Source organism: Bos grunniens, chromosome 5 (genome assembly GCF_055505025.1).
Source record: "Bos grunniens cultivar Pamir isolate PY7600 chromosome 5, Bosgru_T2T1.0, whole genome shotgun sequence".
Taxonomy (NCBI): domain Eukaryota; kingdom Metazoa; phylum Chordata; class Mammalia; order Artiodactyla; family Bovidae; genus Bos; species Bos grunniens.
Window position 1 is genome coordinate 107,035,294 of NC_141169.1, and position 142,406 is coordinate 107,177,699.

At 48.6% G+C, this 142,406-nt stretch overlaps 3 protein-coding genes and 2 long non-coding RNA genes across 15 annotated transcripts; 2 read left to right on the forward strand and 3 right to left on the reverse strand.

Annotated features, from left to right (window-relative positions):
- Positions 1-9,920: 9,920 nt before the first annotated feature.
- On the forward strand, positions 9,921-18,715 carry FGF23 (fibroblast growth factor 23). Its single transcript, XM_086402383.1, has 3 exons — positions 9,921-10,245; positions 16,449-16,552; positions 18,142-18,715. The coding sequence occupies exons 1-3, from the start codon at positions 10,050-10,052 to the stop codon at positions 18,577-18,579; spliced, it is 738 nt and encodes a 245-aa protein (XP_086258509.1). The 5' UTR covers positions 9,921-10,049; the 3' UTR covers positions 18,580-18,715.
- Positions 16,188-18,318, reverse strand: LOC147372941 (uncharacterized). The gene is made up of 2 exons (XR_015164396.1): positions 18,117-18,318; positions 16,188-16,974 (listed from the first exon to the last, which is right to left on the reverse strand). It is a non-coding gene; the product is annotated as an uncharacterized LOC147372941 (long non-coding RNA).
- Positions 18,716-21,015: 2,300 nt separating the features above from the next.
- Positions 21,016-39,879, reverse strand: TIGAR (TP53 induced glycolysis regulatory phosphatase). 10 transcript variants are annotated; one of them, XM_086402376.1, is made up of 7 exons: positions 39,712-39,879; positions 34,226-34,263; positions 30,246-30,367; positions 27,809-28,020; positions 27,514-27,591; positions 26,768-26,878; positions 21,016-25,750 (listed from the first exon to the last, which is right to left on the reverse strand). In XM_086402376.1, the coding sequence occupies exons 5-7, from the start codon at positions 27,547-27,549 to the stop codon at positions 25,319-25,321; spliced, it is 579 nt and encodes a 192-aa protein (XP_086258502.1). In that variant the 5' UTR covers positions 27,550-27,591; positions 27,809-28,020; positions 30,246-30,367; positions 34,226-34,263; positions 39,712-39,879; the 3' UTR covers positions 21,016-25,318. The 10 variants fall into 10 exon arrangements, with proteins under 10 accessions (XP_086258502.1, XP_086258506.1, XP_086258505.1 ...); XM_086402380.1 differs by having other exon boundaries at positions 27,872-28,020; positions 39,487-39,879; XM_086402379.1 differs by having other exon boundaries at positions 27,872-28,020; positions 38,834-39,879.
- Positions 39,880-50,529: 10,650 nt separating this feature from the next.
- Positions 50,530-78,800, reverse strand: CCND2 (cyclin D2). The gene is made up of 5 exons (XM_086402385.1): positions 78,310-78,800; positions 76,369-76,584; positions 73,631-73,790; positions 65,326-65,474; positions 50,530-55,895 (listed from the first exon to the last, which is right to left on the reverse strand). Exons 1-5 carry the CDS (start codon positions 78,502-78,504, stop codon positions 55,746-55,748), a joined length of 870 nt encoding a protein of 289 aa, XP_086258511.1. The 5' UTR covers positions 78,505-78,800; the 3' UTR covers positions 50,530-55,745.
- On the forward strand, positions 77,113-103,835 carry LOC147372944 (uncharacterized). 2 transcript variants are annotated; one of them, XR_015164398.1, is made up of 4 exons: positions 77,113-77,545; positions 102,536-102,723; positions 102,839-103,063; positions 103,519-103,835. It is a non-coding gene; the product is annotated as an uncharacterized LOC147372944 (long non-coding RNA). The 2 variants fall into 2 exon arrangements; XR_015164399.1 differs by having other exon boundaries at positions 77,301-77,545; positions 102,600-102,723; positions 103,519-103,683.
- Positions 103,836-142,406: the final 38,571 nt, after the last annotated feature.

A 142,406-nucleotide genomic window follows, 5' to 3' on the forward strand; every position in this document is an offset into this window, starting at 1 on the left:
TCAACCACAGATCTCTGCTCACTCCAAGCCACACTGAAGACAAGTGATTCCCACAGGGAGATAGGACAGGGGGTCAGAGCACAGAGGTGGCAGGCGGCTGGCTTCTCGCCTCACCCTGTGGACTCCGGGCCCCTCCCCATCGTGCGGCAGGAGCATCCTGCCTGCCCCACCCCCACGTGTCAGCAGCTGTGACCTCCAGCAGCCCAGGGGGATGCCTTTCTCCGGAAGCCCCCGCATCCTGCTTTCTGCTGAACCCAAGCACATCGGGCCGCCCATCCCAGCTGCAGCACGCAGACAACCTGACCTGACAGGCTGGGCTGAATCACCAGCCCCCTCAGCTAGAAATAGCCCTCCAAGAAGTGTGCGGTGGCTACGTGTCCACCGGGAGGGGAGGAGGCTGGGCAGGGGGGCCAAGGAGTCCCAGACCCTGAGATAACATGGGCCCGGATGTGCGGCATCCCAAACGCGGTGGACTGCCCTGGGTCACAGGCTCTGAGGAGGTGAGTGGGCACCAGGATGTCTGCTCTCCGACGTGGGCTGCGTGACAAGCCCCAGGCATCCTGCGAGGGCGGGCTGGGTTCCGATGGGCAGCCTGCGAGTGCCAATCAGATCAGGCAGGCCATGCACACACGCACACACACACACACACAAAGCAACTCTGCAGTTCACAGTTCCCATTGTTCTTCCCTGGACACAATCCCAGCTTGACAAGCATCCTTGTCTTCTCTCTGGTTCTGGTCAAAAGAGCAGGGTGGGAGGGATTAGGAGGAGATAGCAGCCCAGCAAAGTTTAGCCAGCAGGATAACCAAGGCTTCTAGACCTTGCTCCTTCTTCCCCACCTGTGTGTGTGTGCTCAGTCATGTCTGACTCTTTGTGACCCCATAGACTATAGCCCACCAGGCTCCTCTGTCCACAGGTATTCTCCAGACAAGAATACTGAGGTGGGTTGCCATGCCCTTCTTCAGGGGATCTTCCCAACCCAAGGATGGAACCCTGGTCTCTTATGTCTCCTGCATTGGCAGGCCGGTTCTTTACCACTGGTGGAACCTGGGAATCCCTCTTCCCCACCTAGAAGAGAGAAAACATTCCAAGTTCCTCCTGTAGAACCTAATTCCAGGGTACCAGATCCCTCCAGCTCTCCCTGCCACTGCTCTCTGCCCACCATGTTCCCACCCCAGCCACTCGGTTAAAGTCCCTGAAAATGGGAATACACACCAGATATGGGGCAAGGGGGTATCTTTGGCAGAGCTCTGAATTCAGAGCAAGAAGGCCAGGGTCTGTCTCCCGGCTGTGCCTCAGAGGAAACATAAAACCTTGCATAAGTCCCAGATTGATCCTCGGTTTCTTCAGACATCAAATGGGATTCCTACTCTCCCACGGAGTGGTTCTGAAGATCAGATAAGAGAATGCATGTAAGAGGGGCTTCCCTGGCGGTCCAGTGGATAAGACTCTGAGCTTCCAATGCAGGGGCCGCAGGTTTAATCCCTGATCAGGGAACTAGAAATCCATATGCTGCAGAGTAGCCAAGAAAAGAGAGAGAGAGAATGGATGTGAGGATGTTTTGTCAGACTATTCCATTTGGAAAGCCCTTTGTAAATGTTAGGGGTGGAGCTTTTGTTATTACATGAGACCTAGGGCATGAGGGCCAGTCCCGGCTTCAGTGTGGATCACCTTGGAGACACTGCTGAAAATCTGCTGGGACACTGCCCTCGCCTCCTCCTTGGGCTTACACAGGGGCTCGGGCCCGAGTAGGTGTGAGAAAGCACTTTATCCCTAGGGCTGTTTTTATACCTGGAGCAAGTGTGATGACCTTGGAATGGGGCTTCCCAATCTTCCTCACACGGGGGTCCAGATAGAAGGTGGCATCTGTCTGCAAGCTGACCACCCATCCCCCCAGGTCCCAGCCATGCCCTGCGCACCTGCTATCCCTGGGGATTCACAGGACACAGAGCTCAGGAAAGCACCACTTCAAATTATAAACTTCTTTTTTTTTTTTTAAGTGAGATTTGTTGGTGGGGGGCAGGGTAACAAATTGACAAACTTTATATTGAGAATCCTCAGGCAGCAGAGAATGAGACGGTTGGATGGCATCACTGACTCAATGGACTTGAGTCTGAGCAAACTCCGGGAGACAGTGATGGACAGGAAGCCTGGTGTGCTGCAGTCCACGGGGTCGCAAAGAGTCGGACGCGACTTGGCAACTGAACAACAACAGCAACAAATACTGAGAATCCTTATTCAAAAGCTGGCTACCCCAGTCTCTATGGGTAAGAGAATGTTACCTTGTTCTCTATGTCTGTGTCTCTCTTGTGCAAGTAAGATCATTTATACCCTTTTCCTTTTACTGATTTACTTCTGTCTGGATGACACACTCTGGAGTCATCCCTGTCTGACTGGGACTGACACATATACACTCTGGATACCATGTATCAAATAGGTAACTAATGAGAACCTACCATATAGCCCAGGGAACTCTACTCAGTGCTCCGAGCGACCTAGATGGGAAGGAAATCCCAAAGGGAGGGGATGTGTATATACGTACGGCTGATTCACTTTGCTGCACAGCAGAAACTAACTCAGCATTGGAATGCAGTTAGACTCCGATAAAAATTAATTTTAAAAAATAAATGAAATCTTTTGTTTTTATACAAAAACATATAAAGTCTTATCTCAAAATAAAATCTCATCTCAAAAACAAGCTGTGTTCCCCCATTCCCTCCCCCACACCCTCAGGCCCACCTCTCCCCGCTTCCCCAGCAAGCCTGACCCCAGTCTCTGGCTCTGCTCTGAATGGACCCAGCGCAGCCCCTCTCTTCTCACCCAAAGTGAACCCTCTGAAATCCCTCCCGCAGCCCGGGACACGCAGTGTTGTCTTATCTCTCCCCGGCCGTCGTGGAGGAGGCCAGGAGAGGGCTTCCAGTAAGAAGGGTGTCAGCGGAAAAGAGGAAGGGGGGAGGTGGCGGAGGAAAGGGGACGTGAGCTGCAGCCTCGGGTCAGTCTGTGTTCCGCTGTCAGGCTCTTCTGTGACCCGCCCTTGACCAGGGTCCCCAGCGAAGGCGTCTGCAAGGCTTTAACTCCTCCTTGTCCTGCAACATAAGCTTCATTCGGACCACCACAGGCCAGACAGCAGCAACATGGGTTCTGTGACATTCGAGAAGCCGTTTGCATTTCACTGGGGGAATGTATCAGGCGGGTTCTGTCTATATATTTGGATTTCCTCTTGAGCACATCTGTTGGGCTGAGACTGATATTATACAGACCTATAATATTAAATGTTAAAAATACACAATCCTTTGTGTGATGTTCAATATTAAATTAACAGCATCTGTAGCATTTGTAATTTAAAAAACTACATGATAAAGGACAGAGAGGAAATAGAAATTTAAAAAACAATTTAAAAAAATGAAAAAACCAAGAGCTGGTTCATTGAAAGGATAAACAAGACTGGCAAATCTCTGACCAGACTCACCAAGAAGAGAGAGAGAATCCAAATAAGCGAAATAAGAAATGGAAAAGGAGACATAACAACTGATACCGCAGAAACACCAAATAACACAAGGGAACACTATGAACAGTTACATACCAACAAATTCGACAGCCTAGAAAGAATGCGCAAGTTTCTAGAAACATACAGCCCACCAAAATTGAATTAAGAAAAAAACAGATCATTTAAACAGACTGATCACCAAAAACCAAAATCTCCAATTTTATAAAGTAGTACGATAAATAAAATAACATCTGTAATTTAAAACCAAATGATCGGAGAGGAAATAAAAGACAATAGAGAGTGAAGGCATCTTTCTTGCTTGAGTTGATCTCTAATCCAGTGTGAACATTATAAGCAAGGCAAGAGGGGAAAAATGAGGCCAGCAGCAGAGAACAATAAACCCTCTGTCTACATCTGCAGGTGGGCACTTCCCAGCTGACCAGGTCAAGTGTAGCAAGTGATAAAGTGAGTTATTGAGGAGGGGAATGGATGACATGACAGGATCTGACCCCAGAGACACTGCCAGACTGAGACACCCGGTAGGGACTTGAGAGATTATCTCATTCACACATCCACCTCCCCAGCAGACAGCTGGGAACACAGGTCAGAGAGGAGGATGCGGTTCCGCAGTTTGCAGGCACAGATTTAGAAAAAAACAAGTCTACACAGCGACGGAGAAGCTGCTCCATGTGACAGGGCAGGTGAGAGACTGAACGTGTCTTATCTCAAGGCACGAAAGGTGACGAGTCAACGCAGGCGGATGGGTGCTGTTTCAGCAGACCCCATTTCTCTGACCCTGGAATGAATTGTTCCAGGTGGCGATCCCATTTCGACCCCCATTCAGGCAAATGCCATGGCTGAGTTTTGTTCTCATTCTTTGGAATATACGTTCTTTTTTTAGGGCAGTTATAACAGTGGACTTCCCAGACGGCTCAGTAGTAAAGAATCTGCCTGCCAATGCAGGAGACATCAGAGAGGCAGATTCGATCCCTGGGTCGGAAACAGCCCCTGGAGGAAGAAACGGCAACCCACTCAAGTATTCTTGACTGGAGAATCCCATGGACAGAGGAGCCTGGTGAGCTACAGTCCATGGGGTCCCAAAGAGTCGGACACAACTGCTCGACTGAGCATACACACATAAGTTAACAACAAAATTGAGCAGAGAGCTTTCATATACCTCCCCCAGCACATAATTTCCTCTACTACCAGCATCTTGCATTAAGTATTGCATTTGTCACAATCATTGAAGCAATATTGAGATGTGATGACTAACAAAGGTCTTGAGTTTACATGAGGGTTCGCTCCTTGGGTCGTGAATTCTATGTGGGTGTGTGTCCACCATTGCAGTCTCTCTGAGAACAGTTTCACAGCCCTAAAGCTCCCCTGTGCTCCAGCGCTTGGCTGTGGGTGTCCTCCCAGCGCTCAGCTCCTCTCACTGTCTTAGATGGTGCCCAAGTACCAGCCACAGACGACAGGGTGCAGGGCATGACTGTGCACTCGCAGGGCTGGCCCCGCCCTAAAGCCTTTGCCCTCCAGGGATGCTGTTTCCTAAGACATCCTCTGTCTCCTGGTTCTCCTCGCCCCCAGCCACTCCTTCCACATTCTCAAGACAGCTTCCTCTCAGTCAGCAAGTAGCAGAGCACCCCCACTCACACACAGACATACCCTGCAAGCCTCTTCAGAATTCCTATCCAGCATGACGTATACCTTCTTGAAAAATGTTAAACCCCTATGCTGAGCAAGCACTCAGATATCATTTTCATCAAACACACTTAAACAATTGTTATTTTTCAAAAAAGCTTTCGAGCTCTGTAGTGGTAGCAGTTTAGTCAATAAGTCGTATCCCACTCTTTTGCAACCCCATGGACTGTATGTAGCTCGCCAGGCTCCTCTGTCCATGGGATTTCCTAGGCAAGAATACTGGAGTGAGTAGCTGTTTCCTTCTCCAAGGGGATCTTCCCGACCCAGGGACTGAACCTGGCAGGCAGATTCTTTAACCAGCTGAGCCACCAGCGAAGCCCTTCAAGCTCTGCAGTAAGTTGATACTAGGTGGCAAAGTTAAATGGTATGCATTTGAAAGTCAAAGCTTATTTTTCCAAAAGTCAAGTAAATAACACCCAGATGCCTATCCTTCTCATCCACAGCCATTGCCGACCCGTCAGTGTCAGTAATTACAGATTTACAAGGTCACTGGAAGCTTGGGGTTCACTGGCAGGAGCAGCAGGTGCAGACGACAAGTCCTCCCAAGGGCCTTTATTTTGGAAAGTTCTTTAAGAACTTCATCACCTCTCAGTCAAGTATCAAAACCTCCCATGGGGTCACTCACCTCCTCTTCCATCCTTACCCTCCCAAAAGAGATGTTTCAATTTCTCCTTCCCAAGGCAGGCATTTCAGCTTATTTTTCTGGTTGTGGTAAGTGAAAGTCGCTCAGTCATGTCCTACTCTTTGTAACTCCATGGACTATACAGTCCATGGACTTCTCCAGGCCAGAATACTGGAGTGGGTAGCTTTTCCCTTCTGCAAGGGATCTTCCCAACCCAGGGATCAAATCCAGGTCTCCCACATTGCAGGCAGATTCTTTACCAGCTGAGCCACAAGCAGAGCCCAAGAATACTAGAGTGGGTAGCTTATCCCTTCCCCAGGGGATCTTCCTGACCTAGGAATTGAATCAGGGTCTCCTGCATTGCAGGCAGATTCTTTACCAACTGAGCTATCAGGGAAGATTTGGTCATGGTAGCCTTCCCAAAATAAAGGCCCTTGGGGGGACTTGGGAGGACACCTTGGGAGGTATTGATTCTTGACTGAGCGGTGATGAGCTTTTTAAGTGTATTTCATTGAACTACAGTGGATTTACACTGTGCATTAGTGTCTGGTGTACAGCAAAGTGGTTCAGTTATACATACGCTTATATGTTAATATACATGGTTTATATATATATACATGCACTTGTTAATCCCAAACTCCCAGTCCATCCCTTCCCAGCCTGCCTCCACCTCGGCAACCACAAGTCTGCTCTCTATGTCTGTGGGTCTGTTTCCGTTTTGTAAATAAATCCATTTGCGTCATATGTGAGAGTCCACATAGAAGTGATACCCTGTGATATTTGTCTTTGTCCGATTTACTCCACTTAGTATGATAATCTCTAGGTCCATCCATGCTGCCACAAATGGCATTATTTCACTTTTTTTATGACTGAGTCGTATTCCATTGTACATATATGTACCACATCTTCTTTATCCATTCATCTGTTGATGGACATTTAAGTTGCTTCCACGTCTTGACTATTGTAAATAGTGTTGCTAGGAACATAGGGTTCGTGTATCTTTTCAAATTATAGTTTTCTCCACATATATGCCCAGGAGTGGGATTGCTAGATCATAAGGCAATTTTATTTTTAGTTTTTTGAGGAACTTCCATGTTGCTCTCCAGAATGGCTGCACCAATTTACATCCCCACTAACAGTGTAGGGGCGTTCCTTTTTCTCCAGAATTTATTATTTGTAGATTTTTGCATGATGGCTCTTCCGACCAGTGTGAGGTGGTTCTTCATTGTAGTTTTGAGATATAAAGTTCTTGAAGTGACCTGACAGCCTGTCTCACAGGACTGTCAGAGCATCAAATGGGATGCTGGGTGTAGACGCAGATTGTAGGTTGGGAAGAGCCAGACAGAAGCTAGGTGTCTCCTGCCCCGCATGTCATCAGCTCCTTGAAGAACAGGACTGTCCTTTTTCATTCTTAGGCTTCCCTAAAGACTTCCTACAAAGCACTGGCTATAAGATAGGGTTCCTATAAACACTTATGTGAGGATTGAGTGGATGCATTGGGGAAGAGAGAATCTGATTGGATATTAGGAAACGCACTTTAACTGTCAGCAGAACAACATACAGGGTGATGTTTTCAGGAAGGCCATCCCTCCTGGAGGCTTAGGCATTGATTTCCCTGACTCCAGGGACTGGATGAGCAAGATGGCGGGGGAAACCACTGTTGAAATGATACACCGTGAAGACGTACAGGTAGGGAGCAGAGACCTTCCTCTGCAGACAGGGGCTTCACAGTCCCACAAAGCAGAGAAAACCCTGACCCACCCTGAGACCACCTCCCCACAAGGGAAGGGGCCAGGGAGGTTTGCCTTCCAACCAGTCTGGGACTAGAGCCAATGCCCACATCCTCCTCCCAAGACACCTGCCCTGCGTCCCACCGTGCCTTGGCGGGGGCTGGGACACCCCTCCCCATCCACCCTGTGAGTCTCCCTCAAGCCTCTCTTGCCCTCAAGTCCTCCTTGACCACTGCGTCCACCCAGAGATCTGTCCCTCCTCCAGATGCCCTCGTAAGCCCCGCCCATCCTGGCCATCCAGTCCTTCTCAGGAGGCAACTTGTAGGGAACAAATCACAGGATCACATCGTGGGTCCCTTGAAGACAAGTTTGCATTGTATTCTGTAACTCCTCCCCTGCCCGCTCTGGCACAGGGAAGGCTCTCAGTACCTGCGGCCGGCTTCACAGTGCTACCCACCACAGGTGCTCCTGAATGACTTGCACTTCAATCCTCAAAGCTGTTTCTTCAGTTCGCTGAGGCATGGGGTTCTTTGCATGGACCATTCTGTGACTGTTCCTAAAGAAGGCTGTCTGACACATAGCATCCGTGGTGGTGGTTTAGTCGCTCAGTCGTGTCTGACTCTTTGTGACCCCATGGACTGTAGCCCACCAGGCTCCTCTGTCCATGGATTTCCCAGGCAAGAATATTGGAGTGGGTTGCCCTTTCCTCCTCCAGGGGATCTGCCCGACCCAGGGATGGAACCCAGGTCTCCTGCACTGCCAGGAGGATTCTTTACCACCTGAGCCACCAGGGAAGCCCCACATATAGCACTGAACTGTCCTAAATCTTCTCTCTAACCTGGGGCATCAGCACCCTGTCTTAGAGACACATCCTGGGTCCAGGTGAGGAGCACTGTGCACCTCTGCTCCTGGTCTTTCCTCTCCTGCCCTCGTGACTTCAGCCCCAACCTGTGGTGGGCTCAGGATATGCAGCTTCAAACTCGACCACTCCCGGTATAAGCTGCATGTTATTTAAACTGTCTGCACCAGCCTCCTCATCTACACAGAGGAGGTAACAGTTCCTCCCCCAGAGAGTTACTATGAAGAATAAATGAGTTATATGTAAAGCACTTAGTAAGCTCTCTGTAAGTGCCATGTGTAACCAGGATTATTATGGGGCCAGCGGCCTGGGGAAACTAAGATGCTGTCCCTGCTCTCCCGCTCATCTGATTTGTGACTCCAGACATATAAACCCCAAGAGCTCCCTTTCTTCATGTCTAAAGTTAAAATATTGTTAATGCCTGGTGTGTCTACCTCACAGGGTGGCCATGAGATCAGATGAGCAAATACATGTGAAAAATGCTTTTATAAACTATGAAAACATGTATACGTGCAGAATAACAAACACCCGCTTTCTGTGCCTGCATCTGTGACCTCACACCCCGTGATGCCTTGTATAATAGTTCCTGACTCTTCTCTGCCTCCTGTGTTAGCTGGGGCAGGCATCACATCTCTCTCCTCCAATCAGAGGACACATCCAGTCCCAGGACCCAGGACCCCTAAGGACTGGGACACTGCTTAACTGTGGGGACCCCTGGCCTGCAGCTCTGCTCCAGGGACCCTCCTGGGCACTGCTCCCTGGGCATGGCCAGCAGACGTCCCATCTTCACAAGCTCTCTGAATTCAACTCCACACTGCAGGGGAGACCACTATACTGGTGGAGTGGCTCTGGGCAGTCCTCATCAGGGGAACCAAGCAATCGAACCTCAGCATTTCATAAAGGAGAAGTGACTTTGGGTCTTTATTCTTCCTTCCCATCTCGAATCCTTCCCAAGGCGGCAACTTTGGCTTTGGGTGCCTCAGGCTCTGGCTCCCAAATCTTCACAAGGATGGAGTCTTGGAGGATGCCACGGCCTGATGCTGACCTGGGTTACTTCTGCATCCCTCCAGACACCCACCTAGCACTGTGCACAGAGAACATTCTGGATGCACAGCTCCTGATTGGAATTCAAAACACTCGTTTGGGAGAGAAGCAAAATGAGTGGACTTGATGGGAGATTAATTGCACAGGCGTCTGTCGACTGCATGGCTGAAGCTGGATTTTTTCAGAACTGCTGGCTGCCTTCACATTTCCTGGTGGAAGTGGGGCAGGTCAGCAGACAGCCCAGAGTCGTAGATAACTTTTGCCCACACATCATTCACTTTTGGGAGCGTTGGCTTGAAATTGAGGGGTGTGTGTGTTTATGTGTGTGTGTGTGTGTGTGTCTGGAACCGACGTGCCTTCCGTGAGCCTCAGAGATCCCTGTATTCTCTTCAAATGGGCTGATTACAACACAGAGGATGTGGACGCCGGAGTTTTTCCTGTTTGATGTCACACTGCTACCCTTTAAAAGTCTGAAGGGAAAAAAGGAGGGAATGCAGCTGAGGAGCCTCAGGCCAGAAACCAGCAAGGAAGAGGAGAAAGAAGCTGGCAGAGTCAGGGAGGCAGGGTCGGGTTTCAGACTCAGCACCGATCACTCAGAAAGCTGCGATGCTGGGGGCCCGCCTGGGGCTCTGGGTCTGCACCCTGAGCTGTGTGGTCCAAGCCTATCCCAACAGCTCCCCGCTGCTGGGCTCCAGCTGGGGCGGCCTGACCCACCTGTACACAGCCACGGCCAGGAACAGCTACCACCTGCAGATCCATGGAGACGGGCACGTAGATGGCTCCCCGCAGCAGACCGTCTACAGTGAGTGGGGCTCCGCCGACGCCAGGGGGAAGGGGGCTGCTCTGAGCATCCACCTGCAGGGCCTGGGGAGGCCTTAGCTGGGCCAGAGGGCAAATGCAGCCTCCTAGACCCTCGTCCAGTGTGTGTGTGTGTGTGTGTGTGTGTGTGTATGTTTAGACCTCGGGAGAATATTCTGTCACCTCCTCAGTTAGTGTTTATTGGTTTCTCCCAACAGAATAATTTCCATCTTAACTAAAATCTGTCTTCCCACAAAGAGCAACCTCTTCCCCTTTGCCCTGTCCAAAGAGTCATAAAAATGTATAAATGATAGACAAGGAGGCTGGGAGGAAGAGAAGCCAGACCAGTCAGTAGACGCTGAGTTATGCTCATGAACGTTGGACTGGGTTAGCCTTGGAGGTTGTAAAGAGGATTCTTGTACCAGACCAAGGCTTGGGATAGATGAATCCAGGGGCTCTTTCCAACTCCAGGCTTCTAGTATTCTGGCCTTGTAAAAGTTCTCAGGAAAAATGCATCAAAGACTAGACTAGACAGCATTCACTGTCTTGATGAGTCTGACCCAGTGAATCCACACACCCATCCATCCACTCATCTATCCAACAACCTTACTGAGGGCTTCAGTGGTACCCAGGCTACTATGAGCCAGTGAGTCTTCTCTGTGGAGCTGAAAGGTCTACCTAGTAGCAAATTGAGCTGCTTGGAAACTCACTGAAAACATAAGACAATCAGAATGTTTTTAAAGATCAGGTTTGTGGAAAATTGGACCACAGTCTACAATAGTCAGCCAACTAGCTGTGCTTCCGATGTCCTCAGAAGGAAAAATGGGGTGGGAAGAGGATGGATGTTTAAAAAGACATGGTCTTCTCTTTTATGAAAACTAGTAAAAATTACTCTAAGGATACAGAAAAATGCCAACTGATTCAAAATTCAATCAGAGGAGTGAAAGAGTAATCACAATCTCTGTTTAATTTTAAAAAGTGTATTGTAGGAATGACTTGCCCTTTATTGCTGCACGGAATGATTCAGTAATTTTGCGATGGCCTTGCTGTATGCAAGACATTCATTCTGCTAAGAATCAAAGGGCCTTAAATGTGGTAGCAAGACAGATGAACATGCAAAGCCGAGAGTTCAGATCTCAAGTTCTCAGCAGATGGAGACGGGAGATAGGAAGAAGGTCTCCCCAAATACCAAACGGTTTCCAGAACTCAGGGGAATATGGTAGGATTCAGGCGTCAACATCTTGGGAGCCAAGTTTGAGCCACATGGCAAAAATCTGAACTAAATCGGGATACAGTTGTTGCCACCAACGGATCGCGTGTTTTATTCAATGGATACTTAGCAGCATCTGCAATGTGTCCGACATTCCCCAAAGCTAAGGTGACTTCAAAAGAAGACCCAGCCCTTCAAGCACCTCCAGGCTTCTAACCCTTCATGTCTTCCCGCTGTGAAGAGACTATTAGGAAACATGGTTTTGCACCTCTCATTGAGGGTCGTCCTCCCTTCAAGATGAGAGATGATTTTCGATGCAGGATAGTAGGGGAATTACTGTGATTCCCCTAGATGGAAAGGGCTGCAGACAATTAAAGACTGCTTCTAAAACTTATCTTCCTTTGATGAAAGGAAGCCCCCAAAGATGCATCCTGGTGGGGATGGGGGGAGGGCTGTGAGTGGTGCCAGAAGGGGGCGGGGCTTAGCCTACTGAGTTTGCAGAATGAATCAGAGAGCTTTCCCTCTTGTAGCCACTGACCTCAGGCCCCCAAAAGGCACAGAGCGCTAGTTGGAATGAATTAAAATCAGTGAGAGGAAGCAAAGTGAAATGAACTGATTTCAGATCTTTTTTTTTTTTTTTACAGAAATGTGCTTTCGTCATATATAGGTCCTAGCTAAGCCTGTGTCTCTGGCAATTAAGAAACCTGGGGAAGGGACAGAGTCAGGGGTGGGAGGGAGACACTTCTCCTAGTTTGTATAAACTTTTATATTATCCAGATCAGTTATCACATTACATTACATTACATACATATAGATTACATACATATAGAGCATTACATACATATAGATAAAGAAATAGAGAGAGAGAGAGAGAGGTAGGCTAAGATAAAAAGTTACCCAAAAAGGAAAGAAGAAACACCGATACATGTAACGAGGTAGCACAGCTAAGTACCAAGCCGAGGAAGAATTTGTAATGACCTCCCCAGTGAACACCAAGCAATGCTGGAATTTTTGTAAAACCAACGATGGTTTTACACTGATGGAAAGATGTGGGGTGTATTTTCCCTCCTAATTATTTCCAGTAAAATGCAGTTCACTTGATTAATGTGCTTTACTAAATTCTTTTTTTTTAACTTTTATAAGTGAGGGATTTTGATGAATCATTGAGTGTTCAGCCCATCTTTGGTTTGTTGATCATTATTAAATTATCTGCTACAAGATGCTAGAACCTCAGGACTCACAGCTGTGAATAGGGAACCCCTATGAAGCCTGTATCTCCTCCCTACTATAAACAAGATCACCCTTTTGAATTCCGTGAGCCCCACTTTGTGGCAAGAGTAGCAACGAGATGCTTATTACTCCCAGTTAATATTTCTCTCTAGATCCTAAACTTTTTACTTCCTTCACCTTCCCCAGTGTCACTTTCTTTACATGAAGCTGAACCATCCTTGGGCTTTTTAATCTTTCAAAATAATATCTTTCTTTTGGGGACCCCAAAGCTATTTTGGAGAAGGAAATGGCAACCCACTCCTGTATTCTTGCCTGGAGAATCTCATGGACAGAGGAGCCCGGCGGTCTACACCCCATGGGGTCTCAAAGAGTCGGACATGACTGAGCAACTAACACACAACACAAAGCTGATTACACCCATCATCTTATTTATCACTTACTGGCCATGAGACGAGAATAGGGCAGAAAATTTTCTACTTTTACAGCAGAGGTTGAGGCAAATGGTCATAGTAACAATCACTGGTATTTAGAAAGTGTGTTTATAGTGGATAAAAATATTATCTCCTTACATCCCAAAGTCGACCAAATGGGGTAAATGATTGTGCTCCAAATGAGAAAAGAGATTCAGGAACACAGGTATCTGGCTCGTGGTCACATATGGTAAGTGACCTAAAGCACACCTGGACCGCATCCCACGCTTCTTCTGGGGTCAGGTACACGGACACGGCATCATGAAAGGAAATGTCCTTCACACCTGCCGGGCTCCAACAGATGTGGCCCCAGCAGCCAGGGGTTGGTTGATGCTTTCTTTCTGCCAAATTCTGCCCATGGGTCTGTGCAGACCTGCCTTGGGCCCCTGCACCAGGGAAGGAAAGCAGCTCTTGCCTTTGCTAGACTTCTGCATCGGCTCCCGTGGATTTGGTTCAAGCCTGCGCACCCTCACAGCAGCAGCTCCCTGTCCCTCTGCAGGCTGCCTTCTGTCCGCAGTGTCCCTGGACACCACACACACCACCCAGAGGGACACAGGCATCTGCCAGTGACAGCCCACATGATGGCCTGTTGTCAAGGGCAGGCCAGCCACCCTCCATGGAGCCTTCCATCTGCTAAACATTTTCAAGGCACTTTTACAGCATCATCCCTTTTGATCCTGCTGCAGCCCAGGGGAGCAGGCAGCACAGCTGTGAGACGAGAGCGATGACTTGCTGAGGCTACAATATTAGGAAGAGGCGTAACGGGGAACAGAATCTTAGTGTATGGGTTCCGGGCTGCTGGCTCAGAACCTCTCCCCTGACCCCCTCCAGGGCACCACGACCTGGAAGCCTCATAGCCATGGCCTGGATTTTGGCCCCTGATTGTGTCTTCTGAGGCTTGTTGTGACCTCAGTTGGAGATGAGCTCCTGGGCCGTGGGCAGAGGATGTCAGGGTCATGGATCGGAGTTTGAATATTGCCATAGGTTCCTCATCATTTAAGTTGGGAGGTTGCTATTTCCAATATTAATAGTGGTGACATTAACAACATAGCAGCTGGGGTTTTAAAAAATTCTTTTTTATTTCTTTAGTTTTAGTGCCCAAGGCATGTGGGATCTAAGTTCTCCAAGCAGGAATTGAACCTGAGCCCCCCTGCAATGGAAACTTAGGGTCTTAACCACTGGACCAGTAGGCAAGTCCCATAGCAGCTGTTTTGAGAATTTAAAATATATCAAGTACTCAGAGTACAACCTCTCAAAAACAGTTATGAAGTGTAATTTTTTTTCAGCTAGACTAAAAAATCATCAGGCTAGAAACAGCTTCTTGTTCTTTATGTTTCAGGTCTTCCCTCAACAGTAGCTGTAGATCTGAGACACCCCGACAGACGCTACTATGGAGGATTTCATATCCTCTGTACCTCCCATAACCCACCCCACATCCAGAAGCTTCTGTCAAGGCCAATCCTTAGCCACACTTGGAAACCAATGACCGCTCCACTTGGGCTTCTTTCTGGGCTTGCTCTCAGCCTCACGGCCTCTGCCTGTCATCATTCTGACTGCTCTGAGCTCACCTAGGGTCTGAGCACTGCCTGTAGCTGTCCTTGGAGGGCTCTGCATGGAGCCCACATGGGGTATATCTGGGGTGTAACTCACCCAGGAGGTGACACCACTTACTGGGCACACAGGCCCGATGTTCACAGCTCTCCAGGCTACCTTTCTAGAAGACCCCTGCCTGAACTACCTCCCTGGGGACTCTGAGGCCAAATGAGACATGTGGGGAACAATTCTCTGGTCGGCTAAGGGAAGAGACCCTGAGACTTCAACAAATGATCCTAGTAGAAAATGTCAGGAAATTAAACAGCATTTGGGGAGGAAGTCTTGCTCAATTATCACTCGCATCACACCTTTTATGGTCTACTTGTACCCTTGCTACAAAACAGAAACTTTAGACTTTATTTAACTAGTCACTGGTACTTCTTAAAACTGCAAGTCTCCACGGGGGTGGGCAAGGGAGTGGGGGGTCACACTTAGAGCTGCTGTCACTTACTCAGGGTGTAAGTAGTGTGAATGGCTGTCAGGCTTTTGTCCAGGGCTAGGGGCTTATTCATTTGTTATTTCTGGCTGTGCTGGGTCTTCACTGCCGAGCGTGACTTTCTCTAGTTGCGGCGAGTTGGGGCTGCTCTTCATTGCAGTGCAAGGGCTTCTCATCGCAGTGGCATCTCTTGCTGAGGAATATGGGCTCTAGAGCGTGTGGGCTTCGGTGGTTGTGGTGCCCAGGCTTAGCTGCCCCGCAGCATGTGGAATCTCCTGAACCAGGGATCCAAACCGTGTCCCCTGCATTGGCAGGTGGATTCCCAACCACTGGATCACCAGGGAAGCCCCAGGGCTAGGTTTTGAGAGAGGCTACCCCTGGGGGAGAGGGGCACCAGCAAGTGAGAAAAGGAAAAAGAATAGTGATGAAGAAGCAAGAAGTAATTCCCTGCATCCATTCAACACGGAAAGCTAAACCACCTGTTTCTCCACCCTAGAGAGGCATAAACTTATTAACACAGGTGATGAGGTACATGCTCTGATGGGGTGAGGCATTGTTTGGAGGGGCTGAGAAGAAAGAACAGTCCATGCAGATGAGGGAGATTAGAAAAGTCTCCATAAAATGGTGACATATGAGCCTGGCCTTGGAGCATGAGTGACCTGGATACACAGAAAGGAGAGGAGAAGATTCACACAGAAAGGGTGCTGACTGCCGCCTCGCCGGCTCCACACAGCTGTCTCGGTGGAGGATCAGGCTCCACGTACAATCTGGATTCCTGAAAGACATCTGGGCATAGATTTCAAAATCACAAAAGCTTGGGAGAATGTGACCACCATGGCAAACATTAAGCAGTATGAGCCAAGGACTTCCCTGGCGGTCCAACGGTTAAGATTCTACACTTCCAATGTGTGGGGGAAGGGGGGACACAGGTTCGATCCCTGGACGGGGAACTAAGATCCATACTGTCAAACAATAAAAGTATGAGCCAAACAAAGGGGACAACAGAGTCCAGGGAGAGAGAAACGTGTTGGCACGGGTAGAAGAATGCTGGGAGCTTGGGGTGCTCCCTACAGGCAGGGGAGAAACAGGAGGCAAGGCGGAGGGGAGGGGCGTGGGGAAGTGGGAGTCAGAAGAGGCTGAACAGGGACAACTGTGAGGAGAGTTCTGTGAAGTCCTCACCCTGCCCCTTCAGATCAATCAAGGCAGGCTTCTTGGAGGTGGGGACCACATGTGAAGCCAGGTTTGGACCTGAATGGTTTTCTCCACAGGCGCCCTGATGATCAGGTCGGAGGATGCCGGCTTCGTGGTGATAACAGGTGTGATGAGCAGGCGGTACCTCTGCATGGACTTCACAGGCAACATTTTTGGATCCGTGAGTTTCTTTCTGTGCTGGGTTATTATTTGCAAATACTTATCTCACAGCTCTGGCAAAACATAGAACCTTATAGCTTAAAGATTTCCACCTGCAGTGTATCTTGGTGATCTTTTCACTGAGGACTTTTACCCATCTAAGTATCAGATGCTCTGGTTTATACAACTGGGGTCTCAACCCAGTAAGTCCAGCTCATGGTTCCTGGGCTCTCAGCTTCTAATCTGACCTGCCCCCCTTTGTCCCCATTTTTGTACCTGGCACAGCACCTTGTCTGCAGCCCAGGTCCTCACGTCACATCCGTTCATATTGTAAAGTCCGTTAGAAAGAAAGGGTGAGGAGCCACTGGCATCTCATGATGTTGTTCCTAGATGTCCGTGTCCTTGGGCAAGTCCTCTATTATCCGTCAATTTCAGTTTCCTGACCTGGAAGAAGTCAAGGGTGGGGATGTGGATCATATGCCCTGTGGGCTTCCCCCAATTCAAGGTCTGTAAGGAATTCTCTCTGTCCCAGCTGTGACAGCTGCTCTGAGCTGGAGAGCAAGGGCTTTTCTGACCTACAAGGCAGCACTGCCGTTCCAAACATCATGCCTTAGAACAGGAGCAGGAAGGCAGAGCCCCGGAGCTCCTCCCACCAGAAATTCCAAGACAGCAATTACTTTATGTTTTGCTTGCTGTGTCCCAGCACCCACCATAGAATCTGACCCAGAGCAGATAAATATCTGTTGAACAAATATAGATAAATAGATATGAAAATACCTGTTGACCACATACAGGCATATAGAGAGTCCTCATCTTTAAAATACTGACTTCCTGGACTTTGGGGCTTCCCTGGTAGCTCAGTCGGTAAAGAATCTGCCTACAGTGCAGGAGACCTGGGTTCAAACCCTGGGTGGGGAAGATCCCCTGAAGAAGGAAATGGCAACCCACTCCAGTATTCTTGCCTGGAGAATTCCTCGCACAAAGGAGACTGGCGGGCTACAGTCCACGGTGTCACAAAGAGTCAGACACGACTCAGTGCCTAACACTTTCTTTCCTGGACTTTGAGGATTAAATGGCATACTCTGCAGAGGTCCCAGCAGTCACTGGGCAAAACCCAGCCCCAGTGAGTGGCTGAGTGAGGGCTTGCCTAGGTCATCTGGTGATGAAGTTCATGTCCTGAATTCGCACGTTCTGTCTCGGCTGGGAGCACTCTCACTTATGCGGGGCCCCACAAACCTCACCCCACCTTTGTCCAGGTGAAAAGGCTAACCCAAGTCGCCGCTGAGCCCAAAAAGGGTTTAAAGGGCAGTGACAGGGCAGGACGAGGCTGCATGGAAGTCGGCCTCCCTCCAGAAAGCTAGTTTTGTCCAGCGTGGCTCCAGGCAGCCACAGGCCGCCAGTGAGTCCCCAGGCGGGCCAAGAGGAACCGCGCTGGGGGCCGGGTAGCTTAGAAATGAGTGGAAATCCCTTTTGCCCAGCAGGGCACGAAGGGGTTTTTAAGGCACGGCTCTTGCAGAGTGGGTGGGAGGGATGGGGTCCCTGGGGTGCAGCTGGTCGCGTCCAGTCCCCGCAGGCTCCAGGCTCACCCCAGTCGCCCCGCCCCGCTTGCAGCATCACTTCAACCCGGAGAGCTGCCGGTTCCGGCAGCGGACACTGGAGAACGGCTACGACGTGTACCACTCGCCGCAGCACCGCTTCCTCGTCAGCCTGGGCCGGGCCAAGCGCGCCTTCCTGCCGGGCACCAACCCGCCCCCATACGCGCAGTTCCTGTCGCGCAGGAACGAGATCCCGCTGCCGCACTTCGCCGCCACCGCGCGGCCCCGGCGCCACACGCGCAGCGCACACGACGGCGGGGACCCGCTCAGCGTGCTCAAGCCGCGCGCCCGCGCCACGCCCGTGCCCGCCGCCTGCTCCCAGGAGCTGCCCAGCGCCGAGGACTCCGGCCCTGCCGCCAGCGACCCGCTCGGGGTGCTCCGCGGACACCGCCTGGACGTGCGCGCCGGCTCCGCGGGCGCCGAGCGCTGCCGGCCCTTCCCCGGCTTCGCCTAGGGCGCCCGACTTGGGAAAGCCACATCGTCTCCTGGGGGACAGGTTCCCCTGCCACCCCCAGCACAGGAGGTGGAGTGGAGTGGCGGCTCCCTCTTCGGGAAGACCGGCACTCCCTGCTCCAGGGGGAATCGCCCTTTGAGGCCTGCGGGATGGAACTCCTCACCTTCCTCATCCCACCTCTCCACGCACCCCTGGGAGAGAAGGTGTCCCCACCCACTCTCCTCTTCCCCCTCCTGTCCTCTCCATCAGTCCAATCATTAAGAACAAAGGCTTAGGGACTTCCCTGGTGGCCCAGTGGTTAAAATTCAGCCGTGCCAATGCAGGGCATGTGGGTTCGATCCCTGGTGGAGGAACTGAGATCCCACATATCTTGCGGGCCAAAACAAACAAAATTTAAAAAGCAACAAAGGTTTAGGCAGTTTATCCCCTCAACACGCCCACCTCTCACCCAGGGAGGTGAAGGGGAGACCCAAGCCAGCAGGTCCTCCACTACCCACAACTTTGTGTCATCTGCCTGGACCCTGCTTGACCCTGACCTGAGAGGACACTAACAGATGGACTGGGCAGTCCTACTCGCAAACATCCTTAAGCATCTCTGGAAAAGCCTGTCCACAAGATTGGCGGTAGTCTGGTCAAAATTTAGCCAGAATGACTCCTCAGAGACCGGAGGCAAGGGATCAAGGTGGAAACATCCCCTCCCTACTGGGCGGTCCCCCTGCCCTGCCCTGTCCCTCTCTGCAACCAAAGCCTGAGGCCCAGAGTGACGCCTGCGGCCCTGACACAGCTCTGCCTCCTGGACCGCCTCTGGCTTGAGTGAATTGAGCCTGAGGAGGGGATCCGGTCTTGGCTCCAGAGAATCTACCCTGCTAGGATTTGTTTTTCCAAGGGGAAAAAAATTCAAACTCTGCTTAGAGGCGTTTAGCTAAGTCTCTGCTTCCAGGTTGAGTGGCAATCCCAACTACACAACTGTTGCAGGGAGGGGCCTTGAGAACACTACTGTGGGTTCTGGGGTCTTTGTGGCAATTGTGCCCTTTCATGAAGTGGCATTGAGGATCCTGGGAAAAGAAATCCAGGACTGGGGACCCCAGTGCAGGAGTTAGAAAAAGCCAGCACTGTCAGCTCTTCATCACCACCCTACCTGCCCTGCAGCCATGGCCAGAGGCTTAGCTAGGCTCCTAGGCCGGCATGTCTGGGTGTTACTCCACTTGGAAGTTCTGGGGGCACCAAAGACAGTTTTCAGTCCCAGAAGCCCCAGTGGCATCCTGAGGAATACCGACTCTCACTTACAGACGATGGAGCACCAGGCAGGGCACTGATGACTTAGGCATCCTCAGGGGCCCCGTTCCTACCTCTGTTTCAATGGCCACCTGAAGAGGAGAATGTGGGCAAGCAGGGCAGATCTGAATAGCAGCTTCTTCCCAGTCACCTCACCACCCTCCTTGCTGCCCCCCACTTCTCATCATGCACCCAATCGTAGAAACTGATCCACTGTCCTCGCCTGATGCTTTAGGCTGAAGGACCGGTTCCTATTTTGAAACACTCAGACTGTGTATGACACTAAATAGCAGCACATGGCAACTGTTTCCTCTATAGTCTTCATTTCCCATCAGAGATACTATTATACTGTTTAAGAGCTACTGGAGAACTCCATGGAAAGGACTTTGGCAGAAAACTGGTTCTTTGGGGTTTTCTCTTTGGCAGAGTCGAGGGAGCCCCACAGTCTTTTGTCCCTTAGCACATGGCAATATTTATTTATTTATTTGGAAGATTTTGCCTCTCGCTCTGTATTTATAGATATTTATAAAAATGTAACCCCCTTTTCCTTTCTTCTGTTAAAAAAAATAAAATTTATCTCAGCTTCTCTGAGTGTTTCTTTTTTTGTATGTGTACATAAAAATATATCAAAACATGAGAATAAAAGGAATTATGGTAGAGGAGCACTGGGAAAATGTAGAGAAAGCAAAGTTGAAAAAAAATCAGAACTTTAAAATATTCCAGGTTTTCCCCATACACAAACGAACTCAGTAATTTTGACTAATTCAGACAGAATTCTGGAAAACAAAGAAAAAATTTTAATCGTGATTATATTTCTGATCACTCTAGCTTGTTGTTTCCTTCAAAGAAAGAAAATTTTCTATTTGAAAAATACCCACAGACACAACAACATCAAGATCCCAGTAACCCTCTGAAGGAAGACGACACATTCCAGGCTCTGGACAAAATAAGGGGAAACGGCCCACAGTCCAGAGAAAATGCAATCACTAGAGACCAGCCATTAGATGAGCCAGATCCTGGAATCAGTGACAGGAACTTTGAAGCAGTTATGATAAATATATTTAAGGATTTAAAAGGAAAGAATGGTACTAAGGAATAAACAGATCAGAGAAAAGAAATAATAAAGAACCAAGTAGAAATCAAGAATTGAAAGATACAATATCTGAAATAATAAATTTATTAAGCAGATAAATAGCCATTGAAGATAATAAAGTCAACATATACTCTTAATCTGAAGAAAGAATAAATACGTTAAAAAAAATCATGACCGGTGTCTCAATGATTTGTGTGACAGTATCAAATTGTCCAAAATATGTGTAAGTGGAGTTCCAGGAAAGGTACAGAAAAAGTTGAGGAATATTATTTGAAGATACAATGACTGAAACTTCCCCAAAACTGATGAAAAATGAACGTACTGATACAAGAAGTTCATCAAACCTCAAGAAAAATAACAACAAAGGTAATCACAGTCAAACTGTGATTTGGGGATGGCTACAGGAAGAATTTGCAGGAAGAATCCACCTGCAGTACAGGAGACACGGGAGACCTGGGTTTGGTCCCTGGGTCGGGAAGACCCCCTGGAAGAGGAAATGACAACCCACTCCAGTATTCTTGCCTGGAGAATCCCATGGACAGAGCAGCCTGGTGGGCTACAGTCCATGCGGTGGCAGAGTCGGACACGACTGAGTGACTAACACTTTCAACACACTGAAATTTTGCAGGGGAAAGGGCATGGGATCTCCAGATTGCTCTCCAGTGTTTCAGGGGGAAAACATACCCATGAGCCTGCAGGACAAAACAAATGGCTCAAAATGTAAGCAAGTGGTGAATCTGGGTGAAGAGATTAACATGAGGAGTTTCTTGTATTATTCTTGCCACTTTTCTGTGGGCATGACATATCAAAAGCAAAAGGTTACCAACACACACACACACTTTGTTATAATTATTCTCCACTTAATATAAGGAAATAGAAGCTCGGGGACACGAAGAGACTCACTCAGCCACAAAACTACTAGAAGCTGAACGCAAGTCTACTGACCACGGATCTTCCCCATGTTGCCGCCTGGTCCCATCAGACATTAACCCATCAACAGATGAGCCCCAGCCCTTAAGCCAGGCCTCCCTCCCTCATCCCTTCTGCTTTCTGCTCCCTTCTCCTGTCGCCCACCCAGACTTCCCAGTACCTGCTCCCCCCACACCAGCCTGGGTCCCACACAGAGCTTGACCCTTCCTCCTCCGTCCCTGTCCCCATCTCCATCTGGGTTGCTCGTCTCCTCCCACAGACGGGCAGAGTTCACTCTTGGTTTCAGTCTTTGGATCCCACCTTCTGCTCCCACCTGTGGGAACCCTCCCGGCATCCCTCAAATAAAGCCGCACGCCTCCCTCGGGTCTTCCCGCTTCATTTCCCTCCACTGCAAAGAGCCCACTGACAGGTCCTGTATTCATCTTCCTGGACAGAGTACGGCTTCCACAAGGATGGTCTATTTTTCTGTTCATTGCTATATATTCGCAGTTCTTAGAATAGCTCTAATAGTTCTTGTGACAGCCTGGCATGTATGTGCCATGCACAAAATAAATCTACCGAATGACTAATTGAACACAGGCATGCGATTCCAGTTATAATTGCAACAGAGTTTTTCTGGAAATTAATGAACTGATTCCAACACGTGTACAGAATAGAGGTGCTCCCCGTACAGAGTACCTGGCCATGAAGCTGCAGTAACTGAGAGTGACAGTCCTACGGGAACAGAGTTGTTGTTTAGTGGCTAAGTCATGTCCGACTGTTTGCAACCCCACGGACTGGAGCCCACCAGGCTCCTCTGCCCGTGGGATTTCCCAGGCAAGTATACTAGCGTGCTTTACTGGGTTCCCATTTCCTTTGCCAGGGGATCTTGCCAACCCAGGGACTGAACTCAAGTCTCCTGCATCGCAGGTGGATTCTTTACAGCTGAACCACCCGGGAAGCCCGCATGGGAACCCAGAGCTCCCTGAACTGGGGCAAAGTCCACTCCCTCTAGCACATGTGGGTGCGTGGGGGTTTGCCTGAGAATCAGGAACCAACTGGGAAAAGAAAGACTTGGTAACCGTTCACCACATGGGAAAAAATATCTAAAACAGAATTCTGACTTTACAGTATTCAAAAACAAATTCCAGATGATGAGAGGAAACATTCAGAAAACTCCTTAACACTGTAAGAAAAAGGAGATTAGGATATGACCTCATGGTAGGAAAAGCTTCTTAAAGACACCCCCAACTCCCCCAAATCATAAACAATAGCGTATATCCGTTTGACTTCAAAATAAAAAAAGACACACATATGAAAAAGGTGTATGGTGGCATACACAAGAGATGAGTGAACTGGAGGACATCTTCAAGGCCTCCTATAACTCACCACAAAAAAGCTACGCAGCCGAACAGAAAGCCAGACCAAGAATGCATGCGGACTGATGACTTGCCAGAGAGGGAACCCCATGGTCAAGATGCACACACACACACAAATGCCCAGACTCCAGCAGTCACAGAAGAGCTCATTAACACAGGGGCATAGCCTTCACTCGTCAGATTAAAACAATTTCACCAGACAAAATCCAGTGTTGCCAAAGATGTGGAGACCAGGAGCTTTTGAAATACTTCCAGTGAGACTGAAAAACCTCTGTTCTGTAGAATACTGGCTCCTGTCAGGCTGGGGATACACGCTTTCTCTGACACAGCACAAGACCACTCCCTGAAGCACTGTTTCTATTCAGAAAATGGTGAATAAACCAAAACATCCACTGATGGGAGAATAAAGAAATAAAACGTACTGTGCTTATTCTGCAGAATACAGTGGTTAGAGAAGTGACCAGGTCTGTACACACCAGTATAGAGCCCCAAGATACACACAGGAAGTGAGAAGTCAGAATAGACCGATGCTGTGTCCATTTGTAAAACGCCAGAATGATAGCGTTCCCTGATGATACCAGGCAGCCATGTGAAGGACGGGTGGGAGTGCAGACCCGTGGTGCTGGCCGCCTCTGTGGAGAACAGGAGGCAACAGGGCAGTGACGGCTGCTTAGAGGAACTTTACTTCCATCTCAGTGCATTATTTAAAAAAGGAGGGCGTTAGTTATTACTTCTGGAGGGTGGGGGAGTGGGCATTTATTTGTCCTTTTCTGATTACTTGCCAGCTGTCTGCAGTGAGCTCCCTGTGCGCGACCACATCCTCCGTTCCAGGACACCGGTGGCACTGGACACACTGAGGACTGCGTGATCCTAAACCTGACGCACGTCTAAGTGTGACTTTAGCCTTAAGTGACGGACAGACTCAGTCTTACCCTCTTGTGAGCTGAGGCTCACAGCATTCATCAACATGACTATTTATAAGCAAAACTGCATGGAAAACACTTTCTCCATGGAGACGAGGACTTCAGAGGGACCCCCATCTGTTGCACAGAATTTCAGTTCAGTTCCGTTGCTCAGTCCTGTCTGACTCTTTGCGACCCCAACGACAGCAGCGTGCCAGGCTTCCCTGTCCATCACCAACTTCCTGAGCTTGCTCAAACTCAGGTCTATGAAGTCGGTGATAACCCAAATCCCTTTTCTCTAGCACCATCTGGTGGAAAAGAGAGGAAACCTCATCTTGAACAAATCCCTACTGCTTTGAAGCAAATCAGCAACTGTGTGCTTTCTTAAGCACCATGTTCAAACTAAATTCTTCAGCCCACAGGTTAGATATGAAAGGTCTGCTCTTTTTGTTTCTCCTGCTTTGATTCCCTCTTGAAAATTCTGTAATAGGTGATGGTTGTTCCTCAGTATACTGTTCTGAAACTACAAGCCACATTCATCTATATCTCAAACCCTCCAGAATCCACAGTTACAACAGTTGATTTCCATAGTAAAGATTTAGTGTCATTTGCTTTTACGTAAACTATGATAGCAGGTTTCCTTTAAGGACTTTTTGAATATAACATCTGTCACATAAATATGGAGTGGAAATTACAAGTACCCTCTTCCAAGCACTGGATGAAGACAGCAAAAGAAAAAAAAAAAAAAATACAGTATCATACCAAGAAAACAAGTTAGATTTTTCAGACATAAAAGAAAAACATTAAAAAAAAAAAAAAAGATATTAAAAAGGTGAAAAAAAAAAAAACAAAAAAAACCCCCAAACCATAGTAACAGGGTTATTCATGCCTCAATTCACAATACTGAGTTCCCTCATCCATTTACAATACAGAGAGGTCACTGAGCAGGGTGGTAAAATTACCCTGGAAAATTCCAACTGTACTTGCACCAAAGAAGTCCATTTTCGATGGTTTTCTATTAGTGTTTTACATGGCTCTGATTCCACTCGAGTTTTATAACCTGCTGTAACAGACAGCTTTTTAACTGTTTCCAAATCTGCATTAGCAGAGGACGGAAGTAAAGTCAAGAGGCACTCCCTCAGAGGCTCACATGTGCTGATTTCCATGCAGATGATTCAGATTTAGGGAGTTTTGTTCACCCCGGCCAGGTGGCCCTGGAGGTTCACACACACACACTGGGCAGTTGGTCTCCCTTTGCCTCCTTTCTCAAAGTTTAGGATGAAGACAGTCATCCCTGTGTTAGGGCTGACTGACGTGAGCTCGGACCTGCTCAGAGTCGCTGGGAACGAGCACTTGAGGTCAGTCAGAAAGTAATCCAACAGGCTTCGTATGTAGGCGCCATGACTCACGACTAAGACACTGGCTGCTAGGCCCGGGGTGCCGCTGTCAGAGTTAAACGTGGAGGCACAGTTCTTCCCTAAAGGAAATATCTCTGCCAGGGAACTTTCCAGACAGCTGCTCGGGGCTTCCTGGGAAAACTGTTCATTCTGATCGGCTTCTTTCAGGATCAGTTGACAAAGAAATTCAAAAAAGTCTTTCCCACGCCTTTTCAGCTGCAATGAAAGAAAAAAAAAAAGGTGAAATAAACTGACATTAATGACTATCTTAAGACATAAACAGGCTTCCCTGGTGGCTCAGATGGTAAAGAATGTGCCTGCAATGGAGGAGACCCGGGTTCAATCCCTGCGTCAGGAAGATCCCCTGAAGAAGGGAATGGCAACCCACTCCAGTATTCTTGCCTGAAGAATTCTATAGACAGAGGAGCCTGGCGGGCTACCGTCCATGGGGTCAAAAAGAGTTGGACACAACTGACTGAATAACACTTAGGATATAAACAGAACTGATTTTTCTGTAAGTCAGTAATACCACAGAAGCAGATGAAACTCTATTCATTCAATCAGTACTTCCACTGATACTAGTAAGTAAGCGCCTAATATATTTCTGGAACCATGAGAGCACTTTGGGGGCAAAGGTGAGTAAGCTACAATGCCCAACTCCTGACTTGAAGCAAACAGAAGGTCATGAAACAGCGTCACCTAGGAAACCACGTCCAACGCTTCTGAAGCTCAATGACAGCAAGGATGAAAGGCCGGCCCTCGCTGAACTCTGCAAAGTCCTTACAAGGGAACTACGAAAATTAAAAATGGGGGAGACGACCACCCGTAACACACCTGAGCAGCAGAACACTCCAGGGGATATGATGTCACCTGGAGGGGTGGGGGCGGGGGAGGCGTGACGGCCTCTATCGGCTGCCCTCCCTGAGCGGCACACACCTGCTTCACTGACCCCCCTGTCACTGCAAAGACTGCTGCTCCCCATTCTTAACAAGACCATCTAACAACCCATTTCCTCAAATTCATGATCAGTAATGATGCCAAATTAATAAACGAGACAGGACAGGTTAAAAGGGGGGAAAAATGGTATCATGCAGAGTTGTTCTGTGAATCGAACAACTTGCAAATTGCTTAGCTAAAACTCAGAAACATCTCGCTCACAAAGAGGAGTCAGGTTTCAGCTACTCGGATGTCGACCAGCTCGTGGACACAGCCACTTTCCCCCAGGCTGCATACCTGGTCCAAGGTCTCTCCTCCAGGCGGTGTGAACGCTGGGCACTCCTCCCCCGCCGCTTTGGCCATGGCCCTCAGCTCGCTCAGCGGCCTGCCTTCTGCAGCCCCATATTTCTGCAATGATCCAACAGACAAAAGTGCCTCAAGGGGAATTTGCAATTCACAGACAATTAAGTACATGTTTACAGCACACTTTCAGCTTACTTTATCCTATCTCCTCTGAAAAGATGCAAACCCAGGTCCATGTGACTTCATAGCTCGTTAGCTGTTTAGGCTCTTAAAAATCAAGACTTAGCAAAATGCACAAGTCACAGAGGAAATACCAATGGCCAAGAGACACGGAAAATCTACCTTCTCAGGAATCCCATAGTAAGAAAGATTAAAATGACACCTTTCATAAGTCATTAAATCAGAAGACCAAAGAGACCACTAACAACCAGTGTTGATGTAGAAGGATCAGAGGCTGGGAAGAGAACTTTTCACTTTTAAACTCTTCTGTACTAAGTCCTCACAAGTATGCCTTGCTTTTATAATTTAAGATGCCTCTCGCCTACGATTTTAATGATTAAATAAGACACTATTCACGAGAGCAAGTAAGAGTAACTGCCACACAGTAGATTCTTCATGTAATAGCCAATTTCACATCCCAAGCAGGAAGGCATTTGATTTCTAGCCATGGGATAAACTGAGTTGCTGTAGTGATATTTTATGGTAGAAGAACAACATATAAGTAAGCTATTAATACTTACCCTTTCTCGGAGTCTTGAATCATACTTTACTGTCATATCTTTGCAAAATTTGCTCTTCTCCAAAATCCCATGCACGGTCTGCAAATCAAAAGACAACCATTTCTTTTCTCATAAAAATAATCATTACTGGGGAATCCCCTAGCACGCCAATGGTCGGGGCATGCTTCCATTGCAGGGGGCACTGTTCAGACCCTTGGTTGGGGAACTAAGGTTCTGTATGACACGCACCCCGCCCCCCGAAAAAAATCATTCTGGGAGGGCTCAGGATGGTATCATAGGAAGACTCTCAACTCACCTCCTCCCAAGGACAAGGAAAACCCCAAAAGGCTAATAGTAGATTTTCTAGTAGAAATCTTACAGGTCAGAGGTAGTGGTGTGACATACTCAAAGTGCTGAGAATTCCAGCTAAAAACACTCTACCCAGCAAGGTTGCTCGGAATTGAAGACAAGATCAAGAGTTTTCCAGACAAACAAAAACTAAAGGAGTTCATCACCACGAAACCAGCCCTACAAGAAATATATATGGGGCTTCTTTAAGCTGAAAAGAAAAGGCACTAATTAATAGCAAGAATACATGAAAGCAAAAATCTTATTGGAAAAGGTATATATATTAATATAATAAAGGTTGTAGATCAATCACTTATAAAAAGTTATTTACTGACAAATATATATGTGTCAGATATATACACACATATATAACATACACATTTATAATTTTCTCCCTCTATGTGTCTTATTTATGCTTTGTCCCAAAAAACTTTCATAAAGACCTTTCTCCTGTGTTTTCTTATAGAAGCCCCATAGCTTTAGCTTTTAGACTTGTTCTATGATGGGCTGCAAGTTAGTTTTTGTGTACTGTGTAGGCAAGAGTCACATGTCATGTTTTTCCAGATGGCTGGCCCATTGTTTCAACACCTTTTATTGAAAAGACCACCCTTTCAAACACAGAATTATCTTGGCATCTCTGTCAAAGTCCAACTGACCAAAAACACTTACAAAAACAACTGAGCATGTGAGTGTGGGTCCCTCAACTCACGCTTGAAAGAGAAAGTCTTTATTTTACCTTAATTTTCGAAAGCACTGCAGGGTTGTCATTTCTTCAAAGTATCTTTTACCTTCACACTCACCCCAACTCTCTTCCCTGTTTCCCTTTTGAGACTTCAACTATATGTTGAAGTCTGCACTGCCTGGTACTGTCCCACAGTTCAGAGACTCTTCATTTTTCCTTTTCCAGCCTTTTTTCCTTCCACAGTTAATTTTGGAATGTTCAGTTTCCACGTCTTCACATTCACTGACCTCCTCTTCTACAGTGTCTGTTGCTGCTGCTGCTGCTAAGTCGCTTCAGTTGTGTCCGACTCTGTGCGACCCCATAGACGGCAGCCCACCAGGCCCCGCCGTCCCTGGGATTCTCCAGGCAAGAACACTGGAGTGGGTTGCCATTTCCTTCTCCAATGCATGGAAGTGAAAAGTCAACGTGAAGTCGCTCAGTCGTGTCCGACTCTTAGCGACCTCATGGACTGCAGCCTACCAGGCTCCTCCATCCATGGGATTTTCCAGGCAAGAGTACTGGAGTGGGGTGCCATTGCCTTCTCCATCTACAGTGTCTAACCTACTGCTAATCCCACCCTGTGGAATTATCATTTCAGAACACTGCCTTTTTCATCTCTAGAAGATGGAGTTGCTTCTGCCGCCTCCTACTTCTCCCCTCGTTATGCTCCTCTGAGGGCAGTTTAGCCTCACGGTGATGGGGTGACACACTCTCTGTATTCAGCAAAGCCTCCACTTGTGCTGTGGGAGCTCTCACACCTCCCCACTTTGTGTGGGCCCCAGGAATCAACTGGACAACCACACCCCAGCAACTGTTCTCCCCCAGAGTTCCGTTTTCTGCCCTCATGTGGTTCCAGCCACACCTGTGCAGACTAACTGTTCACCAGAGACTGATGAGGACTTCTATACACGTGTCTAGAGTCTTCTCTGTGCATTTCTCCCTCCAGCACGCCCACAGATTTTAGTTCCTTAAGCCTTCCAAATTCTAAGCTTTGTTCCCTCAACTCGGAGACCAATGACCTCCAGCTGGCTGCTTTTGCAGAAGTCTGGAGATCACTTTAGTCAGAAAACCACGACGACTGAGGGCTCATCCCCTTTGTTTCACCCCATCTGAGACTGCAGCCCAAGCTTCCTGGAGTCCACTATCTGAAAACAGTTGTCTCACAGGTTTTGTCTTGTTTTCTGGTTGTTTGTTGGGGGAGGCTACATTCCAGCCCTGTTATTCCCCCATGGTTGTCACTAAAGTCTCCTTCCCTTAGCTTTCAGAAGTTGATTTGGTTTTTTCAAACCTCTGGGATTGTTTTTATAGTAATCTGCTCCCTAAAGCTATTTCACACATCTTTCATTTCTTTATAGCAACATAACTGCTTTTTAAACTCTATCTGAGTTTCAATATCTGATATCTCAATCGTTAAATCTTTGGTGTTTCCACTGGGTTTCTCTCACAACACCCTCTTTGCCTTTTTTTGGCATTTTGTTAGACATTTCCCCCCAAGCTGCTCTGATTAAATTACCAAAATAAAATAAAATATAAAAGTGAAATAAAAAGAACTTCTGTCAGCGAGGAGAGGATTGGGGATGATGTTTATGTGCGATTTAATTCTCTATGAACTCTGGGAGGAAATTTTTCAAGGTACAACTGTTGAAACTTTTGATTTACGAGCCTCATCCTTGACTAAACTTACCTGCTTTGTCCTTGTAAGGTCACTGGAGAAAACATGAGTAAACTTCACATCTTTAAGAAATATACCAGCAGCAGCTGCTTGTTTAAATCCAGTTTCTGAAAGAGGCTCATCTATTCCTTGTCCTGCAGTATTAAGAGAAGAAACAATAACGTTCAAATATATATAACGGATGCAAATAAAAATCATACCTAAGAGAATATAAAGAGCGTTTATATTTTATTAAGACTTCCTTGAGTACTTTCCACATAACTGTTCAGAAAACCAAAAGCAAGCAAAATTAAGCTATAATCCCTATAGAGGTTCAGGTATCCAAGTGTTTTCCAGCATGTCTGCCTGATGGGAACTGGTGGGTGATGAGACTGTCTTCAGCTCCCCTGCCTTGCACCGCCCACCGCTTTACCAGCCTGTTTCATTAGTGCTGCCTCTGATCTACCTTCTCGGCCCAGCTGCTGTATTTGGGTGGTTGGATCATCATCTAGAGAAGTTTTCCTTCTTTATCTCCACTGTTTAAATTCAGTAACATACAGTACTGCAAATTACTCTCCATAAAGGCCAACAAGCCTTCTACCAGCTTAGAGCAAAGATCAGTTTGGCCAGCGACATGACACACAGGACAATAAACCATCGTGAATGAGGGTCAGCAGAAACAACGGGTAACGGACTTGGAACCGCCAGTACTTCAGACATGGAATCAGCAGAGGCTGCACTCTGCATCACAAAGACAAGCAACAGCAAGTCCTCAAAACCAGACAGGTTTCTGAAGGAGCTAAACAAATCTTTTAACAATGAAAAACGGAATTGCTGTGGAGGTAAAAAATATCCCTCAGTGGATAAAAGGAAATTCATTAAGCTGAGAAGCTTCACGAACCCAAAGGTAAGGGTGAAGTGGTCCCCCGTGCCCCTTTCCCACAGATATGAGGAGATAAGAGCACGTCTCAGACATGTTAAGACATGGAGGAAGGACAAGGATTCCTAACTACAGCCAGTGGGAACTCAAGAGAGAGAGAAATGGAGAACAAGAAGCATGAAACGGAACAGGAAGTGCTAAATGAAGAATAGGAAGTATGAAATGGAGAACAGGATGTGTGAAATGGAGAAAAGGAATTATGAAACAGAACAGGAAGTGTGAAATGGAGAATAGGAAGTGTGAAATGGAGAATAGGAAGTATGAAACAATAGGAAGTGTGAAATGGAGAATAGGAAGTATGAAACAATAGGAAGTTTGAAATGGAGAACAGGAAGTGTGAAATGGAGAATAGGAAGTGTGAAACAAAGAACAGGAAGTGTGAAATGAAGAACAGGAACTATGAAACAGAACAGGAAGTGTGAAATGGAGAACAGGAAGAGCGAAATGGAGAACAGAAATCAGGAAAGACATAAAACTACAGATAAAGGAAACATGATGCACACCAAGGATAAATTATTAAAAAAAAAAAACAAACCCTACCAGATTTAGTAAGAGAAACTGTAGAAAACCAAAATAAAAAGACTTTAAAAACAGCTACAGAGAAAGACAGATGGGACACCATGGGATATGATGGGACACCATGGCCATGATGGGATATCCACCATGGGACACCATTTGGTTGAGAGAAGATCTCTGGACAGGAGCAACAGAAGCCAAAATAAAAAAACCCAGCAGAGTAATGGCTTCCAAAAGAACCATCAGTCTAGAACTGGACTAAAGAAGACTAAAGAAAATAGAAACAGAACTGCATGGAATAGAACTGATTGAAACTATCTTTACCACCAACCGATTTACACAAGAGAACTTCTCAGAAAAGATGCTTCAGGAATGAAGGTCCGAGATGCAAAAGAAATGGTGACAGGAGAAGCTGGCAAGTATGGCTGTAAATTAAACAAACACTAAGTAAAATAATGCCTAGGCTGCACAGGTGAAAAGGACAGGAGACTAAAACAACAGCACATGCCAACACATCTTTCAGGAGAGAGGATATTTACCTTATACTTTATTAGGTATGAATGGTGAAGATACAAAGACAACTATTAAAAGAACAGACATGGCTTATTTCAAGGCCAGAAGGCAAGATAACAGTGGGTTGGATAAGGGAAAGAAAAGCAGGCACCTAAGAAGTAAAGGTGAGTGAGAAGGAAAAGATTAGAAAACGAAGGAAAAAAAAGAACCACAAAGGAAAAATCCAAACACACCAGAAACCAGAGTCAACATGGATTAAACCACTCTCACCAGTTAACAAAAAGACTGCTTTTTTTTTTTTAAGAGAACCAGAATCAGCTGCCTACCATTGACAAGGTTAACACTTAGGAGACCAGTACCCAGCAATGCTGAAAAGAAAGGGATGGGAAAATACACACCAGGAAAATTCCAACCCCACACAGCTTGAGCTGCCATATCACTCTCAGAAATACATGACTTTGTGACAGAAGTCTCACTAAGGATTGTGAAGATAACTATAAATAAGGTTCAATTCACCAGGAAGATAGAGCAATCTTTAAATTTGTATGTGCCTAATAAAATAGTCTCGAAGGATGTAAAAGCAGAATATATATATATAAAGCACAAATTGATAAAATTGAAGGTATTTAAGGATGAATTGGCTATCACAGTGGGAAATTCAATACATCTCATGCATAAACTGACCCTTAGGTCATACAGGCACATGAGTAAACTTACAAAACTAGTAAAGTAGGGGAAGATTTGAACGACAAAATCAAGATGAATGATTTGATATCAAACTCCAAACCCAACAATTAGAAAACAAAGATTTTTCTCAAACATATAGTAAATTTATAAAAACTGACCACGCTAACCAATTTCAGACATATTACCAAGTAAGCCATATTGTCAAAACAGAAAGCAATCACACTCTAAGTCAATCACAAAAGATGAAGAACAAAACCAAAGAGTCCACTCATTTGGAAATTTAAAAAACAGTTCGAAATAACCTACAGAAATCATAAATCATAATGGAAATTTAAGATACTTGGTACTGACTATTTACTAGATTACTATAAATCGAAACTGTAGGCATGCAACAAAAACGGTACTCAGAACCATATAAGCTTGAATGCTGACAAAACTTAAAAGAAAGAGGTGGCTGTGACTGAGGAGACTAAGCGTCTAACTTCCGAAGTGAGAAAAAGAACACAAAACAAATCTAAACAACAGGTCCTGAACATGGAAACTTTTATTCATGTTCTACTGCCAGTTTCAAATGAAACGAGACGAGTGAGCAGGGCCCATGAACAAACAAGGTAATGAGTCCTGACGATGCTCTGCGTGGGGCCCAGGTCAGTGGGAAACAGACTGGTTTCCAGCAGAAGGAGGCAGGCACGTGGGGTATTAAAAATCAGCTCCTGCAAACACCAGATGTCCCTAGCCCCAAAATACAAAACTCAACGCTTGGATCATCAGAGCACAGAAATAGCATGTCTAGCTGAAAGATATTCTTTAGAAGCCAGACCAGCTGGATCGCAGGGAGATTAAAAGAACCTGAGCCCAAATTAACAGAGCAAGCTCGGCTGAGGTGGGGTGGGGAGCAAGACAGAATAAAGTAACAACCCCATGTGAGAACAGGAATTCTCTTTTTAAACTATTTATTTCTTACGACTAAAAATAATATATCTTAGCAGGAAAAATACCATTAACACCAGCCAGTAAATTTTTGTTTCCAAATATGAAGTCATTTTAAACCCTGGCAGATATATTTGAAGACAATTAGACCCAATACAGCTCCTTAATCAGCTGAGAGGTCGCTTTGGAGCCGCCCACAAACAATTTAGACCACTGGTCTTCACATCCAATTCACTCAAGACACTCACTCCTCTTGAGTACCATCTACTCTGATCATACTTCTGTTACCACAGGCTTTAATTCCGTAATCCCAGCTCACAGTCCAGACCTGCCCCCGGTCCATCCTACCCTATCAGATCTCTTTAACCTACATTTCACATGAACATGAACAGAGAGAGCTAAACAATAAAACTCAGAGAATACCAACCTTGAATTATTTTCTCCTTGTTAAGTCTTGTTTCTCCACTAAAATAGAAACACAGGGAGAAAGCCTTTATTATCAAATTAGGTTACTTTTGAAATGAGGGGAAAAAAATCAGCAATGAAAGGTCACGATATTTGTAAAGACAGCACATTGTACCTACGTTAGAATCTAACCTGTAAAAATGACACTCTAAACTACTATCTGCAGCTGTCTATTCTATGTACCGAATTGATGAGCTAAAAATTTCAAACTGTTCCAAAGTAAAATGTATATAGATAAATCTTCAGTGAATTGAAGGCAGAGAATATTACTTTTCAAAGTATATGTACAGATACACAATGGAGTGTCACTCAGCCATAAAAAGAAATGAATCTGAGTCAGTTGTAAGTGATGTGGATAAACCCAGAGCCTGTCGTACAGAGTGAAGCAAGTCGGAAAGAGAAAAACAAATATTGTATATTAACACGTATATACGCAATCTAGAAAAAAGTCTTGATGCACCTCCTTGCAAGGTAGGAACAGAGACACAGATGTAGAAAGCACATCTGTGGACGTGGTGGGGGAGGAGGGCGGGGGGCAGACGAACTGAGTAGCACCGAGATGTACACACCACCACGTGTACAACAGATAGCTAGAGAAAGCTGCTGCACAGGGCAGGGGGCTCAGCTCGGCGCTCCGTGAAGCTAGGAGGGAGGGACGGCAGGGAGGCAACGTACGTGTACTGGTATCTGACTCATACTGTTGTACAGCAGAAACTAACAAAACACTGTAAAGCCATTATACCCCAATTAAAAAAAAAAAGTGTATATACAGACAGAAAATTTTTGTTAAATCATCTTCAAATATGTTGACCAAAACTACTTCCCAGATGTCAGGACCAAATAGGACAGCCAGTCCACCCATTCATCTGCTGGGCTGAGCGAGCAGGTCCAGGGGACCATGAGTGGAGCGGAAAGGGGTACAGGGACCCACAGTCCCCACCCTGGCTTCCGAGTCCTCGAGCGGCCCCAGCTGCTCCGCTCTGCAACGCTGAGGGATTACAAAACCAAACCCAGCCCATTCTGAAGCAACCAGAAGAGTGACAGGGTGAGAAACACTGTCACAAAACAACTGGATTGAGGCTGGCCAGGGGAGGGCGGGGCGCACTGGCATCCTATGGGGCAGATTTTGCTTTCAAATCACCTTATAAACATCACAGAGAAGCAATCTAGTAACAGGATTTTTTCCCCCCAAAAAAATGTGCACAAATATTTAGTTTTACAGCTTTGTAAATGTTTGTTACAAACCAAACATTTCTCGAGAGGTTTGTACAAATTCTTGAAGCAACTGGTTATAGCTAATTTGGGGAGTGGGAAAGAAAAGTGGGTGGCTAGAATAGGTTTACTATTAATCCACTTCCCTAACCAAAGCTTGGCTTGTAGCAGCCACAGGGAAAATCAGGAGAGTGGAAAGGTCAGAGGAGTATATTTTGAAGGAGTCAGGAGTAACAGCACTCATTTTCAAAATGTGCAGTGGGATTCACTTCCAAGACAGATATCCGACTCTGTAAGAATCCCAAGCCTTATGACAAGAAGCCAAGTCTGATGACTGGCCATTTATAGGCCCTCAAATATGCACCGTTCGTTTGGGGGATTATCACGCTGTTCTTCACTTTAAAAGACATTTTATTTTGTTAGTTCTGGTTTATGCTCGACAGCGCTTCTCTAGAAACCATGTAAGAGAGCTTAATTTCCTAATCACATCCTTTTAAATAATTCAAATTCAGCAGACAAGTACTTGGGTTTGCCACAGGAGAGACAAATCATGGGACATTAGGGTACAACTGAGGCGAGTTGTCAAAGTAGATGTTCTGGTATACACGAGAATGGAGTGTACTCTCCCGCTATTCAACCATGAATATACAGCCTTACAGTGATTCCTCCACAATTAATTCATTTGAAAATAGCGAAGTTTCCAAGGGCTAGGAATGTGAGGATTTTCACTGGATCTACATTACATTAGTCCTAGCTGCACAGGCTCTTCCAATTAATCAATCCTACTCCCAGAAAACACATCACGGGAACATAGCAATTACATGTATCTTTATAAGAGTTTACAGATGATCCAATATTCAACTTGCCTGCTCTATTAGAACAATGATTAGCATTCAATGAAAACTAAGTAACTGCCAAAAGAGGCAGAATTAAAAAAACAAAATCAGTGTTGCTGTCAATACCTATACTAATTAATCATCTTTCAGGAATTAAAAGTAAATTAGTTTGTAGAAATGTTTAAAGAACTAGCTAAAAATGGAAGTGAAATGGAGTAGTTTGGCAGGCAACTAACTGCAAACACCTACAAGAATGTTTCGAGGAAACCAGAGGCTTTTCTGCATTTATTGGGGTTTTCAACAATGCTGTTCTAAGACCATGAGAAACTACAGCTCAATCAGATTAGTAAACTTGAAGTGTGAAATCTGGGGTATTCTGTTCCAACAATGATACACACTGGCACTCTCACGTTCAAGGATGTTGATGAAGATCAACATGCTGACAGTAACAGCACAAGATTCATAAAGAATCTGGCTGAGCTTAAAGCACAAGATTCATAAAGGGTTTGGCTGAGCTTAAATTGCAATTAAAAAGTTTTCTTCCATTATCAGAAGAGTCACCATTCAATAAAACTCAATTCAGTTCAGTCGCTCAGTCGTGTCCGACTCTTTGCAACTCCGTGGACTGCAGCACGCCAGGACTCCCTGTCCATCCCCAACTCCCAGAGTCTACTCAAACTCATGTCCATTGAGTCAGTGATGCCATCTAACCATCTCATCCTCTGTCATCCCCTTCTCCTCCTGCCCTCAATCTTTCCCAGGATCAGGGTCTTTCCAAAGAGTCAGCTCTTTGCATCAGGTGGCCAAAGTATTGGAGTTTCAGCTTCAACATCAGTCCTTCCAATGAACACTCAGGACTGATCTCCCCTAGGATGGACTGGTTGGATCTCCTTGCAGTCCAAGGGACTCTCAAGAGTCTTCTCCAACACCACAGTTCAAAAGCATCAGTTCTTCGGCGCTCAGCTTTCTTTATAGTCCAACTCTCACATCCACACATGACCACTGGAAAAACCATAGCCTTGACTAGACAGACCTTTGTTGACAAAGTAATGTCTCTGCTTTTTAATATGCTGTCTAAGTTGGTCATAACTTTCCTTCCAAGGAGTAAGCGTCTTTTAGCATCTTGTTTCTTTTCCTGAAAGAATCATCAATTTTTAGCTTTGAGAATTCTGAAGGAGGAAACTAACTATTCCCTATCAATTATTTCAACACTTTCTCTGCAGTTTCTTATGGATGCCCGTGTGCTTGATGGTTAAGTAGCGTCCGACTCTTTTTGACCCCATGGACTGCAGCCTACCAGGTTCCTCTGTTCATGGGATTTTCCAGGCAAGATTACTGGAGTGGGTTGCCATTTCCTCCTCCAGTGGATCTTCCCGACCCAGGGATCAAACCTGCATCTCCTGCACTACAGGTGGATTCTTTATCACTGAACCACCAGAGAAGCCCTTTCCCATGAACAGAACAGAACAAAGCAAACTGTTCTTATCACTCTTCACAGTCAGATCACAAGAAGTAAAAAGTAGCTTCTGAAATGGCTGGTGATAGTCAAGCAATCCACAAACACTAGGCTTTAATTCTAAAATAGGAGTCAGAAGGGCAAAGCAGTTAACAGGATGGGCCACAGTACCACCACCTTGGTTTAAACCCCCTCCCCAACTCATCACGTGATTTTAAGCAAGTCACATGACCTCTGTGTCTGTTTCCTCATCTGCAAATTGAGAGGCCCTCTTTACCACACTGGATGGTAGTCAGAATTTAATTACAACAGTACCTGGCAAATACTAATTCATTAAGACTTATTTTTAAATTAAGTCCTCAAAGGATTTCTTTGAGGAACAACTTTACACCTTTCAAGCCCTTTTTAAGAAGGGAGGAGGGGATAAAATATACATTCATGTAACAATTGTCTATTAAGCATCTAAATAGGGATCAGCTTGTTTTTCAAGGGGTGGTTTAGCCTAGATTTTCTATGGCTTCTGGGCTTCAATTTTATGTCAGGCACTGGGTCAGGCATCTAGAAAGTGCTGCAAATTAAGAGGAAAGTGCCATCAAGACTACTTCCTGTTCTGCTATGGAGTAGCTGTAAGTTCTTGGAAGGTCACATGATGGTAATAAACCATTCTATAACATGCAGAGGAATGGGGTGGAGAAAGGATCTCCATTTCTCGCTTGGCCATTAAAATCCTGTGAGTCCTAAAGGGACAACTTCAGATAACAGCTGAGATAACCTTCCTATTCAGGAAGAACAGGACCAAAAAAAAGACAGCAACTAAAGGCAGCTTGACAAGGTTAGACCATTCTGATGTTGCTTGCAAGCTCCAACAAGTCAAAAATGGAATCTTAGTGACCCGTAACCCAGTCCTCTGATACACAGAAGCCACTCAGAATGCTGGGTCCCATTAACCACACACACACATACTGGACCACACGCTGCATTTTTATCAGAGCTGTCCTTAACACAAACAAAAGTTCGTTAATTCTCATATACGCTCCCCACCCCTCCCCAGTGCTATGCACTTTACCTTTCTAACATTTAATGATCACACTAATCCAGTGGGGTGGGGGCTATCACTATCCCCATTTTATAAATCAGGAAACTGAGGTCGTGTAAATTAAGTCGGTTAAAGGAAGCCCAGGTTACAAGGCTCCCAGGTGGAGCCCAGATTCCAATCTATGTCGCCCTTGCTTGAAAAATCTGTGCTCCTGACCGCCCTGAACTCAGTTAACACCGGGCAAACATAGAGTCGAAAAGGAAAAGGAAGGCATGGCAAGATATGTCAGCATTTGGCTCCCTGTAACGCTGCATGTTAAAAATATTTGTTGAGGGCGGTGCAGGCGGCTGAGAACAGGGCGAGGCGCACCCCCCCCCCCCCCCCCCCGCCCCACGGCCCCAGCTCCTCCCCCAGCGACCGAAGCTCTGCGGGGAAGAGAATCTCAGACCCGAGCCTGGGGGACAGAGGGTACAGAGTGGGAGCAGAGCCTGCAGGGGAAAGGTCAGCCCCGAGCCGGTCCACGCTGCAGACCCTGCGGGCCCAGCTGGGGGCTAACGCGCGGCCCGGGAGGTGAGGGGACTCGACTGTGTCTTCGGATTCAGCCGGCCCCAAGCTGGGGTGAGGGGGGGGGGGGGGGGCGGGACCTTGACCTCACTCCTTCCGACATCCCTGTCCCCACGTACTGGGGGACCGATGACATCTGACCCCTGGCCTTCTGCTCAGCGTCGCTGGGCCAGTAGAGCCGGAAGGGGGTAACTCACTGGGAACATCCAGAAATCGCCAGGCCGAGCAGAGGGGGAACACACGTGACAGGACTGGCGCGGCGGGTGCGGATCCTGGGTCCCCCCGGCCCAGCCCCGCAGCACGCCACGGAAGGGACAAGGGCAGCCCGCGACGGCCATACTCACTGCCGGACCACGGTCAGAGCGAAGCGCGTCATCCCGCCCACGCCCGGAGCCAGAGGACCAAGGACCTCAGCGCCGCCAGAATCCGCACCCGCTGCCCAGCACTGCGCCCACTGCCCAGCACTGCGCCCACTGCCCAGCACTGCGCCCGCCGAGCCCCGCCGCTTCCGCACCGCGCCGCCGGCCGGCTCCGCAGCTATAGGTGAAGGCGGACTCTACGTCACTCCCTGACCAGCCAATCAGAGAGGCGGAGGCCCGGCAGGTCGCGAAGACTGATGGGTGGCCAGATCCCGCCCAGGGCCGTGGCGCGTGCGCCGCTGCGCGCAGGCCGGTGATTGGAGCGCTGCAGGTGCGGCGGCCCCGCCCCGAGCCCGGCAGACGGGTCGCGCCGGGGCAAACCCAGGGCTGGAGGCTCAGCGGTGATAAGGCTGCTGCCGCTCCGATTGCGGTTAGTCTGATTTGAGGCTGGAGTGCGGCCAGCAGTCCTGCTTCGTGGATGTACAGCTCCAGACACGTTCGGTCCTAGGGTTTATGTTAACCGCTGGCACTGGGAGCGTGGGGTCAGCAGTGTGCTTAGACCCACCCGGCTTCAGCCCCCACCTCCGCCTAGACTGACCTGCTCCGGACACAAAGTCCTAGGCTTGGCCCCTGGCAGCCCTTTGGCAACCCACTCCAGTACTCTTGCCTGGAAAATCCCATGGGCGGAGGAGCCTGGTAGGCTGCAGTCCATGGGGTCGCGAAGAGTCGGATATGACTGAGCGGCTTCACTTTCACTTTTCACTTTCATGCACTGGAGAAGGAAATGGCAACCCACTCCAGTGTTCTTGCCTGGAGAATCCCAGGGACGGGGGAGCCTGGTGGGCTGCCGTCTATGGGGTCGCACAGAGTCGGACACGACTGAAGCGACTTAGCAGCAGCAGCAGCAGCAGCAGCCCTTATCTGGACTAGGCCTCTTGTTTCGCCTGCAGGGCCCGATTTTTACCAAAAGTCCTGCGAAGCCACTTGCTGGAGAATCCTTCCACCCTTGATGTCTAATCGAACTCCTCTTCCTCCATTCTGTAAATAAAATCACGTTCCTCTCCGTCCGCATTCCCCCAATATCTCACCTAGTTCCTCATGGTCATATTTTCCGTTCTCTACCTCATTTTCTATTCTATCCTTCACCCTGCACCCTTGGCTATGCATGTGTGCTCAGCTGTGTGTGACTCTGTGATCTTATGCACTGTAGCCCGCCAGGCTCCTCGGTCCATGGAATTTTCCAGGCAAGAATACTGGAGTAGGGTGTAATTAATTTCCTTTTCCAGGGAATCTTCCCGACCCAGGAATTGAACCTGCATCTTTTGCATTGCAGGCAGATTCTTTTCCCCTGAGCCTCCGGGTAGCCCACCCTTGGCTATAAATTTCCATTTGTCCTTGTGTTCAGAGTTGCATTCATTTGTCAAATCAAACATCTAAAAAAATTAGCTTTATAAGAGGAGAGAATTGTTTTGGAAAAATTTAGAAAATTAAAATAATATGAAATGTTTAATTATCCAAGAACTACCTATAAAAACCATGTATGTTTTCAAAAACGTTGAGAATCAGGAAAAAAACAGTTGAAAAATGAGACTCTTTGAAAGAATGGACATTATTCTGCGTTATTCATTCAAGAGTTCAGAGACTACCCTACAGTTTATAAAATGAACAAGGAATTCATTTAAACTTTGTTTAGATATAAGCTGGAAATTACCACTGATAAGCTTTTGTTGACAACATATAAAATAACATGCTGGTTTGTTTTGTTTTTTATAAAAAAGGATGCTTTGTTGTGGCAACTCATATGATAGAATTCTGAATTAGTCAGGATAGGCCAAGTTATGGTAACAAATTAATCCTGGAGTTTCCATGGCTTACTACATAAAAGTTTTCTCTCTCATGCTACATGTCTGACATGGATCAGGAAGGGGCTTTACTCCACAAAGTCCTAAGGTAACGGTTAACAATGACCTCCTTACATGGATTCACAATAACTAGGGCAGGAAGTGAGAACAATTGAGGGTGTTGAACCAGTTTTTAGATACTTCATTCAGTGTCCGAAGCTACTCACAGGACCCTCCTTAACTGCAAAGGTGGCAGGAAAAGTGAGGGACATGTGAGTGTTTAGCGTGTGGACCACGCCCCCCATACAGTGTGTGTCCCGGTCTCCGTGGGGTATGCTTTTGGTCCTCTTCTGTTCTCCACCATGCAGTCTCCTCACTGATCCTACCCAGTGCACAGATACTGTGTCTCCAGCCTGCAGTCCCCTCCCTCCGCTTTCTCCTTATTCGTTTACTTTTTCTTCCAGTTTTACCGAGATATAATGGACATACAGCACTCTATCCGTTTAAGGTGTGCAACATAATGATGTAATTTATACCCATCACGGAATGACTGTCACAAAAAGTTTAGTGAATATCCCTCATCTTGTCATGTCATGTGTTAGTCGCTCTCAGTCGTGTCTGACTCTTTGCGACCTCCGGACTGTACCCCGCCAGACTCCTCTGTCCACGGGATTTTCCAGGCAAGAGTACTGGAGTGGGGTGCCATTTCCTCCTCCAGGGGATATTCCCAACCTAGGGATCAAACCCGGGTCTCCCGCATTGCAGGCAGCTTCTTTACCATCTGAGTCACCAGGGAAGTCCAGTAAAACTCTAGTGATTATCAATCAAGTTCGAAATTGTTTCTTTTCCTGAAAGAATCATCTTAGAGACACAAAATTGTAGCAAAAAAAAAGGCTTTTCTCCTGATGAGAACTCTTAGGATTTACTCTCTGCAGCTGTGTTTATATCTTTATCATGTTGTACATTACATCTCTAGTATTTATTTATCTTAGGGCTTCCCAGTGGAGAAGGCAATGGCACCCCACTCCAGTACTCTTGCCTGGAAAATCCCATGGATGGAGGAGCCTGGTGGGCTGCAATCCATGGGGTCGCTAGAGTCGGACACGACTGAGTGACTTCACTTTGACTTTTCACTTCCATGTATTGGAGAAGGAAATGGCAACCCACTCCAGTGTTCTTGCTTAGAGAATCCCAGGGACAGGGAAGCCCGATAGGCTGCCATCTCTGGGGTCACACAGAGTCGGACACGACTGAAGCGACTTAGCAGCAGCAGCAGCAGCAGCAGCAGGGCTTCCCAGGTGGCTCAGTGGTAAAGAATCCACCTGCCACTGCAGGAGACACCCATTCGACCCCTGGGTCGGGAAGATGCCCTGGAGAGGAAATGGTAACCCATTCCAGTATTCTTGCCTAGGAAATCCCATGGACGGAGAAGCCTGGCAGGGTACAGCCCATGGTGTCAAAAAAGAGTCGGACATGACTTAGAGACAAAATTTTATTTATCTTGCAACTGAAAGTGTGTACCTTTGGACTGCTTTCATCCAATTTCCCCACTCCTCAACCTCCAGTAACTACAAATCTGATCTCCCCCTCCATGGATTTGTTGTTGAAGTATAATTGACCTAGAACTCTATGTTAGTTCCTGTTACAACATAGTGGCTTGACACATTTCAAAATGATCACCAGGATAAGTGGTTACAACACGTCACCTGTATTCCCCTCACTGAACCTGTAATACCCGCTGACTCATTTATTTTGCAGCTGGAAGTTTGTAATTCCTAATCTTTCTCACCTATTTGTTTCCTCCACTACCGCCATTTTGCCGCCTGTTTGCCCTCTGGATGTATAAATCCATTTCTGTTTTGTTATATGCTGGAATGTAGGGTTTTGGTTTTTTTTTTTTTTTTAAGGAAGGGACTCCCTTGTTCTCTTACACGTGCCTGGAATGTGACAGTCACGTTGCAGAAGCCCAATCAACATTTGTCATCCACAAAAATCATGCTCCTAAAGAATAAAGGGGGGGCGGGGGAGGAAAAAGCATAAGAGAAAACTCTTCACTATGGTCCGGGAAGAACCCACGTGCTCCTGAGCAACTGAGCCCGTGCATCACAACTTCTGAGTCTGCACGCCTAGAGCTTGGCAACATGACAAGCCACTGCTATGAGAAGCCCATGTACTGCAACGAAGAGGACCCCCATTCACCACAACTAGAGAAAGCCCATGATCAGCAACGAGGACCCAGAGCAACTAAAAACATAAAGAAAGAAAAAATGTTTTTAAAGACTCACCAAAATAGAGATGAGAAGATTTTGAGCTGAAGACTCAAAATGGACCAAGCTGACACCAGATGTTAGTCTAAACTAACGAGAGTCTTCAGGACCAACTAAAATTTGGTGCTTTTTCAATTATCCCAGTTACTGTACTTTTAACACCATGACTTTGCTTTTTGCTCCTCTGGCTTTTAAGTTGGAAATTGTCAGGGTTTATGCAAATGTAATAAAAGAGAAAGTCTGGGACTTTTATTGGCAGGGATTTTTTTTTTTTACACCACCCACTGTCATAATTGATTACATGCTGTACCCTGATGGAAGAACAGAACTTCAAGGCCAATAACAAGTCACAAATACATGGTAAACCATCTGCTTTGTCCGGCTACTGAGAAATAATAATGTGAGCAGTGATCCAAGCAGGAAGGGGCTGCCAGTCCAACTGTGCCCAGTCCTCCATCAGCTTGATGTCTGAAGATGCAAGGAGATTTGTTTTGGCAGTCACTCTGTCAACATCTGACATCTGTCACCCAGAGTTCGCCATTACTGCTGCTTCCAAAAAATTATATCTGCCAGTCAAACGGCTTTTCTACTGATGGATGGTGGAAGGAGCCTGCTTCTGGGGAACTCCCCTTTATTTGAATACATGTATCCAGTAATCCCTTTTCATGCCTCGCCTGATAGCCTGTCACTTAGTGGGGGAGAGAACTTTGCCTAAGCCCAAGTTCACTGATGTTTGGGAGAAGGGCAGCAGAATGAAGGGGATACTGTGGACAGAGTAAACGCTTATGGTTTCACTGTTGTGGATCAGAGCAGTCTCTTCTATCATGATCTACAGGCAAGCGATACCTCCCGTCATCTCTGCCCTTTTGGAAAGTTAACATTTGCATTCATAACGCCTTTAAAAATAGTTGACAAGGTACTTAATGTGTTTGCATATACAGTCACTGCCCACTGGAAACTGGTTCCAGGACCTTCCTTGGGTACCACCATCTGTGAATGTCCAAGTCCCTTATATACAATGGTGCGTATATAACGCACCATATACGATTGGCAGGTAACCTATGCACATCCTCCCAGACACTTTCAGTCATCTCTAGGTTACTCAGAATACCCAGAATGTAAAAGCTCTGTGAATAGCTGTCAGCACTCTGCAGATTCAAACTTTGCTTTTTAGGAGTGTAAGTCACTCAGTCGTTTCCAACTCTTTGCAACCTCATGGACTGTGGCCTGCCAGGCTCCTCTGTTCGTGGGATTCTCCAAGCAAGAATACTGGAGTGAGTAGCCATTCCCTTCTCCAGGGGGATCTTCCCCACCCAGGGATCAAATCCGGGTCTCCTGCACTACCGGCAGATTCTTCTCTGTCTGAGCCACTAGGGAACTTGCTGGAATTTTTTTCTCAAATATTTTCGATCTTTGGTTGAACCTGTGGATGTGGAAGGGCTATGGTCAGACACTGCTTGAAACTTACAGTATTAGGTGTTGTACCTACACTACCTCGTGTAATCCCTTTAATAATCCAGCATCTGACAGTTAACAAGCAACGGCCCTGGGATTCAAATGTAGAGCCTCTTGCTTAAGTGAAATGCCCTCTCTGCTACGCCATCCTGACCCTTCCTGTCACTGTGACAATCTGCAGGAAATGAATAAATGTACAACACTGTCAGCAACACTCCAGGCACTGGAGTATTGGGTCTTGATTGGGAAGGTTCCCCTAGAGCCAGGAAGAGTGCTCAGGAAGACCCTACAATCCTGTTCTCCTGGCCCTCGTATCTGGAAAGATTTAGGATGTGGATCGGGTAAGGCCATAGGAAGTACCATATTGAAGCAGATCTTCCCTACCCTTTTTTCTGGTTTTGTTTTTTAATTTTTGGTCACACTCCACGACATGTGGGACCTTAGTTACCAGACCGGGGATCAATCCTCTCCCCTTGCATTAGAAGACACAATCTTAACCTAGGGACCACCAGGGGAGTCCCCCGTAGACTCTTCATTCTGATTCTGAGATAGAAGTGAGTGATTGCTGTCAAAACATCTGACGCATCAAGACTTTCCAGGAAGGTACTGACTGAGGTGTCCAGACTCACTGAGCCCTGCCACAAACGGAAACCCACACGAGCTGAGAGCACTTTCCCTACATCAAGGCCTCCATTGTTGAGGGACCGTACGCTGAGAACAGCATGAGCCCTAGCAGGGTTCAGGTTATCTTGTCGACAGCAGGATACCTTTGAGATGGTAATCAGTGTTTTTAGCTCCAGCACTTTTCCCTTGCATTTTTTTGGCTCTTTATCCCATGTCCCCTTTTTAGGGAAGAGGAGGTGCCAGAGGCCAAGGAAATGACCATCTCTCCTTGGAGGATAAAAAAATAATCTTGACATAAGCAAGGGCTTGGGAGACTGTGATGAGATCTTCCCTGTCCCCTGGACCAGGAAGATTCTCTGGGCTGAGTTGTCATTGTTCAGTCGCTAAGTCATGTCTGACTCTTTGTGTCCCCATGGACTACAGAACACCAGGCTTCCTTGTCCTTCACCATCTCCCAGAGCTTGCTCAAATTCATGTCCATTGAGTTGGTGATGCCATCCAACCATCTGTGGACCCCTTCTCCTTCTGCCTTCAATCTTTCTCAGCATCAGGGTCTTTTCCAGTGAGTCAACTCTTTGAGTCAGATGGCCAAAGTACTGGAGCTTCAGCATCAATATTTCCAATGAATATAAGTCGCGATGGGAGTCAAGCTAAACATGCCCAAGGGCTGGATTTGGTCCATAAATTACTTTTTGCATCTCCAAATTAGACACTGAGAAGAACGGTAAGAAGTCATGAATAGCACCAGCCCATCCCAGGAGAAGTCAGAAGGCAGCAGTGCTGAGAGAGGCTGGGGAGGCAGCTGCCAGTTCTGCTCACCTGTGGGAGGGAGGTGTCGCCCTATACCTGTCTGCCAAGGTTCTCTCTGCAAGTTGCTCCCGCCCATGGCATTAGTGCCACCTAGCGGACTTCCCAGGAAGTTGATACCCACCAAGGCCAGAGGATGGCGGGGGCCCAGCTTGAGTGCTCAGTTGCTCAGTTGTGTCTGACTCCTTTGCGACCCCATGGACTGTAGCCCACCAGGCTCATCTGTCCATGGGATTCTCCAGGCAAGAATACTGGAGTGGGTTTCCATGCCCTCCTTGCCTTCCAGGGCATCTTCTCCACCCAGGGATCGAACCTGTGTCTCCTGCGTCTCTCCAGGTGGACTCCTCACCCACTGAGCCACCTGGAGCAAAAGCCAGAGTCAGAGCAAGTCACCACCAGTGAAATGGAAGCAGTGTTTTGGATAAGCATAGACACCAAGTTCCCATGGGATGCTGAGGCAGGGCCCTGGGACTGTCTTGCTGTGTTCTCAGGCCGCCCAGTTCTGTCTGCCTGTCTGATTGGATCCTGACGGAATCTGCCCCTCAACAGCAGGACATCCCTGAGCCCAAGCAATAAAGCTCAGAAAGGCCGGCTGTATGTATTTTCCTAAAACTCATTTGCTTGAGCAAACCCAACCATCTTGTCAGAAAGCACCCGGAGCCACCCAGGGCATCGGCGTTTGCCATCAGAGCTCTGTGCCGCCTCAGGGGTCTCATGGAAAACCTCCTAAACCGGAGAGCATGGGTTATGTCTGCTCTGCTTCTCCTTGAAGGCCAAGTGTAGTTGGCCCTGCACACACACACGCTGGCCGTGGCTGGTCAGCTCTTTGAGACAGGCTGAATCTTCACACCCACTGTCACCACCATTCTTGCTGCCGTTGTTGCTGTAAGGACAAGGCAGAAATGATCCGGTGTAACACTCAGGTCTGAACACTCCCCTCACGGCAGCAGGTTGAGTGTGTTACCTGGGCAACTGGAACTTTTCATTTTGGTGTGACCTCTGTATCCCGACTCAAAGCCCCAGATCTCTGCAAAGTTGTTAGAAAAGTTCTCCCTAAAGCAGAAACAAAGTTAAAGTGTTAGTCACTGAGTCGTGTCCGACTCTGTGACCCCATTGCCTGTAGCCTGCCAGGCTCCTCTGTCCGTGGGATTTTTCTAGGCAAGAATACTGGAGTGGGTAGACATTTCCTTCTCCAGGGACTCTTCCTGACCCAGGGATTAAACCCAGGTCTCCTGCATTGCAGGCACTCTTTACTGTCTGAGCCACCCGGGAAGACCAAAACATCTGGGTCTTACAGGGGGCACCCAGATTGAACCTGGGCCCCCTCCTTGGGAGTGCGGAGTCTTAGCCACTAGACCACCAGGGAAGTCCCTAGAGCAGAAACAAAAGACCTGGGATTTTGACATCTCTGCTCCACTTGCAGAAAGAACCCTTGCATCCTTTTCATGAGGGTAACATCGGTGTTCCAGAGATGGCAATGGCACCCCACTCCAGTACTCTTGCCTGGAAAATCCCATGGACGGAGGAGCCTGGTAGGCTGCAGTCCATGACTGAGCGACCTCACTTTCACTTCTCACTTTCATGCATTGGAGAAGGAAATGGCAACCCACTCCAGTGTTCTTGCCTGGAGAATCCCAGGGATGGAGGAGCCTGGTGGGCTGCCATCTCTGGGGTCGCAGAGTCGGACACAACTGAAGTGACTTAGCAGCAGCAGCAACATCGGTGTTCACGATGTTTAAAGTCTGAGATTTTCCAAGTGTAAGATGAAGTGGGTCTGAAAATGTGTGTGACGGGGCCAGTGGATGGATCCCAAGCCAGCTGTGCAGGGTGAGGCTTCGGCTTCCTTCCCACCTTCAATACCCAGAGCCCCGAAAGGGAGAAGCCGGCAGCAACTGGACGGTATTTGGGAGGAGAGGTGCCGGAGTGTTACTAACAGACAGGGCACAAGCACTGCGGGGCACAGATGGGGGAGGGGAAGGGAGGGAGGGACCTGGCTGCACTGTCGGTCGTGCAGAAGAGGATTCCAAGGATGGTTAAGAGCAACAACCAACCAAAGAGGTCTTGGAAACTCCCGAGAGGCCCAGCGGACGCCACTAGGCAGAAACCCAAGAAAAAGTTATGCCTGCTTTCCTCCAAGAACACTGGTAGTCCACGGCGGACAGAGACAAGGGGAACTTCTAGACTGCTTCTAAGATGAAGCATCCTGTGGAGTGGAGTTACTAGGGGATAACAACGAAATGTCTTCATCCGGACTGTTCCTCCATGACCACTGTTACCCTTCCTGCTTGCAACTGGGGTCAGAATTAAACTGGAAAATAGCCTAAAGTGACTTTTTCCCCCCTTAGAGACTAGGTTATTATTTTCTGTCTCTACAGCTCTATTTCCTTTAACATTTTATTGTTTAACCCCCATAGAAATTCACATTTTTAAATTTTCACATTAGAAATTTTTATGTTGGAGTGTAACTGATTTACAATGCTGTTAGTTTCAGGTATATAGCAAAGTGACTCAGTTGTACCTTTATCTTTTTCAGATTCTCTTCCCATATAGCGTATTGAATAGAGCTCCCTGTGCCATACATAGGCCCTTGTTAATTGTTTTATAACATACAGACATGTATCTGTACCTTAAGTCCAACCTCCTACTTTATCCCTACCTACCATCTCTCCCCTTTAGTAACCATAACTTTGTTTTCTAAATCTGAGTCTGTCTCTGTTCTGTGCACAAGTTCCTTTTTTAAAGAACCCACATGTAAGTGATACAATATGGTATTTGTCTTTCTGTCTGGTTTACTTCACTTAGTATGATCATCTCTAGGTCCAACCATGTCGCTGCAGATGGCAGTTTCCTTCTTTTTCACAGGTGAGTAATATTCCATTGTATATATGCACCACATCTTCTTTATCGACTGACTTTGAAAGAGACAGGGAACTACAGAGAAAATGAATTTTCTCAGCAACAGCAACGGGCGTGACCCATCACTCTTGGGAAAGAGGCTAGTCTGAGTTTCTGAGGTCATGGAGCAACTGGCAATTCGTTTAAGGGTGGCCATTCCCACCCCTTTCCCAGGCTCTGCCTCCCCACCCTTTCCTCCAAGATAGTGGTAGTCCAGTCCTCAAGGGAGGGATAGAGAGAGAGAGAATCAAGAATCAGGTAGGAGCCATGAAGAGTGGGAAGCAACCAGGAAAGCTGCAGTGGTCAGTTCTCCATGGACACACCCCACCCAATCTAGAGATGGGGCTTCCCTGGTGGCTCAGTCGGTAAAGAATCCGCCTGCAATGCGGGAGACCTAGGTTCCATCCCTAGGTTGGGACGATCCCCTGGAGACAGGAATGGCTCCTCACTCCAGTATTCTTCCTGGAGAATCCCATATATGGAAGAGCCTGGCAGACTACATTCCATGGGTCACTAAGAGTCGGACACGACTGAGCACACACACACACAATCTTGAGATGGCACCTCAGAAGCCAGAAGATGCTCACTCAGACCCAGGAGTGAAGAGCTGGCAATAATCAGGGGACAGCATCTGAGGTCAGTCACGATAGCAGTGACTGACGAACCTCTTGAAAGCGGTCTGAGGCTCCAGTTTTTTACAAGAGGGGTGCCTGGGTGATCCTTAAGTGTTGCTGTTGTTGTTGTTTTTAAAAGGCCATCAATGGCTTGCACCCAAGTGACAGACCTAAACGAGCCTTCAGGTTAGGATCCACATTTTACCCCAACACCAACTATGGCCAAGAGTTCTGACCCGAGAAGGTTGTGCTCCACACTGAGGACTGCTGGTCTAAAAAATAAGTCAAAGAGCCAGAGACTTTAGGTCAAGGTGAGTTTATTGTCCAAATAGCATAATCTAATTGCATCCAAAACCATTTTCAAATCCATCTTTAAGCTAGTCAGAAAAACAGGTTATTATTTTTAAAAATCACTTAACACTGAAAAGATAGGACCTCAGAAAAGGCAGCTTGACTATACCATGCCACCATCATAGCCAATACAACATTTTTTTTCCCATACTTCCTAAAAACCTTCCGTGTATACTGATCATGCTGCGTTAGCACTTGCTTGCACGCCGACCAAATAAACACCCACACCTCTTATAGAGTACATGGTGAGAGATTAACATTGACTCGATATGGCATCACACTCGTTTAAAGCAAAAAAAAAAAAAAATTATAATAATAATAAAAGAAAGTCCAAGACGAGAAACTGTAACTGAGAGAGAGAGATCTGAGGTACATGGTACAAGGGTAATGAACATAATGGAAAAAATCCAATGGCCCCGTGACACGCTGGGGATTTCAGAGGTGGTGAGCAGTAAGAAATAGAACTAAGAAGAAAAAAAAAAAAGAGAGAGAGAACTGTTTAAAAAAAAAAAGGATAGGCATCTGTGAAAATACACTGGCTACTGTAATGGCTACAGTCAGTAAGGCACTTTTTTCCCCCCAAAGAAGGCTGCAGGCAAAGGAATAAATGTGACAGCAAGAGCATGCGTGTATAAGTCTGCCGAAGGCTTCCGGAAACCCAAGCCAAGAAACGGGTCTGAGGGCCCACGCAAGTCTAGAAGCAGAGACACCGGAGGAAAGAGATGGTTCTGGGTTGTTTAGAATCCAGAACCAGGAAAAGCCGGGTGGGATGAAGAAGCCATAAACATCCTAATGAATTTCCCGCCTTGTTTCACACCAACGGGTGACGGGAACCATGCCGAGCCCACAGCTGAGGAGCCTGCGTTCATTCTAAAGCTACAGGGCGCATGTTGGGTAAGGGACTTCACCGTCTCAGCACTGATTTCCCTTTTAAAGCTATTCTTGGGGTTGGACTGTCTCAAAGATAAACACGGAGGAACCCTTTTGGCTTAAAAGCCAGCTGGCTTACTCAAGATTTCCTGCTCATTCTTATCTCCCGTTCCCACTCTACCAATAATTCTTTCTTGAACTAGAAAAATCAGTATATTTACATGATATAAGGTGCACGTCTATTTCTTCTCCCAGCCCTGTCCCCCCATGGCCTGTGGGGAGAACAGTCTGCTGCCCTCTTTGAGAAAAAGTCATCCAGTCCTGCCGTCCTCAGCGGGCAGTCCCAGGGCTCCTGGGGCCCTTGGGGGTGGGCAGCAGCCTCCTCGGAAGGGAAGACCCCGATGCCTACAGCCAAGGGCCGCCCCTCCCGAGTCACACGTGCCCGACTCAGGTGAGGACAGGAGGCAGAGCAGGGCCTCCAAACAACCCACAGACCAAGGGGGACCTGGCTGGGGAACACTGGCTGCTCAGTGGGGTCGGGACAGTTCCAGAGGACAGCCTCCGTGGACAGAAGCCCCTTCTCTCGGCTGGAAGGGGGGGTGCAGTCTGCTGAGGCACCCATCCCCTGCCCCCACCTGCAGGCTTCTCGGCTGTGATGGACAACCCACGTGGAACTGACTTATGCTCAGCATATATTTTTGGCATACGAGGATTTTCACCCCCTAGGATTTGGCCAAAACAGGGGAAGGAACAAAATTTGGCCGGCAAGGGGAACAATCAGTCCCCACTGATGGAGAAAAACAAACAACCAAAAAAAGAAAAGAAAAAAAAAACATAAAAGAGAACAAAGTAAAGGAGAGATACAATGACAACAAGGTAGGAAAAAAACCAGAATAGGTTTGGAACCTCCTTCACGGGAGGAGAAAAAAAAAATGCACCTGAATGCCTCTGGGACAGAAACTCCTACCGAGGAAACCAAGATCCAAGATCCAAGGAGAGGGCACGAGACAGTTCAACAATGCCTGGGCCCGTCTTCTGTTTAAGGAAGGAGCAGGCAGGAAAGCAGAAACTACGTAGCACCCTTCCTAGCTGCAACCCTGCGCCTCCCATCACACTAGGCACGAGGAGGAAAAGGAGAAAGAGCTAGAAGGTCCCGGGGACCCCTAGGGCTCCAGGGAAGTGGAGAGTGAGAGACTGCGGGGGGAGTCTGTTGGCCTGTATCCTTCCTTATTTCTCTCACTCGCTGCTTCTGTTTGAGCTGAGCAGCTGGTCACTGTTAGAGGGATCTGTACCTCCCTTTCTCTTTAGGTTCCAAGACTCTCAAGAACTCTAGGGCTCATGCTTTTCTCCACCACGCAGACTCCCCCCGACCCTGGGGCCCAGAAGAACGGCCTACACGGGATGGCCTCTTGATAAAACACAGGCCGCTCAGCCTTTCTCCCCCAAACCTCAGAATTCACTGCCCACTGGCCCACCAGGAATCCTGAGCATCTCAGGATCACATAACTCACCGAGTCCTGAACCCTTCTAACCCACGTCAACGGAGCCTGACTCACCTGGGATTCCATCTCTGGGCAGAAGCAGCCTGCCCACCTGCCTTCAACCACCGATCCGATACTCACCCCGACCCGTTTTCCCGATCATGCCAATTCAGCGCACTATTTAAAACCTGAAAACCATTCAGTGCCACTCAGCGAGGACCACGCCCTTGCCCCAGCATTTTGCCTGTCACCGGCCAGACAGGTGGGAGCAGTTCCCATGGCAACCCTGCCTGCCGCAGGTTCAGACCTAGGAAACCCTCTGAAATCGTCCTGAAGGGGGGGGCCCAAGGGGCTGCCAGCGTCCAGGAAAAGAGAAACTTGCCAGAGAGAGAAACATGCTGAAGGAAGGGAAACTTCCCAGGTGAAAGGAGAACTGGAAGCAGGTGTGCTTTAGAAAGGCCCGCCTGATAAGGCTCTCTGAACAAACAGCCTGTTCAAATGGCTGGAACCCAAGTGCAGATGCTGCGTGCCCAGCACACCGCATCACTCAGCGCTGTGTGTCGGCCTTGCGGGGGAGGGGAAATCCCTTGGTCCAATTGCATTTTTTCCATCATGATGAGGATACCGGAGTCAGAATGGAAGCCTGATGACCTTCAGCACTGAAGAGGTCCCTGGGCATGAGACCCTGGGGTCAAGCCCCCCACCTTCCATCAGGGAGAGGCTGTGGCCCCTTCCCCCCTCCGCCTTCCCTAACTGATGGGCTCCCAAGCAGAAACTGTACGGTTGTGAGGTATTAATGAGAACAAAAATGTGAACCATTTTCTTTCGTAGCTATTGATTTTGTCCAGTAAACCTGAGGTAAAGAATACTCTGTCTTTGAAGGATGTGATCAGAGAGGGAAAAAAAAAAAAAAACCATGAATACGCAACCAGAAGAAAACACACTATGTATGGAAGAGGGCTTTTCCAGTACGAAGAACTCCTATCTCAACCAACTACTTCAGGACTTGGAAATTTAAGCAGTAAAATAATATATTATAAAAATGTTTATATAATAGCAGCACACTCGGTGAAACATTACAGCTAGGTACTGTTAATGTGGATAACGATGAATGATCTTAGCTTCTTAGCAGCGCAAAAAAAAAAAAAATAATAAAAAACTGAACATAATAAAATGAAAAATAAGAGACCCCTTAGATTTTTCTCCATCTTAAACCCTCAATACTATGAAACAAGGCAGAATCTGCGTATAAAATAATTCTTCAGAGTAGCCCTGTTCTGATCTTATTTTTTTTTTTTACTTAAAAAGGCAAATATTTTAATAGCTTCATTACCTGTCAATTATAATTGTGCAAAAAAAAAAAAAAAAAAGTTGGTGCTTCAACCTCTCTGCTAACTGAATGCCTCTAAGACGTGGAGAGGAAAAAAAAAGTTCAAGTACGCTGAATGCAACTTTGCAATGAAATCAACAACAAAAGAAACTCAACGGAAACGGGAACGAAATGTCACACGGATGCCCCGCTGTCTTTGCACCAGCAATCATGTTTCTTTCCATGTCCAAAGGGGAAGTACAGAGGTGGGAATTAAGATCCTTGTGTGCCATCAAAATGGTTACAGATCTCTGCTTTTAGGAATGTTGTCATAGGGATTTTCGCGGAAGGGGATGTGTCTTTTGAGTCCCCGGAGGGGAACCCAGAGAGTGTCAGATACAGGACGGCAACCTGACTCGAGGGGGGGGGGGGCACGAGGGGAGGGGACACAGGAGGAGGAAGGAGGCCTCTGCTCTGTATGATTTGCATAAACCAATCCATCTACCCCCTCGGGAACAATTTTTCAAAGTGCTTTTCGAATGGAATGGTTTATACCAATGCTCACCTGTGGACCGGACATGCCAATCAGCACCAAAAAAAAATTAGGTTTTTTTTTTTTCCTAATGAGGGATGCCAAGGTCGCATTACTCTCTTGAACACCTCAGGAGGAAAAAAAAAAGTTCTAGATCCCACCCTGGGGCTCTGTCTGCCTCCATTTCACGGAGTTTGGGGGATGGCCCATAGCTAGATTGCCCCTTTAAGATAAAAATGGGGTGGTGTCCGCAACGAACCAAGTTTGGAAGAAGAAGCAAGGTATTGAAAAACATGAAACCCAGGATCCAATCACCTGTGTCCAACGGGCAGAACAGAACATCTCTTTCAGGTAGCAGCTACTGCAGACAGCAAGACTTGTCACTAGAGACCCAGAATCGCTTAGCAACAAACAGGTGGTTGGGAGTCGGGCGCTTCTCCATCCAAAATGGTTCGATCGCGCTGAGATTATTTGTCACTCCCTCCCCATCCTGTCCCTCCTTTATTTCTAATTCCTTCTCAAGTTCATTGCTTCGCAATCCAATCCTGCCATACGTGGCATCCGCAGTTCTTCCAAATTATCCAACGGGTGTATATGTGCTAGTTCATAACATGAAAAAAAAAGTCTCTAACTTGTTCCCATAGTGCAGGCGTACATTTTTCTCTAGCTACTCTGCAGGTTTTCCTGTAAGCATGTTACTATGACTTTTAACATCATCAAACAGTAACTGTTGGCATATATAAGGGATTCCCTTCTGTTGTACTTCAAATAGGCACCAAATGCTTGTAATGATTTCGTTTTTATAGGACCTTTATCTCTCACTTCTAAAAAATCTTTCAATAGGATCTAGGTGGGGGCAGAATTTTTTTTTTTTTTTTAAGTTTCATCCTAAAATGTAAGAGAACCAAATACAACCAGAGAGAAGGAGAGAGCGGATTGGACGCACCCCTCCCATTTGGCCCGCCCCACATCCTCACAGGTCGATATCCCGAACATCTGTAGGGGTGCTGGCTTGGTCCAGCTCATCCTCCGACTTGGATCCATCGCCCTGGTCCTGACGGTACTGCTGCAGGCTATTCAGCAGCACCACCTCAATCTGCTCCTGGCAGGCTTTGAGGCAATCCTAGAAGGAGAAGCATCGAGACCAGAGCCGTTAGCAAGGGCAACAGGGCACAGAGCAATCAACAAAGAGAACATACACGATTTGAGCCCGCCTAACTCCACACTCCAGCAGGTGGTGGTGGTTTAAGTCATGAGGTCGTTTCCGCCTCTTGCGACCCCCTGGACTCCAGCCCGCCAGGCCCCCCTGCCATGGGATCTCCCAGGCAAGAATCCTGGAGTGGGCTGCCATGTCCTTCTCCGCTTCCAGTAGAAAGAAAGTCAACATGTAAGGAGGTGCGTCCTCCTGGTGGCGGGGGAACCACTCCCAGTGGGGTCCACAGGCCGGCAGCATCTGCAGCACCTGGAATCTAGTTAGAAATGTGATTCTCAGCCCTCTCCGAACCAACTACATCTCAGAATCTGCACTTCAGCAGAAGCCCAGGCAGCGCTGGCCAAGGCGAGGGGCCATTTGCGGCCATGCAGGACCTGGTAACTCAAGGACCGGCGGGATGCTTCCTGCTTGGGGCCACTGCGTGGTAAGCAGGAAAAGGGGAAGGTGAGCCCTCCAGATAGTGTGACAGAACTAGACCACCCGAGGGGCAGATACAAGCGAATGGACTCAACTACACTGAGCCTCAGAGCCACTGGCTCAGAAACAAGCCAGTTTGTCTCTCCACTTATTTACCGTTTCCTTAACTCTCATAAAAAATACAACAGCATGTTTACAAAGTTCTGGACGCTTGAGCCGTCTAATTGGGGAGAAAGCAAAAAGAAAAAGCTGCGGCACTGCTTTGAGATTAGTCTATATTTGGTAGGGAAGATTCAGGGTGTGTCAGCCCCATGCAGAAGCTCCTCTAAATTGGGTGACATTGACACAGCAGGAATTCATGGGTGTCATCAGGGTGGGACGGTGGTTGGCACTAGCAACCGGGCTGTGAGCTGAAGTCACTGCTCATAGCAGATACTGGGTAGGCCAAAAGGTTCCTTCGGCTTTTCCTGTAAAATGTTATGGAAAAATCTGAATGGACTTTTTGGCCAACTCAGCATCTCCCGACCTCTCTACTCATCAAGACTGGTTTCCTGGCACTCTCGTAAACGTATGGAAAATATGTGAACTCCACTCTGCCTGGGTCTTTTCACAGTTTCATGTATGTTCCCCCCGTGTTTGCTCCACCATGCAATTTTCACTGCCCAGAGGTTGCAGTCTGCCAAGCACACAAGCATTATCTCTATTTTCCAAAGATCTAAAATAAAGTTGGAGCTCCCAGGAAAGTTTCCATGCCCCGACATTTTCTTTTTGTATCTCTCAGCCACCGTACGCTGTTAAACCACAACTTTTTAGGAAAATTAACATCTGGAGTGAGACCAGCCCAAGCGCTGAGAGCAGATATGAAATACCACTCAGAATGAGTGAAGAGGGACAGAGGGAGGTGGCATCTGCTGTCCCCACAACCAGACTTGTGGGCACCACTGAGTTATTCTCCTTCTCTGTCTTTGGTTTCCCCATTTGTAAAGTAAGGCTCAGGAGACGCTCACAGAGGGAGGATCAGTTGCAATGTCCAGATGAAGCCCTAATCATTCATTACAAAGTGGAAGTCTTGGAAATCTGAACAAATTCCTGAGGTTTCTCTGAAATGAGGTACGAGTGAGAATTTGCTCAAGACAGGTGAGGGGCACAGCGGAACGGGCACCGGGGATGGAGCGTTCAGCAGGGATGCAGACTCTTTGCGAACCCATGGACTGCAGCACGCCAGGCTTCCCCGTCCTTTGCTACCTCCTGGAGTTTGCTCAAAGTCATGTCCATTGAGTCGGTGATGCCATCCAACCATCTCATCCTCTGTCGCCCCCTCCTCCTCCTGCCCTCAGTCTTTCCCAGCATCAGGGTCTTTTCCAATGAGTTCTCTCTCTGCATCAGGTTAACAAGGCAAAAACTGAGGACAGTCCAAACTGCTCTGGCTGGTCCCCTAGGGACCAGCTCTCCACCAACCCTGTCGACTTTCTTCCCTCCGAGACTCTGTTTCTGCGTCAATGCAACTGCCACCCAACAATATGATGAACCCAGGATGCCGTGATCATTTCTGCATTAGCCACACCAGCAGCTGAGATGGGTGGTCCTCTGAACATAGGGATGCGGCTCCAGAGAGCTAAGCAGCTTGATAGGGGGCCATGGACAGTCTCCCTGGGGGTCACCCAGGTGCCTGCTCTTCCTGGTATTCAGGCTTCCCTCCCAGCAGCCTGAGACCCTAAAGGAACAGTTCTGAGAAAGTCCTTCAGGGCAGGCTGGTACACCAGGCAATCACTTCTACAGGACTTCAAGATAACACAGGCATCGAACATCATATTTACCTAACTTGCAGCCCCAAACTTTCACGATTTCCTGAATAAAATCAAGAAATATATCACACAAAACCCAGACTCTCCTTCCTTCAGTCAATGTAAATCACTTTTGACAGTGGCCAGCTCTTCCTCTTTGATACTTCTTACTTCGAGAGAAAAGGACGGACGGTAGCAGTTGCCGCAAAAATGAGGATGGAGCAGGAAGCGAAGGCTCTCAGGGGTCAGTTTTGTCCCCCTTCCTGGGAAGCACTCTGAGGTCTACATCTAACCCTCCTCTGGTTCCACTGCTGACAGCATCTGAGTTTCAACTGTGGGATCTGTCGCTCTCCGCGAGATGAAAACCTATCTGAGGGCAAGAGCTCATTTTGCATAAAGGATGCTGAAGTTCTCCTATGATGGAGGCACAAAGGTAAGAAATCGGCCTCCCTCTTCCTGGAGCACAGAGCTCATGCCCTACATTTCTTTCCTAAAATTTTTTTTTGGCCGTGCAGCATGTGGGATCTTAAGCTACCAGACCGAATAGAACCTGAGCTCTCCACCGTGGAAGTGCAGAGTCTTAACCACTGGACATCCAGGGAATTCCCCACTCCCTGCATTTTAACACCTTCCTTCAGCATCGCAGGAGCCCTTCCCCTTTGTGGACTTCCTAAGGCTGTGAATTTCCTGTGAGCTGCTGGAAAGTGAAGTTGGAGGGAGGATGGGCTGGTGCCCCTACCTGCAGCAGACCAGCACCCCCACCCAGTCCTGCCCAAAGGGCTCTCAATCTCCCCAGCAGGGACCAGGGTGGAGGGTGTGGCCTAGAGGGAGGAGGCCAAGACTATAGATGGCAACAGACAAATAGATGGGGGAACAAGCTGCAGAGTCTGAAGGGAACAAGAGGCAAAGCTGAAGAGTGATGTCAGTGTGTCTTCGGGCGGAGTTCTTAGAGTGACACACGCAGATCCTTACAGAATCTGAGAACAGGGGCTCTGGGGCAGGGGGAGCTGTAACAGCCAGCGGCCCTCACTTTCCAGCTTAGGGAACCGAACTGGAGCTGGCTCGTCCCCCAGTCACATGTAGTCAGAAGTTAACCCTGGCCTTCAGAGGGCAAGCTTCCTATTCCAGAACCCTCTTCCCTGTGCAACTCTCTGCTCCTTCCAGGCTCTAAGGAAAGACAGACCGGAGAATCTCCAGGAAAGGCAGACACAGCCCAAGAGTGGCCTGGAAACCAGCACCCCCCCAACCCCGCCCCACCCCACCGCAACAGTGCCTCGGATAAAAAGATGCCCCAGGGCCCTCTGCTCCTCGGCAGCCTCCAAAAGCACCAGCCATTGTGTCGAGATGCCCCAAATTAAGCTGATTAGAAGGACAGCCATAATGCTCGTCTGTCAGCCTGGACAGGTGGCACTCCCCAGCGCTGGGGGTCGGGCAGGCCTCCAGCCCCACGAGGCTGGGCCCCCTCCCCCCGCCTGACGCGGCCCCGGAGCCCTGACAGCCGCGTTTGTGATGCCGGGCTCCGTCCCCCCGGGCCCCGACTTCCTCCGCTTGCTGGCTCCAGCCCCGCGCCCTGCACCCTCTTCGGCCTCGGTGAATGGGCTGCGGAACTGTTACCATCGGCCCCCAGCGTCGCTGCATCAGGGCATTGTCACCACACACGCACTGCACTCAACAGGGGGACAAAGGGCTGAATGAGCCCCAGACCCGCGGCCAAATCAGGCACAGACAACTTAGGAAACTATCTCATTCTTCCTTTCTTCGCAGCCTGTTGGGCTTATTTCCTTGAATACCAAATGAGGCCCGCAGTGAAAATCAGGCAGGCGCGCAGGGAAGCCTCAGCTCCAACTCTGCTTCCTCTGCCGCCCTGCCCCCGCTTTCCCTTCCTCCAGCCACTCTTCAGGAGGCCCCTGACCACACAGACCCAGTCCCGTCCACGAAAGACAAGTCTGGGGAACAGAGGGGTCTCTGGGAGAAGGTGTGCTCACGAGGGCTCCGGGGACCAAGATGACGTACGTTGCGTCCAACTCTGTGTGACCCCACAGACTGTAGTCTGCCAGGCCCCTCTGTCTGTGGAATTTTCCAGGCAAGAATACTGGAGTGGGTAGCCATTTCCTCCTCCAGGACAATCTTCCCGACCCAGGGATCGAACCCCCATCTCCTGCGTCGGCTGCACTGGCAGTGGGATTCTTTAACATGGAGCCACCTGGGAAGCCCAGTCTTAATCGCATCGCCCCTGGCACTGAAGGTGGGGTTTTGTAATAACCCACTGACAACAGGATTCTGATATGCCAGGACGACCCTAGGAGAGTGATGTCCTGGAACTTCTCTGGGAGCTATTTAAGACTGAGACAGAGTCTTCCAATTCAGGGGACCTGGGTTCGATCCCTAGTCCAGGAACTAAGATCCCACATGCCTCACAGCCAAAAAACCGAAACAGAAAACAGAAGCAATGTTGTAACAAACTCAATAAAGACTTTAAAACTGGTCCACATTAAAAAAGAAAATCTTAACAAAAGAATGCAACAGACTTTTGGTATAATCTAGGTATAATAGGGTATATACAATGACAAAATGACTTGAGTCTATACCTGTTCTGTTAACTATCTTCCGATAACTTCACATCTTCAAGGCCTGTGAGCCCCATTCTACTTGCTCATTAGGGATTTAGGGAACTGGTGTCATGTGACAGCGAAGTGACTCGCTCTAAGAGAAAGCCAGGTAAAACTCGAGGGACCCTGACATGCTAAGTCCTCTCTCGCTTTCCAAGAGACCTGGGGAGACCAGAGCAGGGGAAACACACTTGACATCCACCTGCCAGCCCTTTGTCCCCTTTCCCTTCCTCCCACCACCCCAGCATCATTCCCCGATGACTCTGCCAGGGGATACAGAGAGAAAGGACTGAGTCAAAGTTGGGTCTCGTTCAAGAGTCTATAGACAAGTGAACAAGGAGATAAAGGCGGGCGCCAAGCAGAGCAGGATGCCGAGGGGACGGAAGAGGAACCCCGATTCTGCCAGGGAAGTGGCCCAGTCGGTTCTCCCTTCGCAAGCAGACCCCTGGCAACGGAAGCCCCGGTGGACAGTCCCCCAAAGCCAGCTCGGCCTCTCTGGCTGGTGTCTGTTTTTAGCAACCCTCATGAGTGGAAGGAAAGACTACTTAAAATACACCACCCTCTGAGACTTTTATTCCCTGTAAAACCGTCAGCCTTCTCACTCAGCTTTCTCTTTGGCATGAGGCGTTCCGGTTTATTTTGGCAACCAGAGCGAGCAACAGAACACGGCTTTCTACGGCCGCGTGCGTCCCTCCTATCAAAGCTCACTGCCGCCAGCCAAGGAGCTGGAGAGGGGGGTCTGGCCGTCCTGGGGTAGGGGAGTCGAGGGGACCCTCTTTCCGCAGCCTGATCCTTGACAATCCATGGGGAGAGGTTACCATCAGCTGGTCCGGGATCTCCAGGTGCACAGGGCTGACACACAGCTTCGGGGACTCTGGAGTCAGAGGCTAGTGCACCCCAATTTCCTAGCTGTCTGAGCATCAGGGCCAGTGGGGCACGAGGTGGTCGGAGCACCTGGCTTCCCCGTGGGAGGACTCAGGGCAAACCCCTGGGCCCTTCAGCGTGGTCCGAGGGTCTACCTCTACAGCTACAGCTTTTTGTGAAGGCAAAACATTGGGTTGGCCAAGAATTTCACTCGGGTTTGCCCATACACTCTTACAGAAAGCCTTGAATGACCTTCCTTGGCCAACCCAGTATACGCCACCTAACACTGAGCATCTTCAACTCTTCTAAATGCAGTGTGTTAGCTTTAAGTTCCTTCGCTGTGTGTGTGACCATCACCCTCTCCAGATCTTTACATCAACAACCACTCTCCCCCGTCCCCCACCCTCTGGTCCCTGGGAACCTCTATCCCACTTTCTGTCCTTATGGATTCGATTACTCTAGGTAAGTGGAATCATATTTGGTCTTTTTGGTATCTGGCTTATTTCACTTTACATGCCGAAGGCACATCCATGTTGTAGCGTACGTCGGAATTTCATTTCTTTTTAAGGGTGAACACTAGACCATGGCATGTACAGACCATATTTTCTTTCTCCGTCCCAAGGACATTTCCTATCATCAAGTGATGAAACTTGATGCTTTTCCCTGAGTTTCACGTTAGGCCCAGAGAGTCCTGCCTGCGGGCTGATTTCCTACTATGCCTCTAGTTCCTCACGCCTGCTTAGCGTCCATTCATTTGCTCTTCATCTGCTGGGAGTTTAGGTGCTTTACTGTTGATTCTGCACACACTCGCTGAGTTCCTTGAAGACAGGAAGCTCATCTTTTATTTTCCACGTGTCACCCACCCCCGGACTTCTCCCACGCTTGTCTCGGGTCTGTGCCTTGCTCACGAGGTGACAGCCTGCACCAAGGACTCTCCAGATTATGACTCACACGGTCAAACAAACAGCATTGTAAAAAAAAAAAAGCTAAAGAAAACCTAGAGCTAATGATCTCAATCTGCAACCTGGGATCGTGAGCGGGAGCCCGGAAAGCAGGAATCTGAAGTCTCACCCACAGGGTGTGGGCACCGCCTGGGACCCTTTCCCAACTGGGACTCCAGACTGCAGTCATTCAGGACTTGCCAGTGCTGTTCAAGTCTGGATGCCGGTATCAGCCCAAGTAGCGGATGCATTTGCTGTTACTTCTCCCTACTGTTTCTATTTCTTTTAACGACTGTACATTAAAATTCCCTAGAGAGGGAAATGGCAACCCACCCCAGTATTCTTGCCTGGAGAATTCTGTGGACAGAGGACCCTAGTGGGCTACAGTCCACGGGGTTGCAAAGAGTCAAACGCAACTGAGCAACTAATATTTGAACACTTGATACTGAAATTAAGTCAAATATCCTCTATTAAATATTGTTTTAAACAAGAGCCCTCCAGAGAATCCAGACTGATGGGAGAGAGGACTCAGTGCCCAAGGACAAACACACGCAACAGCCGAGGCACGGGGACAGACACGCCCCAGGAGAGCGGGAGCCAGGCCCCGGGGATCCCAGGTGAGGCCGGGGGATTCCTGGGGTCTCCATCAGCTCTCTGAAAGCCTGGTCCACGCATGCTCAGGATTTCACACCAAAATGTTACACCCCCAGACCCACTGGTGAGACTGAAGCACATGTGTGCGCCATCTCCATCAACAGCTGCCCTTTTTAGAAGGAACCTTTAAGCTGGGGCTGCATTCAGTTGACCTAGTCTGAATGGCCTGGCTAAATACTGTCTGAAAGAGGCCGGCAGCGTCTCCAGTATGAAGTGAGAGACTGGGTCGCGGGCACAGCCCACGAGCTCCAGTGACACCCTGGGAACAACCTCTGTCCATCTGAAGCCACTAAGGGGGTGACAGAGAGATGGGGGAAAAGGCTAGAGACCCCGTGGGGCCATCAGACCGTGAGGATGTATCTATAAATATCTGCAGGAGGTTACAATGCCTGAAGAGGGGTCAAAACTCTTGTCACTGATATGTTTTGTCTCTGGGGGTCGAGGAGGGGCTGGTCTGACGCTGGCTGGGAGTCCTTTCGGCAAGGCAGCCTTAATAGGAGACGTTCAGAAAAGGAAGGAAGTGTATCACTTCTATAAATCCTAATAAATTCTAAGATTTGCCTCTAGAGGATTCGAAAAGCATTCTGCCTGGGAGGGTCTTTTCGATCTACACCTCAGAAACCATGCTTCAAAAACCTGTTTGCCATGTCTTCCTCCAGGGGATTTTCCTGACCCAGGGATCGAACCCACATCTCCTGCATTGCAGGTGGATTCTTTTACCCACTTTGGCAGAAACCACAATTTTGTAAAGCAACTATCCTTCAACTAAAATATAAAATTAAAAGTTAAAAAAAAAAAAAGCCTGTTTGGAGCATCTGAAAATCAAGTTCAGGAGAACCCCTTTCTGTGCCATTTCCGTGAGATGGTAATAAAGGTCGGGGAAAAATCTAAGGAGGGGCTGGGGGAGGGGGGAAGCCAAGAGAACTTCAGCCTTTGCTGAGCTGACATTTACCCCTTCTGCCCAGCACTGCCAGAGGAGGCACCGGCCTCGGGCTGGTAAACCACATTCTCCCTTGTAACTCAATATATTCCCCCAGCAGGGCGCTCAGAATCCCCCTGACCATCCAGAGGGGGTCATCACGAAGTCCCTTGCATTCTTAAGCTTCTCCATGGTAACTCGAGAGGGCCTCGGAGCTGACATCCCTCTCCCGGGTTGCTTTAAGCCAAAGGCCTTTTTCAAACAAAAAGATCCCAGGAGCTGCAGCCAGGCAGGAATGCAGGGTTCCCAGGCCTGGGCGTCAGAGCCTCTGGGTTCCGGTCCCAGGCCAGTGACCCCGACCTCTCCACCTCCCTAACCTTGTAGAATCACCCTGGCCTGGACCTTCTAAGGACCGTCATTTCCAACCAGCTGAATAAGAGCCTCCCTGGACCCTGGCTTCTCCTCCAAACCTCTCTTTCTTCTAAGGAGCTTCAAATTCTGGCAACCAGAGTTACAGCCTCTGAACTGTCCACGGGGCACCCAGAATGGAAAAATCTATAGCTAATAATAGTTCCTTGCGTTTGCATGGCACTTAACTCTTTTTAAAGTGGTTTTTAATCCATCATCACAATGAACTAAAGGGAAATGAGAGACAGGCGCAAGGGCTTGAGAGGTCAGTGGAGGCGGACACCTCCTCACAGGAGCGGGGGGCCCTCCTCTCCCACGCCCTGTGGTGCAGGGGGGCCCCCCGCTCCGGCCCTGCCTGCCAGCCTCAGCGTGTGTGAGCAGGCGAGAAGGCTCCATGTTGGAGGAGAAGCAGGCTGGGGATTGTACATAAATGGAAACAAGCAACAAATCAGACCCGCGGGGAAGCCCAGGCCATACAGGAAAGCAGTCAGCGGCCTCCCTCCCGCCTCAGATCTGCCTGCTAAGTTCTCCTCTCTATCTTGAGGGCACACGGGCTGCTGAAACCTGAAGAGGCAGCCTCACCTGCTGAATTCTGTATGATGTCAGAGGCCATGGTCTCAGCAAAGAGAAGCCAGCTGCCACAAAGAACCTCTGACACATCATCATCCCACCAACTGTCTCTTTCCCCGAGCGGACAGACAAGATGCCTGTTCTCTGCCAGGAGGAGGGACGGGGGCCACCTACCACATCGGTGTTGGTGATCTTTGCCAGGAGATCCACCAGGGCGTCTCCAGTGAGCGAGCTCACATCCTCATCCTGCTGAAGCCCACAGATGGCGGCCCCCACGCTTCCAGTTGCAATCATCGACGGCGGGTACATGGCGAACTTGAAGTCTGTGGGGACGAGAGGTGGGGAGGTCAGGACAGGGTGGAGACGGGCGCTTCCCCGCTTGGTAGACGATAGCACAAATGCCGCCTGGTCCCTCAGAGGCATCAGAACCCGTGTGATTCACCACCCAAAAAGTGGAAGGCTGGGGTGGGGGCTGCTGGGGAAGGAAGACCTGCGTCCCAATTCAAATCCCAGCACAGGGGACTTTCCTGGCGGTCCAGAGGTTAAGACTCTGCACTCCCAATCCTGGAGGCATGGGTTCGATCCCTGGTCAGGAAACTAGACTGCACCTTTCTGCAACTAAGAGTTCATGTGCCACGATGAACACCAAGTGCAGCTAGATAAATATTAAAAAAAAAAAAAAAAACCAACCTGAGCATTGGGCTGAACCCGCAGAAACAGCTTAACCTATGGCTTCTCCCTCTTGCTAGCATATCAACATTGTCCACGGAGGCCCTTTTATCGCTGACTCCAAGGTCTACATCGAGTCACGGGCATGCTTAGAAACCATGCTGGGTGGCTCAACGAGGCACACACTCCCCACCCCTCCTGGCTGAATGCCACGAGCACAGCAGGCCTGGCTGTCTGTCTTTCTCCTTGGCCTTCTTTTCTTAGCCTGTGCACCATCTCCACCTCTTGAGGGATGTATATTACAACATTCCACCCAGAGCCTGCTGTGCACTGACTTGTGCAGAGCCTCTCCCTCCTCTCTGCTGTAGGTCTCTTCACATGGGGTCACAGCAGTGTTTCTCTGCCCAAAAACCTCGTTAGCTCCCCCCACCCCACCAGACATTCACAATGCACAGGAGCCAGCCAGCTCGTGGCCCTGGGCCCACAGGGGCTTGGGGTGGGAGCAGCTGGCAGGGAAAGGTGGGGCAGGACGAGACCCCGCCTCCTTCCTCCCACCCCCCAGTGCCCAGGCCTCAGCCCAGAACCACAGTCCACACACTGCCTATCTCTGCATCCCGCTACCTGCATACCCAACCCCTACTTCTAGCAAATTAACCAACTTCTGGAAGCCAGGGGGTGCAGGTGGATGGTCCAGGGGGTGCCCAGAGGACTGTACCTCCCTTGTTTGGGTGGGGGGGAATGCTGAGAGACACGTCCCCCTGCCCTGCCCCACCATCCCCTGACCCCCGATGGCTGCACCTATGAAGCAAGGGAAGCCAAGCAGGCTCTGCTGAGCTGCAGGACTCTGAGCAGCTGCTCACTCTCCTCTGGGTTAATCCAGTGGACGTGACTTGAGTGCTGCCAAGCCAGGCTCAGCCCCTGGGGGTCCGTGACCAGTCATGCCCTCCCTCCCACCCTCAAGTTTTTCTAACTTCCCTTGCAACTCAGTACCAGTCACCAAGTTCACTTGTGGGTCGCGACCTGCATGTGCTGTTGTTGCTGTTGTTCTGAACAAAATAAAAGTATCAGGAAGGAGGGCAAGTGGTGGGGAGTCAACACTGTCTGCAGAAACTCTTGTATCGATTTGAGGTACACTGATGAGGCATCCCACGCGGTGTTATAAAATGTACTTCTTCCTTTATGGTAGGTCAAAAGTTGAAAAGCAGCAGGCTGGCTCATCTCCCAGGGGCCCCTCCAGGTCTAACTGACTTTTATTTACAAAAAAATTAGAATGTAACTGCTTTACAATGTTAACTTTCTGCTGTACAATGTAGCAAATCAGCTCTATATATACATGGATCCCCTCTCCATGTACATATGGAGAGCCTCCACCCACCCACTCCCATCCTACTCCTCTAGGTCACCACAGAGCAGACACCCTGGCTTCCACCAGGCAGCGAAGTCACAAGACATATGTCTCCATCGGGCAGTTCTGCATGGCCTCAGGGGCTGCCCCAAGACTACACCCAGAGACACTCCCCTCTCTGCTGATAGGGGAAACGCAGAGAGGAAAATACCTAATGAAACACCTGGTCTCGTCTTTGTCCTAGCTCCTGTTCGCTAACCTCCACACTCAACCCTGGAAAGTTCCACCCAATCCATTCAGCCATTTCTGGAAACCTTAAACTTTCAGCTATGGAACTGGATGGAGAAATATTCACAATACCTACCTGGGTGAGAAGGGGGGCAAAAAAAAAAACCCAAAAACTATATGAGTGTGTGCTATGATCAAGATTACAACCACCCATAAATATATAAATAGAAAGGCATAAACCTGCATGCATATAGGGGAACTAGAAGATACACAGATATATGTAAACTTCCCCACCACTGGGTGGGGAAAACTTCTTTTAGCAAAAATTAAATATCATGAAACAATCTCCCCTGAATCTAAGCCTCTTGCTCAGAAATGCTGCCAAGTTGTATTCTGGTGCTGAAGGCACGATTGGGATAAGCGTCTCCCTCCACCCTCAGCTCCCTACCTGGAAAGGTAAGGTGTGTGTCACTTCCTGAGCAACCCGAGCCTCAGCAGAGTGAGAAGTAGTTGGCTGAGCAGGGACCCATTCAGATCATGCTCCCCCATGCTCCAGGCACCACGGATGGCCCCCTGCCCCCAAAATATAGGACATAAAAATACAACGCAGGGTGGTTCTTCTAAAGATACATCTCTAAGAAGGGAGATGTCCCCACGTGGATAGGAGTGTCCACGTGGAGCCACGCAGGCCTGCCCTAGAAGGTGGGGAAGGTTTGGGCCATGCAGCTCCAAGCACTGGAAGGCGGAGGCCATGGAGGCTGGTAACCCACTGCTCACCAGCTGCTTGAAGGTCTCCAAGGCCAGTCACCTGACCTCTCTGAGCCTCCGTTTTCTCACCTACAAATGATATACCCACCTCCTAGGCTAGTTCTGAGGCTTCAACCAAGAGAGCAGCGCCCTGCTCACAGTCAACAGTCCACATCAACCGCCACCACCATCACCCCACTATTCCTAACACTGGGACGTGCTGTGGGATTGGGGCGGGCAGTACACTTTTTGGCCACACTGCATGGTTTGTGGAATCTTAGTTCCCCCTACCAGGGCTCAAACCTGTAACCCCTTGCGTTGTAGAAACACTTAATCTTAACCACTGGACCGCCAGGGAAGCCCCTGGGGTGGGCAGTTCTGACTGTCAAGAGATTCTGTTCAGCATCTGCAGTGATTCAGGGAAAGGTGCATGGGGAGCCCAGAAAGAACAAGGGATCTGCTCTGGGTCTGGAGACTCTTTTCCAATCGTGTGTGTGTGTGTATGTGTGTGTGTGTGTGTGACAGGAACACGGCCTCATGGAGCCCCCACCACCTCCTGCTGCTCTGTCAGGGGCAGAAGCTGAGATCCCGTGGGGACATGGGGATGGGGGGGACAGAAAGACGACACAAGTATACAAGCAATGAAAGGGAAGCTGGATGGACCGTATTCATTCCTGCAAGAGGGGCACCCAGAGCCAAGGAACAGGCCCACACACCTGCAGCCCCGACCTGACCTCCGCCCTCCCAGTGAGGCGGGGCAAAGGGCGCCTCTCCACCGACCAGCCCTGATGCTGTTCCTACAGTTTGCTGACTTGGCCAACTATTAGCAAAAAACAAGGTAAAATTCACCTGTTTCAGGACACTGGCTTTTACGGGTGAATCAGTGAAATCTCCAGAGGTTAAGCGGCTTTGTTTAGCATCTGCTGCTGGGTTTGCAGGCGCCTGGACTTGGCACCCAGTGCGCTGGAGGACTCCTCGGAAGGTGAAGAGAGCCTCAAAGGGACCCCCCCCCCCTCTCCAGCCCCACCAAGAACACAGGGTCGTCTCTCCCATCAGAAGCGGGAGAAATGCCCAGAGGAGGGAGCCTCAGCTTTGACGTCCAAGAGACAGGAACCCGTTCCATCCTCAGCCGCCCCCCCACCCCCAACCAACCCTGCTCTTGCTCTGGGACTCCGCAGAGATCCTCACCACGTCTCTCAAGGACCTCCGGGGGGACCGCTTAACCCAGGCAAGGGCAAGAGAAGTGCTCCACGTTTATCAACTCAGGAATATGTCACTGGAGGAAGAGTTCTGAGCTAAGCAGGTTTGCAACCACAGATTACAGGGCCCTGGCTGGTCGCGTTATCCCCGTTGTTTTGACTACGACGGCGGAAGCCTTGACCGGCTAAGTGTGACTGCTGTGCTTCTTCTGTTCACCACTAGGGGGCGAGAGAGACTCTCTCTGAGGTGTCAACCAGAGGCGTTCCTCCATCTCTCCCGCAACCTGGCGTCAGTCCGGTGGGGGGTTTAAAAGGCCAGGATGGGGGTGCTCGCTGGCCACCGAATGACGTCATCGGCCGCCCCCAGAGCCGGCTCCCACCACGTCCTTGTGGGGGCCTCGATGCCAATTTAACTCCAGCAGCCTGGCTGGGAGCAGGTGGCAGGAGGGCCCTCAGCCCGCTCCTCACAGCAAGATGGGAAGTGAGCCGGCCTTGCCAGGCTGCCTGAAACCACGCAGGGAAGAAGGGAGACTCCGGGTCAACGGGCCACACCCCCTGGGCCCCGCGACCTCGGCTCTTGGAGGACAGAAAGCGGTTTCCGTTCTTCCTTCCACTTTCCAACCACCCAGGCAAACCTGCCTTCCTGGCTCAGGCGCCAAGTGGTAGATCCTCTCTGGGCCATCACTGTGTGTGTGTGTGTGTGTGCGTGTGTGTGTGTGTGCGTGCGTCCGTCCGATTCTGGACCGCAGTCCACCAGGCTCCTCTGTCCACGGGTAGAAACCAACCCAATGCTGTAAAGCAATTATCCTTCAATTCAAAAAGAAGGGAAAAGGAATACTGGAGTTGGTTGCCACCACTTCCTTCTCTGGGGGATCTTCCCCACCAAGGGATCGAACCCACATCTCTTGCCTCAGCCTGCACTGGCAGGCAGATTCTTTACCAAGAGAGCCACCTGGGCCATCACTAGCTGGCTATAACCTGGGGATGAACTGTCACAGGAACACCTGGAGGCAAAGCCAAGAAGACAGTTGGAAGCACGGGGGGTGACACCATCACCCAGGCCCAGGCCCGGATGTCTGGGGGGGATACTCATGTGCAGGAGAGCTGAGGGCAGCACCTTGGGGTGCGGGTCACCTAGGCAAAGAGAGGAGAGGCCGGGCACCATGGGTAGGGAGGCTAAACACCTCCTCTTCCCACCGCTTGCGCCAAGTTCAACCTCAATGCCATTGGCTCTTCTAGACATAACTGGAATCATCTGTTGAGCATGATATCATGCTTCAAGAATCTCCCCACGCCGGCGTGCGATCTTGAGTCATCCCAGTGGTCTCCTTCCCCCTTGGCGGACCTGGGGGGCTCTGCCATCAGGACCCGCCTGCTGCCTGGCTACTAAAGCCTCACAGGAGCCAGTGGTTATAAGGGCTCCCCTAGCCCCATGGCCTCCACCGACCAGGACCAGGACCAGCCCGGGGTAGTCTCCGCCCCAGAGGCTGTTTGAGATTGAGCAGGGGAGGAAAGGGGGCACCTCTCCGTCTCACCATATTATGCCTCGAGCCCCAGGAAGAAGACCGACACCCCCTACCCGTCCCGCCTCCCGCCTCTTCCCCTTTCACACACAGGCACTCTCTGTGGACAGAGGGACCAAGGCCAGCTCTTTCACAAGCAGCTTTCCCCCTCAACTGCCCACAACGCCCCAGGGTCGCTACTGCCGCCTCCAGACCTGGGCCTCTGCAGGGGCCTCTGAGCCCCTGGCTGCCAGAGCTCAGAGACAGAACCAGCGGGATCCACGTGGGGTGGGGGTGGGGAAACAGGACCTGAGCTCCTGGGACTTCCCACCTGCTACCCGTCCCAGACACACACCCGGCCCCAGGGTGTGGAATCTCATCTAACAGGAAGATGTTTCCTCCAAGAAAAGCAGCCCCAGGGCTCTTGATCCATCACGGCCTCAAAGTCCCAGCCAGTGAGATGCCATGTGACACAGCCTTGCAGACACAATCAAGGGCAGATGGGGCAAAGAAAATCCTCAGGAGATAGGCTCCTTCCTTCAGGAGACACAGGAGACCCTCCCTGTGCTCTGAGCAGACCACACCCGGCTTACTGGGTACCTGGCCAGAAGTCTCTTTTCTCCTATCCTCCCCCACTCCCTGCCCCACACTAGCAAGGCAGTCTTCTCAACTTCCTCCGCCTCCCCTCAGACCTCTGTCCTCAGTCCCTGAATCCCAGGCTCCCTACTCTGGCCCCAAACTTGGCAGCTGCCCCAAGGATCTGGCCAAGAAGGCCAGGAGTGGGGGATGGGATCCCCAATTTTAGAGAATGGGCCTTTAGAGAATGTGGGGACCTGCTCTAGGCCTGGGTGACTCCACCCACCCTCCTATCCGAGTCGGAGATCATCAAGGAGCGGGCAGACGGACCCCCAAAGGTACATCAGTTAGGAGACAAGGTCAAAGCAGAGCTCTGGCCGTCAACAGCTGGGCAATGAGGGAGCGCAGGGTCAGGGGTCAGCTGTCCGAGAGAGAAAAGGGCTGGCTGACCCCCTCCTCCAGTGAATCGCGACCACGGAGAAGAAGGGACAGGCGGGGCCTGGGAGACAAAGTGACAAGTCAATGAGGGGCTGACCTCGAGGGCCTAGGCCAGACAGCAGAAAGGGAAGCAGCTAAGAATGGCCACGGCCTGCAAGGCAGCAGGGATCAATGGCTAAGAGTGGCCCTCGGGGCCACAGGAAGGGCACAGACTGCATCTGGGAAGCCCGGGGAGGGGAAGCTTGCCCTGGGATCCACGGGGTGGTGGTGGGGGGTGGCTGGACCCTGCATCTGAGCCAGCAAAGGCCAAGCGTGGCGTCCTGCTGGACTCAGACAGCGCAGCAGGGTCAGCGTGCAAGTCACTGTATCCGCCTTAGCTGGAAGAGTCAGCATCGGAGTCACGTTCACAGTACCAGGGCCCATCGCCTGTACCTTGCCTGGTTGACAAAGGGCTTCCTCGCCCTTCATCTCTCTTCTGATGTCTGTTTTCCTAACCACCCTGAAAGGGTTGCAGGAATGTTGTGGGTCAGTGTTTTGCAGATGAAGAAGCTAAGGTTCAGACAAAACTTAAGTGCCCGGAGGTCACCCAGAGATAAGTAACAAAGCCTGACCTTTTGACTGCGAACAGGGCATGGACGCTATTGCAAACAATGTGTTCATCTCCTTGGGCTCCAATATAATATGTAACAAGATACTGAAAGAAGTCAACCCCCAGGCCCACCTTTGCAATGCAAGTGCAGACTCCGGGCAACCTTGAACCACGCCCTCTTCCCCCCTCCCCCGCCTGCCCCCGGGGCGGGCCGGGGAGGGGAGGGGGGCGCAGAGAAGATCTGCCCAAACAAGTTCTTTCCCTGACACTTCTGCTTGTGAAAATATGAACTCCTGACGCTCCACCCTATTATGATTGCGGGTCCGGAGCTTCTCCCACAGCCACTACCTTTGGGGGGCGGGAAGTGGGGGCAATGTAGAAACTGGCCAAGGTTCAGTGTGGTGAGACTGTATCAAACCACTGCCTTTGGCGTATTAGTTAATGGCACAGGGGCCAACAAGATTATGTACCAATTGTGACATCAACAGGGTGGGTGTAGGGCTTTTTAACATGAAAAGGCAGTTGCAACTTACAGGTTGCAATCAAAACCTCAACACGTAGGCGGGGTGGGGTGGGTGTTGGGGGGGGTGGGTGGGAGCAGAGCCCAGGCTTAGGAATTGACTCCCCGCTGCAAAAGCCCACAGGTCCACCCCCACCCTGCCAGAGGGAGCAGCCAGGAGGCAGTCAATGCCCTGCAGCCAGGAGAAATCCTGGGGCCTCTTCCCTTCCCAGTATCAGGGCAGGCGGTATTTATCTTGACAGGGTTCCTTAACCTGTATTTGCCTCCACCCCCCAAATTTCCTCCTGGGCTTATCTCCAAGCCATCCTTTTCCCTCCAAAGATGAGAGACTTAAACACGACCAGAGAGCAGTATATATAATCTTCAAAAGAGCACTTTAGACACCATAAAGAATATTTTAACAGGCGCTGTTTTTTTTTTCTTCCCCTTACCACACCTGTCCTCGTAAACCATTTATGAGTTTGGCAGAGAGAGAAAATATACCAGCTGAGATAAAGGAAGGAAAAAACTGCCCAGGAAGGAAACCTTGGACTCTATAGAGATTACTTGGGACCCCTCCCGTAAACACTCGGAAGTTAGGGCTGTGGTCTGCCTCCCCTTGCAGCCCCCCAAAGCCCTTCTCAGCACCCAGCCACCCCCCACCCCCAGGGCTCCAGCGGTTCCTACCAGTGGCGCACAGAGCGATGAAGGTCTGGGCGTGCTTGCGAATCAGCGACAGCTTCTCGCTGGGCTGAGGCAGCTTGCGAAGGATGTGTTCGATGAAGTCGTGGGGGGTGACAGCCGCCAGGTTCCATTTCAACTTGCCCAGCACCACCAGCTCCCACTCCTGGGGAGGGAGGGAGGCAGAGAAGAGTATAAAACCCACACAGGCTGACCCAGTGTCCCGGATGGGAAGCTTGGGATCTAGACCAGTCTTTTGAGGATGTTCATTAGGACAAGGCTAGATTGGAAGGCCGGACCATTTATCAGAGTGGTCCTAAAGCTTTGAAGTGGGTGATGGCTCTGAAGGCTTCAAATGTCAAGCTCCCCGGAAACCAATGAGCGCCCAGGTGGCCACTGCCTCGATGGTCCTTTCTGCTATTTCTTCAGCCTCTCCAGCTGCACACCCTACCTCCCCATCCAACCCTGACTTCCAGAAGATGCTCTTGCCTGCCCACCCAGAAGGCTGAATTCACAGTAAAATACCGCCAAGGTTGTGGTGACCCTTTGATAGGAACTTATTGTATATATCAGTGACTGGATTAATGAGTAACTTTTTTCATCCTCCTGGAAAAATGATGTACACAGAATGAAGCTCAAATGTAGGTTTCTTGGCCCAAATCCTCGGCAACCAATTAGCTCGCCTGCGTCGGTGCCAACAGTACCATTTTCCTCTCTGCTGCTAAGACTTTCCCTGGACACACAATGCAGAAGACCCCAGGAAACGACACCCAGACACCGCGCACCCTTCCACATACGGGTCTGCGCAGGTTTTTGTTACCGTAACTAAAGGACCAGAGGGTCACTGGCCACCCCGTTTTGCGGCTGGAGGGGATTCAGGAGAGGATTAAAGTGCTTGTTCGAAGTCATAGAGAAGAATGCAGCCCAAATGCTGGCGCAGGGCTAACCCGGTGTCTGTGGGCCTCTCACCAGCAGCCCACCTACTGAAAAATGTTTTGTTTCTTTCCCTCTTGGAGATACTTCCGGGAGAATTATGCTCAAGGGAAACGAGTCAAAAAGAATGCCTTAAAAAAAGGTGCTGTCGGAGGGAAAACAGGTCTATTGATCAATCATCATCAGAAGAATGAGATGCTGAGACCAGCCTGTTTGTGCAGCTCGCTCCCACATTCACCCCAGGAAACTGACTCTCTTCCCCCCAGCCACCGGAGCCCCATTCTGCCCATGGCACCCACCGGCTGTGTGGTCTCCGCCATTGCCCTCCCCTCCCTGGTCTTAGCTTCCTCATTGGTAAAATAGGAGGACCCCTCTAGATCTCCACTTCTGGGATAAAGAGACTAGGAAAGGGCAGATGTGTCTGCAGAAATACAAATTAGCTTGGCAGACCCTCAAAAAAAATTGGGGTGCTCTAAAAAGATCTGAGCCCCCCATCATGATGAAACAGTGATGCAAAAGCATTATTTTTCCTGGTCTCCCTTGGGGAAAAAATAACTGGATCTTATTTCTACCCATTTGTTTGTCTTTACTGGCTTTAATGTCGGCCTTCGCTTTTTTCCGGAGGTTGGGGGTAAAAACACAGACAGCCTTCTAAACAATCAGGGTCTTCCAAGACGGCTTGAAATTCCAGCTCTCCTTCTCACGGGAGAATGTGAGTATAAACCACTCGACCTGTACCATTATTAAAGGAAGCAGATCTCCCAGAAGAAAGCACCTTTCTGGGCCTCTCCGACCAAACCAGAAGCAGCTGAAATCTGGCAGCTGTTCAAAGGTGAGGTCATTCATGCCCCTCTGCATTCTCGGAGATTCCTCCCCGTCCTTGCACATGTCTGCCGCTAGGTGGCAGCACAGCCTCAGGGAGGAAGGCCTCTCACAAAGAACTCAGTTCAGGCAGCCAGTCCCAGCCCTGTGGACTTCGCTGCAGGCCTGGCCAGCAGGGAGGGAGGGTGGAGAGGAACAGAGGGGGCTCTCTTCCAAAGAGTTGGGAGATGGGTGTGCAGATCACTGAGGGTGGGCCTCTGGGGCCACTCAATCAATGCCACACTGCGGCTACATGGACGTCTTAAGGGTGAAGCTGCAGAGGCAAAGGGTCCTACTGGGTGGGAAAAAGGTTTGCTGGCAGAAAACCAGAGCCCAGACAAGATCCCCATGTCTGTACAGAGGTTATAGCCCCACCGAAGATGGGACTCCACGCCTCCGAATCCTCCCACAAAGGGCCAAACTTGACTCTGCTCAAAAGCCAGTGAGTTGGTGTTTAGTGAACAGCTACTATGTGCTGGTATGCTGGAGAGACTGAGAGATTCCCTAGAGTGTACCTTTGAACTCCTAGTTCTTGGGAGACACGTTACAACACGTCTGGATCACGGTGAGGTTGATGACTGTCTCGGAAGTCAGTGATTGAAAATTGGGAATTTAATTAAAACATTAACAGTGTTGTATACCTCCACTACACACACACACACACACACACACACACACACACACATTTTGCAAATGAGTGTCACCAACCCAAACCTCTGTGAAGGAGGCTCTTATGCATGGGCGGAGCCTGAGTACTTTGTATATACAGTCCAGCACACAGTAGGAACACAAAAAGTCTCTATAGGAAAGGTCAGAGCTTCCCGAAGGGTGGACATTTCACAGATGGGTAATTTGGGGTCCTAAGAGTTTGTTCTGGGAGCGGTGGGTCAAGGCGGATTAGGCCAGAGCAGAGCAGAAAGGCAAGCAGGCAGGAAGGAGGCAGTCATTACCAGCAGCTCCTGAGGCTTGATGGAGTTGTCGGTGTAAATGCATAACTTCTCAGCGGTCAGCGGGATGGTCTCTTTGAGCTTGGACGCCAGGAACATGCACACGGCCCCCAGCAGCTGCAGATGGGTCTTCGGAGTTGGGACTCCGGCCAAGAAGCGGTCCAGGTAATTGATGGCGAGAGGAAAGACCTCCTCTTCGCACTTCTGCTCCTCACAGACCTACGACATGAGTGGGAAGGGGTCGGGGTCGGGGGAAGACCATAATATCAGGAAAGGAGGAAGAAAGGGAAATCGCACAATCTCGGGAAATGACAAAAATATTGGATTTGGGGGGAGGGGAGGGGAGTAGAATAAGCGATAAGAATGAAGACGAGGAAATTGGGGGCAATCTACATGGTCATCCGCGCGGGGGTCCTTCCCGGGAACTTAAAATCTCAAAGGTGAAGGGGCTTAAGGACCCCGAAGCCGAGGGCGCAGCAGCGCCGGCCCCGCCGCCCCCGTGGGCCGCTCACTACTCCGGGCGCTTGCACTCACTCACTCTCTTTTTTGGATTTCGTCATCTTTTCAAAAAATCAATAAAAATATTCTGGAGGCTCCGGGGGTCTCGTTCTTGGTCTCATTCGGATCCCCAGACCCTGCTCTATCATTCCCGACAATTGAAAAAATTGTCGGGAGGGGTCCCCGCGGCCCAGGCGCCGCATTTGGGGGGGTGGGTGGGAAGAGGTGGGGAAGCGGGGGGAGGGCGGAGGGAGCGAGCGCCGCGCAGCCTGGGCGGCCGGAGTCGGAGCAGGGGAGACGGGTTCAAAAAATAATTAAAAATCGAGGAAATATCCCAGAAAAGCCCTTTCGCCGTGAAAACCCCGCAGAGGACCCAGGCTTCCCGCAGCGGAGGTTTGGGGCGCCGGGAAGGTCTGGAGCGCGACCCCTGGGGCTTCGGATCCCGAGGGGAAACTTGCAGGGGAGAGCGCGGCGGCTGGAGTGTCCGGCCGCGGCCCACAAGGGCAGAGGCCGGGGACGGTGGCGAAGAGCTGGGGGACGCTCGAGGACGGGGAGCCGCCGGAGAGAGGCGCGGGGGGCTCCGGCCTCTCCTTCGGGGGGGCCCCGCTATCCCCCCTGCACACACCTCCTCCCCCTCCCACCCCACCCAGATCTCCGCACCCAGGAAACTGAAGGCCGAACCGTAAGTAACCTTCACGAGGGGGCGGGGTGGGTGATGGGGGAGCGAGGGCGCCATCAGAAGTGGGGGGACCGGGGTCGTGGGGTGCGAAGGAGAGCAGGCGACGCGTCCAGCCGCTCCACCCCCGAGTTTACAAAGCAACATGGCGAAACCACGGCAGGTCCGGAGCCGTGCAGACGTGGGCACACGGCAAGGGTTCGGAGCAAGGGGAAAGAAGTGCTTCTTCTGGGTTCCCCGAAAACACACGTTTCTTCAGTGTGACTTCCGGGGCTCCTGAATTCCCCGTTTCTCTTCTCCCTCCGCCCTCCCCCTCCCCCCTTAAGTGCCAACGCGGAGTCCCGACCACATGCGGGGACCCGAGGCTGGGACCCATTTGCTCTGGCCTTTGCGGGGAGGGGGGGGCGCAGCTGACTTTTTAACTTCGGGGTTCACGCTCCCATTCTCTTCTTCAAGGCACCGCAAGCAGCCTCGGCTTAGCAAAAGGTCGCGGCGGGGGTGGGTGCCGGTGGGAAGAGGTGGCAGCCGCATGCAGGCACACGCGCTCGGGATGCTCCCCCACCCTCCGCCCTGGGACAACCTCGCTGCTCTCCCTCTCCCCCCGGGAATCTTGCACCCCCCGCAAGGAACCGAGAGGAAGCCACGCGTCTCGCCGAGGGCGCGGGGGTAAGCTCTGGCGCAGGAGTGGGGAGGCGGGCTCCCGAGGCTGCCCTCGCCCAGGTTCCGGGACCCGGCGCGGGGGCCGACGGAGCGCTTGCCTGCAGCCCTACCTCCAGCATCCAGGTGGCCACCATCCTGCGCATGTAGGGCTGAATGTCCTTCTGCACGCACTTGAAGTAGGAGCACTGGGGCAGGTAGCGCTCCTCGATGGTCAGCAAGTTCTGCAACACGCGGTCGTCGTGGAGCAGGTTGGCGTCCGGCACGGCCCTGCGGACCGGCTCCACCTCGCCGCACAGCAGCTCCATGGCCAGCTGGCTACTCGCTCGTGCCCCTGCGATCTCCGGACTGGAAAAGTTGGGGGGTTTTTTTGGGAGGGGGGAGGGGAGAGGATTCCCCGTACCTCCTTCCTTTGGCTAAATAAGGGTTTTTTTGGGGGGTGGGGAGTTAAGGGCAGAGAGAGAGAAGCCGGGGAAGAAGAGTGGAAAGGGATAGGATGGGCGGTGGGAGAGGAGCGCCCCGGGGGCGGCTGACTCTCTCTGCCCTCCCCTTCAAACTTGTCTGCTCTCCCCAGCTCGCTCGGCTCTCTGCTCGCCGAGGCAGTGACGCACACTGGCTGGGCAGTTACTTCTCCTCCCTCTCGCCTCACCCCCCTCTCCGGTTCCTCCTCCCCTTCCCTCCCCTCCCGGCCCTCCCCTCCTCCTTTCAGTCTCTCCCTCCTTTCCCCTCTTGTTATTAAGGAGAACAGCAGCTGGCCCGACCAAACTTCAAACGCGGTCCCCCGCGCCGCCCCCCACCCTCTCCCTTAGCTTTCCGAGGCCCTCTCCTCCAAGCCAGGGGCCCTGGATAGGGGAACCCACCAAAAAAACCACAAAACCCCACCGATCCCTACTTATTCCCTGTAATTGCAGCACATTCTGTAGGTGCATCCCGCCAAAAATACGACCCTCCGACTCTGGCTTCCTCAAACATGATCGCCACACTCCAGCCCACAAATTTAAGATCCAGGAATGACGGGTGGGTGAGCTGAAGATGAGGTGGGCTCAGACGATTGAGAAATAAGATCCCTTATAAGAGCCGGAAGGAGGGTGATTTGGGGAAACAGTTAACTTTGCATACCCAGAGGGAAAGGGTATGTATATGGCCCTGAAATGTACGTTCTTGATCATTTTCAGCCTGTTTCCAAAACCCGATTATAAGGACCAGAATACATCCCCCCCCCCCCCCCCGCCCCATGCCACTGCTCACCCCCCACCCCCCGCAGATGTGTGGGGAGAGGAAGAAGGCGGAGGGGTGGGTGTCCGGAGGGAGGGGGCGCTTCTTCGACGTGGGAGAATGTGACCTAGGAGCAGAAACCCTCCCGTTCTTGGGGCGCCGCAGGCGCCACTGGGAGACGCGGGGAGGCGCCCCGAGCCGCCGCAGGCCGGGGGCAGGGCTCCCAGCGGTTCCGCCGCGGCCAGCGGCCACGCAGGAAAAACCCGCTTCCTCGCCCTGCATCTGCTGACAAGCCGCCCGAGGTGTCTGCGCCGAGCGTGGCCACCCTGATACAGCTTTCTAGGAAATAGCCCGGGGGGGGGGGGGGCGCGGGGAGGGGGGCGAGAGAGGGGGTAGATTGGGCTCCCTGTCTCTCCCCCAGCGCAAACGACACCACCCTTCGTTTGCTCCGAGGCCCAAGATCTCCCACCCCGGGTCCCTCGCGGACCCTCCGGGTTCACGCCTCCATCGCAGCCAGGGCTTTCTCCCCGAGAACTAGACTGCGGTAGAGACGCGGTCGGCTCCGACACGTGCTCCGACGCATCCTCGGGTCAAAGCCGCTTTGGGAGGGGATCCGGGGGCGTTTCCTCACCTCCTTCCTCCCGCCACCACCCCCCCCCCCCTCCACCACCACCACCCGGCCCTCTGTGCTATTTTACTCCGAGGGGGAAAGGAGCGGGCCCTGCGTCCCGGGTGCTGGCCGAGCTGGCACGTGCGGCGAGCGCCGTGTGGGTCGGGGCTCTCGCGACACCCCGAGGTCAGCCCAGCACCTCCCTCGCGGAGCAAGGAGGGTCTCAGAACCGGGGCACGGAGGGCGAGCGTGGGGCGGGGGGGAGCGGGATGGGTGAACCGGGCGAGCGGTTCCCTGAAAGGAGGGGGAGGTGGAAGGGAGCGCGGGGAGCGCGCAGAAAACCAGAGGTGCGAGCGATTAACTCCGGCCCCCGGGGCCAGCCCCTTTCCACGAGGGTGGGGCGGAAGGGGTGGGTGGGTGGGTGGAGGGGGCTATCGCTTTAAAAGGGTGAGTAAGAGTTTGGGGCGCCGTCTCCCCTCCCTCTATTTGCATAGCCAATAGCTCTGGGTCTCCTGCTACTGCGCGCTGATTGTTACCGGGCAGATTACTTTTTTTTTTTTTTTTTTTTAGTAGGACGCGTTCCCCGCTACATCAAAAGGAAGCCAAGGAAGGGAGGGCGGAGGGAGAGCGGGGATGGGGCGGGCGGGGGCTGGTGAGAGGCCGGGGCGCCCGCGACCTTATCAATAGCGCAGGAATTAGGATCCCATCGACTGTACGTAAAGAAAGGGGAGGGAAGGGGGCGGGCGAGGAGAATGTCTAATTGCGGTGGAAGCCATTAGCTTTCGGGAAGAAAAAAAAGCTCGCTGAAAAACCCAAGTTGCAAACTCAAAATGAAACAGCCCCGCGCGGCGGGTGACACCCGGGGCCCAGAAGCGTGTTCCTCGGAAAAGATCGGGTCCCTAACAATCACCTATTGATTTCAGTCAACGTGGACTTCCCGACTCAGGCCTTGAGTCACTCCGGATAAATACGTTAACTTACATTTTAAGACCCCATAAAAGACCTACTCAAACTTAAGTTCAACCACCTTTGAGCGGATCAAAGAAAGCCTGCAGGAGTGGGGGGTGGTGTGGGCTGGAGGCAGTGGGGGCGAGAGAGGTATTTTTAAAGTATAAATCTGCCCCGACAGGCAAGGACAGAAGCCGGCCAGGGCCCCCAGCCTCTTGACATCACTTGATAACTAACGCAGCACGGTCTTTTCTCCACCTCCCTGCAGAGAAAGCATCCTGTGCTCCGGGTCCCCTGAAGAGGGGCAGCGGGAGGCTGGGGGTGGGGGGGAAGAGGCGGGTGGTCGTCCTCAGGGCCTCGCCCACCCTGGGGAGAAAGCCTGGGTGGCAGGGCCTCAAGTCTCCGGAGCGAGCCGAGGGGCCCCCTCGCCCCTTCCCTCCCCCCAACCCCAAACCCGTCTGGCTTTACTGAGAAATTCCGGCGGGGAGCGGGGCCGGGGGCGGAGGGGAGGCGGTCGTGAAGGGGAGGGGCGCAGGCGAGTGCCCCTCTCCCCGCCGCCCTCGCCGTCCACCCCGATCCGCCAGTGCGGGTGCTCCCCGCGCGGCAGGCTCGCTCCTTCCAGTTCCCCGTTGACTTCCTCTTCTGATCACGGACTCTATCCGAACTGCAACCTCGCGGCGAATCCATCCCCCAGTGGTTCGGGCTCCGAGGCTCGGGGTGGGGCGTGCGAGGGTGCGGAGGTTGGCAGGAATGTCTCCGGGAGGCTTGGACTGGAAACTGAGTTTTCCCTTTTGGTCGCCACTCCGACCATGTGTTAAAACCTTAATTTTGCTTGTTAAAAAGCACACCGTCTCGCACGCGGGAAAAGGGACGTTGCCTTCTGGGCAAACCTGCGCATTTTCTTTGAGTGTAGACGTAGGTTTAGAGGAGAAAGAAAAAAAACAAAAACCAAACTTGTGCTCTAGCTTTTAAGTCAAAACTGGTCACTGTTGGGGGCGGGGGGAAGGAGAATGTTGGCTCTTCCTTATTCCTTTTCCATCCCTCAAGGGGAAAAAAAATTCCTACCCTTCGAAGGATCAGTGATAACCTTTAGCGAACGTCAGTTTTATTGGACTTTTATTCCCTCTCGGGCCGGCTCACCACCTCTCGCGTTGTGGAGTTTCGGTTGGAAAGTGTACAAAACCCTGTAGGTGTAGGGTGTTTATAGGCACATTTCTGCAGGAACCTGCAACGCTGAGCACACTTACGCCCCAGCTCACCTGGCGGACGCCGCCCAGCCAGGTGATCCTGCGGTCGACTGGAAGCTGCGTCCTCAGAGGGGCGCTCAGGCGGGGTGGGGGGAGGGGAGGGTAGCTCGGGCTCAGGCCCTCCCCCCACCCCTTACTGCCCCCCTAGAGCAGAGCTGTGTCGGGGTTTTCCCATTTAGGGATGCACAGGCAGTCAAAACCGAAAACCCGATGGTGGCTTGAAAGTAGATGGCCGAGGGTCCGAGCCCCGGCTCCGGGCGCCTGGGGTACCAGGGAGGAACCGGACGGGGTGCAGAAGGAGCGGCTCGAGTGGGAGAGTGGGGGGGGGAGGTAGCAGCAAGTTAGAAAAATGTGCACAAGGAGAGGGACAGGTCAGGAACTGGAGCGCACGGGGACAGAGGCTGAGTGGGTGGGGATGAGCCGTCGGGAGGCATCCCCCCACCACCACCCCAGGCCAGGCCCAGGGACACCAGGTGTGCGGGCGCTTCCGGGACTTGGCACGGCTGCCCCCTGCCCGCGGCGGCCCCGGGGCGCCTGGACCCTGCGGGGACAGAGTCGGGCGGGGGCTTGCGCTCTCCAGCCGCCCTGCAGACGTCCGAACTCGAACCCGGGCTGCGTGCCTGGGGCGGCAGATGTGACAGTCATGGGTCTGGAACGCCTGCCGTCAGTTCGCCCACCTCACATCTTCCTCCTCTCCCTTGGAAACAAAATAAAAAGTAAAAAGACCCGAACTTTCCCCCTCTTCCTGTCTGATTCAGCTGCTGGACACGCCTCACGCGGCCGAAAATAGCCCTGGAAATGTATTCGCTTTATTAAAAAAAAAAAGTGACTTTTCCACTAAGATTTGGGGCGGGGGGCGTCTGGCCCGCGGCGTCGGCGGGCCCGGCCTCCGGGAGGAAAGGGAACCGGCCGGCTCACTGCTTCGCCCTCCCCCACCCAGGCGCCCGGGAGGGGCCCGCTGGGCGGCGGAATCGCGCCTCCGCTGGAGGAGCCACCACGCGGCTTTTTCGCGGAATTTTGACGTCACCCACACGTGGGGGAAGGGGCTGGGAGAGCGAGAGGAAGCGGCGGGGGAGGGGGCGGGCGGCGGCGGCGGCGTGGCCGGCACCTCGCGAGGGGCGCTCCTGCCGCGCGCCCCCGGCCGCCGCGCTCGCTGGGACCCGCCGTGCGCGCCCGCCCGGAGCCGAGCTGCGACCAGCTCCCAAGCCCTTCCCTCCCCGCCCCCCCCCCCCGCCCCCGCATCTTCCACCCGGGGGAGCTGATTTTCAGCCTTTGGAAGCCGCGAGCTGCTCCTAGCTCCGGGGAAAGCTAATTTCTTTGGGTTGCGGTCCAGTTGCGCTCGTTGGCGACATCAGATTGAATATCGCGATTGCTGGTCGCGACGCGCCGCCACCCGGCTGTCCTCCGCCTCTCCAGTGGTGGAGACGTGGGTGTGCTTTCTGTTCCCCGGCAGGGAGTTCGGCATATATGTTCACACCAGGAGTTTTTCACGCGTGACTTTTCCTCCCTGCCACCCCACCCCCCTCACCCGCCCCATCCACTACTTCAATACCGTCTGGCTGATGCGCTGAAAATGACATGTGACATCTGCATAGAAGCAGCTTGGGACGAATTTTAATGTGTTAGGAGCAAATCCATCTACAACTATATACTTTTCAAAAGAGTTCACAAATCGATGGGCAAACGTATAGGGCGACTCCCCTCCCACCCGCTGGGTACCCCCATGGTGTCCGAGCTCCGGGAGAACCTCCTAGACTCCCAGAGCTAAACACAGCAGCTGCAGAGTGAGCCCAAGTACCTTCCTTTCCCCTACATTTGGGCAAAGTCTTTTTAATCTTTCCGTTTGGGGGGGGGGGTGATGTCTGAACTGTGCCATTCCTGAAACCCACGGTGACAATGCTGGATTTCTGCTGAAATTTACAAGGAGTTTGTGGGAATGTTTGGGAGAAAAATAGTCAAATGTGAACTAGCTTTTAACCTCAGTGAGGTAGAGACTGTTGCAGGGATCAGATGTAGAAAGCTAGGGGCTTCTTAGAAAATGTGGATTGGAGGTGGAATTATTTGTTTCAAATGTAAAGGAGAAGCTTTCTGTTTGAATCAGATATGAAGTGTGGAACTGTTTCTTTTTGAAGATGTCAGACTTTGGTTATGAACCTTCTTCCTTCGTTTGAACACATTCACTCTATTTTTAACTCATTATTTCTTTCTTTTTCGTTTAATGGTTGCTGCTGTGACCCAAGAGACTTTGTTTTGTTTCTTCTGGGGGAAAAAAAAGAGTTAAAATTAATAAAAAAATGTCAATACTTGCTGTTGAAGGTCAGTCTGAGTGAACTGTATTTGAGTTCCTGCTTTTTGGTGCCTGGTTTGATGGGCACTTGGTTTGTATGTACAAAGGTAGAAAAATAGAATAAATTATTGAAGAAAAAAAAAGGGAAGGAGCCAAAGAAGTGTTTAAGAAACCAAAAGAGACAAATGTCTTTTAACTTTTACTCCTGCTTCACTTTAGACATTTAAGTTCTGGGAGGTCAGAGTAAGCATTTTGTACATTTAAATCCTTAGTGAAATATCAAAACTACCCCTACCAGAAATTTTCTTGGAGCAATGGTCATTTTTATTTGTTTTATAAACACTTCAATTTTGCCCAAGTTCAAACGTTCATTTGCCTTGAAATGTCCACTTTTCTAGTATGATTGAATATTCTTTCGATTTTGTGGCTTTATTTGGCTATGTATTAGCTACAACCAAATTGAAGCAATATAAAATATTTCTAACAAGTGGTCCTGATTTCATATTTTATTTTTCAATTTTTAAACACAAGGATTGTAAACATTTTTTAGTCTACTTTATAGCATAGCTGTACAAACACCCTGAATTCACATTCTGCAAACTTAAAAAAAAAAAAAAAACACAACTAATTAATATAAACCGGAGACATAGTTTTCTCGTTGAGGTTTTAGGTTTTATTGTTGTTCTTGTTTGGGTTTTTTTTTCCCTGGTAGCAAAATTCAGGAGGCAGATTGAAAATTTTTCAAAAATTATTTTCTTGGTGGTCTTTTGTTGGCATTTTTAATTTGAAATGTGGAATAGAGCATGTTTTAAGTTTTATAATCTTCAAAATGTGCACCTCTGGAGAGAGATGTTCTTTCTATTTTGGGATTGACTTGAAAGCAAGCAGTTTGCAGAAGTATGCTGGACAATCCCAGCTAGGATGGATTTACACTCCTACTTAAGTAAGGGCATTTGTTCTCATATGAACTCAAAACAAAGTCTGTGCCTATGCATTATATAAACAACTTTGAAAAGCACAAATTCAGAGGACAGGGGTTCATGTGGAAGGTGAAATTAGAACAGAAAGTCCTAATTTATTTCTGCTGTTAGCCCTCTCCAATCACACTTTCATTGTGATTCCATCAGCTGTAAAGCAAATAATTTTTTCTTTGTGACGTACAGAGGTATGCTCTTTCAAGCCCTATTTAATAATGATGATGATAATAATAAATAATAATAATCCACCTATCTCCTTCTCTTCCAGTGAATATGTGTGAGCCTGCACTTTATTTTTCTTTAAAAATTGTGAGCATGTTGTAAAGAAATGCATCTCAAAGTTAGGTTTTTTCCCTGGGAAATAACAGCAAAAGCACTCGATTTTGTGCTTTTGAAAATAAAAAGTCACCAAGATTTAGTAGTCATGTTGCTTAAGAGGTAGGGGGAAAGGCACAGGATTAAAAATGAACAGGAAAAATCCTTTGCTTAATCTACAAATCCTTTCCTTCATCGTGCCCACATATGTTTCCATTTTTGAGAGCAGCCAGGCAGTCCATTAGGTAAATGCAAACTCAGGACCTAAAGTCTTTCCTGGTGTCAAGGAAGATGTTCTAAAGTGAATGGTATGGTTTACAGAAGGTTTCGGATGAAATGTCTTACATCTGGCATCTCATGGGCACCAATTATTTCAGGATGATGAAATATTATTTTAAAGAAATATTTTGAGAGAGAGGGGAGTCTAGATCACGCATCACATGTGGGCAGGCCATTTTGTGTGTGGGGTCTTCCTAAAATCTATTAAACTCAAGAAATTTAGTTGTTTCACATAGCAGCCCATGAATTCCCTTTTGTATAATTTCAATAAACTGGTGAATAGCCTTTTTCTTTTTACCCCCTACTTCTGAACATATATTCTTGTGATGTTTCTCTCTCTTTTAAATAAAATAGCAGACCTAATTATAAATTTCCCTAGCAGAATATAGACTAGGGCTTCAATTTACTTGCCTTTATACAAGAAGAGTTCAGATAATTACTCTTTGTAGTGTGATTACCAGCAATTTTATGTCATCTAGCAAATGATTTAAGTTAAGTCGGTAATCGAACTCCAGTGAAATCTGCTACACTTGGGATGAAAACCATACTTTACCTTGAGAAATTGAGGTCTGACCCTCCATTGAGACACTTAAGACTTTACCTTGGCTGCCTGTATGTTTCACTCAGTGGAGCTCTTTCAGATTTAAGAAACCTGGCTCTCTGCTATAGATTAGATGTAGTCTTGCTTAGAAACAGGGGAATGGATGATGGACCCTCATGACATTTTGGCCAGTCATAGAATATGCCTTCTGTGTCTGGGAGTCTGCAGTTGAAATTCTATATAGTATTCATCAAGGTTATTCATGCTGAGCGATCACATATGTGTTAAACTGATAACATCGCAGGTCTGTGCACAAGTACAGCAGAGCATGTCGGAGGGCACGCTTCAGATTTGTAAGGTAGAATTTAAGTGGTTTTAATGAAGGAGTCAGATATGCAGCGGTTTCTATACTTAGGAAATTGCCTTTGGCTTTTGTGTTTTATTGTTTCATTTATTTGATACAAACTGAGTCCTTACCAGGTGTCAAACAATGTGCTAGAAGTCAGGGATGTGGAGGGTATGAAGACTGGACACTAAATGAACGTTTTGTAAGGTTTGCATGGAGGAAAAAGTATTGGATAATATAGTCCCTGTCCTTAACAAGCCCATTGTCTAGGGATCAAGCCTGGGAAAGAATTAACATCCCATACATGAACGCTTTAAGAAAGTTAATGTGTTAACTTTCTTAATTAACTTTAAGAAAGTTAATAAAACCTAGAACAGAAGGCATAGAGTGAGATGCTGTGTCTTACTCACCTTATGCCACCCACCTTAAGGCAGGGGCATGGAGATTTATATTTTCTTTAAAATTCAGTCTACACAAGTAGTTATTCCTTGGACTGCATAGTGTTTTAAAATTATTTTTCTTAAGTTATTCTTGAACTGTGTTCTTAATTTGATAATAATCTATTGGAACTTGTTGGTTGGATATATGGGTTACATGTCTGGGGTTTGGTCAGTCCTTTTAAAGTACCCAGACTCCTTTCTTGGTCCATCCGTCTGCAAGCAGTCGTTTCTTGGAGTAGCTGTTTTTCCCAGACCATCTGTTTCTCGTCTGAATGAACCTTCCCTGAATCAGACAGAGTATTGATTAGCGTTTCACTCCTTTGGTTAGGGAAGTTGAGGTCAAAAGTGGCTCATTTATTAATACTCATCCTGATTCATCCAGATGTTGAGAGAGCAGAGTGAGTATAGACCTCTTATTATGAGCTCAGATGTCTCCTAAAATACATAAAGGAAACATCTGTCCTTGGCACCATGTTGGTGAGATGGCACCAGCCTAGAAGTCAGAATTCTCATTTTCTGGTTCTAGCAGTGTGACCTGGGGATAGCTTAAGTGCTTCCATTTCTGATGTTCCTTTCTCATCTACAATATTAGCTAGCTGGAGTAAAGGATCGTGAAGTTCCCTTTCAGCCCTAAGTTTCTCAAGTTCCTGTGGCTTTATCATCATCATCATCAAAATGGGAATTGTATCTTACAGCATCTTTTATGTATTTTATGTTTAACATTAAAAAATCTTAAATTGTGAATTTGGGTGGATGTATTCTCACTCCCTAGGTATCTGGGAGATATTAACTCCTCATAGGTTGAAATCTTTTATTTACTTTTTATTTCTTAAAGAAATATTTGTTTCTATTTATTGGGGCTGTTCTGGGTCTTCGTTGCAGCTCAAGAACTCTTAGTTTTGGCATGAGAACCCTTAGTTTCTGCATGTGGGATCTAGTTCCCTGACCAGGGATTGAACCCAGGACCCCTAGCACTGGGAGTGCAGAGTCTTAGCCACTGGACCTCCAGGGAAGTCCCTTGAAAGCTTTCAAATTCAGTACGTTACATAGGCGAGCATTTGCTATCTGTTGTCAGCTGATGAAAAGACTACTTTCATTGTCCCAAGTCAGCAGAAGAAGATGGTAGCCTTTAAACTTCACGGAATGCAAAAATATATGGAATATAGGAGTGTTCTGGTGCTTAAGAAAATTCCAGGACAAAACTTAAACTCACCTAGTGCGTACACCCGCATCCCAGACACAGCCCCATCATAGCATGTGTGGACATAGAGTTTCGACTGGATCCTCACTCAGAGACCCTTCTTTAGGTAGCCTGACTAAGTGACCACTCAGAGCCTTGTGGGCCTCTCTTCAGCAACTCTCTTCAGCAACTTATTCCGAACTCGATGGAACTCCCAGGGCATCAAGTGACTCCTTTGACTTCCAGCGTTGCAGTCTTTAGACTGGACATTCCTCCTTGCGTCCTAACAGCTAAGAGTAAGCAAGGAGAGCTTTCTGCTCTGTCCTACTTTTCATTGCTTTGAACATGTGAGAAATGTCATTCATTGAGCAAAATCCACTTAACGTAAATTATTTACCATATAAAATTATGTGTTTTGAGACTATTTCCTTCTTAAAAGTGTGGGTACTGGGGAACTTCCCTCTGGCGGTCCAGTGATTAAGACACTGTCTTTCAGTGCAGGGGTGCAGGTTCAATCCCTGGTTGGAGAGCTAAGATTCCACGTGCCTTGAGTCCAAAAAAACCAAAACACAAAACAGAAACAATACTGTAACAAATTCAATTAAGACTTGGTCTTAACTGAAATGGTCCACAACAACAGAAGTCTTAAAAAAAAAAAAGCCTGGCTGCTGAGAAGAAGAATTTCGTGGTCCTGATGCTGGCTAAGATTGAAGCCAAAAGGAGAAGAGGGCAGCAAAGGATGTGATGGCTAGAAAGCATCACTGACTCAATGGACATGAATATGAACAAAGTCCAGGAGACAGTGAAGGACAGGGAAGCCTGGGTGCTGCAGTCCATAGGGTTGCAAAGAGTCAGACATGACTTAGCAACTGAGCAAGAACAATAAGCAGTTACCTTTGGGAGAGTTTCTGGACGTTTCTGTATCATTTTAAGATTTATTTTTTAATTAATTACTTTGGTTAACTGTGCCACAGAGCATGCAGGATCCTAATTCCCCAACCAGGGATCAAACTCATGCCCCCTGCCGTGGAATCGCAGAGTCTCAACCACTGGACAGCCAGGGAAGTCCCCTGTAATTTTTTTAAACATGGTGTATGGTGTCATGGAGAAAGCACTAGACTTGGGGTTATGAGAGGTGAGGTCTAGTCCCCAGAATGTAGTGGGGTGTCTCTACCCACTGTTCACACCACTGTGGGTCAGTTCCTCAGTGGCTTCTGCCAACATGGTTTAATCTCAAACAAGTCAATTCTAAACATCCTGTTACTTCATCCTCAGAGAGACATGTACTCAGAGATAATCCTCCAACCTTCATAATCTTCCAGCTTGTACAAGGGACAAAGGAGAACACATTTACACAATCATAGAAGTGGAGAGATCCTTACATATCAAATCCACTGTTTACCAAAGTGAGGTAGTTGGTACATGGAGGAGCATTTTCTATTTAAATGCTTTGAGGTTTATTTTAATGAGTAGCAGAAAAAAATGCAACATATTGAACTCATAGTTACACAAATACTATAGTGGTATTTAAGTTTTAAAAAAGGATCCATTTTTTAAAAAATTAAGTTGAAGCAGTGATATATAGATACACCTTTTAAAAATCAGGAAAATTATATGCAAATTATTAAAATTTAGGAAACACACTCCAATTCTTCCTTAGAAAACTGAGGGACAGCATCTCACTTACATCTATAATCTCACAGCCCGTCGGTGGTAGTCTAGGACTAAAATAGCACACCTCACTTCTGAAATTAAAGAAGTTAAGTCTTTGGATTAACTTTTCATTGAATGGCATCTTTTCATTTAAACTATATTGTTACAATTTACCCATTCTGCTTGTTTCTTCCTCAGTGTTTTATTGTGATTCACAGATGGGTTGTGGTTTCTGAATGGCTTTAGATACTTCTTACTGTTCATTTCTGTTTTAGTGATTTTCCCTACTTTTAACTTTTGGGCTAGATGCCTTGCTTTTTTTACCAGACCACTACTGCCTGTTACTTTTGCCTATCTAAGTAGGTTTTCCTTTTGTCCTGTCGCCCTTCCAAACTTACCTGCTTTTTTAAGGGTAGAGAAATGCCACTATTTGACTTATCTATCAGTTTTCTAGAACAGCTTCTTTCTCAGGGTTTGTCATTATCTGACCTGACTAGGAGCTTGCTCTCTGAACAAGCTTTTCCTCAGGGTGTTTGCCCGAAACCATCAGCGGTAATTGTTTAACATTTCAGCTACCTGAGGTGGTGCTACCCATTGGAGCTAACAAGAGGCTGGCTGAGAAAAGTAAAAGGAAATGCTGGAAAATGTGCTGTCCATATGGGCTTTGAACAGTTCTGACATATTCTTGGGAATCTAGAAAGTTGCACTGCATGTGCATGGCTTTTCATGTACACAGGCAAGACCTGAGAAAGCCCTGATTACTCACCGCCAGCCGACCTTGAGCCTCTGTGCAAATGGAAAGTGATAGTTAAGAGCTAAAGACTGCCTCCTTGCTGAAGGCAAACTCTCCCAACACACACACTGGGTCTCTTGGTAAAGCTAAGGGACATTGGTTCAAGGCATTTGCTGATAGGCTTATAATGCTTAAAGATGTAATATGCATGACAATAATACCCCAAAGGAGTGAGAGGGAATAGTGTTGTAATAGAGTAAATTTTTTTGCAAACTATTGAACTTAAGTTGGTATTAATGCATTGTTTTAATTGTAATCCTCAGGACACCTACCAAGAAAAAAAGATTTTTTTTAAAGGAAATAAAACAGGAGAATTTAAGTGGCACACTTAATAGTACTATTCAAGACAAAAGAATCTATCAATGGAAAATAGAAGAACAGAAAAGACATAATACATACAGAAGACAACAAAATGACAGACGTCCATTCTAACTTAATTACATTAAGTGTAAATGAACTAAGCAGTTCAGTCGAAGGAAGTGGTTGGCAGAATAAAAGAAAACATGATCCAACTACATGCCATCTGCAAGAGACACACTTTAGATTCAAAGACATAAATTTAAAGCAAAAAGATGAAAAAATATGTATCATGCAAACACTAACCAAAAGAGAGCTAACGTGGCTATACCAACACCAGACAAAATAGACTTTAAGACAAAAGCTGCTACTAGAGACAAAAAGAACAGTTGATAAAAAGGTTAATTCATCTGAAAGATTTAATAATTATACACATTATGTGGCCCTAACAAATGAGCCCGCAGATATATGAACATAATCTTGTTTTGTATTGAGCAAGAATCAGTCCCTGTGGCTTTTACTCTGCGTGCTTATTTCTGCCTCTGGAGCCTCACAAAGTCAGTCTAACCCCTATGTGACTAGAGAGTTCTCCAAATATCCGAAGCCAACTCTCATGTCTTTTCTTACTTTCAATTTTTGTGTGACCTTTGCCTTATACAATTTTCCCCTAGAACTCAGTCATGGTCTCGTATAAAGAAATCCATTGCAACGTGAAGAACAGAACCTACTTCCATAACATTTCAGAGTTGAAAGGAAACGGAGTTTATTTTTTCCCCCAAATCTCCAATTTGATAGATGAGTCAACTGGGGCTCAACTGGCTAGATCACTGAGCTAGTTAATGGCAAATCAACATCCATAATCTTGGTTTCCAAACTCCTTGTCTGGTGCTTGTTCCTACATTTTCTTTCTATGATAGCTTCCCCCCACTTTGGGTACTAAGGAGGGTTGCTGGCTTTGGGTGAAAGAGACTAACCCCTCACTTTTAGCGATACCTGGCATCCTTCATCTTGAATTTGCCGTAGAAGAAAAAAGCTAAGAATAATGGAAGGCACTGCACTGGGCATTAAGGGATATGGATTCTCATCTTTTTTGGTCACTAACCGATTTCTGATCCCTCGGATAAGTCACTTCAAAAAATAATGAGAAATACTATTAATATCTATTGAACACCTGCTGTTTACCAGGCACTGTGCTAGGCACTTTGCCTACAAGCCTCGATATGTGTTCAGATGTGTTTCTTTCTTATCTATAAGACAATCGGATTGTACCAAATGTTGTCCGTTGTCTCATCAAGGTCCAGAATTGTGTGACTGTAAGGAGCTATCTATTAGGATATTCTTATAGCTCCTGAGGGTTCATCTTGATTCCCTTCCTTCCTATTTCCTGCTTCCCTGATGGCTCAGACTGTAAAGAATCTGCCTGCAATGTGAGAAGACCTCACTTCAAAGCCTGGGTTGGGACGATCCCCTGGAGAAGGGAATGGCTACCCACTTCAGTATTCTTGCCTGGGAAATGCCGTGGAGAAAGGAGCCTGATGGGCTACAGTCCATGGGATCTGAAAGACTTGGACAAAACTGAGCGCCTGACACTTTCACTTTCCTATTTCCTAGCTGGCAGTGGTGGGGTTGCTATAGAATAATTGCTTTAGACTTGTCTCTACAGCAGGCCCATGAGTTGTGACATTGTACTTTGCCCTCCCAAGAGACTTTCCACTTTACGATTTGGCTGGACTCTTACTGGTTCCTTTCAGGGTTTCCGGGACTGTATTCTTGGCTCTCTTCTTTTTTTAAAATTTTATTTATGTATTTATTTTTGGCTGTGCTGGGTCTTCGTTGCTGTGTGTGGGCTTTCTCTAGTTGTGCTGAGCAGGGGCTACTCTAGTTGCGGGGCTTGGGCTGCTTCTGCGGTGGTTTCTCTTGTTGCAGAGTGGTCTCTAGAGCACTTGGGCTTCAGTAGCTGTGAACCACTGGCTTAGTTGCCTCACAGCATGTGGAATCTTCCCAAACCAGGGATCAAACCGTGTCCCCTGCACTGGCAGGCGGATTCTTAACCACAGGACCAGCAAGGATGTCCCTCTTCTCTCTTGAGCTTTTCCCCATGGGTCTTTGATTCACCTGTAGGCTCAGAGAGTCAAAAGCAAAGTGTTAGGCGCTCAGTCACCTCCGACTCTTTGCAACCTCATGGACTGTAGCCCGCCAGGCTCCTCTGCCCTTGGGATTCTCCAGGCAAGAATACTGGAGCGGGTTGTCATTCCCTTCTCCAGGGGATCTTCAGAGGAGTCAAATAATTTTAAAAAGTTCACTCAGCTTGTATATAGATGGCAGACGGCAGCTGTCTGACCCAACTGCCTCTGTTATTCCTGGTATAACAGGATTCTTATCTCTGAAAGTTCACTGGATCTGATTTTCCTGCCCTTGCTTAAGACCTAGCTCAAGCCCTGCCTTCTCTACCAACTGAGCCTAGCCAGCAGTCATTCCTCTCAGTTTACCCAACAAGTGTTGTCTGCAGTGCCCATCAGGCACCACACTGGGGCTTGTGTCTTGGGAGACTCTAGGGCTTAGTGGTTGTGAATGTGGGGCCTGGAGTCAGAAAGCCAAAGTAGGAATCCTGGCACTACTGCTTCTGAGCTGTGCAACCTTGAGAAAATTACTTAACCTCTCTGGGCTGGGTTTCTGCCACTACAAACCAGAGAGGCTACTGGTACTTACCTCCTAGGGTTGTCGTGAAGATAAATGTGAATCCATTCCATCACCCGATCTAGGGGTAATCCCTGATTGGCCCAAGCCAATTGACATAATCCCATCCTTCTTGCCGGAGGGATTGAGTTGGCCTTGGGTACGTGAACTTGACTAGGCCAGCACAACCTTCGGGACTGAAGTTTGACAACATAGAATTGCTAGAGTCAGTTTTGATTTTTTTTTTTTTTTAAACTAGCAGGAAGCCAGCCTGAGAACAAAAGGGACACAGGGAGTAGGGCAGAAGTGAGAAAAACCAAAGAGAGAGAGAGCTAGATGTCTGATCAAGCATCTCCTGAAGTCCCTCCAGCCTCCTGAATTTTCCACTGCGACTGAAAATACCTAATCCATACTTAATTTGTTGTTGTTGAGTCGCTAAGTCGTGTCCGACTCTTTGTGACCCCACGGACTGCACCACCCCAGGCTCCTCTGTCCTCCACTGTCTCCCGGACACTCATGTCCACTGAGTCAGTTATGCTAACAGTCTCATCCTCATTATTATTGCCTTCCCATGTGTATACGATGTTTTGTTATTAAATTGAGGTGTCCCTTGGAGCAGAGACTAACTTGCTCAGCTCTCTGCTGCCGCACCCCCTGGCACACACCACCTGTGCTTCATGCCACAGTCCTCACTGCCCCTGGGTACCTCTGGACTTTGAATATCTTCAAGGCAGAGAGAGAAGATGGCCAGAGTCTCAGGTAGGATGGTCCCCTGCTGGTTCTTCATCATCTTATTGTGCTAAGATAACAGGAAAGTAAAATACCTCATAGATCAGCTAAACCTTATTGAGAACAAGACACTGAACAGAGTATCATCTTTTTTTTTTTTCTCGGTTACTGATGGTTACTATTACCATGCCCTATTTTGTACAGATGAGAAAAAGAGGCTTACAGAGTTTATTCAACTTGTATTGGACACGCAGCTTCTACATACCATAATTTAGGGACCCACACCCAAATGACTGCATTCTTGTCTCTATGTTCTCCCTCTACTTCACAGAAAATGAAACTAGCAGTCACAGACAGTGCTTTATGGGTGTGGCTTACCAGGAAAAATGATGGACCCATGCTAAAAAATCAGCTTTGGATTGACATCAAGAGTTTAGTAAATAGGCACTTCCCTGGCGGTCCAGTGGTTAAGACTCCATGCTTCCAATGTGGATATGTGGGCTTGCTCCCTGGTTGCGGAAGATCCCACATGCCACATGGCACACCCGAAAACTAAAAATCAAAACAAAGCAACAACAAGCAAAACCACTAAAAACTTTAAAAAGATTAATAAATAAAGGTACATCCACTTCAAACAAATGTTTCAGTTCAGTTCAGTCGCTCAGTTGTGTCCGACTCTTTGCAGCCCCATGAATTGCAGCACGCCAGGCCTCCCTGTCCATCACCAGCTCCCGGAGTTCACCCAAACTCACGTGCATCGAGTTGGTGATGCCATCCAGCCATCTCGTCCTCTGTCGTCCCCTTCTCCTCCTGCCCCCAATCCCTCCCAGCATCAGAGTCTCAACTCTTCCCATCAGGTAGCCAAAGTATTGGAGTTTCAGCTTTAGCATCAGTCCTTCCAATGAACACCCAGGACTGATCTCCCCTAGGATGGACTGGTTGGATCTCCTTGCAGTCCAAGGGACTCTCAAGAGTCTTCTCCAACACCACAGTTCAAAAGCATCAATTCTTCGGCGCTCAGCTTTCTTTACAGTCCAACTCTCACATCCATACATGACCACCGGAAAAACCATAGCCTTGACTAGACGGACCTTTGTTGGCAAAGTAATGTCTCTGCTTTTGAATATGCTATCTAGGTTGGTCATAACTTTCCTTCCAAGGAGTAAGTGTCTTTTAATTTCATGGCTGCAATCACCTTCTGCAGTGATTTTGGAGCCCAAAAAAAAAAGTCTGACACTGTTTCCCCAAAATAAATGTTTAGGTATGTATAATTCATTTAAAAATGATATCTCATTTCCCTGACATTTTTAGATAACCCAACACCTTCCCAATCACAGCAGAGAGATTTTTCTTTTTTCTTTCTCCAAGCATTGGGATTGTGAAAACCCTAACTAGGATCACACCAACATACTGTCCCGCTGCTGTATTTTTTTTCAGTGAACAGTTGGTATAGATCTGCTTCATTCATTGTAAGTGCAGAAGGTTTTTTAATAGTCGCTTGGTCACGTTCAACTCTTTGCAACACCATGGGCTGAAGCCCTCCAGGCTCCTCTGTCCATGGGATTTTCCAGGCAAGAGTACTGGAATGGGGTGCCATTCCCATCTGCAGGGGGATCTTCCCAACCCAGGGATCAAACCAGCGTCTCCTGCATTCACAGTGAGAATGTATCATAATTCAACCACTTCCTACAATTAATGGACATATGGGTGACTTCCCGCACCACTTTTTTTTTTTTTTTTTGCTTTTATAAACGATGTGCCATCATCGTGCTCTGTTTCTTTGTGCATTTAAGTGTCCCTGGGAGGAGAACAGTCTTGAGACCTTAATGCTGCAACCTCAAAAGTGGTCTAAGATAGAAAACGAACACCTTGAGGTCCCTATCTTCAACAACTTCACGGTCTGTAGAGAGCAAATGTGTTCACACATGACTTTCCCTTTAATATAAGCACAAGGGAAATACTTTGGCCACCCTCATTGGAAAAGACCCTGATGCTGGAAGGGATTGGGGGCAGGAGGAGAAGGGGACGACAGAGGATGAGATGGCTGGATGGCATCACCGACTTGATGGACATGAGTTTGGGTAAACTCCAGGAGTTGGTGATGGACAGGGAAGCCTGGCGTGCTGCAAATCATGGGGTCGCAAAGAGTCGGACACAACTGAGAGACTGAACGGACTGACTGACTGGAGGGATATAGGGATCCCCTTCAATGTTACAGGAGTACAGGAAGAAGGAGACTGAGGGGCTCTGTTGAGTGGATAGCCAGGAAGGCTGCATGGAGGAGGTGGCACTTGAGTACAGTTGCGAAGGATGGGAAGGCTCTGATGCTTGGTCTGCCCATCTTCCTATCGTGGCCTGGCAATGTGTCTGTCATTTAGTTGGATTCTTTTTTAGGCCATTTGGTTGGATGACTAACGGTGAAGATGGATGGGGAGGATGCTTTGAGCAAAGGAGACATAGCCCTGGATCTAAAGTGACGAAGTGTCCCGTCTCTCAGAGGGCCAAGAACTGGCTGCTGTGGTCAGAGCACTAAGCACAGGCCACCTCTGAACAGCACGGGGATAGAAGGCTGTTGTGGGGGACGGGGTGGAGGAGTTGACTAAGAGACACCCAGGAGGCATTTTGATTTGTCTGGAAAATGATTTTTCTTTAATATGTATGCTGCAGGTCAGGCAGAAAGAGTAAGGACAGAGCAGGTAGCTCTCTGATGAGACCATGGGAGCCAGACAGATGGGTCAACGTTCTTTATACGTGACCCCGAGCCCCAAGGTTTCCTGAGTCTGTTACTGTGACGCCTCTCTGCTTCACTGTGTCTCTGCTTTGAATTCAAGTGAAATCGCCATGTGGAAGACAAACTACAAAGTTTTAGGGGGGAAAAAAAACCCACCAACTTTTAGCTGCTGCGGGTCTGTATCCTTAAAAGTTCCCTCCATGCTCCATGAATTTCAACATGTAGTTTATCTCTTTTGTTACGTAAAAACACGAGATGCAACTTTAATGGCCTAACCCCAAAAAGATAACCAGACAGCCATCAAACATTCAGCAGCATTCCAAATAACCTTTTGCTGCAGCCTGCCTTCTACGGGGCCGTGTGGATGTCAGACGCACACAACCGGAGTCACGCTGACATAGCTGACATGCCTGGACCGCAGTGGAATCTCGGGGGTACCAATCACAGGCCAGAGAGAAGCCATTGGCCGGAGGAAACAATGCCAGCGTGTTCACATCTCTGCAGAAGGAGCGGTGTTGATGGTGACGAGATTGACAATTGCAGCCAGAGGGGGACTGTGACCCCGAAGCTGGATGGACACACACGTCAGTGGTGCTGGCACGAGGCAGAAGCATTCCGGGGCTCAGGTCATGGCCCCATCCTCCTTCTGATCCCCAACCAGAACGATTAAGAAGACAGCAGATATGCCCTAAAAATACTTCCTGCCTAGAATGCCCTTCTCTCTTCAGGAGTTTGAGAAATCCAGAATGGATAACAATGACCCAAATTCATTCAGCACTTACATCTACCAGACAGCGTATTGGGCATTTAACAAATAATTCATTTGCTTCTTACTCTGTGGTTGGTAGAGTCTGCCTGCAATGCAGGAGATACAAGAGACAGGTTCGATCCCTGGGTTGGAAAGGTCCCCTGGAGGAGAAAATGACAACTCACGCCAGTATTCTTGCCTGGAAAATCCCATGGACAGAGGAGCCTGGCAGGCTACAGTCCATGTGGTCACAAAGACTCTGATACAACTGAACGACTGAGCATGCACTCAGTGGTGAGGTGCGTGTGTGTGTGTGTGTGTGTGTGTGTGCTGTGTCCAGCTCTTTGCAACCCCATGGACTGTTGCCTCCCATGTTCTTCTGGTCATCAGATTCTCCAGGCGAAAATACTGGAGTGCGTTGCCATGCCCTTCTCCACAGGATCTTCCCTACCCAGGGATCGAACCCTGGTCTCCTGCGTTGCAGGCAGATTCCTTACCATCTTGAGCCACCAGGAAAGCCTATGGTGAGGTACTTTGCATAATTCCTACTTTAGGAAGGCGGGAACTGAGGCTAGGAAGGAGTAAGAAATCTACCCAAATTCCATAACCAGTAACTGGCAGAGTTGTGGACTTGAACCAGTCTTTCAAAAGCAAAGCCCAAGCTTCTGACCCTGGAACTCAAAGCCACGTGGCAAGTCCACACATTCTGTGGCACCCATGACAGCCACCCTCCCCGATGGAGGAGGTCTGTGTATTTATCGGGTGAGAAAAGTCCTTCAAGGGATTTTTTTCCTCCCCTGGTTTCCTGGGGGCTCAAGCAGGCATGCTTAAATATGCTATTGCTTGAACCCTGGTTTATTTCAGGACCCCTGGCTCAGCCTGGCAAGGGGTGCTGTGGAGGGAGCCCCTTCTGGGGTGAGGGGTGAGTTACAGACATTTTACATCTCTCTTGAGTTTGGTCATCACTCTTCTATCCAGACTTGATCAGCCTTTCGTTTTTTCTTCCTTTCAAGATTCTTTCTCTTGGGACTTCCCTGGAGGTCCAGTGGTTAAGACTTCACTACCCAATGCAGGGCTGCGAGTTTGATCCCTGGTCGAGGGGCTAAGATCCCACGTGCCTCGGGGCCAAAAAACCAAAACGTAAGACAGAAGCAATATTGTAACACATTCAACAAAGACTTTAGAAATGGTCCATATAAGAAATACTAAAGGAAAAAGGTTCTTTTTTTTTTTTTAATGCTATAAACTTTAATGTGACTTACTACATGTCAATTACGGTGCTACCTAACACAGACCCATTAGCAGGCAGCATCTCCTATGGTCGTCCAACACTTTAGGGAAGTAGGTGCTATGATATTCCTACTGTAAGAAGATGAAGAAACTGGGGCTCAGAGAGGTTAAATGATGTCTCCAGGATGCCTGATGCAGTCTCCCATCCTGTTAACCAACATCCCAACCAGACCCTACACTAACAGGGCGCTCACTCTGCACAAGGCGCCATTCCATGCTTCTTTTATAGTGACTCATCCAGCTCTCACTACAGCCCGTGTAGGGGCACTGTTACCCCCTTTTAACAGATGGGGAAACGGAGGCTCGGAATGCGCATGTCACTCGCCGGGGCTCACCCTGCTGGTGAGTGGTGGGGTGTGTGTTTCACTTCTGACGTCTTGTGATGCAATAGGAAGACGTTCCTCCCTTTGGGTTTTGTTTCTCCCTGGAAATCTCCTGCGAGGGAAGGCCCAGGGTAGGATGCCAGGGTTCTGAGAATAGTCTCTGAGCTGAGCTGGGATGGGATGCCAGGGACAGCCGCATCTCTGCAGCTCCGGAGATGGGGAGGGCGGAGGGGAGGGTGATGAGACAGCAGCCGCAAGCCTGGGGTTGGGCCAGGGAAGGCCTCAGAGCCCACTGGTGGGTTGGCACCCCCGAGCTGGGCTGAGCGCCAAGTGTGGCTTCAAGGGGACCAGACGAACATGGTCCTCGGGAGACGAGAAAGCCGGCGGGGGTGGGCTGGCATGACCTCAGCCTTCAGATCTGAGAAGGGCTGTTCTGTGGACGAGGGGATGTAGGAAGCGGCTCTCCTGAGAGCCAGGCAAGAAAAAGTAGGTTTGTGTTTGGGCAGCAGCAGTGGGATTTCAGGGAGAAAGAGAGACATCCCCGATGGTTTACAATGCCTGACCATGACAGAGGGTGGCTGTGGGACCTCGCCTAGCAAAGTGGCCTCTAGATAGAGGAGATGGGCCACCCCAAAGCTGGCCTCTTTGTTGTCTCTGCCCCTAACCTTCTGAAACCCCATCCATTCTTTAGGGCCTTGGTTCCATTGCCACCTCCTCCGTGGAGCCCTTCCTGACTGACCAGTACCCGCACACCCATAGAATCACAGTTCTGTTCTGAGGGTACAAAGCCTGGGTTCTCTGAGGTCCAGGCCAGTCCACACTCCTTGAGGGCAGGGGTCCCCAGAGGGCCAAGGTTCAGACCGGGTGATAAAAGCCTCAGACACTCTGGAAGCCAGCCCAGTCAGTCCAGGGACCTGTCTCCCCATTAACTCCATTCTTATGGCAAACATACCTTCCCTAGTGTCCATCTGGCCTTGGGCATTGGAGGTCTTGCTGGTGCGATGGCTCCTGGCCGTAGCAGCTTCTTGCACTAATGCACCTCTCAGATGTTCACAAGATGCTTACGGGACACTTGGCATGTACCAGGCACCGTTTCCAGGGATTAGCTGGTTTAATCCTCCCAACAGCCCTTCAAGTCCGTGTTACCATTACTGCCACGTTACAGAGTAGGGACTGGAGGCCCCAGTCCTCGGCAGCTAAGGACCCAACTGGTACTGGATGGACCACAGCGTTGAAACCCCGGGCAGGTGTCAGAGTCTGGGATTTGTCTCCATCTTGTTCTCAACAAGACATTGTCAAGGACGTTCTTGTTCCTTTGTACCTCCTGTAGCCCTTAGCAGATGTCCCTGCAGAGTAGTTGCTAAAGACATATGGGCTTACTGATTGTTCAAAGACTCTTCTAGTCTGCTTTTCCAGTGATCTGTGAGTTTGGGTGCTTTTTCTTTTTTGGCCATGCTGTGCGGTTTGTGCTCACTCTTAGCAATATAGCCTGGAGTCCTAACCACTGGACCACGAGGAAATTCCTGAGTTCAGATGCTTTTGAGAGGACAAAATAGTATTGAGTCCTTGCTGGACAAAAGCCAGGTACTCCTTGGGAGAAGTGAGAGACTTCCATGCATTTTATTCCAAGTCTTCAGGGTAACTGTGACACACACACACACTGTATATTTATATATATATATGTATGTATGTATTTGGTCTTTGTCCCCAGTTCCCAACCCATAGCTTCTTACTTCCTTGGAATTTCCCAAGCGATAGGCCTGTCTTTTGTTATCATGAGGCCACTCCTGGTGGGCGGGGGGGAGGGGGTCCCCTAGAGAACTTCAGGATGGGGCTAGTCACCAAAGAGACCAAGGTTAGAGGGTTGGAACTTTGGGTCCCATCCCCCCTCCTCCTGATGGGGGAGGAGGCTGGGGATTGAGTTCATCGCCCATGGCCGATGACTTAATCAACCACGCCCGGGAAGGCAATGCAACCCAGCTCCACGGGGACAGAAGGTTCCATGCTTGGGACCCTTCCAGACCACACCCTCTAGACATCTTCATCTGGTTGTCTGTTTGGATCCTTTATCATATCTTTTATGTACGTGCTAAGTCGCTTCGGTGGTGTCTGACTCTTTGTGACCCCATGGCTCCTCTGTCCATGGGGTTCTCCACCCAGGAATTCTGGAGTGGGTTGCTATGCCCTCCTGCAGGAGATCTTCCCCACTCAGGGATCAAACCCAAACCTCTTAAGTCTCCTGCATTGGCAGTTGGGTTCTTTACCACTAGCGCCACCTGGGAAGCCTAGTATGGTTCATTAATAAACCAGTAATAGTGTGTAAATTGCTCCTGAGTTCTGTGAGCTGTTCTAGCAATGATCAAACCCCAGGAGGAGGCTGTGGGAACCCCTGAATTTATGGCCAGTTGGTCAGGAGTCCAGATGGCACCCCATCTGACCCGGGCAAGTCTTGTTGGCTGAGCTCTTCACTTCAGGGTCTGTGCTAAAACCCTGTGGTCACTGTCAGAACTGAACTGACTTTTCGGACCCCCACTTGGCTTCAGGGAAGTTGGTTGGCGTGGGGATAAAGCCTGCATACTTGGGGTCACAAGTACAGTGAATGAACACAGTCCATCGTGGCAGAGAAAAATGGGAAGACAGCCCACGTCAGTTGATTGATAGACTCAGCCAAACCAGAACATTGTGTTAACTGCTCTCCTGTCCTCCACTTGTAGGAGGATATACGATGAAACTGGCTCCCATGAGGATTGATGTTGAACTTCATTTACCTTCCAGAAGATGCCCAGCAGACTGGACTTGATCTCTACCTACTCTGCCTACATTTCCAGTCCGGGGCAGTCAGACCTGATGCTCGGCGGTGACCTGAAATCAGAAGAAACCTCTCGCCAAGCTCACCAAGAAGGTAGTATTTGTTCCTGCGTGGTGGTTAAGCTAGGAAAGCAGACACCTGGCTTTGAGTGGTTTTTTTTTTTTTGTAATGAGATTTGAAACCTAAAGGATTTTTTTTTTTTTTTCAGATTATCCTTAAGCTCTTAGAAATGAAGTTTGGAAGAACTTCTCCAGACTCTGTAGGTGTTGGTCAATGGACCTTAACAAAGAGATCGAAAAGCCAGGAAGAAATTGAGGCAGAAGGCACACCCTTCACCAAAACATTTGTTATACTGACCCAGACACTTTCCCGTGGTGATTCTTTAAATTGAGAGCATTGCGGATACATTGTAAACGGCTTCGTTCACTTGAAAGTGAGATTTGTGTGTTCCATTCAGAGAACCTGGTGAAGTGTAATTGATTTTGAAATCCTCGAAGATCATAGCATGTTCAAGCTGAAAGGAGCATTTCAGCTTCCTGCCCCTCCTTTACAGGAGAAATGACACAGCAACCCGAGATATGAAGTGATGATGGCTGCACAAAGCTTTGTCCTCTGCAGGCCGTCCAGTTTCCGGCATCCCCCGGAAACTGGGCACCTTCTTTGCATCCCAGCTACCTGACTGTTCCGTGAGGACTCTCTACATGGTCCTCAGATGCCCTCATGGATGCTTAATCGTTGATCCCCTTCTGGATTTTTTCTTTTGGTATTGTTTTTATGGAAAGTTTTCAGACATAAAGGTAGAGAATACAATATAAATAACTCCCATGTGCCTTCACCCAGCTTCTACAATTATTAACATATGGTCAACCTTCTTTTATCTATACCCAGCTCCAGATTCCACTCCTGCAATGAAGATTTTGAAAGCAAATCCAAACATCAAGTGATATCATCTGTAAACACTCCACGTGCACCCATGGAAGAAATCTCTCATGTGTACATACCTACATATCTGCAGTACAATGATTATAACTAATAAAATGAACAGTAACTCAATATCCAATTTTCCCCACTGTTTGCCTGTCGCTCTTTAGCGATTGATCTGTTAGAATAAGGATGCAGTGGAAATTTGGGCCCCAGTACTCATTCAAAGTTCTTGCATGAGGTTGTTTGCTGAACGAGAGGAAATAAATTACATGATAAAGATGTGCACTGTGTCCTAAATCGCTTTAGTCATGTCTGACTCTGTGCGACCCTGTAGACTGTAGCCCTCCAGGTTCCTCTGTTTGTGGGATTCTCCAGGCAAGAATACTGAGTGGGTTGCTATGCCCTCCTGCAGGGCATCTCCCCATCCTAGGGATCAAACCCACTTCTCTTACATCTCCTTCATTGGCAGGCGGGTTCTTTACCACTATCACCACCTGGGAAGCCCTTAATAAAGATACTTTGTCATAATGATAGATCACAGTTAGCTACGCCTTTACATTTCCTAAGCAGAAGACCCCTGACCTTCGGGTCAGATGGAATAGATGGGTGTCATTTGCCTCCTGCAGAGATAACCAAGGCCTGGAGGTGCTTCAGGATCCAATTAGTGATCAAGCTTAGACTACCTGTTTCCTGATGACAACAAAGCCTTGTGATCACCTCCATCTCATTAAAATTTGAGCCTCTACTTTTAAAGGGGGAGGCTCAAGAGATTCTCACCCTCTTTGAAACACATTTTATGGAGAAGCTCCTGAAACCTTCACAGCAACCCTGTGATGTAAGGGCCTTCATTCTTACTCCGCTGGAGCATCCCAGGCACAGAGAGGCTGAGACATTTCCTCAAGGTCACACAGCACCACCACTTAAACCTACCCCTGTCATTAGTATGAGCTTCCCTGGTGGCTCAGATGGTAAAGAATCTGCCTGCAACTGCAGCAGACTCAGATATGATCCCTGAATCGGGGAGATCTCCTGGAGAAAGGAATCACTACTCACTCCAGTATTCTTGCCTAGAGAATTGCATGGACAGTCCATGGAGTCACAAAGAGTCAGACACAGCTGAGCGACTAACACTTTATTTTCAGTTGATTACAAGGCAACTGTAATTTTCAGTGTTGAAAAGGCGATTCAATGAACTTTATCATTTTTCCCTTTTATTTTTTAAAAAATAAAAAAATATTGATTGGCTGTGTTGCATCTGCGTTGCATCTTGAAGATCTTTCTTTGTGGCACGTAGGCCCAGTAATTGTAGCCTGCAGGCCCAGTTGCCCCACGGCACGTGGGGTCTTAGTTCCCAGTCCAGGGATTGAACCCGTGTCCTCTGCATTGTGAGGCGGAGTCTTAACCACTGGACCACCAGGAAAGTCCCCTTTTCCCCATTAGAATGTGGCTTTGATTTATGAAATAAAGTGCCGTTTAAAGTGATGTCGACTGTTCGGACATTTCATCAACGCAGATGTGATTTTTCCTTTATCCAAGTTTTACACGACTCCTGACTCAATCATCAAGAGCTGAAAATAAATCCTAGACTGGGGACCTGTCTGCCCCCACCTTCTGCAGCCATGGGTAACGTCACAGAGTTCCCGCCATGGCCAGGCCCCGATTACTCTGTCCTGGGCCTTCAGGAGCAATCAAAGCCCTTTTTAGAAAATATTTCCTGGTCGTCTGTGGCCTTGGATGGACAGAGTTTTCCACTAGGCCTTTTTTTTTTTCCAGCCACACTGGCCCTTAAGAAGATGTTACTCAAGACTCCACACCTACTTCAAACATTTTTAGGGGCCTTGGCTGGGGCTTCGGGTACGACTGCCAGGAACCCTACAGGGGGTGGAGCCCCGACTTGGGGCCTAGCCTCTGTCTCGGGACTCAGCGCCTGGGGGCCCACTGTTGCTGGGGTGACTTTCTCCCAGGGCCCCCACACAGCTTATTCTGATCAGGCAGCTGCCCTGACTGCTTCTCCCGTGTTTCTGTCCCTGGTAGGATAGACCCCTCCTCCCCTTCCCCCTTTTTTAAGGGCTTTCTCCCCAAGTCTGTCTGTCAGGGAACAGCTGTGCTCTGATATTAGATAGAATGTTTTCTGTGCTCACCGCGCGCCTAGGAACAAAAGGGTTTTAAGAACCCTGATAAATGAACAAGGTCCTTGGGAAGATGAAATGTTACCAGCGTTGCGAACAATTACAATCCTTGTGCATCTCGGAGGCTCTGGCCTCTGCAAAGCTGAGGGCCAGCCGGGCATTTGGTGGTGGAGCCTTGGAGACTGGGAGTTTTTTTCAGCCCCGTCTGGACCCGACATGGGAAAGTTGCTCAGAAGGTGGCCTTTTCACTGGCATCAAAGCCCCCGGCTGCTTTCTCACCGCCGCTTGTCCGGGGCTGAGGCCCTACTGGGTGTGGAGCGGGGCAGGTTCCAGGTATTCTGTGAGCACCAAGGCCACAGCTGGGCTTTCTGGTTTCTGAGATCTGCCAGGTGGAGGTGTTGGGGTCCTTTCCTGCCCCGAAGCGCGCCCAGCATCGTTGCTTACCCGCTGCCCACCTGTAGGTACCAGGCTGAGCCCTGGGCGGTGGCCTGTTCCATCAGTAGAGCAGCTGGTGACATCTGAGTCCCCGCCCTTGGCTTTCCAACGTGGAAAGTGAAGCTTGGGGAAGTTAAGGGATTGACCCAAGGTCCTAGCAAGCAAGGGGTCAAGACAGCTTTTAAACATACAGTTGGGGGATCCCAGGAAGGACAGGGAAGCCTGGCGTGTGCAGTCCATGGGATCGCAAAAAATCAGACATGACCTAGGGACTGAACAGCAACAAAAGAGCCTTGGCTTCTTTGATAAAAGTGGCATCACTGGGTGTCTGGCCAGGGCGGCTAGACAGGGAGGGGTTCCTACGCTGTTCTGTGGTCCCACTTCCACAGAGGACTCCTTCTCACTGGATCCTCTCCTTTCTTTCTTTTAAATTTAATTTGTCAAGGAAATTTTTGGCTGTACTGAGTCCTTGCTGCTTTGCACAGGTTTTTCTCTAGTTATGGCAAGCGAGTGCCTTTCCTCATTGCAGGCTTCTCATTGAAGTGGCTTCTCCTGTTGCAGAGCAGGGCTCAGGGTACATGGGCTTCAGCAGTTGTGGTGCACAGGCTCCTGTGGCACATGGGATCTTCTGGCCCAGGGATCGAACCCACGTCCCCTGCAGTGGCAGGCGGATTCTTAACCGCTGGACCATCAGGGAAGCCCCTCTCCTCTCTTTAAACCTTTCTCTTCACCCCACCTGCCTCCATCCACAGCCCTGAAGGATGTATTCTGGTCCTTAACGCACCCTTTCAAGGTTATCTGACCCCAGTCTACTTGTCTAGGTTAATTTGTCCCCTAGTCCATGGCCCACCCCAGACATTCACTCCCCAGCCCAGGCTTCTTCCTGGTACCACCCCACGTGGGAACAGAAAGGTCAAGGCATGAAGTAAAATGACAGATGGAAAGAAAAGCCGCTCCCAGCCTCTGAGCCCCATGAAATCCTTCATTATGGGATTTCCCTTGTCCGGGCTGCAAGGAGAAGCCTGAAGGCTCACAGCAAAAATCTGTAACTCGTAAGGGCACCGTCCACATAGGTGCTGCTCATCACAGTGGGGGCATCTGATAAGTGGCCCCACGGGTGGGGGCCAGCGAGGTGATGGACTAGGAGGAGGAGAGGGGAGAAGAAAGAAAAGAGGGAAACTATCAGCCTCCTGATTTCATTTCCTACCTGTTGGCATCCCGCCTGCTCTCTCTTCCACTGAGATTCAAAGGTCTTTTAAAAGTGCAGCAGGAAGGATTTAGGCTAGACTCTAAGTAGAACCTGAGACCCGAGAATTGATCAAGGCACTCCCTTCTCTGGAAACGTGTAAGACCAGGGTGTAGATTCACCACTGGCAGAATTTAGGACTGTGTTGGACCTGGTGACTTCGGTTCTGTGGATTCAGGAATGAGCCTGCTGCCTTGGAGGGGTCTCTTCTCAAGCCAGTTGGGGTCAAGTTAACAAGTACACGCGAGAAACTGCCAAGAGGTGGACACGTCGCAGGAGCAAGCCCCCGCAACTGTTGTCTCCAGGCCCACAAGGGCACATGTCTTCCTCTTCTGCCCTCTTCCTCCCCCAGTTCTCTTAATTTTCTTTACCCTCTGAAGCTTCCCATTCCTTCTATGGAAAAACACAGACAAAGCATCTTTCTTTGGGGGTTTATCACATCAATCAAGAGATTTGCCCAGGACACAGAGCACATGTTTCCAGCAAGTGGGGAGGCAAGGGTGGGTCTTGGTGCCCAGACGTGGTGAGGTTGCCCAAGAGGAAGTGAATTACTGTCTCCCTGCTGCCCCACCAGCTCCCTCATGGGGCACCTCCAGGGTCTTTTCTGAAAAAGGGAAGCTGTGAAAAGTGCAAAGACATTTTTGCTGTGGCTTCTGGGAGTACGCTGTATCACCCAGAGAGGGTATGGGGCTAAGGACATGGCTTGCGGAGGACTCGGGGGTTCCCTGCCAGCGACCCTAACGTGGGACCTTGGACAAGTCATTTCACCCTCTTTGGCCTCAGTTTCTCCTCTGACCAAACAGGATTAGTCTTAATTATTCTGGGAACCAGTGGGGACCATGTGGAATAAAATTTTAGAAAGTTCTTTGAAATGTGGAAGTGGACCCTTTAAGAGTGATGTTTGCTATTCGGGATTTCAGGGTGGGGGGAGGAATAGGAACCAGCAGTAGGCCACGCACCCCTCGGGCCAGGATCTGCCAGGCCTTGGTCCAGGCAGTGACCGTGCCCGCCAGAAGTCGTGGGAGGAAAGGGGTCCCGAAGCCAGCAGCCTTTGGAACCGCAGCCGCAGACACCGCCCACCTCCCTCCTTGCCTGGGCCGCTCCAAACCCCAGGAAAGTCAGAGTTTCTGTGGCAACTTAAGCCGTGCCTGCTGGACCAGACTGGGCTGGGGGTGGGGCTGCGCTCTGCCAAATGGTGGGCTTGGAGGGGGAGCGACAGCTGGAGGGTAGAGAGCTGTGTGGGGGCGTGGGGGCGGGCTGGAGCCCTTCCCCTGCCAGCCCTACCAGGCCTGGGCACTGCCGCCTGCTCTCAGCACAACCCACGTGGGTAGAGGGACCCCAGGGGGGGGCAGGGTGGGGCTCTGGGAGCCTGAGTAGGGGATGTCAGAGCGATATGGGGACTCCCCAGGTGTGCACTGCCTGCAGAGACCAGAAGAGCGGGGAGTCCAGCCTGCCTGTCCTGGTGACTTCTTCCTGCAGTGGAAGACGCTTCTCGCTCGGCTAGAATCCCAAGAAAGACCGTGGACTCGCCTGCTGCTCCTAGTGTCTAAAGACGCCCCACCTCCAGACACATCCCCCCACACTCCCACTCCCGCCTTCCCTGTGCACATTCCCCCACGGCTCTACTGTCTGGGGGTCACACAGTGGAGAGGACTTTCCAGTTTGCCCCATGGACGCAAGCATGATCTCTCTCTCTCTCTCCCCTCCACACCCCTGCCTGACCCCCCAGCCAAGCAGGAACCTCCCTGTGTCCCAATGACACATGTCACAGGGCAGGGCAGTGACGTGGAGGCCACAGAAATGTCTGTCCGAGGTGTGACCACCGCCACTCAGGACTCTGGGCTTCCATGGCAGCCGTCCAGACACAACTTTATCCTCCTAGACACTGGGGAGCAGCGTTTAGATCCTGGCTCCTGACATCAGCTGGCCTCTCATAATTTTAATGACACATACCATGGTTTTTAGGGCTTCCTGGTGGCTCAAATGGTGCAGAATCGGGTTTGATCCCTGGGTAGGGAAGATCCCCTGGAGAAAGGAATGGCAACCCACTCCAGTATTCTTGCCTGGAGAATCCCATGGACAGAGGAGCCTGGCGGGCTACAGTCCATGGGGTCACAAAGAATCAGACAGGACTGAGCAACTATTTTCAGAAAACAAGACAGTTTTAAAAACCCAGATAGATGGTAGCATCTACTTGGAGCCACTGAACCAAGGTCATTGTCTTCACGGGCCCAAGGAGTCCCCAGTACTTGTTTCAATCCTTCCACTGGGCATTCCCACCCCAGCCCCACTCAGGGTCATGGCGGGGAGGATGGCTTTGCTTCTCTGGGCCTCAGGTTATTCATCTGGAAAAGAGGGAAATGGGCTGGTTTTCCATGACAAGAGGAATAATGATGCTAGGTCCATTGTGCTTGCTATGTACCCTGCATTTCTTCCCTTTAATACACACATACATACTCACACGTACAATTCTTGTTGGTAAAGTCTTCATCTTAAATGCCTCTTGCCCATCACTCATCTTAAGTTTCACAAACTGTCCATTTCTCCTCCAAGCCCCTCTCATCTGTTGACTTGCGCCTTTCATTGGCATCCCTGCCCCCTGCCTCACCCACAGAGGATGAGATGGTTGGATGGCATCACCGACTCAATGGACATGAGTTTGAACAAACTCCAGGAGATAGTGGAGGACAGGGAAGCCTGGCATGCTGCAGTCCATGGGAGAGCAAAGAGTCGGACACGACTGAGCGACTGAACAGCAGCAACCCCTGCCATTAGCGGTTCAGCCCTTCTGGTGTTTTCCTGGAGGATTCTCATCTCCACTGTGGGGACCTTCACCCATATACTTCTTTCTGAGGCCCTTTTCTCCTCCTTTGTGTGATACAAAGGACATACAGCCCAAAACTCTGCAGCTGCCCCGTGCCCAGGCTACTGAGTAGGTGCCACTGCCAAACGATGGGTGATAATTATTGGGGGTGGTTGTCCTGTTCTCCTGCCTTTCTACAGATGAGGAAACTAAGGCTCGGAGAGGTGAAGGCTCTTGCTTGTGCAGCTGGTCACGGATGGAGACGTGGGCGGAAGCCACGTCTTGCTGACGTCTTGCTCACTGCCCCTCCCTGCCCCTAGTTGGTCACTCATGCACCTTGGGGGCGCTGTGATATTTATAGCCTCTGGTTTCTTACAAGATGTTCCTTGGGGCCAGCGAGACGCCTGTCTTCCCAGGAAACTCCTATTCATGCGCCACGTTCTTGCTCAGGCATTTTCTCTTCTCCTTTGCGAAATCTCCCCAGACCACCTTCCACAGTTGGAGGTATTATCCCCTTGCCCGCGATTAACACTGTTCCTTTCACCCCTCTGTTATTCCATCCATTTCATCACACAGTCATCATTTTAAAATTTTTGGCTGCCCCACGTGGCATGTGAGATCTTAGTTCCTTGACCAGGGGCCGAACCACGAGCTCTACATTGGAAGCGAGGAGTCCTAACCACTGGACCCCCAGGGAAGTCCCACACAGTCATCACTGAATCTCCTGTCTGCCTCCTCTCTGCCTCTGTGAGCATTTGAGGATGGGGACCAGGTTTTGCGGGTCATTGGACCCCTAATCCCAGTGAGTACGTGCGCGCACATGTACTAAAGTTTCCCAAGTGCTGAGTGCTTTACATGGATCATCTTACTGAACTTACCCAATGACCTTAGTGGATATCGTTTCCTCCCTTTTACAGATGATGGAAATTGAGAATGAGGGAGCTGCAGTAGCTGCTGAAGTTTAATCATTTTAATTTATGGATGCAGGGGTACTGGGAGACTAGTCTGAAGCTGGGTTTCAAAATGCGTTGTTTTCACTTTATACCTCGTGTGTTTGGGTGTGTGATAAAGAATCTGCCTGACAACACAGGACACATAAGAGATGCAGGTTCGATTCCTGGGTGGGGAAGATTCCCTGGAGGAGAAAAAGGCAAGCCACTCCAATACTCCTGCCTGGGAAATCCCATGGACGGAGGAGCCTGGCGAGCTACAGTCCACAGGGTCACAAAATAATCGGACATGACTTAGCGACTGCGCACACAAACACCCACGACAATTGTGAGGACTAAAGCCTTCCCTTGGCGCCACCTCTAGACAGACTGAGTCCTGCAGCTGGAAAGTAGCAGAGTCAGGATCTGGTGGGAGCCAGAGACCCTCAAGATGGGTGCTGGGGGCCGTTAGTCGGGTGTCACTAGGTAATGAGGTGTTAGCATGTAGTTTACAAGAAGAAACCCAAATGAATCAGTAGTTTTCTAGCTTGTAGGTTAATAGGAGAAATAAGTCATTAAAATGTACATAATGATGCATACACAAAGGCCACACCCAGCAGGTGCATAAAAACAGCAGCTGAGCAGAAATCAGAGTGTGGAGCAAAGCTGCTGTTGGGGGAGCTGGGCAAGTGGGTTGGTTTCTGGGTAAAAGGGCGTATGAGTCAAAGTTTTAAAGAGAAGGAGGAGGAGACGGGCTGTCCCGCTAGGCGGGCCCTGCCTCCCTGTGGGTTCCGGCTTCCTCACACAGAGCGGGGACTCACGCAGTGGTCTCAAGACCCCTCCCAGTGTTGCTAATTTATGACTCTGGGTTGGTTTTCAAAGCGGAGAAGATAATGCACACACACAGCACTCAGACTCTCCGGCAATTCCTGTGATTTTTAAAAGATTTCTTTTAATAAATCTTTTAAGATTTCTTTCTTGGAGAACAACCGCTCAGACTTGCTCGTGGCCAGCTCTCCATGAGGAGCCAGTTTCCCTCCAGCCCTGTCCAGGCGGTGCATGGATTTTAATATTCAATAGATTCGGGAAAGTCAGCTGCAGGAAAAGAACCACCAGTGCTCCCAAACCAGACAGAATGGGTCTGAGGTCCCTCATGTGTGTGCTGTGCTCAGTCGTGTCCAACTCTGCAACCCCATGGACCGTAGCCCTGCCCCAGGCTCATGTGTTCATGGGATTTCCCAGGCAAGTATACTGGAGTGGGTTGCCACTTCCTTCTCCAGGGAGTCTTCCCAACTCAGGGATCAAACCCACGTTTCCTGCTTGGCAAGTGGATTCTTTCCCACTGAGCCTTGGGGAAGCTTGAGATCCTTCATGATTTTATGTCACTGGAGCCATTCTTCCTTAGGACGGTGGAGATGCTGCAGGACTTTGATGAGGGGTGATGGGCGGAAAGCTGTGTGGTCCACGGGCATGAGCCTGGCCCTTCTCAGGACAGCAGGGAGCACTTAATCCCACGCTACTTCCTTGCTCTTGGCTGAGTGTCGCAGGGGATGCTGGGAGTCGGGGGGCTTCCCAGAAGCCCACGTGCCCCACTGACCTTTGAAGGATAAGAGGAAGATGAATTGGATGATTCTGGTTCCAAGCCCAAGGGTCATGGCTGCACTGGGCTGAAGGTCGCCAACACTCAGGAGTCCAGAGGAGGGGCAGCAGCCTGGGGAGCCCTTGGAGCTGCCGAGGACCTTCCATCTGAGGATCCCAGCGGTGTGTGTGGTTGGCGGAGGCAGAGAAGAAATGGGGGAGGGGTGGTATGAAGGAAAGATACTGGGAAAGGTTGCTGCTGGGGACCAGCTGTGCTGAGCCTCTGGGCTCCGTGACTTTCTGGGGTCCACTGGGTGCTTCTCTGGAGAAATTCTGAGGAGGGATGAGGTAGACAGTGGGGAGGTGGTGCCCCAAGCCCTGTCTGACAGAACAGCTCTCAAAACCAGAATCCTCCTGGCCTGCTGCAGGGAGACCCTTCCACAGAAGAAGCAGTTTTAAACATTCATTGGACATATCCTCTGTGCCGGTGGACAAACGACACGTATAAGGAATGAAAGTGTTAGTCACTCAGTCATGCCCGACTCTTTGCAACCCCGTACTGTAGCCCGCCAGGCCCTTCTGTCCGTTTGGAATTCTCCAGGCAAGAATACTGGAGTGGGTGTCCATTTCTTTCTCCAGGGGATCTTCCTGACCCAGGGATTGAACCTGCGTCTCCTGCATTGCAGCCAGATTCTTTACTATCTGAGCCAACCAGGGAAGCCCCCTATAAGGAATGGCAGATATTAAATGTGACTGAGCCATGGATGTCTGGGGAGCTGGGTGAGTAGAGTCAGGATTTGAGTGAGAGTGCAGAAGTTGGTAACGGAGAGACAGAAGGCTCCAGAAAAATGATGGAGGACTAACTTGACCCTAAGGACTTTGGATCTTTATCCTCCAGGCACTGTGGCCCCGCTGAGTGTTAAGGGTTTGAGCACCACTGTCTGTCCCCACGTGTACCTTCCCTTCTCCAAGAAGGCTGCCGAGAGCCAGGGCTGAGCCTGGCTGCAGCTAACCAGCCTGGGTGTTCAATGGCCCTGTGGCCACAGCTGTCTCTGTGAGCCACATCTGCTCTTTAGCCTGGGTGAAGCAGCAGAGGAACGGGTGTGGGTGTACTTGGGGTGGAGGAGCAAGGTGGCTGGCAGAACCAAAATTCAGCCACATCAAGGTCCAGAAGCAATTTGGTAGCTTGGTACCATGAAAGGAATAGCAGGACCCAAGGCTCAGGGTCCCCAGGCCTTTCCTGGTTCTACAGTGAATGAGGTAAGCACGTGTGGATGGACAAATTATCTGACACACGGACTGCGCACCAGGCCCTGAGCTGGACATGGAAATGCAGAGGGAAGGGAGCCAGTCCCACCTCCAGGGATGCGCACAGATGATGAAGTTGTTTCGGCACCACATCGGTCATCCTTACGTTCCTACCTATCTGTGATCTTGGTTTGTACCCATTTCTACACCCCAGGCCTATGTGATGGCCAGGGCGCTGGGCCACTGGGCACAAGTCCATGGGCTCGTGTCTGTCCAGATGGAGGGGACCCCAAGAGCTCTGCTTCCGGACCTCCCCCAATCTAAAGTCACGGAAAGCCTGGGAATCAGAATGTGGAGAGAAGCCAGCAGTGAGGGGGTGAGTACCGTACGTCGTGGGTGCATTCTGTGTATACGTGCCAGAAAGGACTTGATTTCCCCAGACAGCTCTTATCTCATGGCCTGAAGAGAGGAGTAGGGGGTCGTGCTGCAGTTTTCTTCTCCAAGATCGTGGCTGTCCTCCAGATATTGGGCTAGTCAAAACATTTGTTCAAGTTCTTCTGTAAGCTGTGATAGGAAACGAGAACATTTTGGCCAACCCAATACATGGACTCCCAAGGGTCAAGGAAAACCCCACTGTTTTAACTGGAAACCAGTATACACAGGGGCTTCCCACATGGTGCAGTGGTAAAGAACTGCCTGCCAATGCAAGAGATGCTGGTTCGATCCCTGGGTTGGGAAGATCCCCAGAGGAGGAAATGGCAACCCACTCCATAACAACTTGCCTGGGAAATCCCAGGAACAGAGGAGCCTGGGGTAGGGGGGTGGCTACAGCCCGTGGGGTCACAAAGAGTTGAACACAACTGAAGCGACTAAGCACAGCACAACACAGCACGGGACACACAGAGTTCAGCAGAAGTGACAGAACCTTGGGCTCAGAAATGTGCAGACAGGCTCTTAGAGAAGGAAAGCACCCAAGACCCAGGCCTGGAGTCCACCACCCACTGCCCTGACTCAGACCAGCTCTGTGTCACTTGCCAGGCCGCGCTCCTCATGCGAACCAGATTCTACCTCACTGCCACCTGCTCTGCCTCTGCTCCTGCCTCCCCTGGTGTCTGCACCGGGGCTGCTCTCCACCCTGGAAATGCCACACCCTTCTTTCTAGCAGGTTCTGACCTCCCCAGCTAAACCCAGCTTCCAAGATGCTTTCTGGACTGATCCTTTCCAAGTGATCCTTGGTGCTGCCAGTCACTCCATCTCCGCGTACCTGCTCAGCATTCACACTCTTGACCTCCCTTCACCTGGTGTCCCCTCTGGGCCTCATTTCTGAGCTATCTGATAAGCAAGGGGACCTCCTAAACCAATAGTAACCACTGGGGCTACCAGACACGGGGGTATGCCAGAGGCAGGGGGTTAGGAAGAAAAATAATAAACTTCTATTTATTTCAAAAAATATCATTGTGGTCTGTGGCAGTCCAGTGGTTAGGACTCTGAACTTCCACTGCATGGGGTGTGAGTTCAATTCCTGGTCAGGGAACTAAGTTGCTGTATGCCACACATGATGTGACCAAAAAAACCCAACAAAACAAACACAATAAAGCAGGGGCTTTAAAATAATCATAACGAAATCAGTATTAGTTTATGAACTCCACTACTATGGAAGATATTCATAACAAGGGAAATGTTGTTGTTTAATCGCTCAGATCAGATCAGTTGCTCAGTTGTGTCCGACTCTTTGCGACCCCATGAATCGCAGCACGCCAGGCCTCCCTGTCCATCACCAACTCCCGGAGTTCACTCACACTCACGTCCATCGAGTCAGCGATGCCATCCAGCCATCTCATCCTCTGTCGTCCCCTTCTCCTCCTGCCCCCAATCCCTCCCAGCATCAGAGTCTTTTCCAATGAGTCAACTCTTCGCATGAGGTGGCCAAAGTACTGGAATTTCAGCTTTAGCATCATTCCTTCCAAAGAAATCCCAGGACTGATCTCCTTCAGAATGGACTGGTTGGATCTCCTTGCAGTCCAAGGGACTCTCAAGAGTCTTCTCCAACACCACAGTTCAAAAGCATCAATTCTTTGGCACTCAGCCTTCTTCACAGTCCAACTCTCACATCCATACATGACCACAGGATAAACCATAGCCTTGACTAGACGAACCTTTGTTGGCAAAGTAATGTCTCTGCTTTTGAATATGCTATCTAGGTTGGTCATAACTTTCCTTCCAAGGAGTAAGCATCTTTTAATTTCATGGCTGCAGTCACCATCTGTAGTGATTTTGGAGCCCAGAAAAATAAAGTCTGACACTGTTTCCACTGTTTCCCCATCTATTTCCCATGAAGTGGTGGGACCGGATGCCATGATCTTCGTTTTCTGAATGTTGAGCTTTAAGCCAACTTTTTCACTCTCCACTTTCACTTTCATCAAGAGGTTTTTGAGTTCCTCTTCACTTTCTGCCATAAGGGTGGTGTCATCTGCATATTTGAGGTTATTGATATTTCTCCCGGCAACCTTGATTCCAGCTTGTGTTTCTTCCAGTCCAGCGTTTCTCATGATGTACTCTGCATAGAAGTTAAATAAGCAGGGTGACAATATACAGCCTTGACGAACTCCTTTTCCTATTTGGAACCAGTCTGTTGTTCCATGTCCAGTTCTAACTGTTGCTTCCTGACCTGCATACAAATTTCTCAAGAGGCAGATCAGGTGGTCTGCTATTCCCATCTCTTGAAGAATTTTCCACAGTTTATTGTGATCCACACAGTCAAAGGCTTTGGCATAGTCAATAAAGCAGAAATAGATGTTTTTCTGGAACTCTCTTGCTTTTTCTATGATCCAGCGGATGTTGGCAATTTGATCTCTGGTTCCTCTGCCTTTTCTAAAACCAGCTTGAACATCAGGAAGTTCACGGTTCACATATTGCTGAAGCCTGGCTTGGAGAATTTTGAGCATTACTTAACTAGCGTGTGAGATGAGTGCAATTGTGCGGTAGTTTGAGCATTCTTTGGCATTGCCCTTCTTTGGGATTGGAATGAAAACTGACCTTTTCCAGTCCTGTGACCACTGCTGAGTTTTCCAAATTTGCTGGCATATTGAGTGCAGCACTTTCACAGCATCATCTTTCAGGATTTGGAATAGCTCAACTGGAATTCCATCACCTCCACTAGCTTTGTTCATAGTGATGCTTTCTAAGGTCCACTTGACTTCACACTCCAGGATGTCTGGCCCTAGGTCGTGATCACACCGTTGTGATTATCTGGGTAGTGAAGATCTTTTTTGTACAGTTCTTCTGTGTATTCTTGCCATCTCTTCTTAATATCTTCTGCTTCTGTTAGGTCCATACCATTTCTGTCCTTTATCAAGCCCATCTTTGCATGAAATGTTCCTTTGGTATCTCTGATTTTCTTGAAGAGATCCCTAGTCTTTCCCATTCTGTTGTTTTCCTCTATTTCTTTGCACTGATTGCTGAAGAAGGCTTTCATATCTCTTCTTGCTATTCTTTGGAACTCTGCATTCAGATGTTTATATCTTTCCTTTTCTCCTTTGCTTTTCGCTTCTCTTCTTTTCACAGCTATTTGTAAGGCCTCCCCAGACAGCCATTTTGCTTTTTTGCATTTCTTTTCTATGGGAATGGTCTTGATCCCTGTCTCCTGTACAATGTCACGAACCTCATTCCATAGTTCATCAGGCACTCTATCTATCAGATCTAGGCCCTTAAATCTATTTCTCACTTCCACTGTATAATCATAAGGGATTTGATTTAGGTCATACCTGAATGGTCTAGTGGTTTTCCCTACTTTCTTCAATTTAAGTCTGAATTTGGCAATAAGGAGTTCATGGTCTGAGCCACAGTCAGCTCCTGGTCTTGTTTTTGCTGACTGTATAGAGCTCTCCATCTTTGGCTGCAAAGAATATAATCAATCTGATTTCAGTGTTGACCATCTGGTGATGTCCATGTATAGAGTCTTCTCTTATGTTGTTGGAAGAAGGTGTTTGTTATGACCAGTGCATTTTCTTGGCAAAACTCTATTAGTCTTTGCCCTGCTTCATTCTGTATTCCAAGGCCAAATTTGCCTGTTACTCCAGGTGTTTCTTGACTTCCTACTTTTGCATTCCAGTCCCCTATAATGAAAAGGACATCTTTTTTGGGTGTTAGTTCTAAAAGGTCTTGTAGGTCTTCATAGAACTGTTCAACTTCAGCTTCTTCAGCATTACTGGTTGGGGCATAGACTTGGATTACTGTGATATTGCATGGTTTGCCTTGGAAACGAACAGAGATCATTCTGTCGTTTTTGAAATTGCATCCAAGTACTGCATTTCGGACTCTTTCGTTGACCATGATGGCCACTCCATTTCTTCTGAGGGATTCCTGCCCGCAGTAGTAGATATAATGGTCATCTGAGTTAAATTCACCCATTCTAGTCCATTTCAGTTCGCTGATTCCTAGAATGTCAACATTCACTCTTGCCATCTCTTGTTTGACCACTTCCAATTTGCCTTGATTCATGGACCTGACATTCCAGGTTCCTATGCAATATTGCTCTTTACAGCATCGGACCTTGCTTCTATCACCAGTCACATCCACAGCTGGGTATTGTTTTTGCTTTGGCTCCATCCCTTCATTCTTTCTGGAGTTATTTCTCCACTGATCTCCAGTAGCATATCGGGCACCTAGGACCTGGGGAGTTCCTCTTTCAGTATCCTATCATTTTGCCTTTTCATACTGTTCATGGGGTTCTCAAGGCAAGAATACTGAAGTGGTTTGCCATTGCCTTCTCCAGTGGACCACATTCTGTCAAATCTCTCCACCATGACCCACCCGTCTTGGGTTGCCCCATGGGCATGGCTTAGTTTCATTGAGTTAGACAAGGCTGTGGTCCTAGTGTGATTAGATTGACTAGTTTTCTGTGAGTATGGTTTCAGTGTGTCTTCCCTCTGCTGCCCTCTTGCAACACCTACCGTCTTACTTGGGTTTCTCTTACCTTGGGCATGGGGTATCTCTTCACGGCTGCTCCAGCAAAGAACAGCCATTGCTCCTTACCTTGGACGAGGGGTATCTCCTCACCGCCGCCCTTCCTGACCTTCAGTGTGGGATAGCTCCTCTAGGCCCTCCTGTGCCCACGCAGCCCCGGCTCCTGGGCTCAGCCTTGTCCAGTTCTTTGCAGCCCCGTGGACTGCAGCACGCCAGTTTTCCCTGTCCTTCACTATCTCCCAGAGTTTGCTCAAACTCATGTCCATTGAGTCCGTGATGCCATCCAACCATCTTATCCTTTGTTGTCTCCTTTCCCTCCTGCCTTCAATCTTTCCTAGCATCAGAGTCTTTTCCAATGAGTTGGCTCTTCGCATCAGGTGGCCAAAGTATTGGAAGTATATAGAAGTAGGTAGATACACTGGTTTCAAATTGAGAACGGAGTACGTCAAGGCTGTATATTGTCACCCTGCTTATTCAACTTACATGCAGAGTACATCATGCGAAATGCCAAGTTGGATGAAGCACAAGCGGGAATCGAGATTGCTGGGAGAAATATCAATCACCTCAGATATGCGGATGACACCCCCTTATGGCAGAAAGCCAAGAGGAACTAAAAAGCCTCTTATGAAGATGAAAGAGTAGAGTGAAAAAGCTGGCTTAAAACTCAACAAATCAAAAACTAAGATCGTGGCATCCAGTCCCATCACTTCATGGCAAATAGATGGGGAAACAGCGGAAACAGTGACAGACTTTATTTTCTTCGGCTCCAAAATCACTGCAGATGGTGACTGCAGCCATGAAATTAAAAGATGCTTGCTCCTTGGAAGAAAAGCTATGACAAACCTAGACAGCATATTAAAAAGCAGAGATATTACTTTGCCAACAAAGTCCTTCTAGTTAAAGCTATGGTTTTTCCAGTAGTCATGTATGGATGTGAGAGTTGGACTATAAAGAAGGCTGAGCACCAAAGAACGGATGCTTTCGAACTGTGGTGTTGGAGAAGACTCTTGAGAGTCCCTTGGACTGCAAGGAGATCCAACCAGTCAATCCTAAAGGAAATCAATCCTGAATATTCATTGGAGGGACTGATGCTAAAGTGAAAACTTCAATGCTTTGGCCACCGATGCAAAGAACTGACTCATTGGAAAAGACCCTGATGCTGGGAAAGGTTGAAGGCAGGAAGTGAACGGGATGACAGAGGATGAGATGGTTGGATGGCATCACCAACTTGATGGACATGAGTTTGAGCAAGCTCTGGTGTTGGTGATGCACAGGGAAGCCTGGCGTGCTGTGCTCCATGGAGTCACAAAGAGTCGGACACGTCTGAGCAAATGAACTGAGATATGCTTAGATTGAGGCCACTGCTCAGTTTTCTAAATTAATCTTTATTGGAGTATAGTCACTTCAGAACGTTGTGTTAGTTTAACCACTGCTCAATTCTAAAAACTGATCAGGGTGTGCAATCAAAACTGTTTGGGTCACCATCTAAGATGCTAGCGAGGCCGCAGTGTGCATCTCTGGCCCCGGCTTTAAATTTTTTTAATTTAATGCTTTAAATTTTTGTACTTTGCTGAAAATTCTTTTTCCCACGGCCTATAAAACATTAATTTGTTTTTATATTTTACTATTTTGGAGTTTTTTTTTTTGTTTTTAAATCAATAAGTAATCTAGGACTAGCATTATGTTTGCTAGACCTGGCATTTGCTCGGTACATAAGGTTCAAAGTTTCCTTTCCTTTTTTTATTTAGTTTATATTTTGCAATGTTGTTTTTCCATAGTATTTAAGTTTTTCGATGTTTAGGTATTTTACTTTGTTCCAAGGTCCAGTCAGGTCTGGTAAACACGGTGTAAGTTACTGCTGGTCGGTTTCAGATCCCAAAGCCCCCTGTCCTTTGGGTCTTCATACCAGCTCCCCTTGTGCCCTGGAAGCCAACCTGCTTTCTTAGGAAGATCCTTCCAGTCCATGTGGCTGAGGGAGTGAGGAGGAGGGGTGGGGAAGGACAAGGACAGCGTCTGAAAGAGGTGGGCAGACAGAGAAAGAAACAGTGCCAGATAAAGGCTGAGGACGATAAGGAGAAAGAGAGAGCCTAGGCATTGGGCCTGGAACCCAGGAGAGGGCAGCCAAGGAGGAGAGAGGTGGCCCCAAAGGAATTGGACTTTTATTTGGGGACTGGTGAGGTCACCTACCCTCCAGAGGTGAGAAGGCGAGTGGTGTACATCCTGCTTTACCAAGGTCGTCTGCCCTGGAGGTCATCTGAGAAGGCAAGAGGGAGGAGCAACTTTGAAGGTGAGCCGAGGGGATGGGTCATCCACATTCTGCTCACACTTGGGGCAGACTGTGTGTAGGTCCTGTGTTTACTTGTGCAGGAGAATTACCTTCTGGGTCTGTGCTCTTACCTCCCAGGAGACCACAGATGCCCCCAGACACATTCCCCTCGAACTTAGAAGAACAAAGTTTCAAGCCAGGTGAAATGGGGCTACCTAAGCGCTTGGGATAACTTTCACACGGGAGAACGGGAGGACTTCCTGGAGGGCTTCCCAGAGGAGGTGGCGGCCTTGAAGGACAGGAAGAGAAATTTTAACAAGTAGAGATGGGATGAGGAGGAAGGGCACCAGGGTAGAGGGAACCCTGTTATCAAAGGCAGGAAGCACCAAAGGAGGAAGGCAGACAGTGGGAGGGAGGAGGGACCTCGGGAGCTGCCGCACTGGAAACAAGAAAGCAACAAAGTGACTTCCCAGGAGTTACAGGCGATAAACACAGCTCTGCGTTGCGTTTTCTGTCTACAGAAGATAGGTTGGGACCAGGTGTCTGGGCTCCTGGTCTGACAATGGGCAGCATTCTGCAGAGCCTCTGCCCCGGAGGCCCTGGGTGTGGGGAGTTCGTATCTGCAGGATGACACCTCTTTCTCATCCTGAGGATCAGTTTCCTGAGTCCTGGTCATCCTGGCTTCTGTGGGGCAGCTGTCCATTGTACAGATAGTCAACTGACAGAGTGATCCCCCCCACACACGCCCTCTTCCCATTGCCCTCTGCCTTCTATTATTGATTTCAGTCCATGTCTGTGTCACTTCTTCTGCACCCTTCCATTCCGTGGACTTGCGGGACACAGGCTCTAATTCTCTCCCACCCCCAGTGATGCTCTTCCTCTGTCTCACTGCTCACTTTCCCTCTCCAACTCCGTAACCATTGGCCTCCCCTTTGTTTTTTCCTCTCTGCACACTCCTTGGCTTTATTGTCCGCTTTGTCAGGGAGCTCTTTCTCTGCACAGGTGGTATACTGGTTGAAATACTTAGTACAGCATGGATGGAGACCTCGACTCAAGGGGCTTAAGTAAAGAGGACATATGTCATCACACGGTGAGGAGTCCTGAGCTTCTTTCTGCGGTTGGACAGTCTGACGGCCCAGTAGCATCAGAGAGCCAGCTTCTTTCCATCTTTCTGCTCGGCCACCTTGTGTGTGGGTGTGTGTGTGTATGTGTGCATGCAAACTCAGTCGTGTCCAGCTCTTTGAGACCCCATGGACAGGCTTTGAGACCCCTGCCAGGCTTCTCTGTCCATGGGATTCTTCAAGCAAGAATACTGGAGTGGGGTGCCATTTCTTTCTCCAGGGGATCTTTTTGACCCAGGGGTCAAACCAGGGTCTCCTGCATTGGCACGTGAATTCTTTACAGCCTGAGCCACCAAGGAAGCCTCTCTGCCATCCTAAGCATGTTGATTTTTGCCTTTAGGATTTTCCCCTCACTGTCACAAAGTGCGGAGAAGGCAATGGCACCCCACTCCAGTACTCTTGCCTGGGAAATCCCATGCACAGAGGAGCCTGGTGGGCTGCAGTCCATGGGGTCTCAAGTCAGACATGACGGAGTGACTAAATAAAAACAAATACCAGAATGCTAGATTGAACTAGGCTATAAGGAAAAGGAAAGAGTCTACTTTGTCCTGTCTTCTAGAAGCTTTTAAAATTCAGGGCCATCCCATGCCAAGCCAAACATAGAATAAACACAGTGAATTTCTGCGCTTTCCCATCTTGGGCTTCCAAGTTCCCCTCTCTGAAATGGGAATGACTAGGACTGCCTCCCTTCCAGCCCTAAAGGATAAGAGAGACTTCAATGAGATAATGGAGGTGAGAGCTTTTGAGCATCTCATTCCAAAGTTATCAGAGCATCTTTTGCCTCCGGCTCTTGAAACCTCTTAAAAGCACCACCACATTTTCATCCCATAAAAATTGCCCAAGAGAAATCTCCTCCTTCTCAGTGCTTGGTGGGAATCTGGCATGCACCCTCACATTCCCCTATGATCACAGAGTCTGTTTGGTCCAAAGAGACCGCAAAGAGCATCTTTCTGCTGGCTTATCTGCAGAGCAGTCTGGAGCACCAGGCAAAAGCCCCAGAGGTTCTTGCTCATCTCCTCCTCTCTCCTGCGGCCCAGGTGCTGGTTCCCAAGTTTAGTCCTCAGCACCCTGGTCTCCTTGGCATGCTCACTCTGTTTGCCAAGCTGAGTCTTAGTGAATTCTAGTTTCTACCGCAGACCCACTAAGAGAATTTTGCCCACTGTTTAAGTTCATGTGACCTGTATGTTGTGTGGGCCAAGCATGTCCAAGGAACTGTGGGTACAGGGTAGGCAGGAAAAAGTGAGTAAAAGCAGGAAGGGGTCTCTCGTCACCTCCTCACTGACAGATGAGGCAGACAGGATGAGCAGGTACCAGCCAGGGCAGACGGTTCCCATGACTGAAGCATCCTGGTTCTGACTTCTGAGTTGTAGCACGTGGTGCAAAGAACTGAGCTTTAGGGCTAACTGGATCTGGTTCTGCCACTTCCTGTCTGACCTTGGGCAAGCAACTTACCACATAAGAACCTCGATTTTCTCAGCTATGAATCTGAGATAATAATTCCCACCGGATCATAACAAACACTCAATAACGGTAATTATTATAATCATTAAATTTTCTGCTATAAATTCAATGATTCTCTGTTGAACATGTACTTTTTATTCACTTGTCTGTTCAAATATCCACTCATTCATAGACTATTTATGAACTCAGGATAGTGTTGGGTCTGATGGATGGTCCCACCAAGAAATAACAAGCTGTACCCCTGAGGTTAAGAAACTTGGGCTAGAATGGAAAACAATAAATGAGAAGAGTTGAATTATAAAGTGGAAATGTCATGCCTTCTTGACTGTGTTGTGAATGTTTAGTGGGCTAAACCTCCGAACTCAGCCTTTGGTTCAAGGTAGACTCCTCAAAGGGTAGCCAGAGGGAACTGTATCTTACCTGGGGGTGGACTACAAAGAGGCTGTGAAGCATGAACTTTAGTTCCCCCCCACTCACACGGGCTTATTCTAAGGCTCTGTAATTGTTTTTCTATCCTAGGGAGGACTCCCCAACCACACAAGCTTCAAGGCTGATGAATCTCAGGTTATCCTTCATAGGGGATTAGATTTTAACATCATGTGATAAAATAGAAATCTCCAAGTGCACGCCTCACATCTCGTGCTCTCAGATGAGTGTCAGGAACAGGTAGAGGAGGTGAAGAATCAGGATTCCTTGGATCCAAAAGAAAGGTACTAATCAAGACAGGCTTTACAGTGGAGCAAGGATTTGAAAAATAGAAAGTAGGTGGACTGGGAGAAAAGATGCAGGGGCAGGTGGTGGGGGATTTGAAGCTGGGAAAGCATACTTTCCAAAAAATGCTCATATGGCTTTCACATTGCATGCTCAAGAATAGTAAGAAAGTATAATTGGGGAATGGGTGTTTGGGGCCACTCCCACCTGAGTTCTGCTTATTTGGGTACCGTGACGCTGGACAGGTTCGGTAGCATCACAGAATTTCAGTTTCATTTGTGAATGCTAGCAGTAACATCTGTTGCACAAAATTCGGGAGATAGTTTTGTGAAAGTGCCTTGTAAGGAGCTCTGCTTAATCAACACTGGTTCCAGTTCATTTTCCTCATACTGCAAAAAGGATTTTCCTTGTTTCCGAACACAGTAAGAGTGAAAAGAGCCCTAAGAGGAAGACAGACAACCCCGGGACTCCCTGGACAACAGCTCTGGCTTGTTACATGAACTTCAGCAACTCCCATTGCTCCTGCAAACCTCAGCGTCTCCGTGTACAACTGCCCATGGTGCAGTTCTCAAACACCAGTGAAGCAATGTTTTGATTACTGAGCTTTCAGTTCCTTGGGAGGAAATAAATGAACATGTTCTGATTTTCTATCCTTATTCTGACCTTTACCAAACTCTGGAAAGGAGACTTTCAGCAGCAGACAGGAGCCTGGGAGCCACAGCCCCATGTGGGCTGGATTGTGATAAGAATGGAAACAGGGATGTAGGAGGGTGACATAGAAATGGCTTCCTTTAATTATTCGTTTTCTTTTTTATTTTTTTTTAATTATGAAAGTATGATAACAGTTAAACGAGACTTAAAAAATACAGAACAAAGTTACATATAGTTCCACAATATATTACTATTATTTTGTTGTTGTTGTTCAGACACTAAGTCATGTCTGACTCTTTGCAACCCCATGAACTGCAGCACACAGGCTTCCCTGTCCTTCACTATCTCCTGGAGCTTACTCAAACTCATGTCCCCTGAGTCAGTGATGCCAGCCAATCATCTCATCCTCTGTTGCCCCCTTCTCCTCTGGCCCTCAATCTTTCCCAGCATCAGGGTCTTTTCCAATGAGTCGGAAGTTTTAGTTGGAGTTTCCACATATCAAATTCTCAAAAATTAATAGAATGAATAGACAGAGAAGTAGAAGGATACAGCAGACTTGAAAAGTAGTACGAACCAATTCAATATAGAGATTTATATAATTTTCACACAACAACAGGATACAAATCCAAGTTCCCAGAGACTATAAATCTGGAGACACTAGAACATATCCAGGGACATAAGGTACTGAAATCATACAGAGTCTGATCTCTGATCGCTGTGGAATTATATTAGAAATCAATATCAAAAGATATTTGAAAATAACCCATGTGTTTTCAAGTGCAAACTGACATTTATCAAGAGAGTTCTTTGACTTAGCCATTGAATGACTTCCTTTAATTAAGTGCAGTGCCTTCTGGGTTTCTAACAGAGTTTGTACCAGTCACATCATGGACCTACAGGCTTGGTGTTACAGTTTATGCCTTCCAGATGAGGAAAATTTGGCTCAGAATATTAGAGTAACTTCTCAGAAGTTCCACTTCTAGGAAATGAAAGAGCAAACTTCGAACCCCGGTCAGTGCTGAGCCTGTTTTCCTGGTGTCCAGTTGCTTTGCAGGCCTGGAGAGCTGCGTCTACGGTTGACAGGAAGTCACGATACCTGGTCCAGGTGAGACTGCAGGTGGGTGAGCCCGGCCTAGCCTCTAGCACCCGATGGAACTGCTAAGGTTAAGTTCACACCGAGGAGAACACCTCCACCCCTGCTCCCACGAGGACAAGGTTGGCTTCAGCGTCTGATGGTTTTTGCCACCCTTGTATTTCAGGTAACAGTATCCAAAGTAAGAGGCTCCATCTTCTTTATCTTTTAAAGAAATTTATCTTTTTTTTTAATTTATCTTTTTAAGAAATTAAAAGACACTCACTCCTTGGAAGGAAAGCTGTGACAAACCTAGACAGCCTATTAAAAAGCACAGACATCACTTTGCTGATTAAGGTCCATCTAGTCAAAGTTACGGTTTTTCCAGTAGTCATGTACAGGTGTGAGAGTTGGACCATAAAGCAGGCTGAGCACCAAAGAATTGATGCTTTTGAACTGTGATGCTGGGGAAGACTCTTGAGTCACTTGCACATCAAACCAGTCAATTCTAAAGGAAATCAACACTGAATATTGATTGGAAGGACTGGTGCTGAAGCTGAAGCTCCAATACTTTGACCACCTGATGTGAAGAGCTGACTCACTGGAAAAGACTCTGATGCTGAGAAAGATTGAGGGCTGGAGGAGAAGGGGGCAACAGAGGATGAGATGGTTGTATGGCATCATCGACACAATGGGCAGGAGTTTGAGCAAGCTCTGGGAGATAGTGAAGGACAAGGAAGCCTGGCGTGCTGCAGTCCACGGGGTTGCAAAGAGTTGGACACGATTTAGTGACTGAACAACAGCAACAATCTTCTCTCTGGGGGCTTCCCAGGTGACACAGTGGTGAAGACTCTGCCTGCCAAAGGAGACCCAGATTTGATCTCTGGGTTGGGAAGATCCCCTGGAGAAGGAAATGGCAACCCATTCCAGTATTCTTGCCCGGAAAATTCCATGTACAGAGGAGCCTGGTGGTCTACAGTCCATGGGGCCACATGACTTTAGACATGACTTTGTGAGTAAAGAAGCAACAGCAATCTTCTTTATATGTTGTGGCTGTTTCTGTTAACCCATCTCTTCAAGGGTCTAATGAAGGAGGACACCATGGCACTTGTATGTCACAGAACGCACCTGTCTCCATGATACCAAGGACTGGTTTCCAAAGCCAAGACCACAGTTTTGGAGCCTGTTCCTCACGTGATGTTTGATAGCCTGCAGACAGTGACCGAGGAACCAACGGGACCATCTCAGCATCGTAATGCCGAGTAACAGCACAGACGGTTGCACACTTCCCACGCCCACCGCCCGCTGCCCTTCCGGCAGCACCTTCCCCATCCCAGGCTCTCACCAGCTGGTTCACCATTAGGTGAGTAATAAACCAGCCCTTCGGGCCAATCCCCGAGAAAAAGCAACATGTTCAAACACCTTGTTATTATTGCTACCAATGATAATAAGAGGAATAATGAGCAAGAATTGCTTTTATTAAATAAATCAGGAAAATGCACTTTACAACATGTTCCTGGGGCGCGTCAAGAGGCTCTAAATGCCGGGCTGCTGTTACAGCTCGCGCTGGGCTCCGACAGGAGGGAGGTCCTCTCCAATTACTTGTCTCTCCACAGCAGGTCGGGACTCATTTTATAAATATGTAATAGCATAAACGGACGTTATGTTTATCAACTATTTTATAAGTGTGTGTCTCCCTCCTATAAACCTGCCTTTTTAATAGGTGTGTTTTGGAAATGGTACCATTAATTGTAGTCATTTAAAGACCAGGATATTTTACCTTCATCTCTGTCTGTTTTTCTCAATTTTGGAATTAATAGGGAAATTGTGGCTTCCTCGGCCCTGGAACTTTTTTCAGGGTAAAGTGCAGTGCTCTGAATAAACCAAAGTCACAGTAAAAGTGTCTGATCGGTGCTTTTTTGAATGAATGGATCAGGGCAGCATTCTTGTAAGTGATCATCATCCCCTTTCTTCCCAGCAGCTGAAACTATCCTGAAAGGTGCAACAGTCATGATATAGGACATAGAGCTTGAGAGCTAAATTTGTCCAGCTCGATTCACTCAGTGTTTCGTTGAACGATACCCATTCTTTGGTATCCTTAGTGTATTTAACTCCTCGGATAGATATAGTTTCTACACTTCCTCCCTTTATTCCCCAAAATTACTTCCCATAATTCTCATGCAAGAATCATGATTTTCTTGATTTGTTCTTTAGTTTTAAAATAACAATTAAGGGACTTCCCTGGCAGTCTCGAGGTTAAGTCTTCACCTTCCGGCAGTTTAGGTTCAATCCCTGGTCTGAGAGCTAAGATCCCACCTAAAAAGCTGGCTTAAAACTCAGCATTAAAAAAACTAAGATCACAGCATCCGGTCCCATCGCTTCATGGCAAATAGATGGGGGAAGAAATGGAAACAATGGCAGCTTGAATTTTCTTGGGTGGGCTCCAAAATTACTGCAGACGGTGACTGCAGTCATGAAATTAAAAGATGTTTGCTCCTTGGAAGAAAAGCTATGAGAAACTTAAACAGCATATTAAAAAGCAGAGACATCACTTTGCCGACGAAGGTCCATTTGTTAAAGCTATGGTTTTTCCAGTAGTCATGTACAGATGTGAGAGTTGGACCATAAAGAAGGCTAGGTGCTGAAAAAATGATGCTTTTGAACTGTGGTGCTGGAGAAGATGGACTGCAAGGAGATCAAACCAGTCAATCCTAAAGGAGAACAACCCTGAATATTCATTGGAAGGACTGAAGCTGAAGCTCCAATACTTTGGACACCTGATGCAAAAAGCTGACTTATTGGAAAAGACCCTGATGCTGGGAAAGATTGAGGGCAGGAGGAGAAGAGGGCGGCAGAGGATGAGATGGTTGGATGGCATCATCAACTCAAAGGACATGAGTTTGAGCAAACTCCGGGAGGTGTTGAAGGACAGGGGAGCCTGGCATGCTACAGTCTATGGTGTCGCAAAGAGTCGGACAGTGACTGAACAACAACAACAGCAGCAAAATAATTGTAATATATGCAGCTGAGGGAGACAGCAGAAAGCAAACAGCCGCAAAGCCCAGGTAGGAGCAACCTCACAGAGTCCCTGCAGGCACTTCCCAGCAAGAACTGGCTACACCCCAGCTTATGACCTTAAGTAAGATGTCTTGGGTCTTACTTTCAAGGAGAAATTTCCCAGACGATATCTTGTGTCTATCTGCTCACCGCACTGACAGACCAGAATCCAAGAGATGAAGTGTTGAGGCAAGGAATATGACTTCATTTAGAAAACCGAATAAAGAACCATCTTGTCAGTCTGGATGCCGGGTTCTTTTATGGATCAGAGATGGGGGAAGGTGAGGAAACAAAGGAAACAAGGCGATTAGTCTTGCAAATATCTCCTAGAATGGCAAGCCTCAGGCAGGAGGATGTGTTAATTTCTTCCTTCCTGCCATCCTCAGTTGGACAGGGTTCTGAACAAAAGCACTTGAGTTTAACAGGCAGAGGGGCAGGCTTCTCTGAGGCAGGCCTTTAGGTAAGATTATAATAACAAAAGCAACAGGGAAAGCAAGTCAAGAGAGAGTTCCAACAGGGAGTCGGAACTGACTTCCCCCTGCAACAGTCCGTCTTCCCAAACCCAGTATGGGTGCTACCCCCCAGCCCTGATTCATAGCTTAGAAATTCAGTTCCAGAGAAAATCATCCAGTCTCCCCAGGTGGTAGAGCAAGGACCTGAACCCTGTTCTTGTGAAGCTGTCCTTTTTCTGAGTGGTTCTGGAGCAGGGATGACAAAGGAGAAATCCTGCAATGTGCATTAAAGATACTGATGTCATGCCCCTTGTACAAAAGTAACTTCAGAGACTGGAGTGAAAAATGAGGACCCCTCTCTGCTTTCAAATTTTAAAATATTGAGAGACATGTATGGATTTTGAGTCTCCATATAGAGTGACAAACTCAAGTCAGTCAGAAAGTCAGAGAAAAACAGACATTGTACATTAACGCATATGTGTGGAATCTAGAAAAAATGCATCAATGAGCCTGTTTACGCTCAGGAATAGAGATGCAGACAGAAGAATGGATGTATTAGCCTCTAATTAAAATAAATTTAAATTATAAAAAAAGAATAATGGATGTGTGGACACAGGGTGGGGAGGAGGTGGGATAAATCGGGAGACTGAGACCGACATATATACACGACCACGTGTAAAGTAGATAGCTAGTGGGAAGCTGCTCTCAGCACCGGAAGCTCAGTTCAGTGCTCTGTGATGACCTAGAGGGGTGGGATAAGGAGGGGATGGGAGGGGGGGTCCAAGAGGAGGGGATATATGTACACATAGAGCTGGTTCACTTCGCTGTACAGCAGAGACTAGCACAACATTATTGTTGTTCAGTAGCTCAGTCGTGTCCCACTCTGCAACGCCATGGACTGTAGCACGCCAGGCTTTCCTGTCCTTCACCATCTCCCAGAGTTTGCTCAAATTCATGTCCATTGAGTCGGTGATGCCATCCAACCATCTCATCCTGTATCCCCACCCCCCTTCTCCTCTGGCCCTCAATCTTTCCCAGCATCAGAGTCTTTTCCAGTGAGTTGGTTTTTCTCATCAGGTGGCCAAAGTGTTGGAGCTTCAGCACCAGTTCTTCCAATGCATATTCAGGGTTGATTTCCTTTAGGATTGACTGGTTTGATCCCCTCGCTATCCAAGGGACTCTCAAGACATTGTAAAGCTAAATAAATACAAAAAATAATAAAAAATAAATTGAAAAAAACAGAAGTATAACTTCATGGAGTGAAGAACCCAAATTGCAGGTGGACAGCAAATGACTGCAAGCATTTAATCCCCACCTGGGTCCGCAAAGAAACCCACAGCCCAGCAGGCTCCCCCACCCTCCCAGCAGTGCCCACCCCCTCTCCAGGGGCAACCACTGATCCTGGTTCCATTGTAGGAGGTACATTTAAAGATTTTTTTTTCACCTTTTTTTTTTTTTTGCATTTACAATACACAAGCAACTTATCAGACTGGTACTTTTCATAAAATTCATTTATCTTTGTGACACAGTCCATCTCAGAAACTTTGTCCCTGTGTCCCCCACCCCAGGAATGAGCCTTCCCCAGAGAGCCACCCTGCATTGCTCCCTCACCTCCAGCTCCCCCTCAGACACCTTGGTGACACCTCCTCTGAGCAGAGGAGTTAACATTGCCGCCTAGACCCTGGCATTCCACGCTCTCCCCCTGCCTCGCTTCAGGCAACAGCATTTCCTGACGTAGTCTGCGTTTTCCTTGTCGTACTTCTCCATCTCCTGCTGAAATGTCAGCTCCTCGGAGGCAAGGCTGTTGGGCTTACTTCTGTTTCCCTCCAACAGTAGCATCTGGTACTCAGTCTCTGCTCAGTAAATATTTCTTTTAAGAAATGAATATCATCAATAAAGAAGAGAAAATACTCGTACGAGTAAGGCTAAAATTAATGACTATCTACACCATTATTTTTTTATCATTATGTATTATACAGAAAAAAAAAGAAATGACTATCAAGAGAGCCACTCCAAAACACTCAAGCAAATGACACAGCACTGAATCTTCACTTCTAACCTGGGAATTTAAATATGTAAGTGCATAGGTTATACTGGGAATTATGAGCTCATACCTCAGTGGGTTACTCTGTCTTACACATGTGAAGAAGGAAGCTGCCGGGAAAATCAAGATCTTCAGAATCAGAAGGAATCCTGGTTCTACTGTTTCCTACCTATTTGAACATAAGCTAGTTAGCTTATGTGTATGGGCCTTCGCTTTCTCCTCTTCTGAAAAATGAAAATGGTAAAGTTCATTTCAGATGACCATCCTAAGTGAAGTAAGCCAGAGAGAGAAAGACAAATATCATACTGTGTTGGTTATATGTGGAATCAAAAAAAAAAAAAAAAAGTTACTAATGAACTTATTTGTTAAACAAATAAACTCACAGACATAGAAAACAAGCCAATGATTACCAAAGGGGAAAGTGGAGGGAGGGATAAACTAGGAGGTTGCGATGAACAGACACACTGCTAGGCATAAAGGAGATAACCAGTAAGGACCTACTACATGTACTCAATATTTTGTAATAACCTATTAGGGAAAAAGAATCTGAAAAAGAATATAAATGTATGTATATCATTTACACCTTAGTGTGAATGAGTTCATCTCCTTTCATCAGAGCGTGTCAGATAAGGGAAGAGGGAAAAATACAGATGAGCAGTAACTGAGGAAACCAGGTGGATTGTGAGGGAAAAGGCTGCAGAGAGGAGGCTCTGGAGCTAAAAACATGCCAGCCTTGTTTCCTGTGGGTCTCTGAGCCTGAGGTAGGAGTCTCAGCTCTGACTGGACAACACAGCCCGCCCGTAAGCCGTCCGTAATTTTTGCTTTACGGTGGCTCAGAAGAGGTGCTGTCCACTGCCTTCAACTTATTGATACTTTTCCCAAGCCTGGGAGCTGAAACACTGTTCATAAATTGATGCCACGTGTAAACCAACAAATAAAACAAAAGGACAAAGGGAGTCTTCTAATTGAGGTTCATACTGTGTGTGTGTATGTGTGTGCCCGCACCCATTTGTGGATCTGACAGTTGCTGAAACTTTTCTTTAGAAGAGATTAGATTTCCCTGGAACCTATCTGATTTCAGTGCAAAAAGAAGGCTTTTCTTTTTTTCATCTATAATTTTTTTTAAGAATTTTTTTTGACGTGGATCATTTTTAAAGCCTTTATTGAATGGGTTACAATATTGCTTCTGTTTTATGTTTTGTTTTTTTGGCCTCGAGGCGTGTGGAATCTTAGCTCCCGGAGCAGGGATGGAACCCACACCTCCTGAATTGAAAGGCAGAGTCTTAACCACTGGACCACCAGGGAGGTCCCTATCTACAGCTTGTAACAATGATCCCCGTGGTATAAACAGTGCAGTTGGATGCAATGGAGTAAATATTGACACTGTGACCAGTAATTAACGATTTTATTCGATGAATACTTACCGCGAGCTTGTTATGTGTTAACCCAGGACAGGAGGTATCTCTGGTGAACAAGACACACAAGGTCCTCACTCTTCTGGTGTTCTCATCCTTGAGGGTCGGGGGAGACTGGCAGCAAACAAGTAAAGATAAATTAGGAAATCTTAGGTAGTGGTAAGTGCCAAGAAGAAAGTGAGGGGCACCGTGGTAGACAGGGCTGTGTATGCTGAGGGCGCGTGACAGGTCAGACAGCAGGAGCCAGGGCAGGACAGCTGAGCCCAGACCTGAATAATGGGAAGGATGTGGACACGTGTGCACGGGAGAAGTGGCTTGTCAGGCCCTGAGAAAGCAGATGCTTGGCTGGTATTATTAAGGACTGAAAGGTCAGTGAAGTTTGAACCCAGGAAGGGAGCCGGGAAGAAGCAGGGGACCAGCCAGAGAGACGGGCGGATCTTGAAGAACTTGTCGGCTGTGAAGAGAATCAGTGAAGACAATGAGATGACAGAGGTGATTTTAGAACAGAGGTAAAATGTTACTGTTTTTGTTGAAAATGTCCCAGTCTTGCCAGGAGATGGGAAAGAAAACATCCTCCAGTTTCCTGTTTCTTTTGTTTTCAAGCTACTTCCTAGACTCTATTAAATGAAGAGCACATAAAAGAAAGAAGGAATCCCAGGGGTGAGCTAAGTTACTAGCAGAAAGGACCTTGACCTCTGGCTCGTGTTAGAGGCTATACCGCTTGCTAGATGTGTGGCTTTGACAAGAATCTCCGTTTCTTCACTTGGAAGATGGGGTTAATACCTCCCTGAAATGCTCATCGTGGTGCTGAGGATGAGACCAGAAGTGCGTCTATAGACTGATGCTGAGAAAGAGGAAGAGGAGCTGTTTGTTGGGGTAAGCCACAGAGGGGTCCCTGGATTTTAACTTCAAAGCCTTTGATGTTCATGAAACATCTTAGAGTTTTGTTTGGAGTCGGTGGTACTTTTCAGCCGACTTGTCCGTTGGGTGGTTTGCTTCCTTCTGCGTCAAGTAACGCAGCCTTTATTTATCCTTAAAGCTTCAAGAGAGGAACTCCAGCTCCTGTACACAATTCAAATCCCTTGTCCTTGCCTTGGCACCAAACAGCTGACAAAATGCTTTCAGAGATGTTATCGTACTGGAGGCTGACAGCTCCGCCAAGGAGGCCTCTCTGGCTGGCTCTCCCGGCTAGAACTCCGCACAAGACTCATGTCTGTTCTCAGCTGTCTTTCCAAGCTAATAAAAAAGTCCTAAAGGTTTGGGTTTCTCATCCCAAGGAAGTCCTTCCTAGCTAGGGTGACGGGTATATGTTTTCCAGGAAAGACATTGGAATTCCCGCCACGTCTCTTAATGTGTCAGCCAGTCCTTCTCTCTTATCCAGATCACTCTGTCTTCTTGGGGCTTCCCTGGTGACTCAGAGGGTAAAGAATACACCTGCAGTGCAGGAGACCCGGGTTCTATCCCTGGGTTGGGAAAATCCCCTGGAGGAGGAAATGGCAACCCATTCTAGTATTGTTTCCTGGAAAATTCCTTAGACAGAGGAGACTGGAGGGCTATAGTCCATGGGGTCTCAAAGAGTCGGACACAACTGAGTGACTAATGCTTTCTATCACTTCTTGTTCTGTCTTGACATTGCCTGTAGTTCAGTGTGGTCCTATGGCACCAGGGTGGTTATATTGACGTACCCTGGCAGATTGTCAGTAGGTTGGATTCTCTGAGCTCAGCAGCCCCGTCGTCTTCTTGTTTTACAGGTGGGGAACCGGAGGCCTGGCATGACACAGCCCCCCAGTGGCAGACAGAGTTAGGGCTGGCCTCCTGGGACCGGATCAGATGTTCACCATACTGGTGTACGCAGCATGTACACCACGTACTCCCTAAGCCACTAGGATCAGTGGCTAAGGACATGGCAGATTTTTTTTTTTTGATGTGAACCATTAAAAAAAAATTCTATTGAATTTTTTACAACATTGTTTCAGTTTTATGTTATTTATTATTTATTTATTTTTGGCAGCAAGTCACCTGGGATCTTAGCCCCTTGATCAGGGATCAAATCTGTACCCTCTGCATCGGAAGTCTAAGTCTCAACCACTGGATCTCCAGGGAAGTCTCAGGACATCGAAAACTTTCAATGCCAAAAGTGTAGTATATATCAGAGCTGTTTTGCTGGGAACTGGGAGATGGTCCTTCTAGATTCTTGCTGGTAGGGGGCTTTAGAATAAGGAATCAGAGGCTAGAACCAGGGAAAGCATGAGGTATTGGCTGGGATCACTGGGGCTGGGTAGCTTGCTTTCCAAGGATGTGATGCGATCTAGTGGGAAGGGCAGTCTCTGGAGTCAGGTGGATCCTATTCATAGCTCTGTGCTTTCACTTACAAACTGTAAGGCTGTTTCTGAGTCTCAGTGTTCCCATCTGTGAAATAGATGTATGAATCATGGAACTGGACTTCCTTGTAGCCCGGAGGTTAAGACTCCATGCTTCCACTGCAGGGCATGTGGATTCGATTCCTGGTTGGGGAATTAAGATCTATCATGTTGAGTGGTGTGACAAATAAAAAAATAATCATGGAAGATTTTGAAGAATTAGGTACACTTCCTCACCATGCCTTGGCTCCACTCTCCTTTATAACGTGGGTTGTGTCTCTCCAGCTTCCAGCCAGTTTAAGGGTTTGGAGTAGATGGACTCAGAAGACCATGAGGGAAAAAAAGGATCTCAGCATCTTAGTCATCAAATAGCTCTCACAAACCAAACTTTGCTGAGCTATTTTCATTGAATCAGACACCCTCAAATTACATTACCCTTGAAATCCAGAAAGGTATGAAAATCAGAGAACACGCTGGGGGCAAAACCTTTTGGGGTTCTGCCAGCTCAAGCTCCTGCAGAAAGTAAATCCGTGAGGGGTGCTTCACTGAGCCTGGAGCCCTGCTGGCCTCCTCGCCCACTGCAGGAGCCAGCGAGCCAGCAGGCAACAGGAGGAGAGCCCGGTGTTGCCTCATCAGCCACCCCCCAGGGCTCACATCCGCAGCTGCCAGAGCCAAGGGTGCAAGGGGGAGATGGTCGCCTTGTACAGAGAGTTTACAATTGAATTCTTTTAAATACACGCATGCCAAATGCTCTAGCTTCCAGCAGTTCACTGGTCACTTGAGATTCTCTCGTATCCCTGATCAAAGCCTTAGAATACTTAAGAACTTTGAGTTTTCTCCTGGAGATAGGCAGTGGACCTACCTTCAGCTGCTTTCTTTAAGGTCATGTTAAATATTAAAGTGAATCTGCACTCCCTGAGCACACATTCATTGTGTGAGGGGTGGGATGAGAATGGTTCGTGGACTAGAGGCTGGTGCTGAGGCCATCAGGGACCACTTATCCTGTGATGCAGTAAGATGCCCAGCTTCTGACTTCGGGTTGACCAGTTGGCCTACTTGTGCCTGGCCCCTTCATGTGAATAGCATTTAGGGGAGTGGGCTTCTGTGCTGCAGTGGAGCTACTGGTCTTGGTGGCTATTCAGTGCAGTTCCCCCAACCTTCCCTTACATTTTCCCTTAAGAAGCCCTACAGGGATGTAGGTCTCTGTGAAATGACTTAGAATCTGCTTTTTTTTCCCCCTGAATCCTGTGAACAGAGGAACCTTGTGGGCTATAGTCCATGAGGTCACAAAGAGTCAGGCACGACTGAGCAACTAACACTTTCACTTTCTTTCACTTTCACTGCAGCCCACCAGGCTCCTCTGTCCACGGGATTTCCCAGGCGAGAACACTGGACTGGGCTGCCATTTCCTTCTCCATGCTGTTTCTTTTTTTTTGGCCAACCTTAGACTTTCACTACTTTGTATTTTGAATTGGGGGCCCTGAACTCAGTAAGTTCCTCAACACTCAGGGGATCCCACCCCATAGATAAACTCACATAAAGAGTGGAGGGGGAGAGAGGGAGATGGGAGAGAGAATGTCTGAAGATATTTAGAGGAAGCAGCCAGTCTTCATGGATGTTGAATTTTCACATCTTCGCAGGTCCAGCTTCACAGATTCAGGACACATGCAGGGGTGTGTCCTGCATGTCGGCTTTGTGAAGGTTTTTTATTTTTGCTGTAACAAAAGCATTGCTTTCTTGTTGTTGCTTAGTCACTCAGTCATGTGCAACTCTTTTGCGACCCCATGAACTATAGCCCTCCAGGGTCCTCCGTCTATGGGATTTTTCAGGCAAGAATACTGGAGTAGGTTGCCATTACCTTTTCCAGGAGATCTTTCTGACCCAGGGATCCATTCTGCATCTCTGGCCTTGGCAGGCAGATCCTCTGCCACTGGGCCATCAGGGAAGTCCATGCCTTCTTCTCAAGGAGGAAGCACAAAACTGTATCAGGCAGCCCGGTACAGACTAGGGTGAGGGTTTTGTAAACAGCCTGGAGTCAGAAAGGACAGAGGTTGATGGATAACTCTGCATCAGGTTCGAGTGGAATCTTGCTACCCTCCGCTCTCCCACCCCTCCCCTCCACTCCCTCCCACTCCCCCGTTCTGTGCATCCCTGGCTCCACGCTGACACCAATCTCTGTGTCCCTCTCCAGTGATTCAAGCCACATGAGACGGTGGGAGAGTCCTTACAGGAGGTTTAACCCCAAGACCCTTTCCACCAGAGAGGCAAGGTTGTCTAAACAATCTGTCACATGAAAGATCGGCCTCTGTCCTCTGAGTTAGGGAAGCCCAACAGATCAGGGTCTGTAAAGAGGATGAGAAATCCCTTTTATCTTGGCCTCTTTTTTTTTTTTTTTAAGCAGTTCTATCATTGTAAGCATACCTCCCCGGTGGGAAGATTCTGAATGCCCACTGCTTGCTGCCTATCTGTTTGCAGAGGTCAGTATCCTTCCCACACCCTACCCTAACCCCTAAGTGTCTGCTCTTGAAAATAACTACTTGTCTACTGACCCAGAAAACAGAGCACCAAATGGCTTAGAGGGTAAAGAATCCACCTGAGATGCAGGAGACACAGGGGATGAGGGTTCCATCTCTGGGTCGGGAAGGTGCCCTGGAGAAGGAAAGGGCAACCCACTCCAGTATTCTTGCCTGAAGAATCCCATGGACAGAGGAGCCTGGTGGGCTACAGTCCTTGGGGTCATAAAGAGTCATAAAGAGTCAGACACGACTGAGCACACACTCCAGTGCTAGACTGAACACCAGAAATGCACCTTTTGTCTGACTTCAAAGCGGAAAGGATGGGGCTAGCCATGTCTGTGTGGACAGGCTTGTTCTGCAGAGTTGGGAGGTTAGCAGGTGTTGGAAAAACAAAGACTGTAGATTTTGTTGCTGGCAGAACTGAGTTCAGATCCTATCTGGAAGGCTTAGGAAGCTGCATGCCTTTGGGCAAATGATTTCCTCTTTAAATACTTTCTTGGTGTGTTTGTTGTAAGGATTAAAGCTAATGTATGTAGAGTGCCTGGAACTAGTGTGACCTAAATACGCGATAATTACAGCAATCTGGGTTGAAGCTTTCTGCAACAGCTCCTCATAGGTTGTTATGACATGTGGGCTGTTAATTAATCCATTCAGTCGGTCCATCAGGAAATACTGACTTATAAAAGCGTTTATTAGACAGTAATGAGATTAGTCATGGCTCAGATGGTAAAGAATCTGCCTGCAATGCAGGAGACCCGGGTTCGATTCCTGAAATGGGAAGATCCCCTGGAGAAGGAAATGGCAACCCACTCCAGTATTCTTGCCTGGAAAACCCCATGGACAGAGGAGCCTGACAGGCTGCAGTCCATGGGGTCACAAAGAGTTGGACCTGACTGAGTGACTAACACTAACTAATGAGATTAGTAAGTACAGAATTATGTCAGGACCCCTGGACTTAGAATTTCAGAGGAAAACACTTTGCAGCAATCAGTTGACCTCCACCAAGGGGGTCTCCCTTGCATCCCAGAGTGAGGTGGGCTGAAGGGAGCCCTCTCTGAAAATAGGTCAGGTCACTACCTCCACTCACCATCATCTGTTTTGGCCCTGGGTCTTGTGTGCTGGGGTAAAACTGAAGTTTCTTTTATTTTTAGTTTTGATGTGGACCATTTTTAAAGTCCCTATTGAATTTGTTACAATATTGTTTGATTTTCTGGATTTTTTTTTTTTTTGCCTCCAGGTGTGTGGGATCTTAGCTTCCCAACCGGGATTGAACCAGCACCGCCTGCATTGGGAGGTGAAGTCTTAACCACTGGACTAGCCCAGAAGTCCCCCTAGAATTGAAGCTACTTGAGAGCAGGAGCTAGGGAGCCTCTGCTTACGAGTCCGTGCCTGGAGAGACTGCTTTGTCTATTGACATGTGGATGGACAAGCCCAGAGCCACAGGTGTGCTGTACTTGGATCTGACAATAGAATCATACTGCTTGTTAGAGAGTCTGTAGGGCTGAAAATAGAGGGTAGCCAGGGAACTGCTGGGCACTTCTGTCTTCTGGCTTTATTTTGGGTTTTGTTTTTTAACATCCTTGGAGAGATGAGGGCAGAGATGTGGGGGAGGGGAGGAATCCCAGCTGTCACAGTGGACCCCCAGCATCATGGCTCTGAAGGTCCTGAGTGGCTCAGTGTGAAGGCGAGGGTCCTAGCATCATGCTGCCTTGAACTTGCAGGATGAAGCTCCTTGTGAGCCTCCGTGTCTTTGTCTGTAAGACAGAGCTATTGGCAAGGTCATTGCTAAGGTTTCTCATAGGACAGTCTAGGATTTACTTCCCGTGGTGCGTGTTTATGAAGAGACTTTTTGGACAGTTACCATTTTGACTTTTTCTGTAGATTCCATGTGGCCGAAGCTTCTGGACAAGGTGTGCGTCTCAGGAGTATTAATCTGCTGCTTTCAAGTCAAGCCTTGGATGGGAATGAGGTGACAAGGTCAGGAATTCACACGCCTCTAGCCTCTTACGTCAGACTGACTACAAAATACTACACAGCGAGCCAACAGGAACGACCAGCGTCCAGGACTAGTTAGTCTCCCATTCAAACATCTGGGGCCGCTGATGTTTTGTCTTTGCTGGCAGCTGCTGGGGAGGCCATAACCTGCTTTCCAGTCCCAGGCTTCTTTCCGTTTGCCAGTAGAATCCTGAATATGTAAGAACTAAGCCATTACCTTATTCTCATTCCTACACAGTCACCTTTGGAAAGTCAAGCTAGAAATGCCTGCAGGAAGAAAATGCCTCTGTCCTGTTTAATGCTCTTCATTCATTCATGCTTTTCAAAAATATCTGTAGAGCAGGTGCCAGGGGCTACGTTGGGCACTTCAGTCATGAACAAAACCAAAAGTGGACTCTGCTCTCATGGGGTTTATAGCCAGATGGGAAGGCAGATACTAACACAAGACACAAACTAATGAGGGTGTAGCTTTGAACTTGGGGAAATGTTACAACAGAAAGAGGACAATTCTGTGGAAGTGTATGTAGCTGAGGCTACTGATTGGCCCCTCAGCAGCCAGCCTCCCATCTTGACTCACAGAATCCCTGATTTGTTGGAGGGACTAATGGGCCCAGCTAGAACATGACTTTTCCTAACCTCTCCTGAAGATGGCTCAGTGGGTAAAGAACCAGCCTGTAAAGCAGGAGACCCTGGAGATGCAGGTTCGATTCCTGGGTTCCCTGGAGAAGGGAATGGCTAACCCAGTTTTCCTGCCAGGAGAATTCCATGGACAGAGGAACCTGGCAGGTTCCAGTCCATGGGGTCTCAACAACTGAGAGACTAACCCTTTCTTTACCACTGAGCCACCTAGGAAGCCCCAGAGAGATGTGGGGAGGCTACCTAAGGGAAGGGACCCCTCTCCAAGCTTCACTCCTCTGGTCCTACCAGATGCTTGACATTCCAGCCTCTGGCCCTTGGGGAGCCTTTGTTTAAATGCAGATTGTATCTGGTACTGTTTAATTGGCCTTCATTCCAGTTATTAGCACCTTAGCTCTAATCAGATGGCCCTCAGCTGAAAAAGAAGTCTTGGGCCAGAGCAGGGGAGTGAAGGAAAACCTAGGAAAAGGAGAGAGGTCCTTACCCTTGGGTGGTCTTGGTGGACTGAGGGGAGTCTGTTAGGAGGCCCATGAGGCGGGAGCACGGCGTCACTGCATGTGGACTGGAGGGCGGGCAGCTCCCGCACGCGGAGGCACAGTGCTCTTTCACGCAGTACACAGTTATGCAAAAACAATGACAGCTCCATATCTTGGAATATTATACAGCAGTTTCAAATGAATAAGACAGATCTGTATGTATTGATACACAAGGTGATGGTTAAAAAAATGCCGCCCCTGCTTGAACATGGGAAAATCTGCACGAATCCGTATTACGAGAGTACATTTCAAAATGGAAAATGTTCATTATGAAATAATAAAGGAAAAAAACCAAGAGGAGACAGGGTATGCTGTTAACACACCCACCACTAAAAACAATTACATGCTCAGAAAACAAGAGGCTGGAGGGTACCCACAAACATATTAAGGTATCTTTGGTGGTGAGGGTATTATTTTTCTTCCTCAAGGTTTTTGTTTTCTCCAGTGAATATATATTGATTTATTGAATAGCTTCTGTATTTTCATGGTATACAAGATAGATATTTCCTGAAAAGAAAGTCTTCCTGTCCATTCCTGGCCCCCATCTACCTGGTTCCTTTCTTTAGAGGTACCCTGAGTTATTGGCAGTTACTGGCCTCTACACACACACACACACACACACACCAGACACACAATATATTTTATGTTAATACAAGTGGTAGCATATTGTATACATTGTTCTTTGTCTTGTTTTCTTCACTTGATAATGTATCTTAGCAATTAAACAGCTGCCACCCACTTTTTAACTGATGCATAGTATTTCCTTACATGGATATATCAAAATGGATACTGATGGTGAAGGCTTTATGTTGCTTCCAACCTAACATCACAGCTTTTTTCTGCAAACAGTGAGTGTTCCTGACAGTCATGTTTCATATGTGTAGGCATATTTAGAGGTTAGATGCCTAGAGATGAAATTAATTCAAAAGGCACGTGAATCTGTAATTTTGACAGAAATTGGCGAATGTCGTGACATAGAAGATGGACCAGTATCAGCAATATGTGGATGCCTGTTTTCTCACACTCTCATTAGCAGTCATCAAATTGAGAAAATCTTTACTTCCTTTTACAGCAACATGGTGGACCTAGAGATTGTCACACTGACTGAAGTAAGTTAGATAAAAGCAAATATCATATGATATTGCTTATATGTGGAACCTAAAATATAAGGGTATGAATGAAGTTACCTGCAAAACAAAAATAGAGTTACAGATGCAGAAAGCAGA

What these genes read in the sequence shown, in the direction of transcription:
- CCND2 (XM_086402385.1), bottom strand. Translation starts at nt 78,504, where the DNA reads ATGGAGCTGCTGTGCGGCGAGGTGGAGCCGGTCCGCAGGGCCGTGCCG. An exon ending in TCAAGCCTCAGGAGCTGCTG is followed by an intron (nt 73,791 to 76,368) that starts GTAATGACTGCC and finishes CTCCCTCCCCAG; the next exon opens with GAGTGGGAGCTGGTGGTGCT. An exon ending in CATCGCTCTGTGCGCCACTG is followed by an intron (nt 65,475 to 73,630) that starts GTAGGAACCGCT and finishes TCGTCCCCACAG; the next exon opens with ACTTCAAGTTCGCCATGTAC.
- FGF23 (XM_086402383.1), top strand. Translation starts at nt 10,050, where the DNA reads ATGCTGGGGGCCCGCCTGGGGCTCTGGGTCTGCACCCTGAGCTGTGTG. An exon ending in CCCGCAGCAGACCGTCTACA is followed by an intron (nt 10,246 to 16,448) that starts GTGAGTGGGGCT and finishes TTTTCTCCACAG; the next exon opens with GCGCCCTGATGATCAGGTCG. An exon ending in CAGGCAACATTTTTGGATCC is followed by an intron (nt 16,553 to 18,141) that starts GTGAGTTTCTTT and finishes CCCCGCTTGCAG; the next exon opens with CATCACTTCAACCCGGAGAG.
- TIGAR (XM_086402373.1), bottom strand. Translation starts at nt 39,743, where the DNA reads ATGACGCGCTTCGCTCTGACCGTGGTCCGGCA. An exon ending in ATTCAAGACTCCGAGAAAGG is followed by an intron (nt 26,879 to 27,513) that starts GTAAGTATTAAT and finishes GGATCATTGCAG; the next exon opens with AAATATGGGGCTGCAGAAGG. An exon ending in GAGGAGAGACCTTGGACCAG is followed by an intron (nt 25,751 to 26,767) that starts GTATGCAGCCTG and finishes CTTTCATTGCAG; the next exon opens with CTGAAAAGGCGTGGGAAAGA.